This window comes from Sabethes cyaneus, chromosome 2 (assembly GCF_943734655.1).
Source record: "Sabethes cyaneus chromosome 2, idSabCyanKW18_F2, whole genome shotgun sequence".
Classification (NCBI taxonomy): domain Eukaryota; kingdom Metazoa; phylum Arthropoda; class Insecta; order Diptera; family Culicidae; genus Sabethes; species Sabethes cyaneus.
The window spans coordinates 43,694,096-43,838,274 of NC_071354.1; the positions used below are offsets into that span (position 1 = coordinate 43,694,096).

The 144,179-nt window shown below is 40.2% G+C and overlaps 1 protein-coding gene across 1 annotated transcript; it reads right to left on the reverse strand.

Annotated features, from left to right (window-relative positions):
* Positions 1 to 10,350: 10,350 nt before the first annotated feature.
* On the reverse strand, positions 10,351 to 114,522 carry LOC128737100 (protein cortex). The gene is made up of 6 exons (XM_053831664.1): positions 114,469 to 114,522; positions 19,383 to 19,514; positions 18,462 to 19,311; positions 18,244 to 18,393; positions 10,932 to 11,048; positions 10,351 to 10,520 (listed from the first exon to the last, which is right to left on the reverse strand). The coding sequence occupies exons 1-6, from the start codon at positions 114,520 to 114,522 to the stop codon at positions 10,351 to 10,353; spliced, it is 1,473 nt and encodes a 490-aa protein (XP_053687639.1).
* Positions 114,523 to 144,179: the final 29,657 nt, after the last annotated feature.

A 144,179-nucleotide genomic window follows, 5' to 3' on the forward strand; every position in this document is an offset into this window, starting at 1 on the left:
AATGGCCTGGTTCGGTAAAGAAGAAGAATAGGGCTTTCAAATGAAATAAAAAAAATTTGGCGGCCATCTTGGATTTGGTCACCATATTGGATTTTATCAAAAAATGGTCGTTTTTATCATAAGCCCCCCAACCGATTTTCATTTTAAGACCACCATTGGAAAACTGAGAAAAAATGCTATAAGAAACATTCATAAAATTAGGTGTGCAATGGCATTAAGGCCATTGCAAATCATTTTCAAAGTTTTTGTCAACCCCCCCCCCCTTGGAAATTGGCTTGAAAAATCGGGGGGGGGGGGGGGGGGGGCAGAAAAATAATTTGTAGGACATGAGTCAAATTTTTTTTTTATAAAATCAATTGTCTGTGGGCTCTACAGTCTGAAAAACTAGAAAAATGAGTGTACAAGTTAAGTTAACGCTTCTAGCACGAAACAAAAATGGAAATTCGAACAATGAAATTTCCGAAAATCGTCCAAAAAATTTTACCATCGTTTTTTTTTCGTAGATTTTTGCATAGAAAATAATAACGTATATATTATAAGGGGCCATCCAGATACCACGTGGACATATAAATACCAATTTTCAACCCCCCCCCCCCGTCCCCCTCCGTGGACAACCGTGGACATTGACTCAACCCCCACCCCCCTACCTTGTTTGTCCACGTGGACACTTTTTTTTTCTTATGTGAAATTCAACAAACCGAAATGCATGGTGCTAAATCCTGTTTTCAACTTAACTTATTCAGTAATTAATAAAAAAAATAGGGAAAAAGCTTACGTAAAAGAACGTTGTAATAGGCATGTTATCCAGTTTAATTCTTTTGCTCATAGTGATCTTGTTTATTGCGAAATATTATCGACTACAGGAGCCCGTTTCAGCACGATTTTCGCTTGACGATTCATCTCCGTCAAGAGTATCCCTGTCCAACCAGAGTGCCTCAGCTTGGATATTGATTTTACACAACATAAGATCTTTCCGACGTGGTTCATAAAATCTTCTGAGGGATATCCCTCAGAAGATAACACTTTCCTTGAGTTTGAAAACAAACGATCAATGGTTTATGCTAATATGTATAATAAAATCAATATTTCTCTTTCTAGTTTCTATTTTTTTGTATGAAAAAAAAACTTGTCCACGTGGGCATTTCCCATACCCCCTCCCCCCTTCCGTGGACAAGCGTGGACATTTTCATACCCCCCACCCCCCTCTAAGGTGTCCACGTGGTATATGGATGACCCCTAAGCAAGAATTGATTCGGTTTTCACGTTTAAATTTTAAATAAAAATGCCTAAACACAAGTTTTTTTTGCTCGATTAAAAAATTCACTGTTTTTTTGCCCCCCCCCCCCCCCCTTGAGTGGCCGAACACCGGAAGGATAAATACTTTATAAAATATTTGTAATGGCCTAACTGAATAAAACAATCCGTTATTTGTAGCAAGGTTCACAATTTTCATATAATTATTGTGATATTTCCAAAATTTGCTATGAAACAAATTACAAACGACACGGTTTTGTAAAGAGGAGAGATAGGGCTTATAAACGAAGTGAAAAAAATTGGAAGCCATCTTGTATTTGGCCGCCATGTTGGATTTTATCAAAAAATCGCCATTTTCGCCATGATCCCCCAACCGATTTTAGTTTCGAGACCACCATCGGAAAGCTAAGAAATGCTATAAAAGCATTCATCAGGTTAGGTTTGCAATGGCATTACCTAAATAAAGCAATTAATTTTCTGTAGCAAGATATTCCATGATACAGATTACACACAGATAATTAATTGATTATTTATATATTTGAAGACCTCGTGTCAGTAGTGGCCCCTTTTCAGCGAGAATTACTCATAACTTCTTTCATATGCTTCGTAGACCTTTATTGTCTTCAGCAACATTATTTGTTATAAAATTTTGCATCTTTTTGTAAATTTTAAGTGGAGTAGATGCTCCATTAGTCGCGCAGCTAAGCACTTTTTTCTTGTTTATTGAGGTATATGCTTCAATTAATGCTTGTGGGATATACATTTATCAAACACAAGGTATTTGTCACAAGGCAAGACAATTGCTTTCGTTGTACGAGAAGCTTTATAGGAAAAAAATGAATTTTCCAATTCAATTATATTGTACCAATAGTTGCCTTCATTAAGTTTGGTGTTCCTTTAATTGTGTTATTCCGTATACATTGCTAGGTTGCTAGGTAAAACAATTGTAAAGCAATTACGTTCATTATATAAAACAAGTTTGTTACCTGCGTACCGCGTTGTAACAAGAAAACAGTCGATTTTAGCTATTCCGAATATCTAACGGCCTTTATTCGTACGAAGTCCTAGACCGTTTTTAATTCCTGCACGTATAATTATGTTTTAATTTAGGGTTAGGATTTTACAAGATTGTATTCCTACGTTTTAGTGCTTCAATCTCCTCTACTGTCTTTGTCCGATACTTATTCTTTTTCCTGTGTCCACCGTCGTCGCTATCTAATCATTTAATTGTTATTTGTAAGTATGTATTTGAATTCATAAACTAGTTTCTCACCGTAACTCAATCAACCGTACTGTTAAACTCCGTTCCGTACTAATAGTTTTAAGTTTTGGATTTGAATCTAGGTATAATCGATTTTAAACTAATTTTAAGCACATTACTAATATAAATTTCACCTTTAATGCACCACTCTTAGATATAATTTCCCTCAACCAAATAACTGTTTAATTAAACTTTAAGAAAAATATAATAGAACTCTACTTCGCGTTTTCTAAATTCTTCTAGCTTGTTTACCTTTTTTTCTCGCACTGCACTTTTGACAGCTACATTTGACACCTACACAGCCAGCTTTCGCTCGAGCAGGATCGTTACTATTGGAGTGCGTTCGTTGTGCTCTGATCCAAAGGGTGGTTCATTGACACTCCCCCCCAGTTTGCTGACTCCGCCTCTGAGTCTGCTAACTCCTCCTTACTTCTAACGTCAAGCGCCGCAACCTTGACCGCCGGTCTCTCGTACACGCCATTCGCCGTTTGAATGGTCACTGTCCGCACCTGTCCATTGTGATTCACCGTCCCAATGACACGCCCTTTTGGCCAACAGTTTCTCGGTGAGTTTGGATCGACAATAAGCACGATATCTCCTTTGGTAATCGGTGGGACCTTCTCGTGCCATTTAGAACGCCTAGCGATTTCCGGAAGGTATTCCCGGAGCCATCTAGTCCAGAATTGGTTCGCGAACTTTTGAGATGAGTGCCACCCGCGTCGCAGCGCAATGGAGTCCTCGTTCAAGAGAGACCATGGTTTGGAACCATCGGAGCTACCCAAAAGCCAGTGGTTTGGGGTGAGCGCCGGTGCTGCTTCGTCTTCGACGGGCACGTGTGTAAGTTGGTCGTGCATTGAGGATGCCTTCTACTTCGATTAACGCGTTTCGTAGTTCCTCATCGGTTGGACGGGTGGACAGCTTCATTTCGGACAGGTTTCGCTTGACGGATTGGACGAGTCGTTCCCAGCTCCCACCCATGTGAGGAGCAGCTGGTGGATTGAAGTGCCAAGAAGGGCTTGAAGATACGAACTCTTGAGCCATTCTGTTTTGGTCGATTGCTTGCAACGCTTGTTTCAATTCACGTTCAGAACCAATGAAGTTAGTGCCCCTGTCGCTATAGAAACTGGAAGATGTTCCATGGCGTGCGATGAAGTTCCTTATGGCCATTATGCAGGAATTCGTGGTCAACGAGCTAGCTACTTCCAAATGTACAGCGCGAATACACAAGCATGTAAAAAGAACCCCCCATCTCTTCTCAACCCGTCTCCCTATAGCAACTTCCATAGGACCGAAATACTTAGGAGTATTGGTATTTAGACTACACCATTTACAGAGGTGGGCACCGCTAATCAGCTAATCGCTAACCTTTTAGCCAGCGAGTAGTGCGTTCGCTAGGTTTTAAATGTGTTAGCGCTTTCAATAGCTTTCGATAAGTTAAAGTGCCAGTAAATAAACTACTAGCCGCTAATTTTTGAAAATAATAACAAAAATAAGTGTGCGATTTCTTGCAAATTGATAAAACTGGTCGCTGCTGTTCGCGACGCGAGTAAATATAGTTCATTCATGGCTAGTTGTACTATTTCCAAAAATTATTTGCAAAAATTGGTGGCTGGTAGTTTATTTAGTAGTAGGTACTTATATTTATCAGAAGCTAATAGAAGCGCTAACACATTTAAAACTTAGCGAACACGCTACTCGCTAGCTAAAATGTTAGCGGTTAGCTGATTAGCGGTGCCCACCTCTGACCATTAAAATTAAAACATTATTTGCTCAAATGCCGATTTTCTAAAATCTAACACAACTTTAGGAGCAGTTGGAGCGCACATCTATAGGCGCTCATTTCTATAGTTGCGCTACAATATTTGTTCACCTAGCAACCTAGCAATGTATACGGAATAACACAATGAAAGGAACACCAAACTTAATTAAGGTAACATTAGCGCAACTATTGGTACAATAGAATTGAATAATTGCTTTAAAAAAAATTAAAATGCCTGGGTGACGAAAATATGTCTTAATAATGAATGGCAGCGCAACTATTGGTACTACCACAACAATTGGATCAACTACCCTAGTTGTATTTTTATTCCTATAGATATCGTTGAAGTCTAACTTGACTGTAATGACTTTAGAAATGTTGTGTCTTCAGAAAAGTTGTTTGTCCTGTAAAGTTATCTAAAGTTACTGAGCATACCAAAATTGTAGGACTTACGGGAATCAAGTTATAAATATTTCAAATATTGAAACACATTGTTTTCAGTGTGTAGCCGAAATTGATAGTCGGACGACCTCCTATACAAATTATCACAATCTGTATATCAAGAGTAATTTAGTATTATTATTCTGGTATAGGGTAAATCAAGCATTTGTGGACCTTTCTAGAAATTATTTTGAACTCGTGACGCTAAACACCAAACCGATGGCACTTACAATATTAGTAACTTTCGAATAAACTTACATATATCAATGTATGCTGCAAATCTCTACATTCTACATATTTTTTAAAACACATTGGAATTTAAAACAGACGAGAATGTCCGTTTTCCGCATTCATGTGCAATTTTAACTGATTTTAGAAGTCATTTCTCATTGCAAAGATGAACATACAGCAGTCGCCCCAATAACGCGGTTTCGAACAAGAACGTTTCCAATAAGGACGGTCTTGAGTGATTCCATTAACGCGGTCGAACGTCCTTACTGGAGTCTACGTAGCAAATGGGAATTGACTTAATTGGTTCCAACATGGAATAACTCGTGATCCTGACCGTATAGAAGGTTGGCGTCTTCGACAAAGTTGTTCAGTATATGAACGGGTTTTCATTGGATTATATTATTGCGGAATTCTCTCACTACGTGGCGCTAGTGTATTTGTAATACCCTTATATAGGCTATATCTTGCGCTGCTGACTATCTAGAAAGTTACGGTCTTCGGGAAGGTTACTCAAATGACTACCACCTCCAAGATGGCATGGAAAATAGCGCAGAACTGACTCACTATGTCGCGCTAGTGTATGTGTAATATGCTTAGACAAGCTGTATCTTGCGCTGCTGACTATCTAGAAAATTGCAGTCACCGGGAAAGTTTCTCAAATGACTGCCACCTTCAATATGACACGAAAAATAGCACAGAACTGACTCACTACGTGGCGTTAGTGTATCTGTAATATGCTTAGGCAGGCTGAATCTTGCACTGCTGACTATCTAGAAAGTTGGAGTCTTCGGAAAGGTTACTCAAATGACTGCCACCTTCAAGATGGTATGGAAAATAGCGCAGAACTCACTCGTGGCGCGAATATGTAGTATGTATTCTTATACAGGCTGTACCTTGCGATGCTGAACGCTCAACGCTCAACGCTCAATTTTATTCTCTAGCAACATTTACTGTCCGCAAAAAAATCTATCGTGCTAATCTACCAACTATTAATGCTACTTCCTAAATGCGAGCAGTGAAAAAATTCTAAGGAATTTCATCGACTGCCAACGTTGCATTTTGCTGAGAAGTTTTGTAAGCGACCAGCATTGTGTTAAATAACGAGCAAAATATTACCTAATTATTAGTTAAATTAAGTTAAATAACCACTGTCACTTAAACAACCTTTCCGAAGAAAGCAACTTCTTGTACATTACCAAAATCATGAGTTATGAGAAACACAAAAAAATCACAAATACACTAGCGTCGTCCGTTGAGTAAATTCTGCATTATTTTCCATACCATCTTGAAGGTGGCAGTCATTTGAGTAACCTTCCCGAAGACCGCGACTTTCTAGATAGTCAGCAGCGCAAGATACAACCTGTCTAAGCATATTACGTATACACATATAGTTCTGCGCTATGAAAAATAGCGCATCACACTAATAGGTGAATTCACGGTCATTCGAATAGCGCAGAAAGATGCGCAATATTTTATTATTAAAGTTCTTCGAAGACACCACCCTTGAAAACGCATTGTTTACCTAATTACTAATGTCCGCACTTTTTCGAAATCGGTGCACCGTGCTGGTAAAGTGGAATGCACGCGGCAACTCCATTTACAAGGCATATCGATAGGTTGACATTTTTGCTGATATTTCAATGCAGATTTTTTCTGGTTTTTTCTTCGTTTTGCATTGCTTAACTAGTTTTATTTTACATAGGAATCAAACATATAGCAATTCTAGATGAAGCAAGTATATTTTGCTGATTACTTTACTGTCCGATCATAGGGGAAAGGTTGGTGTCCGGTCACAGAGATCACGACACAGGTTCAAAAAATTAAGTTTATTCTTAAAATCTTATATTTTCATATCAAATTTACGTTGTTTCGAACAAATAACTTTATTAAGCCAACGTTCAAAAATATCGCATCTTTTATTTATTAAAAACATTTCCAACGGCACTTTTATGAAATTTACTCGATTCCCTCTGTTTTGATGTTTTGACCGTTCGACAGTTCTCAGTTGTTTACTTTTTGAAACAAAGACATCATAATTTGGATACCATGAAATTTTGCAATTTAGGTACTATTGTTCTATGCTTTCCGAATATTTTTATCAATCTTTGTTTTTGAGAAATCTTAGTGTTCGGCCATAGAGGCTGTCCGGCCATAGATGACTTCCCCCTACTTTATAAATAGATGCTCATATAAATAACCATGCGTCCTCATGAAGAGGTGATTTTCATGCATCGAAGCGAGAACTTGTATCTGATCAGCCGGTAGTGACGGTAATTTAAATACGAGAGTACATTTATCGACATGAAAATTTCATACTAAAAGTGCTAAACTATTTTTTCCTTTTCAATTCCGATAATTTATAATGAAAAAAAGGTGTACAAGTACATAAATACTATTTTTTTTCAACGAAATAAATTGCTAAACCATTCGATTGATACGAATAATAACTTAGTATCTTCATATGTATGTAAAAGTAATTTATTTAAAGCCATTACGGAGTCAAATATTCCAAAAGGAAAGCAAACAAAGCATGCAGTAATCCAAAGTTAACTAAACATCATTTACTAACATTTCCAAAAATAGAAAAAAGACAACACATCTTTATTTCAATACTTTGTTTCATTACTTTCTTCTAGCATCCCCTCCGACGATTGTAAAAATTACCGATAAATATAAAAAAAACTTAATTTTTGTGCCTGTGGCCGAATACCGCAAAATTTTATCTGAAATTTATTTTCTTATACCATCATAGATGAAATGTGAGGTTCCAAATGAGTGAATTAATAGCGTGTTTTAAGCGCACCATAAAATGCTTCACCTACTATATCTTTACAATGTGTCCGTGTACATAATCACCAATCGAAAAATCCATCAGATTCACCATTAAAGTTAATAGACAACTGAGAAACTTACAAGCATTTTCCTACACTAACATGGAACGCGGCTTCAAGCCCCGAGTCGGTAGCGTCATTACGCAGTAATGGAATTCAAACGCAATATACAAAGATTTTTTTTTTGCGGTGTGGTGGTTTGAATATGAATTTAATTATAATGACTGTCCAAATGCCATTAATTGTAATTTTTATTGTTAACCGCAACACCTCGTATTATAACGCCGTAATGCAGTTCAATTCTAGCGACGCCACTGACTGTCCGGATCTAGAACGCACAACATCCCACAGCCACAGGGTAGTATAAAGTTGTTCTTCTAGTTTTCAATTTGATAAGAATTCCTTATGGGATACAAACATTGCGGCCTCGATAATATGTTGCAAGGAAACTATTAAAAATGAAAAACTATTATTTGATTCTACCACGATCCCCAGGACAGGTACATCCAATCGCGATATGGCAGTACACGTACTACATACAGCACGATCTGCAAATCTCACCCGATTTAATTCACGCGTTATTTTTATTTTATTTCATTTTTTTTTCGCTGGTACAGGAAGTTTATGGAAGCTCGTCGAATGATTTGTGGACAGGCGTAGTTCAATTAAAAGCTCTGATATCGTGTTGTTCTACCTCGGTTTCACCTGAGCCGCATCGGCACGACCGCGGACTGACATTGCTGTAACGGAATTATATCGCATCACCTGAGTTGCCGTTTGAAACTGATGTCCGCACAGTGGGTCGAAAACGGACAAACTCGCCAGAGATCAGCTGCTTTAGAGAAGAATTTTCGATTCACTTGCTTGTTTTAGATATCAAAGCTTAAGGCGTGCTGTGCAGTAAATTGGAACGTGCCACCGTACGGGGAGGAAGCATGGCGTGCCTTCATTAAACAGTGCAGTTTGCGGTCGATGGAAGTGAGCGAGCTGTTCCCGAGCGGGGACAGCACCACAATGTTCGCGAAGGCAATAGGATGCAACAGGTGCTTATGGCATACCGATTCCGGCCCCGTCGGAAGGACGCACAGGGAAAAAATGAAAAGCTATTTCATTGAGCAGATTCTTGCTTAGGGCAGACGAAGCTGCTATCACGGGTATGTCGAGTCGTTTGAAAGAGCGGAAAACGGAAAGCAAGCAGAAATGGTGCAGATAAACTGAATCGGTAGGTCAATATCGTGACCTGTGGAAGGCTGAAGGCGTACTTCGGAGCGCAGTAAAACTATTCTGAATTTTACGCTCTGCATATCGAACTGCTCGGCCAGGCCCGGATAGTACAGGAGGGAACTGCCTTGGCAGTATTCATTAAAAAGGCAACACCGGAGAATGCGCTTCGCGTGGAGATTATGCTAGTGTACTTTTTGCCGGCTTCGAGATGAAGTGCAAACTTTCAGCTTTTTCCTGGCCAGTTTTCCGTTTGTTTCGGTACGAAATTTAGCAATTATTTTGCATACACTGGCACCGCATACGAGCTAAGGTTCATAACGGAGGAAAACACACAACGTCAGCAGATCATTTTGATATGATTAATTCTTTCAGCTAATTCCTCATGTTTAATGCATTTAGGGGAACGCTGATAAACTTGAAAATATCTTGCATAAATTCCACCTCCTGGGGAGTGGTCCAGATGCAACACCGCTACCGGGCTGTCCATCGGTAAGGGTAGAGTTTTGTTTGGTAACTTACATACACAGTAAAGTCAGATTCAGAATATGAAACTAAAATCGTAAATTGCATTTTTTTTCAAAAAGAAATAAAGATCTCTAGAGTACTATTTTCCAAATTCAGGTTCCATAAATTGTCAGTCTACCTTTTGCTCTTGAATGTCATCAATGAAGGCAGCCGAACGGGCATCAGGCAACGGAAAGAGGCAACCTCCAATGAGAGTTTGATTTGTTGTAGCAAAATATATGTATGCATTTATGTAAATTTTCAACCTTTATATCATTTGTATGTTAATTTTCCTCTCCTCTTGCAGCGGCCCGCCGAAGGAAGGAAAGCGAAAACTGTCTATACTTATAAAACATGTCAGTCTCGAGAAGCGAGGTGCAATATCTCCTCGAACTTTCGCGCGTGGGTGGCTTTCAATTAGAATTTATATTTTTTTATTTAATTACCTTCCCCTGTGCTTTACATTCAGCTTTTGCCGGGCTGCATATCGACAATCAGCATCAATGCTCACAGAGAAGACGGCGACCGACGACGACGGCTGTTGGTTGTGGGCAGATATATTAGCAGTAGTAATGGGAGTAGTAGTAGAAGTAGTAGTAGTAGTAGTTGCTGTTGTTTCTGGTAGCCTCTTCTTATGTGAAACCGCAAGTCAACCGCTTGGGGTGCTTCTGGGCGGGTTGCAGCGTGTAGCATGTCATATCTCATAGAAAAACAAACAACTGCGGAGGCACAACCGGCTGCACCTTGCAAAGTTGTTGTTTTCACTGCCTTTCCTTCTCTGCGGATTTTTTGTTTTGCCTACCGATATGAATGCTGTTGAGATGGATTGTTTTTCCGCCGCCCTCCTAACGGATCGGTTTGTAGAGAAAGGTATAATCGAAGCCGCCCATCGGTTCCTTGATACGGTTTCGCTGCTGATAGCCGGTCGTTGCGGGTCGTGGGTTCATTTTCTTGTTGGTCGGAGAGCTTCCGAAGAAATTCCAAATGGTCAGCGCTTCGTCGTAGCCGGCGCTTGCTGAAAAGAAAAAAAAAATAGTTTGGAAAATGAAAGCACCAGATCATAATTGATCATAATTGAGCATTCATAACCTACGGAAAGCATTCGTAGCATTTTGAAAAAATATCCGATAGATTAATAGTTTAATTGTTCGATTTTTTTTACTAAGAGTGTACGTGTACAGCGTGATATTCATCCAGAAACCTGCATTTAGAAAATCCACAGATGATATCATAACTAGAGTTTGTCATTTACTGTTGCCACGATAGTTGATCGCGAGGGGCGCCCACTAAAAATAGTTGGGTTGAGCTAAAACTGTGCGCAGAGAGTTTTTCTAGATGACAAACATTCTGCACATGTTTTTGTTTTCGTAACTGGAATATTTTTTGTCCTACGGCACTTCCTGCGTAAAAAAGTCATACTACTCACCTAGTTGTTTGCCGTCCGGGCTCCACAGAAGGTGTCCCACCATATCTTCGTGATTCTCCATGACGTCTACCACGCGGTCCATTGACGCCAGCACCAGAATGTCGGGTAGTTTACCACCTGAGAAGTAAGCAAATGAAGTGTGGGCATTGCATTGTGAATAATTATTTATGGTCGACAATATTGGAGGTAATTCTGTCTTGAGGAAATAATAGGCTAAGATACGGCACTAGGTTCAGCGGCCTGCTTCTATTTCGTGCCTACTTTGTGTTCTTGCGGGAACTATTTTTTACCATCATATACTTGAATACTATGCTTGCGCATTCGTTTAGTGCTAATAAATTGGATCTTCAAGTTCGGGAATCACTAAAACCGAGTAAATCGAATAATTAAAAGCAATGCGAAGTTGTCATCCCATGCGCTAGTTAGGTTACGGGAGGGTATTTTCAGCCCATTAAGCGGTAACCTAAACAATATTCAGGAATTATATTGAAACTATATTCATTCGAGACAAGATTTTTATACCAGTTGATAGAATAATATTTTCTGAATATCGGCGTGTATTTTGGGCTTAATGAAACGCTACTGAATTTGAGTTATAGTCGCGAGAAATGATGAAGTCGCTGCGGCTAAATTGGGCCCATTTTCTATAGTGGTGTCTGTGTTTTTTAAATCCGAGCGGTCGAAATAGCGTGCACAGGGATTAGATGCTTTTCAAAAACAGATCAAAAGAGAGACCGATGGATAACGTGTCGGTATTGCCTAGATGCCGGCTCATTGCAGATAACTAGTTTTGCAGTGACAACAACTTGCTGCTGGCGCTAGTGTATCATTGAACCGCACATATACATTAGCACCAGAAGCAAATGGTTGTCACTCAAATACTAGCTATGTAAACACGATAGAATAGTTTCAGGAGTAACTGCATCACACATTGGTAGTAGTGTAAATAAAGCACCATATGCTGAAATTAAAAACAAAATGCTGCAAGTGCTAGTGAATGAAAATTGATTTATATTTTCATATCAGAAGGGATTTTTTGTGTTCTTCCGTGATAAAAAGAAGTAGAATTGTTCTGTGATATTCACATATTCACATACATATTCACAGCTGTTTAGTTTCTAGAATAAGTAAACGTGCTCATAATTGTGTTTCCCAAACTATCATCAAGAGCGGATACGCGTAAGCGATTGCTGCTGGTTTTTTCAGCCTGATTAGACCATTACAAATATTTTAAAAAGTTTTTGTCCCTCCGGTGTTAGGCCACTGAAGGGGGGGGGGGGGGAATTCCCTCCCGTACCCTACCTTAACACCAGATATAAGTCAAAATTCAATATTTGAAAACCTCGCAAAGCCAGCACCAATAACGAAAACTTAAATTGATCATTTGCTCTGATAAATAAAGCCATTGCAACGTCAGGCGTCCCTCAAGGCTTTCATTTAGGACCTCTACCCTTTGTTTTGTTTGTAAACGACTTATCGCTCATCCTTAAGAAGCTCAAAGTATTAATTTAAGCCGATGACATGCATTTTTTTATTGAAATAAAAAATGCTGCAGACAGACAGACAGACAGACAGACAGACAGACAGACAGACAGACAGACAGACAGACAGACAGACAGACAGACAGACAGACAGACAGACAGACAGACAGACAGACAGACAGACAGACAGACAGACAGACAGACAGACAGACAGACAGACAGACAGACAGACAGACAGACAGACAGACAGACAGACAGACAGACAGACAGACAGACAGACAGACAGACAGACAGACAGACAGACAGACAGACAGACAGACAGACAGACAGACAGACAGACAGACAGACAGACAGACAGACAGACAGACAGACAGACAGACAGACAGACAGACAGACAGACAGACAGACAGACAGACAGACAGACAGACAGACAGACAGACAGACAGACAGACAGACAGACAGACAGACAGACAGACAGACAGACAGACAGACAGACAGACAGACAGACAGACAGACAGACAGACAGACAGACAGACAGACAGACAGACAGACAGACAGACAGACAGACAGACAGACAGACAGACAGACAGACAGACAGACAGACAGACAGACAGACAGACAGACAGACAGACAGACAGACAGACAGACAGACAGACAGACAGACAGACAGACAGACAGACAGACAGACAGACAGACAGACAGACAGACAGACAGACAGACAGACAGACAGACAGACAGACAGACAGACAGACAGACAGACAGACAGACAGACAGACAGACAGACAGACAGACAGACAGACAGACAGACAGACAGACAGACAGACAGACAGACAGACAGACAGACAGACAGACAGACAGACAGACAGACAGACAGACAGACAGACAGACAGACAGACAGACAGACAGACAGACAGACAGACAGACAGACAGACAGACAGACAGACAGACAGACAGACAGACAGACAGACAGACAGACAGACAGACAGACAGACAGACAGACAGACAGACAGACAGACAGACAGACAGACAGACAGACAGACAGACAGACAGACAGACAGACAGACAGACAGACAGACAGACAGACAGACAGACAGACAGACAGACAGACAGACAGACAGACAGACAGACAGACAGACAGACAGACAGACAGACAGACAGACAGACAGACAGACAGACAGACAGACAGACAGACAGACAGACAGACAGACAGACAGACAGACAGACAGACAGACAGACAGACAGACAGACAGACAGACAGACAGACAGACAGACAGACAGACAGACAGACAGACAGACAGACAGACAGACAGACAGACAGACAGACAGACAGACAGACAGACAGACAGACAGACAGACAGACAGACAGACAGACAGACAGACAGACAGACAGACAGACAGACAGACAGACAGACAGACAGACAGACAGACAGACAGACAGACAGACAGACAGACAGACAGACAGACAGACAGACAGACAGACAGACAGACAGACAGACAGACAGACAGACAGACAGACAGACAGACAGACAGACAGACAGACAGACAGACAGACAGACAGACAGACAGACAGACAGACAGACAGACAGACAGACAGACAGACAGACAGACAGACAGACAGACAGACAGACAGACAGACAGACAGACAGACAGACAGACAGACAGACAGACAGACAGACAGACAGACAGACAGACAGACAGACAGACAGACAGACAGACAGACAGACAGACAGACAGACAGACAGACAGACAGACAGACAGACAGACAGACAGACAGACAGACAGACAGACAGACAGACAGACAGACAGACAGACAGACAGACAGACAGACAGACAGACAGACAGACAGACAGACAGACAGACAGACAGACAGACAGACAGACAGACAGACAGACAGACAGACAGACAGACAGACAGACAGACAGACAGACAGACAGACAGACAGACAGACAGACAGACAGACAGACAGACAGACAGACAGACAGACAGACAGACAGACAGACAGACAGACAGACAGACAGACAGACAGACAGACAGACAGACAGACAGACAGACAGACAGACAGACAGACAGACAGACAGACAGACAGACAGACAGACAGACAGACAGACAGACAGACAGACAGACAGACAGACAGACAGACAGACAGACAGACAGACAGACAGACAGACAGACAGACAGACAGACAGACAGACAGACAGACAGACAGACAGACAGACAGACAGACAGACAGACAGACAGACAGACAGACAGACAGACAGACAGACAGACAGACAGACAGACAGACAGACAGACAGACAGACAGACAGACAGACAGACAGACAGACAGACAGACAGACAGACAGACAGACAGACAGACAGACAGACAGACAGACAGACAGACAGACAGACAGACAGACAGACAGACAGACAGACAGACAGACAGACAGACAGACAGACAGACAGACAGACAGACAGACAGACAGACAGACAGACAGACAGACAGACAGACAGACAGACAGACAGACAGACAGACAGACAGACAGACAGACAGACAGACAGACAGACAGACAGACAGACAGACAGACAGACAGACAGACAGACAGACAGACAGACAGACAGACAGACAGACAGACAGACAGACAGACAGACAGACAGACAGACAGACAGACAGACAGACAGACAGACAGACAGACAGACAGACAGACAGACAGACAGACAGACAGACAGACAGACAGACAGACAGACAGACAGACAGACAGACAGACAGACAGACAGACAGACAGACAGACAGACAGACAGACAGACAGACAGACAGACAGACAGACAGACAGACAGACAGACAGACAGACAGACAGACAGACAGACAGACAGACAGACAGACAGACAGACAGACAGACAGACAGACAGACAGACAGACAGACAGACAGACAGACAGACAGACAGACAGACAGACAGACAGACAGACAGACAGACAGACAGACAGACAGACAGACAGACAGACAGACAGACAGACAGACAGACAGACAGACAGACAGACAGACAGACAGACAGACAGACAGACAGACAGACAGACAGACAGACAGACAGACAGACAGACAGACAGACAGACAGACAGACAGACAGACAGACAGACAGACAGACAGACAGACAGACAGACAGACAGACAGACAGACAGACAGACAGACAGACAGACAGACAGACAGACAGACAGACAGACAGACAGACAGACAGACAGACAGACAGACAGACAGACAGACAGACAGACAGACAGACAGACAGACAGACAGACAGACAGACAGACAGACAGACAGACAGACAGACAGACAGACAGACAGACAGACAGACAGACAGACAGACAGACAGACAGACAGACAGACAGACAGACAGACAGACAGACAGACAGACAGACAGACAGACAGACAGACAGACAGACAGACAGACAGACAGACAGACAGACAGACAGACAGACAGACAGACAGACAGACAGACAGACAGACAGACAGACAGACAGACAGACAGACAGACAGACAGACAGACAGACAGACAGACAGACAGACAGACAGACAGACAGACAGACAGACAGACAGACAGACAGACAGACAGACAGACAGACAGACAGACAGACAGACAGACAGACAGACAGACAGACAGACAGACAGACAGACAGACAGACAGACAGACAGACAGACAGACAGACAGACAGACAGACAGACAGACAGACAGACAGACAGACAGACAGACAGACAGACAGACAGACAGACAGACAGACAGACAGACAGACAGGCAGACAGACAGGCAGACAGACAGACAGACAGACAGACAGACAGACAGACAGACAGACAGACAGACAGACAGACAGACAGACAGACAGACAGACAGACAGACAGACAGACAGACAGACAGACAGACAGACAGACAGACAGACAGACAGACAGACAGACAGACAGACAGACAGACAGACAGACAGACAGACAGACAGACAGACAGACAGACAGACAGACAGACAGACAGACAGACAGACAGACAGACAGACAGACAGACAGACAGACAGACAGACAGACAGACAGACAGACAGACAGACAGACAGACAGACAGACAGACAGACAGACAGACAGACAGACAGACAGACAGACAGACAGACAGACAGACAGACAGACAGACAGACAGACAGACAGACAGACAGACAGACAGACAGACAGACAGACAGACAGACAGACAGACAGACAGACAGACAGACAGACAGACAGACAGACAGACAGACAGACAGACAGACAGACAGACAGACAGACAGACAGACAGGACTTTTCCGTGTTCTTTACTGCACTCTTTAGGAAAGGTGGTGCTGCGTCGCGAAAAGCTCAAGAAAAACATAGTTGGGAACGGTTAGTGGTAAGCGTGATTGACAAATGTAAGACGGACAGAGGTGAAAGAGAAGGGGGAAAAGTAATGGTAAAAGAAAACGAGAAAAGGACGTGGGCAATGAGAAAATGAGGAAGGAAAATAGGATAGTGTAATAAGAAAGAGTTATAGCAAAGGGATATGGGAAATGAAAAATTACAAGGGAAATAACAAAACGAAATAGAAAAGCAAAAAAGAGGAAACAGAAATGGAAAATAGAAACGGTAACGGAAAATGGAAAAGGAAAACTGCAAAAGAGCAATGGGAGAGGAAAATGGCAGAAAGAAATAGGCAAGAGAATGGAGAAGAGATATGGGAAAAGGAAAATGTGAAAGAGATAAGATAAAAGAACTTGGGAAAGGAAAATGGTAAATTCTAAAGGAAGCGGGAAAGGGAAATGGGAAAGGAAAATGGGGAATTGGAAAGGGACAAAGTAAATGGCAAAGGGAAATTGGAGATTGGAAAGAAAATAAAAAGGAAAGGCAAATGCAATAGAAAAATAAAACGGGTAATTAGAAGGGAGAGTGGAAAAGGAAAAGGTAAAATAAAAAAGAGCAGGCAGATATCTGTGTAAAGAGAAATTAAAAAGTGAAATAGCAAACGGAAATACAAATATAAAATGGGAGATTGGCGCGGGAATTGGGAAAAGAAAATTTGAGAAAGAAAGTGGAAAAGAAAATAGCACATGGAAGTAGAAAAGGGATGTGGAAAAATGGAAAATAAAAATAGAATTGAGAAAGGCAAATAGGAAACCAGAAGAAGAATAGGAATTTTAAAATGAAAGAAGTAAGTGAAGGTAGAATATCAGCAAAATATAACAGAAGAAAAAATGAGTGCAAAGGAGAAGCAACTACTCTGACTCTTCTAACGCCGCTCGTTCGAACTCAACTAAGATAGGGAATTAATTTTCCTTCTGATCTAATCTGGTTAAAAATATAATCCTATGTTAAAGATGTACATCTTTAAGAATGGTTTAATAAATGGAAACATTGAGAATATTTTCTCACAAAAATAGATATCACATGTTAAATTTCCAACTGTTTCCAAGTATCATGAAAGGTCGTTATTAGACAAAGTATCACAACGATTAAAACGTTGATAGTTGTGACTAGCCTCAGCGCATCAGTCTGATTGCTATCCTGACTGGAACGGATCAACATTAGAGCGCTATTATCATCTCAATTTATCCGCTAAACTGCACCCTGAAAAAGGCGTTTTTCAATTCCAGTCAAATAATCGCGATTAACGCTGATTACAAACTGCCATGAATCAAACCATAATTTCGCAATTATGTCACAGAACGGTCACGGTCACCTCGGTGCAGAGCCGATCGGCCGCAGATACGATCGGTCGTAGCTTATCGTTCCTGATCAAACATTCCGAGCGTACCGTGTTCCACCGATCGGCGGGCGACCAACAGCGTTTAATTTTAATAGCCTTTAATTAGTACTTACCAGGATACGAATAGGAAACCACCAGCTCGCCGGAAACTTTGTTGAATGCCAGGGCCGTAATGTAGCAGTCCGCGTTCGGCCGGCGATGGAACGAGAGCACCTTGCGACTGGGAACGTGAAACAGGGCGATCGTAACGGGTTCCATATCAGCTAATAAAGTTAAAGCCATTTAGCGCGATCACATCCTCACTGCATTTACTTCAAGAAATTAATCTTACCGATAATGATCTCGTCTTCGCGCCACGGGTGCCAGTCAAAGAGGGCAGCATCGTCGCTGCTGACCCAGACTGTCAGCGGGCTCAGCTGGCAGTTGTTCCAGCTCCAGATGTACAAGTGGCCGGACTCATCTGAAGATGCAAGGTATTTCGATGTTGGCGAGTACTTGATTGCTAAGACCCGTGCACTGTGCCTATGAAGAACACAATCGCGATTCGTGTGCTCGAAATCCTTTGCACGCACGATAACGATCTGCCCGTTTCCCAGCCCACATGCGATGAATTGTCCGGTGCTGTCCCAGGTCAAGCAGCTAATATCACACTCGATATATTCAAAAACTTTCAATTTCGAAACATTGGCCTTGACGTTCGGATGAAATCTGCTGATCAGACGCAGGATTGGCCTCGACAGCGAGAAGGTTGCCATAGCCAACGTGTCCCCGATTGGGTTGAACGCAATACCGGTTGTACGAAGAGCACAGTAGGCGATCGTTTCTTCGGTGTTTGGAGTCCAAATAACAAGCTTCTTACTGAAGATCGCTGCGATCTGACCTTTGGCCGACCAGTCGATAATGTTCGTGTACTCCACCTTTATTCGTGGCAGATCGTGCACTGACTCGATGAAGGAAAGGGGCTTCGATCGCGGCTTACAACTCCAGTCCAATTTGTGTACATTTCTGTATGTCGGTTCCATATAAGTTTCAAACGGTTGTCTAATCTTTAGCTTCTCGCAAATCTCCTGATTGGTGGCGTCTCGAAAGTTAAGAATCTTATCCGTGTCCGGATTCAGATTGAACATATCGTTGAACATCGCCGCAAAGGAATGGGACTTCCAGTAGCCTTTCCGCTCCTTCTGAAAATAAATCGAAATTGCCATTAGGTCTGTCTTGTGTCCGATAAGGGCCGTCGGAGGTCAACCATTACCATACGCATCAGATCGGTTTTCCGATCGGTTTTGCATTCCGCCTTGAAACGAGTGGAACTGGTTTGGGCATAACGTCGGGGAATAAAACGATCACCGTACCGATTCGGAACGAATTTCACTGGTTTCAGAATCTGCAAATGGAAGCAAAAAGAGAAATCTCACGATGAATCAGTAGCCGTTACGATTGTTTCTCTTATTTTGCTATCCCTGACTGTTGCTGCCGCCGCGCGGCTCCGGCTGGATGGCAATAGCCTAGTACTTAAGGCTTGCGTTGCTATATGGTGGCTGTAGGAATGGGCAAGAAGATAACCTTAAAAGCTACCGCAACACGATAACATTGTGTTTTACGAGGCCTAAATGCTACTTAAAATGTCAGGGACCTATTAAAGGAAAGAAGTTTCTATTAAGTGCCGATAACATGCAATTGTGCACGTAATTACGGGCGCACCCGTGCTTGCGTTAGCGGGCACCTAACCGTGACGGGGCGAGGGTTGCCCAAATGATCCCCAAAGGGTTTTCCTTTTCGCTCCCGTTAGATTTGTGGCCGGCTCTGCAAATCGGCTATCGAATCGGGAAAGGAAGGCTTAGCTTAATTACTCGTAGGTACGGCGACGGATAAGCAATGCTGTCTGTCCCCTGTGCACCGTTGAGGTTTACCAAGACCAAGTTTGGATTTAAGGCTCACATTGATAATAGTAATTAGAGTGATAGTAAATAAAAGGTTAATTGTAATTATTTTTATTATAAAACAATAGTAACATTAATTAATATTGGGTATGAGACTCGATTTCTTTTTAATTGAAAATATCATTAGAATTTTATATGTATCGGTTAAACCATATCAAATGATTTCATCTAAATTAAAAATGTCTCTAGGTTGGTCGGAATGACGTAATTAGTTTATAAAACATACAGTTCTTTTGAGTCCGAAACAAGGTGCAGTATAAAAAGTTTCTACTTAATCTTTATAACCAGTTTTAATGTTATAGTGGTGATTTTTATCATTTTAGCGTTCTTATACGACGCACAGTGGGCAGAATCGAGGGGGTAAAAAGTGACTTTTCTTAAGTAAAAAATCACGAGAAATCGATTGGTGATGATCTCAACACGCGGAAATGACGAGAAGTAGTCCATTTTACCCCATTTATCCGTATTTTCAAATAGTTTTTGAAAGAATCATGTACAAACTCGCTCTAATTTGAGACTCTATGATAAGGAAAGAAAAACAATTTTAAGGAAAATGTATACGACCAATTTTATTTTAATACAACATAATCTTGTAGTTTGTTTTGTCCGATTTTAGTCACAGTTTTTGAACTACAGGCAAAACTCCAATTTGATACTTCTACCAGATATTTTCAAGAAGGCATGCCTGTTGTGCAGGTCGTAAAACTCAGAAGATCGAACGACGATCAAGTTTTTCACTAAAATGTCGAGTAAGGGAATGTTTTCCGTTGTTTTACCCTACGACTTGTACTGGAAAACGAGCAACTGTAAAAGAGCTCCGGTTTCGTTCAAATATGGTGTGTTTGTTCCTATTCGAAAAATTTTAGACCCATATTTTTTATTGGACGCTTAGGGTACCCCTTACTGAGTTAGGGTGGCTAAAATTCATCAAGTACAATTTCAAGTCCGATTTTATGTCAAATTTAAAATGAGTTGCTTTCAAGTTCAACTTCAGGTCCGATTTCAAATCCAGCTTTAAGTCCAATTTAAAACTAGTTCATATTCATTTTAAATTTTACGTCCAACTTTAAATTAAATGATGGTGGAAAATTTCAAAGAAAAGTAAGTACATAAATGATATTCTATTACATAGAATTTTTTTATTGATAAAATTTTCATGATGACATTTTTAGTTGTTTCTGAGTTATGACATGGGGTTATAGAACACGGAGGAACACGTGGCAAACGGGATAGAAGAATAGAAAAAACGTAAGAGATGCGAAATACAGAAAAACGAATGAAAAAACTTAGCACAAAGGGATGGAAGACAAGACGAAAAAAGAGAAAAACAACAAAGGAAAAAATTAGGCAAACCAAGTGGATATTGGAAAGAAAGGTAAGACGAAAGAAAGAGAAAGGATGAATAACGAAAGAAAGAAAGACGACAAAGAAAACGAATAAAACGAAAAAGAAAATGAAAACAATTTGAACAAAAAAGAAGAAAAAACCGGAGCAGGAAAATTGAAACACGAGAACAGAAAAGGAGGAAAATGGAGGAAAAAACGAAAAGGGAAGACAAACTAAATAAAACGAAAAAACAGAACCTAACAGAAAAGGAGGCAGGTCAAACAGGATATAAAAGCAGTTAGATGGGACAATATGGGAATAGAATGGGAACATGGAGAAGAAAGAGAAGAAAAGAAAAACAGGAAAAACGGCCTAACAAACTGGTAAAACTGAAGACCAAATATTGCAGGGCATAAAAAAAGGAAAACCGGAGAGCAAAGAGGAAAAACAGAATAAAAAAATGTTAAGGTTTGTGCCTGGGGGAATGAGCGTTGGGTTCACGTAGGACTTCGAAAGCGCTTGACAATTTAAAAATGTTCAGCAGTTTGTTACGCACATTTATAATTTACTGTGTTCTAATTGATGCCTTGAAACATTTATATACATTTTTTAATGAAGTTAAGTTTAAATATCCTTAATGTCTGTACTCTGTACATTATTTTTATCAGTTTCTTAGAGTTTGTAGTTCCACTAATAGTAAAACCATCAGGCCATAATTACACATCTTCAAACGATTGGCGAAGATTTCACATTTTGACAATTTTAGCATGATTTGTAGCACTAACCGCCCAGTTAGCTTCGAGGTACGGTGCTGGTCTAACAAGCTAGTCGTCGTATGTTCGAATTTCTGGCCCCGTAATTTTCCTGTACTCTAAACAGCCGGCTGCGAAGTCTGTCGATAAAGAAGGGTAATGTCTAATGACAGTTTAAGCCCACGGCTTTGCTTTGTAGCACTACTCAACTTTAAGTATCTAACTTGAAACTGGTATGCAGTTGAGGAAGTTAACTTACTTGAGGAGCTTTGCTAACAGTACGGTTAAACCGAAAAAATAAATAACTATTCTGGGTTATCCTTTACAACACTGATTCTCATTCGTCAATTTCGACGAAATTGTTGATAGATTGTTTTGAGGTATAATTGTTTTACAACTAACACGTGGAGAGCCAGTTAAAATATCAATTAGCTAACGTCTTCTGCATCTTACTAGTTCCTTTCGACACTCTACTTTACAGCTATTTTCATACTTAACAGAAATACAATTGAAACTATGTAAAGAAATGCAAGCAACCAACTGATGCACAGCAGCAAATAAAACGCTCAAAAACTATTCTCGGATAAGACAGGCGCTGATTTTCCTCACTGTGAGAATTGTTGCATCACGTCACATGCACAAATATCCTTTCAGCCCTGTTTTCGTGCAAGACAACCGTTCCGAGCAAAGTCTTGCAGTATATGGATGTAATCTGGCAAAAGGAAAAGATGACCGCGCACTTTTCTATGACTTTTCACTTTCAGGACATCAAATTGGACTAGATTCAATGTTTGAAGATAAAATCGGTTGAAGAAGAGCGGTGGTTTTGCACTCTGGCGTACTTCCCAAGCACAGATATCAAATTGGTTATTGGTATAGGTTTATACGTCGTAAAGAATCTTCGATCTGTTGGGACCGGGAGAATTTTGTTACTTTTTTGTAAAAGGAAACCACACTAAACAGATGGTCTGTTTAACTGTCGTCCCTGTCTGTAAAGCAAGGCAATCACAAAAAAAAATGAATGGGGAAATTGGAAAGTTTTGGTTAATTTACACTATTTGAGTGATTGAAAAATAAAATTACATTAAATATCTCATAATTGCTACATCTATTATGAATCGATTAGTAATCGAACCACCAAAATCCATTCATAATTGGCAGAGCAATTGTTCGTGACTCTAGCATTATTCGATTTTTTGGAATGACAGCCTATCCCAAACCTTACCGTAAGACGTAGTCCTATATCAAAAAAAGAAAAACTAGGCTGCAAAGGAGGTAATAGCAAAGCCTAGGTGCTACATTCCGTTATCGAAACTTGACCTTCTGTTTTTATACGACAGTTAGAGTGCAGGACAATTGCAGGGCCAGTTGCTACGATCCTATTGATTTCAACAGCCTCTCCCAGCCGAGATTAGAACATATGACGACTGGTTTATTAGGCCAGCATCTTGCCTCGAGGCCAACTGGGAGGGCAAAGGAGGTAATACGGGCCTGAACATGGAACACAAAAAGATAAAAAACGGAACAGAAACGATAAAAACAACAGGAAAATTGGGACTAAAAAGGGCGACAAACGGCTAAAAAAGAGAAGAGAAAGAGGAAAAACGAACAGAAAAAATTAAAAACGGCAGAGAAAACGAAGGAAAACGAAACAATAGAGGGAAGATGGAACGGAAAAAGATAAAAAAACAGGGCAGAAATGGTGGAAAACGGGAAAGAAAAAAGTGAAGTTTTGGAGCGTCTTAGTAGAATGCGAAACCTGGAAATCAAATAAAAAGAAAACTTATTCAATTTAATTCTACTATGTATATTTTATTCCTGACAGATACGTATTTCGCCTACGACTTCCGTAGGCTTCCGTAGGCGAAATACGTGTCTTCCAAGGATAAAATATACATGGTAGAATTAAATTGGATGTTTTCTTTTTATTGAAAAGGGAAAAGAATAATAATGAGAGAGAGAATATGGGAGTAGGATGGGACAGAAAAAGAAGAAAAGAAAAAAACAGACCAACGAAATAGGTATAACTGAAGACAAAAAGATGAAAAACGAAACATAAAAAAGGAACACAAATAGGAAAGAGCCATCAGAATAAAAAAGGGAAGAGAAAAAACGGAAAACGGAAAGGAAAATCGCAAAAAAATGAGTGAAAACCAAAGGGAAACAAGACACAAAATAGGAAAAATGGAACAGGCAATGAAAAAAAAAACAAAAAAATAAAAGAAAAAACACGGGACAGAAAAATAAAAACAAAAGAAAAAGAGAAAAAAGATGCAAAGTGAGCAAAAACCAAGGAAACGGTAGAGAAAGGCAGAAAAAACGGAAATGTGGAAAAACGAAACTATAAAGAAAAATAGAGGCAAAACGTAAGAGAGAGAGAGAGCGTAAGACGAAATATGTTAATCCTAATTTCAAACATACTTCGTGTTTAATACCGACTCTATATCCAAATTCCAGTCTAATTTTAACTCTGATTTCAAGTCCGATATCCAATCCAAATCCTCCCAGTTGATCTCGAGGTATGATGCTGGCCTAATAAGCCAGCCGTCCTATGTTCGAATGTCGACTGGGAGAGGCAGTTAGAGTCAATAGGATCGTAGCAACTGGCCCTGCAATTGTCTTGTACTCTAACAGCTGGCTGCGAAGTCTGACGGTCAAGTTTCGATAACGGAATGTAGCACCTAGGCTTTGCTACGCTTTGCTTTCCAATCAAGTCCAAGTCCAGTTTCAAATATTATTCTAAAATGTCTAAAAAGTAGTAGTAGTAGTAGTAGTAGTAGTAGTAGTAGTAGTAGTAGTAGTAGTAGTAGTAGTAGTAGTAGTAGTAGTAGTAGTAGTAGTAGTAGTAGTAGTAGTAGTAGTAGTAGTAGTAGTAGTAGTAGTAGTAGTAGTAGTAGTAGTAGTAGTAGTAGTAGTAGTAGTAGTAGTAGTAGTAGTAGTAGTAGTAGTAGTAGTAGTAGTAGTAGTAGTAGTAGTAGTAGTAGTAGTAGTAGTAGTAGTAGTAGTAGTAGTAGTAGTAGTAGTAGTAGTAGTAGTAGTAGTAGTAGTAGTAGTAGTAGTAGTAGTAGTAGTAGTAGTAGTAGTAGTAGTAGTAGTAGTAGTAGTAGTAGTAGTAGTAGTAGTAGTAGTAGTAGTAGTAGTAGTAGTAGTAGTAGTAGTAGTAGTAGTAGTAGTAGTAGTAGTAGTAGTAGTAGTAGTAGTAGTAGTAGTAGTAGTAGTAGTAGTAGTAGTAGTAGTAGTAGTAGTAGTAGTAGTAGTAGTAGTAGTAGTAGTAGTAGTAGTAGTAGTAGTAGTAGTAGTAGTAGTAGTAGTAGTAGTAGTAGTAGTAGTAGTAGTAGTAGTAGTAGTAGTAGTAGTAGTAGTAGTAGTAGTAGTAGTAGTAGTAGTAGTAGTAGTAGTAGTAGTAGTAGTAGTAGTAGTAGTAGTAGTAGTAGTAGTAGTAGTAGTAGTAGTAGTAGTAGTAGTAGTAGTAGTAGTAGTAGTAGTAGTAGTAGTAGTAGTAGTAGTAGTAGTAGTAGTAGTAGTAGTAGTAGTAGTAGTAGTAGTAGTAGTAGTAGTAGTAGTAGTAGTAGTAGTAGTAGTAGTAGTAGTAGTAGTAGTAGTAGTAGTAGTAGTAGTAGTAGTAGTAGTAGTAGTAGTAGTAGTAGTAGTAGTAGTAGTAGTAGTAGTAGTAGTAGTAGTAGTAGTAGTAGTACCAACTTAAACCCACGTGATGATTTGTTTGTTTTGAATTGAGAAGTGCCATATTTGCTTCAGACCTTAAGGATTCAGGTTCGCAATCCACTCCATCATCCAGCCTTCCACATTTATGATATCAATAATAATACTGTTAATAATATGATATTAAGATGAAATGCTGTATATATGGTAAAAATAGAACAATCTCACCAGCAGTCCTTCGTATTGAACAGAGTAGCGTCCTTTGAGGTTCCATAATAGTTCTAATAGTCAATTTAATTTTTCATTCTGGTATCCATGTGCATTATTAAGACTTGTTTTAGTCAAAGTTTTTACTATATAGCAGGAGATGCTTCATAAGCTAAAACGAAAAAAATAATTAAAATAACTTATTAGGCTTACCTATTAGCTAGGCCGTGTGGCTCCGTCGTCTGCCCAAAACCGCGGTTTTGAGACCAGGCAGCCGGGAATCACCCAGCATCGCACCTCCTAGCTTGGCTACTCAATAGAGCATTACCAGGTATGGGCATGTGGAGGCGCTAGGTAGGGGCTTGGGATGGCAAGAGCTACATTGGACGTTCCTCATTTGCCTTCCCCATTTCATACCCTCTAATTTCGATGTAAAATTTCAAATTGTTCGCCGCAACAGCCCCTTGTACTGAACAACCCTAGCGCGACTCAACGTGAGCCACTATCATTGCCCAACGGATCTACTGACACTGACAAATGGGATACTCAATGATGATGATGATGATGATGTTTGAAGTGTCAAAGTGAATGATATGCAAATCCAAAACTAAATTAATCGTAAACTAAAGTTATATGCTATCGAATTTATTTGCTATTCTAAAATAAATATACTTACGAGGCTAAACTTATAGAATAATATACTCTGTGGCATAGATTTAAAGCTAAAAAGGAGACTAAATTGTAAGTTAAAATCCTATTGTTCATTATACAGTGATAGAATAAAACCTAAATTTGTAGCTTTGAGCTGATTACATTCCACACTATCTGGAGTGTTTTGCTGCAAGAACTCCGAAAAGCATCTATCCCAACAGATTCTCAAAGAATTTACCCGAACTAGGATGAGTTCTCAGCCGAACGTAAGACAAACTCGGTCTCGAACGAGGGCACAGCAGGAGAATGCTAACCTCACACCGAGTGACGACGGTAAACAATCGAATCGGTCATCAGAAGATTCATTCATCCCATCCATGGTAGATATTGACGGAGGCGAGTTACATGATTGTGCCGGCTGTGAACGGCCAAACAATTCGGAGCAGTACATGGTTCAATGCCAGAAATGCAACCTTTGGTACCATTTTTCCTGTGCAAACGTTAATACTGCAACAGTACGTTCGATTGGCTACTCATGTGTGAGGTGTTCGCTAGGGGAGATTTCTAGTGTACATGAACCGGCACCGAGCCAGCCTGGTAGTGTTTCCAGTACATCTACCGCTCGTGCGGCTCGAGTGGCTCGTGAATTGCAACGTCTTGACGATGAAAAAAAGCTATCAGAAGAGCTAAGTCGCGAGAGAATCGAGAAGGAACGAGCCCTGTATGAACGTGAGCTTCAGGAAAAGATGGAGCGCGAGAAACTGTTCATCGCTCGGAAGCACGAGTTACTTAACCGGCAAGACGAAGAGGAAGGGAAAAGCGTGCGCAGTATGCGGAGCAGTCAGAGAAGTGTTAAACGGACGGAAGATTGGGTAAAACAGACGGAAGTAGCCATGGGGAAGGTCATCGTTCCAGCATCAATGTCTGTTAGTATTGATCAACCAGAAGATACAAGTTTACCGCAGGAAGCACATCCCTCCACCCGTTGGTGATAACGGTACGGGATCTGAGGTGAAATCGATCCCGCGCTCTTTGGATAAAATCACGATTCAAAATAATCCTGAGGATTCACTTGAAAGCGCTGCCAAGGCAGTCGCGGATCAGCGTGATCAGCCTGTTTTGCCTCTAGTCGATCTGCAACCGTATGCAGACCTATGGTCGATGATGTCTGATGTGCCGGCTTCAACCGGCGCAATTCCAAAACCTATTCATTTTGGCCCCCGCTCCTACAAGCGTTGGAGCATCGAAACCGGTGCGCTAAGAAAGCAGAATGCCCCGCAGCTGCCGGTGACGCATAAACTCGATATCCCCACGAGACAAAATCGAGAATTAGAACTGCTAAACCAGATTAAAAGTTTGCAATTGCAGCATGCTGAGGAACTAAAACTCGTTCGCAATTCGGAGGCAGATTTGCGAATTAAGCTGGAAAATTCAGATCGAGAGCTAACTGTGCTAAATACGCAGATTGGGACATTAAATGTTCAGTTTCGCGAGGAGACTAAACGGATGCGCACTTCGGAGGAAGATTTGCGAGTTCAACTCAACAGTCGCAGTCGGGAATGCGAAGGGTTTCGGCTTCACGTAGCAGAACTGGAAAATATAATTCGAGGTCTGCGTGTAACAGAACAACAGTTGCAATCCCAGATAGAAGCGGGTTGTCATCGCGAGCAAGAAGCCGTGCGTCAGCGAAAAGAGGCAGAGAAGGAATATTGGGATTTGCACGATGAGGTACAACAAATTATCAGTCGAAACGAAAATCGCTCAGTAAGTAGTACTTGTTCTCCTCTGTTACCACCACCTCCAGCGTCGTGGTTTGAGTCAAACGTGACTGTCGTGGAAAGTGCCCATCGCGGTGAGTTAGACCTTTCCTTCCCTCTACCTCCACCACCTATTTCGGTTAACAATGGTCCGCTCGCAGCGTCTGATGGTGGAAATAAAAATACGTGTTCATTTCCTTCCGTGTCAAGCGAATATCCTCAGTTACATACCCAAGCTCTTCCAGCATATGCTAGCGGTCACTTCGGACCATCCCCTCAACAATTAGCTGCTAGACAGGTGGTTACTAGGGAGCTTCCAATTTTCTCCGGGGATCCGATTGATTGGCCACTATTTATAAGCAGTTACCAACATTCAACTGAAGCGTGCGGGTATACTGATTCTGAAAACCTTTTGCGCTTGCAGCGTAGTCTGAAAGGTAATGCAAAAGAATCCGTAAGCAGCTTCTTGCTTCATCCGTCGACAGTGTCTCAAGTAGTGTCAACTTTGCAACAGCTTTATGGCCGTCCGGAACAAATTGTCAACAATATGATCGCCAAGGTTCGGGCAACTCCTTCACCAAAACCCGACCGGCTGGAAACGCTTGTCAGTTTTGGACTGGTAGTTCAAAATCTGTGTGGACATCTGAAGGCGGTTGGGCTGGAAAGGTATCTGGCAAATCCTACCCTACTACAGGAGCTGGTTGATAAGTTACCAGCAACGGTAAAGTTTAGTTGGGCACTCTACCAAGAACAAGCTCCGGTGGTCGATTTAAATGTGTTTAGCGCTTATATGGCGAAAGTATCTTCTGCGGCGAGTGGGGTAACACAGCTTTCCAATATCCAGCACGTAACTGTGCGGGAAGAGCGCAGCCGGCCGAAAGAGAGATCATTCGTGAACGCGCACGTATCTACGGATCAATCGAAAACGCATCGACGGGGTGTAGAAGATAAACCAATTGCTAGCACCGGAAAGCTGAGAGAAAGTGGTTCCATGATGAACAGTGGCAAATTGTGTCCAGTCTGTAACCTAGACAGTCACCAAGTGGAAAACTGCGGATCATTTAAAGCTTTGAATTTAGACGGTAGATGGAAGGCTGTGAAGATAAATAAACTCTGTGCTCGTTGTCTCATTTCGCATACACGCTGGCCATGCAAAGGGGAAGTTTGTGGCATCAACGATTGCCCCAAGCGACACCACCGTTTACTCCATTTCGATCCACCAGAGGCATCAAAGACAAGTAACGCGATAGTAGCGGTTCATCGTCAATTATCTTCGTCAACACTATTCCGCATCCTTCCAGTTACGTTGTTTGGTAAAAATAAGCGGGTTAACACCTACGCGTTTCTGGACGACGGGTCGTCAGTGACACTTTTAGACAAGTCGATTGCCAATGTTCTTGGAGCTCGCGGGGAGGTAGAAACGTTGAATATCGAATGGACTGGGGGCATCAACAAGACTATTGCTGAAACAGAGGTCGTAACCGTGGATAAAGCTGAAGTTGGTGGAAATAAACGGTACAAGTTGTCTGAAGTGTACACAGTCGACAACCTTGGTTTACCGCAACAGACTACTGACTACGCCGAACTTGCTGCTCGATTTGCTCATCTCAGCCAGTTACCGGTGAAAAGTTTTAAATCCGCTATACCAGGTATTCTGATCGGTCAAAATAATTGTCATTTGCTAGCTACATTGAAGTTGCGGGAAGGCAAATTAAATGAGCCGATTGCGACAAAGACCAGAATCGGATGGGCAGTGTGTGGGAGTCTTCGGAAACCACGTGTAAGTCCGGTACATGTTCACGTACAGGCGGAGCCAACTAACGCTGATCTTCACGAATACGTTCAGCGCTTTTTCGATGTCGAAAGTTTGGGTGTAGCTGTCGCACCAACAGTGAAAAGTACAGGAGAACAACGTGCATATAACATTCTGGAAGCTACTACGCGACGAGTAAATGAAGAGAGTTTCGAGACAGGCCTTCTTTGGAAGTATGACTACATTGAATTTCCAGATAGCCGACCGATGGCGGAACGACGTTTCAAATGCCTGGAGAAGCGTTTAGCAAGAAACCAAAAGCTTTATGAAAGCGTTCGTCGGCAAATAGCGAATTTTAGGGCTCAGGGTTATATACACGAAGCAACGGCAGAAGAAATTGAGGGATTCGATTTGCGTCGCACGTGGTACTTACCGATTGGAGTCGTTGTTAATGAGAAAAAACCGGGAAAAGTTAGAGTTATCTGGGATGCGGCAGCTAAAGTAGATGGCATATCCTTAAACTCCATGCTACTTACAGGGCCGGACCTCCTAACCAGGGCTTCGACCGATCCTTTTTTTCTACCGCAGTCCCATCAACGCGCATTCAAGTTCACACCGTCCGTTTAGTGATGGAATACGAACGCTATGCATAACACAACTGGCAGTTTGCTCAGTCAAACGCCGATGGCACGCAGTAGTATGAACGCAATCTAACGCTGTTTAACATTTTCGTTTCGATCAAGTTGCCTTTACCGTTTGGAGCAGCGAATGACTGCAAAACAGTCAAATGACTGGCAGTCACCACGCTTACGAAAAGCAACCGCACAATCGTATGATTCAATACTACAAAAAAACAACCACTACATGTGCATGGAAGTAGTCGGTCGGACTCCGTCCAATACAAACGAATATTTTGCTTGCGTCGGACCGACGTCCGGGTGACAAACTATTACTGTGAGCAGCCGATTTGGAGACAAAAAGAGAAACGAAAAAATACGTCACCGTATGCTTCCAGTCAGTTTGCAGTTTATATTCTCAAAGCGCAAAGCAAAACGGGAGATTGACTGTTTGCTTCTGCAGAGATGCCGCATGAATTGTAAGACGGCAGCAGCGCAAGCGGGAGATTGACTGGATTGAAAAAACAGTCAAATGATCGTTCAAAAAGCGGAGTTTGAATGCGGAAAGTTCGCATTCACGGCAGTCACATTCAACTTGCGATCCCTTTTCAAGCCCTGCTCCTAACGCCATTATTGTCCGTAATGTTTCCCTACCGAGAGCGCCAAATTGCGGTGTCAGCTGACATTAAGGAAATGTTTTTACAAATCTCTATCCGCGAACCCGACCGCAGTGCTTTGCTCTTTCCATACAGAGATTCCCCTGAGCTGCCGATGAGTACTATGGTATCGGATGTTGCAATATTCGGAGCAGCTTGCTCACCAGCACATTCCCAGTTTATTAAGGACCTGAACGCGACAGAGCATGAGGCGGAGCTTCCACGAGGTGCGGCTGCAGTGAAGCAAAGGCATTACGTGGACGATTACGTAGATAGCTTTGACACGGCAGAAGAAGCAGTAGAAGTGGCGAAGGAGGTGATTGAGGTGCACAGACGGGCAGGATTCCATATCCGCAATTGGATGTCGAGCGACAAGAGCGTACTAGAAAAATTGGGAGAAGTGAACCAGCAACTGCCGAAAGCCATGTTTCCGGAAAAGGCGATTGGATTCGAGCGAGTGTTGGGAATGGCGTGGGATCAAGGAGAGGACGTTTTCGCATTCACTTTGCAATTCTGCGAAAAGGTTCATACTCTGTTAGACGGAACCACGATCCCTACGAAAAGAGAAATGCTGCGACTGGTTATGAGCATTTATGATCCTCTGGGACTAGTAGCGTCTTTCGTCGTCCACGGGAAAATTCTCATTCAAGAAGTTTGGCGCACACACACTGATTGGGATAGCAGCGTTCCAGTAGAGATTGCCTCCCGTTGGATGGAGTGGTTGGTGGTTCTCAAGAAAATGGTCGAATTGCGTATTCCTAGATGCTACTTTCCGGGATATGATCCTGTAAGCTTCAATAACCTGGAATTGCACGTGTTTGTTGACGCAAGCGCTCAAGCTTTTGCAGCGGTAGCGTATTTCCGCATCGTAGACCAAGGACGGATCAGAGTTTCGCTTGTTTCATCGAAAACGAAAGTGGCACCACTTCGAGGGCTTTCGATACCACGATTGGAGCTAATGGCAGCGTTACTAGGAGCTCGTTTGCGGAAAACTATCCAAGATAACCATTCGATAAAGATTCGGAAAACATGTTTCTGGAGTGACTCATCGACCGTTTGCTCGTGGATTAAATCCGACACCCGTCGGTATCGCCAATTCGTCGCATTCAGAGTCAATGAAATATTAAATCTCTCGAGCATCGATGAATGGCAGTGGATCTCAACAAAAGTAAACGTAGCTGACGAAGCCACGAAGTGGGGTAAAGGCCCTTCGTGTAACATAGACAGCCGTTGGTTCCAGGGACCCGAATTCCTGTACAACAGCGACACTAGCTACTTGATGGTTCCAGCAGAAGGTACAGACGAAAGTGATAAAGAATTGCGGGAAGCATATGTATGCAATCATCTGGCGAGGCAGGCAGTGATAGACGTTAATAGGTTTTCTCGATTCGAACGATTATTGCGTTCAGTTGCATACGTTCACCATTGGGCAGATACCGTGCGGGTTTCAAAGAAGAATGTATTTTCGAAGACAGTCGGACTGACGAAAATAGAAATCCAGAAAGCAGAGAGAACATTGTGGATGATGGCGCAATCCGAATCGTTCCCGGATGAAGTTGCAACCCTGAGACAAAATGTAGACTCGGAAGTTTCACGTCAGAAACAGGTAAAGACAACCAGCAGTATTTTCAAGCAGACACCGTTTGCTGACGAGTATGGAGTATTACGAGTGGGTGGTAGGGCAATAAATGCGCTGGAACTTTCGTACGACATGAAGTTCCCGATTATATTGCCTAGAAATCATCGAATTACGGGACTATTGTTGGATTCCTACCATCGAAAGTACGGTCATGCTAATGATGAAACCATAGTCAACGAAGTGCGTCAGAAATTCCACGTTCCGCGATTGAGAGTCGAAGTTCGTTTGACCAGAAAGCGCTGTATGTGGTGTCGCGTATACAAAACAACGCCGGTTGCACCAAAAATGGGGCCGCTTCCCGCGGTACGATTACAACCATACGTACGCCCATTCACTTACGTAGGCATAGACCTTTTTGGACCGTATCTAGTGAAAACCGGACGAAGCGTAGCGAAACGATGGGTTTGCCTTTTTACTTGCCTTACAATAAGAGCCATCCATCTTGAAGTAGTTGCCAGTTTAACCACCGATGCATGCAAGAAAGCGATCAGAAGGTTCATAGCACGGCGGGGAGCTCCGCAAGAAATTTACTCCGACAACGGTACAAATTTTGTAGGGGCCAGCCATGAACTACAAGATGAAATTAAAAGAATTCATACTGATTTAGGAAGTACTTTCACGAATGCTCAAACACAGTGGTGGTTTAATCCTCCTGCTGCTCCCCACATGGGAGGCTGCTGGGAGAGGATGGTTCGGGCTGTCAAATCAGCGCTGGGATGCGTCCCAGTAGAGCGAAAGCTGGACGACGAATCTTTCCTCACAGTACTGACAGAAGCCGAGAGCAGGGTTAACTCCAGACCGTTAACGTTCATCCCACTGGAAACGGCCGAGAAGGAGTCTTTAACACCGAAACATTTTCTACAGCTCAATTCGAGCGGTGTGCTAGAACCAGAGAAACTTCCAACAAATACTGGAATGGCACTGAGGAATAGCTGGAACATGATAAGGCATACACTGGATAATTTCTGGCGTCGCTGGCTAGAAGAGTATCTACCAACAATTATTAGGCGTACGAAGTGGTTTAAGGACGTGAAGCCGATCGAGGAAGGAGATCTTGTTTACATAGTAGACGAAAATATTAGAAACCGGTGGATACGTGGACGAGTGATTCGTACAATTCTAGGAAAAGATGGAGTAGCACGTCGAGCAGATGTACAGACCTCAGTAGGTGTTTTAAAAAGGCCTGTTGTGAAGTTGGCTGTGCTGGACGTAGGAGCTGGTGACGCTGGATCAAAAATTGAGGCGACACGGGGGGGAGGATGTTCGCCGCAACAGCCCCTTGTACTGAACAACCCTAGCGCGACTCAACGTGAGCCACTATCATTGGCCAACGGATCTACTGACACTGACAAATGGGATACTTAATGATGATGATGATGATGATGTTTGAAGTGTCAAAGTGAATGATATGCAAATCCAAAACTAAATTAATCGTAAACTAAAGTTATATGCTATCGAATTTATTTGCTATTCTAAAATAAATATACTTACGAGGCTAAACTTATAGAATAATATACTCTGTGGCATAGATTTAAAGCTAAAAAGGAGACTAAATTGTAAGTTAAAATCCTATTGTTCATTATACAGTGATAGAATAAAACCTAAATTTGTAGCTTTGAGCTGATTACATTCCACACTATCTGGAGTGTTTTGGTTCCCTTTCCTCTTCTAGGTGTTCAAAATCCCAACGAGCGTAAACCTTCCCGACCAAGGAACGGTAAACTCGTCCCCCAGTCGAGACAGTGCAAATGTAAAGCACACTTCATAAGCGTGCCACCCTAACGTCGCGTCGTCGTCGCTGCCGTTGCGGGAGCCACACTGCCCACAGCACGCGCGCGCTTGCTGTGCTGTTCTCCGGCATAACTCGCGAGCGAGTCTCTCGCAGCATCCAATCGCAACCATCCGAACAGCTGTTCGCCTCCTACGGCTGTGTATACACCGTCATCATCGTCCCGTGTAGTACGACGGGTTATTCGCGTTCGGTTCATTGACTTCACGTGTGGAAGTCCTTTGTAGGAGCTGCGGAACGTGCACGGTTACCTGCGCCATATAGCTCGTTCCGAGTTGAGCTGAAACACTAGACTCGCGCGGTAATCCATGAGAGAGTGAGTGGCAACTTTTCTCGAGTGATAAGAGTAGAGACACAACAGGATTGGTCTAGCTTTTAAAATTTAGTGGATCAAGTTTTGATGAATAGTATATCGAATTTGGCTTTTTTATAATCAAAACTGAACAATTTGACTTCAGTGAAGTTTCAATTTCAGTATCAAAAAAAATTGACCAGACCTACACCAATGTGGAATCGGTTGGTGAATGGAGTTTTTCTCAAAACAGGATTCCAGACGATGGGAACTCTCTTAACATTGATAGAGTTCATTAGGAGCGCTGTCTGCTCGTTCTCACTCTCTCCGTCTCCGTCGGACGTTGCGCGCCTGATCGAATTTGTGCAGCGAGTTATTGGAGGGGTCAGTTACAGCTGGAGCCCCCAATAGTTGTTCCCTAACGACGACGATCGAGTGGCGCGCGAGCCCGCCGTGGGGGCACCACCGTACGCTGTTGATAGTTTTGCACATGCTGCTTCACTCTAGTAATTGTTGGTCGCGCAATCGGATTAGACCAATTCGCTCACGCATTGGCCCGATCGAATTGGAACTAGAACAGTTTCAGTCGGTCGGTGCGCAGCCAGGCGGCGGATCTTCAGCTCGCGAACCTGGCTGCAGATTGGTGCAGCCTTGCGCACTTCGTTAGTGAATGTGCAGTGTTTGAAGAAAGCGGTTGACGTTAGAGCTATCCTGACTATAGCCACGATGGCCAAGTTTGCAACTTGTTTTTACACTTTATTATGTGCTCCTATGGACAAGCCCTAGTTATGATTGCCGTATGTATCGAGAGGCACGCGAAGCTTTGATATCGCTTTTTCCCATGGCAGGCCTGGCTCCGGCGAAAACGGATACCAGGGTAATCAAATCATCGCGAGTGTGAGAAAAGAGCACTGTGATAATTTGAATTGCTGTTGCAACAGGAAACTGTTGCACTGGTAAAGAGGATGCATTCAAGATAAGACAAGGCAAATTAATATACATAGCATTAAAAAACATGTTCCCGACAAGAAAGTGTTACGAGTTGAAAGTGAGCGGAGCAAAGTTTTTGAATTTCACACAGAGTGATGGTGTCTATCAAACAAACAAGAATGTAGAGTCATGGTGATTGATCTGCACAGCTCGGCGGTAGGAGAAATTTGAATCCGGATCAGTTCCTGTATCATTCCGAAGTGCGAGACCGTGCGCGATGCGAGAGGGCAGTGTAAAAGTGAAACAAAAAATAATAAAAAAACGAAAGATTGTGAAAGAAGCATAAGCGACAAACTTGCCTTCCACCGAAACAAGCAGTGCGTTGATGATATCAATCAAAAAGAAAAAAATTAAATAAAAAAATAAAACTGCAAAACCAGACAACGAAAGAAGGATGGAATTCCATGTCCGTCATACTGGCTGGCGGTTAGGTAAGTTTTGAAATCTCGTTATTAATTTTCGACCGCGCTCTGGCTGCTTGACTTTTAGGGGGTGTTTTGTGATCAATCATGCCACTGTTTAGTCTTTGGATGGACACTCGATTGTGTGGCTTTGAGCACGCTGAAAAGATTGACCGTCGCAGCGGTGAACGTTGGTTGACGAGGGCAGCGAGCCGAGCGGATTGGTTCGCTCTTGGGATTCGATCGTTGTTAACGAATCCAGTTTGGGCCACCAATTTATTTCAGTGTTGGCATGTGAGCTATTGTTTGTGCTGTGAATGATGAATATTGCGATGCGAGTAGTGCAAGCGAGTAGCGAGAATGATGGAGGATAGATAGCCTAAAACTGCTTTTTCTTTCTCGGCTTTATTAATTGACCGGAGAAAATTACAGTTAAAATGTTCAAAAACTGCGTCTAAAATGGAAAAACTTCTTTTATTGATACAACGTGGATTATTTTATTGATGTCTGGATGAGAAACCCAAATGATCTTTGATCAGATTGAAAGTACACTAGAAAATTGTAACTTTAGTTAGTATTTATACCTGCATATGTTATCAATATTATACGTGAATTCGTGGCGTATGAAAATTACATAACCATTCTGACTTTGTCTGTAATTTATAAAATCTCATGATTTTTAATGTTTAGCTGAACCAAATGCAAATATTAATTTACTCTGTGGGGCACAGGCGGGTTTAAGATCAACAATATCTATTTCCATTTCATTTGGAGAGTATAAATTGGAAACACTTTGACTTGTTATAGTTGTACATTTTATAAGTATTGCAGAAAAAAGATTTGTTTTGGAATTTTTCGAATTAGGGCTAGCATCATCACATTCATTGCTTTGCCAGATAAAAATATTATTTTGTGTCGCAAAATGTTTAGTTTTATTATTTGCATGACGGATGTGTACGAAATAATCAAGTTAATTCCTGTTAATAAAGAACTCCTACACAGAAATTACGTTGATCTCCGCCTATAGGCGGTCTTCTATTTCTTGGGAAAATAACTAGGGGAATATCAATATTTTTTGAAACGATGGTTCTACAATTGATGAAGGGACGGTAGTCTAGGGGAATATCGCCAGGGACGAGCCGCACCGATATTTCCGTTTTAGTAACACATATTATCTGTGTACAAGTACAGAAGTACACGCTGTAACAACTTAATTTTGATAACATTGTAAGTAAAAATGCATGGTCAAAGGCTAAGTCATAAAAAAAATTTTTTCAAAGGTAATGAAACAAAAGTGTTAATAGTATCTCAGGGGAGACAAGGCGTGAAGGGGAATGACCCTCCCATCGAAGCAACGTTTATTAAATTTGTGTAAAATTCCTCTTTACCCAAACTAGGGGATGCGCTAATCATGCTATAATGTGAGTCAGTTATTACCGGACTCGACCCCAACTTTTCCCCATTGAAAATGTGTTGAGTCGGCTTTGAACGAAAAACCATAGAAAAATTCCATTCTGTAACGTATTCGGGTAGGGTAATACGAAATGCTACAAAAGCGATAATTTTACGATAATCATAAGTGGTCCGTCTTACACAGTCAAGATCGGGCCACCCCACCATAGCTAAGAGCGCAGAAGTGCAATATTCGTTGAACTTTACGTCCCTGGCATCAAAACTAGGGGACATGCAGTAACAGTTTTGGTTCTATCTCCATTGAGTTTTGTTCAATTTTCGCGTTAATAACCGTAGAAAAACTACATTAAATTGATCTTTAATGAAAAATATATTAACTAAATTGACTGCATCAGATGGCTTATTTGTCAGAATAAATAAATGATTCTGTAGTACCTAACAAATTTGTTTAGAGGCCACTTGATACAAAATTAAATATGAGTAGGTCAGAAGGAAAGGGGTGTAAGTGACAAAAAGTAAATTTCGAGAAAATCATATCCAAAATTAACATCGTCTAGAAAATTCGTCAGATTATATAATAGAAAACTAATGACGCACTATGGTTGTGTTAACTTTACTTTATTAAATTCTATTGAAATCTCGGAAAACCACTTTGATTTTCGGGATTTAAAAGATAGTTTTGAAAATGTTATTTGCATTTACACCCCTTTCCTTCTCAGTTATGCACTTGTATCCCTTTCATTCCAAGCGATTATAGGGAATTACTACTTGGAGTGAAAAGGGTGCAAGTGCAAATCTTGGAACCATATTACAATCGTCTTCATTGAAAGGTAGGTTAGCGGGCAGGAAGCAGTAGTTCAGGATTTTCTCGCTACGTGGCGCTAGTGCAGATGTAATATTATTGTATAGGCTATATCTTACGCTACTGACTATTTGGAAAGTTGTAGTCTTCGGGAAGGTTGTTCAAATGATTGTCATCTCGAAAATGACATTGAAAATAATTCAGAATATTCTCAACGTGCAGCGCTAGTGTATATGCGAAATCGTTTTATTTACTATTGCTTATAATCCATGTAACCTAAGGTATTACTTTCTTAGGGAAAGTTCTTTGAGTAATAGCAGCCTTGCTGATAGTAGGGAAAATAGTACAGAAGTGTCTCACTGCGTGGCGACAGCGTACATGTAATGTACTTGTGTGGGCTGTATCTTGTGCTACTCATAGCTCATGATCTTAGCAGTCTAAGAAATCACTTTTTTCGGAAATGAAAAAATCGTTACACATCGATTTTCCTAGAATTGTAATTGCATGTAATCCCTGATTTAAAAATTTCATTGTTTGTTTCTCGCTACCCCTCTCTCTCTCTCTCTCTCTCTCTCTCTCTCTCTCTGTTGCATGTTATCTCCTTCGAAAAGCAGAGATTTTTTTACGTGCGACTACGTAAGACGTAAGACATGTCTTAGTTGTTATTCGGGAAAATCTTAAAATGGAAAGGCACATAAAAATTTATTAGCAATTTGGTCTTATTTATTTCTTACAGTAGTGTTATCAGAGCATTGCCAGGTCTATCAGGTTTTATAATGTGTTTCCTCAAGTGAATTTTATTTTATTTGATTAACATTTTTCATCAGTTATTAGCAGCTCAGGAGATTACTCGGAGTAAAAATATTGAAATTTGACCTCTGATTCAAACTACTTGCACTTTTTGTGCAAATTGGATAGCTCGTGCGCACGGTATAGATATTTGTAAACAATTGTGTTTGTCTATGGAGGACGAAAGCAAACTTTTTTTATGACGAAGTGCAGGTTCCGTATGACTAACTGCCGCTGAACAAGAAAATGTGTTCATGTAAAAAATGTAAATTCCGAAATATTTTATTTGCACCTGTACAGGAAAGAAGTGAAAGATTCATCTCGTGCCAAAAACCTGAATACTTTTGAATATAATTCCTTTAACTCGAAATAAAGTATGAATCGTGGTATGTACGACGAAATAGCTCGCTCACCCTAATTTTTGCAATAAATAATCTAAAGGCCCCCATACACGTACGTACATGTTGGCCAAAAATGTTGGTGAATTCATGTTCGTCCAACACGCTCGCTTGTGTGTGAGTGCCACGAACCAAACTGGCAGAAGAAAATGTTCGGCTCGGCGCTCGGTCGGAATGAACCTCCAACATTTTGTTCATTTCCAACCCAACATATGCGTACGTGTATGGGGGCCTTAACTGTGTAGAAATAACCTCCCAGCTAGCCTCGAGGTATGGCATTAGTCTAACAAACCAGTAGTCGTATTTCCGAATTTCGACTGGGAGAGGTTGTAAAAGTCAATACGATTGTAGCACTACCCAAGTAACAATTCTAAGTTTTATTGCGTTTCTCTAGTGGTTTTCATGACCAATTTCATAAAACCGCTAATAAAACTATGAGCTCCACCAGAACTTTCTGATAACCGCTATAAAACTGCCTTCTGACCAAGATGCCCAGTCCTCAGAAAGTTTTCATAACCTCAATAAGAATCAGGTTATAAGCTCAATTAGTCATATCACACTCTGCTAAAAGCAGCAATAAAACCGATTAAGCTTTCGCTGCTTGACAGCTTTCGCCATAATTTAATAAAGCTTTTCGCTTTTCGCTCTGGTAAAAGCTAAAGCAACTCGCCAGCTTTGTCAACTTAAAAATACAGGATTCCCCCGAATAAGGTGATGGGCGGTACTGTACACCCAACGCGATATCTCAGCTTTCCATTGACCAATGAAGTAAATTTTTGGTAGTTGACTAGGTTATGCCAGGTACTAACAATGTACCAAAAATTAACTCTATTGAATAATGAACACCGCCTTATTCAGGGGACTGCGGTACATCCGTGAGCAGAAAAGTTAAAGTTTTACTGACAGATCTCAGATCATTTTGATCGATTTGGTTTATAGCGTCCATAATAAGATTTCCCAAAGAATAATTAATAAATTTTGAGCAATCTTAGTTCGTTTGCAGCATATGCGCATTAAATATTATTGTGCATATTGATATGATTATTGGATACAATCAACGCACTATTGAAATTTTGTAATTTTCGAAAACTGATTGTTCTAACAAAATAAATATATTTAGTTCGTCAATCTCAACTTCTAGCAAAATTATTTTAGTTGCTTCCTGTGACAGAAAAACCCTATTGATAAATACTTTTTTTCCTCCAAAACATTTTGCTTTGATGAATTTTTGTTTGCCAGCTAAAACAAAACACTGGAATATGGCAATATGGCCTCGCATAAAAAAAATATTTTTGTGTTGAACTTAAGTGTTCTTCATAATAGCAGCAATTAATCTGTTTGGTCAGGGTGTTACCGTTTTAATAGCTCTATAAAACGAACAGATTTCTTGCGGTTTGACAAGCAACCACGATAAGATCAATTTTGATTGGTGAGCCATTTTGTATTGCTATGCCACATTTATGGTAAGTTTAGAAGAAACATGGTGCAGTGAACTAGTTTTGTTGTGGTAATATAAGCAACCGCAATAAATTTGCTTAATCAACAGTTTTATTATGGTTTTCTAGCTAGCTATAAGTGTATTTATTTATTTAAATTGGTTTTATTGTCGTATTACGCAATATCAAGAGAATATGAGTCAAATTCTCTTGGTATTGCGTAATATCACATTAAAACCAGTCGTAATGATTAATTCCGCAACAAAACCTTTATGAAATTCACGCAAAACCAACTAGCTTTAGAATTGTTACTTGGGTAGACCCGCAATTTTCCTGTACTATGAAAGACCTGGCAACGAAATCTGTCGAACAAACGACAGAAGCTCAAGTTACAGAATGTAGCACCGTAAAAATAGATCCAGTCTCAAACCAAATGTTAAGTACAATTGCAATTCCAGCTTCAAATATAATTTCGAGTTTCCTTTCTCGTCCGATTTCAAGTAAAAATCCAAATTCAATTTTAAATCTTATTTCAAGTTCAATTTCAAGTCCCATTCCATGTACTACTTCATGTCAAATTTCAAGTCCAATTTTAAGTCCAAATTTGAATCCAGTTTCAAGTGCAATTTTAAGTCCTGAGTCAATCTCCATGTAGTGTTTAGCATTCACGTCTCTCACGCCGAAGACCCGGGTTCAAATCCTAACCCTTACCGAAGTCACGAATGTTCCAAATTGTTAAAGTGACTATAATAAAAAAAAAAAAAACAAAATTAAATCCAATTTCAGATCTAATTAATTATAATTTCAAGCTCGATTTCAAGTCCAATTTGATATTTAATTTAATAGAACTGCAAGTCCAGTAAAGATCCAGTCTTAATGGGTGCAAAATGAAGTTTAATTTTATGTCAAATTTCATGCCAATGTAAAACCTTCAATGTTCAGTTTCAAGTAAAATTTACCATTTCATGCCTTATTTCTAGTTCTACTTTATGTTTACTTTCTAACTAAATTGAAGAATTAATTTCAAATTTAATTCTAAATCCAATTTGAGTTCCCATTTCCAGTCGAATTTGAGTGTAATTTCAAATCCACATTCAAGTCCCATTTTAAACAAAATTTTGTGTCTAATTTCAGGGAAAAGTTAACCCTTTAACGGGTAAGACCGTCTATAGACGGCCTTCGCTTTTGGGCCTCCAGAGCCACATACGAAATTTGTCTTGAATTGACAATATGAGAAATATGTTCAGAACAGATTTCCTGACATGTTGATACTAATACAGCAGTCCCCCGAATAACGCGGTTTCGAATAAGGACGTTTCCATTAAGGACGGTCTCGAGTGATTCCATTAACGCGGTCGAACGTCCTTATTGGAGTCTACGTAGCATATGGGAATTGACCTAATTGGTTCCAACATGGAATAACTCGTGATCCTGACCTAATAGACGGTTGGTGTCTTCGACAAAGTTGTTCAGTACATCAACTGGTTTTCATCGGATTATAGTATTGCGGAATTGTCTCACAACGTGGCGCTAGCATATATGTAATATTTTTGTATAGGCTGTATCTCGCGCTGCAGGCTATCTAGAAAGTTGCGACCTTCGGGAAGGTTTCTCAAATGACTGCCACCTTCAAGATGGCATGGAAAAAAGCGCAGAACTTACTCACTACGTGGCGCTAGTATATATGTAATCCTCTTATGCAGGCTGCATCTCACGCTGCTGACTATCTAGCAAGTTGCGGTCTTTGAGAAGGTTATTCATATGACTGCGACCTTCAAGAAGGGATGGAAAATATTGCAGAATTGCCTCACTACGTGGCGCTGGCATATATGTAATCTTCTTAAGCAGGCTGTATCTTGCGCTGCTGATTGTCTGGAAAGTTGCGGTCTTCGGGAAGGTTATTCATAAAACTGCCACCTTCAAGATGGTATGAAAAATATTGCAGAATTGCTTCACTACGTGGCGCTAGTGTATATGTAACATTCTTAACCAGCCTGTCTTTTGCCCTGCAGGCTATCTAAAAAGTTGCGATCTTCGGGAAGGTTATTCATATGACTGAGGCATTCAAGAAGGGATGGAAAATATTACAGAATTGCCTCACTACGTGGCGCTAGCATATTTGCAATCTTTTTATGGAGGCTGTATCTCGCGCTGCTAACTATATAGCAAGCTGCGGTCTTCGGGAAGGTTATCCATATGACTGAGACCTTTAAGGGATGGAAAAAAGTGCAGAACTGCCTCACTACGTAGCGCTAGCATATATGTAATCTTCTTAAGCAGGCTGTATCTCGCGCTGCTGACTATATAGCAAGCTGCGGTCTTCGGGAAGGTTATTCAGGACTGCGACTTTCAAGAAGCGATGGAAAATATTACAGAATTACCTCACTACATGGCGCTAGCATATATGTAATCTTCTTAAGCAGGCTGTATCACGTACTGCTGACTGTATACCAAATTGCGGTCTTCGAGAAGATTATTCAAATGACGCTGGGATTTTTCTGGCCATTTAGGAAGTAGCATTTACGGATAGATGGTAGACTAACCCGATGGATTATTTTTGCGAGGACTGTGGGGGATATACGAGTTTCTTCTAAAAACACGCATGCTGAACATAATAGCATAAACATAAAGGACAGCATTGATTTGCAATTGTAGAGCCCCACCTCTGGGCACGTCGGTGAGCAGATGCGTTCCATGTAAAAAAGTTGTAGGGACCTAAACTGCCATTTTCAAAAGATGATTAGATCACGATACTATTTCGTGGTTACCGTTGAACCACTATTATCAAACTGGTTCATCTCTACCAGGATGCTTACCAGGATGAGTCGAAAAATTTTGGATTGTTAGGTTTCAACAAAAATTTAAGTACTGTACAAAATTTTTGTATTTAATTTTCAATATATGGAAAAATAAACACTGGTTTTTTTCTTTTTTGTTTAGCTATTGAAGGTCTGATGTTATTATCTTTTTCTTGCCCCCCTCTTCAAAAAAATTTCCAGACCAGGACACGCAAGTAGCACACTTTTGTCACTTCTGGTTGCTGCAACCTATTTATGACTGAAATCAGTCATTAATCGGTTACCACAACTAGTTTATAACAACTGTGCTAGTAGGGCATAAACTAGGGCATACACATTACAAATTTGTAAAAGCTTTATTAAACTTATTATTAGAATGTGAATTGGTTGCATGGTTTTAACAGATATTTTGTATTCACTGCAGCGCAATATAAAGCCTTCACAAGAAGATTACATATACACTAGCGCCACATAGTGAGACAATTCTGCAATAACTTTCTCGAAGGCCACAACTTACTAGATAGCTAGCAGCGCGAGATACAGCCTGCCTAAGCGGATTAAATGTACACTAGCGCCACGTAGTGAGACAATTCTGCAATATTTTCCATACCATCTTTAAGGTGGCAGTCATATGAATAACCTTCCCGAAGACCACAACTTTCCAGATAGTCATCATCGCAAGATACAGCCTGTATAAGAATGTTACATATATGCTAGCGCCACGTAGTGAGATAATTCTGCAATATTGTCCATCCTTCTTGAAGGTCTCAGTCATATGAATAACCTTCTCGAAGACCGCAACTTGCTAGATAGTCAGCAGCGTGAGATACAGCCTGCATAAGAGGATTACATATACACTAGTGCCACGTAGTGAGTCAGTTCTGCGCTTTTCTCCATGCCATCTTGAAGGTGGCAGTCATTTGAGCAACCTTCCCGAAGGCTGCAACTTTCTAGATAGCCTGCAGTGCGAGATACAGCCTATACAAAAATATTACGTATACGCTAGCGCCACGTAGTGAGACAATTCCGCAATACTATAATCCAATGAAAACCCGTTGATCTACTGAACAACTTTGTCGAAGACACCAACCGTCTATATGGTCAGGATCACGAGTTATTCCGTATTGGAACCAATTAGGTCAATTCCCATATGCTACAAAGACTCCATTAACACGGTTTCCATTAACGCGGTCCCTATTAGCGTCCTTATTGGGGGGATTACTGTATCACAACATTCTCACCATGCGTTCAAAATTTATCATCTTTCAAAAACAAGAATTCCGAAAAATTCCGAAAAAAATTATGGTGCGAATATTCCCTTTTTTACGTTTGAAGAAAAAGGACATCTAGAACAAAAGGTTCAATCTCAAATTTTTCCGTTGAGTAATTTACATGCTTTTTTTCAATTTCGTGATATATTTGAACTGAAAAAATATTTGAGTAGAGCGCTAGGCATGAAAAACTAAAAAAAGCAATTGGACTATTTCATACCTAGCGGTCCTCTAGATAAATATTTTTCCATGAAAATCAACACTCGAGCTTTTTTTGAGTGTACTTTCATGATAAAGTAATCATTTGCTCGATCGCATCGTTTCTACGATGTTGCCCGTTAGAGGGTTAAATTTCCAATTTCCTAGCTTATTTCTAGTTCTACTTTATGTCTCCGTTCAAACCAAATTTAAGTGATATTTCAAGCCTAATTTCAAATTCAGTTTTTAGCCCCAATTTATATCTAATTCCGAGTAAAATTTCGTCTCTATTTTCAGCTCCGGTTTTATGATCAGTTTGAAGTGCGATTACTAATCCATATCCAATTATTTCATTTCTAATTTCATTAATCAACGTATTAGAACAAACTTTTTTGTTTTGTTAGTAGGAGTTAGTCTTCGGAAAAGACTTTTATACCTTTTGATTTTTGCAAACAATATACAGCTTGAGAAAAAAGATAGTATCAAAATGAATGGAATGTCTATAGAATCGAAATCTGAAATAAAAAATTTGTGATTTTTGTTTAATTTTTAGTCGTTCATGTCTCCCTACATGTCAAAATAATGCACGGACGGAACTTTAATCTCCAACATGAGCAAAATGACTCATATTTTCAGGTTTCTAGCTTATGTTTCATGGAAATACACCATGAATAATAATCATGATATCACGTACTTTTTGCAGTACAATATAACGCAATATCATGATGATTCATGATTTTGTGCTGCCTGATATGGCAGTTCAGTCATGATTTGACAGCAAATCAAGCTTTATGATTTCATGGCTTTCGGTATATGAATCGGATTTCTTTCCGTGTTGCATAGAGGCAGGAGCCAGATTTTTTGGCTTTATACTACTCCATACTGACTTTGACTTTGACCTATCTGATGGTGATTGAAATCCTGCAAGAATATCAGCAGAAGGTTACTAACGCAGTGATTAAAAATTACAACAATACCGCAATGTTTAGGTGATTTCCATAATCTCTTTTCGTATTCAACATATTAATTTATTTTGGGCATTTATTCATGAAAACATAAAACTTTGAACAATATTCACCGGAATAGATGGAACGGCAGTGATAGAGTCAACCGTGAATTGATCAAAAGTGTCTGGCTTTTTCGCGTGTCCGGTATAAACAAAATCGACCAATAACGATCCTCATCCAGCTAAGTTCTTTACACTTTCCCTAAACTTATTTCGTTCATCTGAAACCGGTACCTTGTGATGAATCCTGTCGCAGCGAACGACACGTTGTCCTGCCCCTGTCTGCTTTCGATCAATATTGAACAATCCGAGGATCGCACTAATGGCTGTCAACATCCGCGATCGAACAAATGAAGATATTATTCGTGGATCCCAATTAAAAGTCTTCGACTGCCACGGTATCCGTACCAATAACCGCAAGCAATCCGAACTATTTCGCGACTATTCGGAAAACTCCGTCCACCCGTCCGTGATATTCAATCATCAGATTCCATCAAGACGTGCCTCGGTTGGATCTTACTTTGCCACTCATCCTGCAACTTGTGCAGCCGATGACCACAATCGTTCGCGAGCGAGATAGAGACCGAAAGAAAGAGAGAGACGTTAAAAAAACAATTATTTATCTTTCTTGCTGAACTTCGGCCAGCCACAAGTCAGGACTTGAGGAGTCAGGTCGGCCAGCCAGCACAAGTCCGTCACCGGAGCGGCGGTAGCAACAGGTGTCTGCTGGTGCGAGATCACATTTCAGAGATCACTTGAGAAGTTGTTTGTTTTTATTTCTTCGTTCCGATGTCTGATGGGTTTTGTGCCCCGACCGACCGACCGGTGTCAGACCATCCGTCGTACCCCCTCCTCCTGCCGTCATTATGTTCGACCATTCGGTGGTCGCTACGGCGCTGGTGACCAACCGGTCGTTTTAGTGCTTTTTACGGTTGATTGATGCATGTAAAGTGATTCCATTCTCGGGCTGCAATTAAGTTATTATCAGGGCATCACAAAACTATTAAGGTGATTAGCTTTCCCGGCGATGGAAGGGGGTTTTCAATCAAAGCAGTTCATCTTGAGAAAGTGCAGCTTTGTTCGGGATGAGTATAAAACTTCTCCTGCAATTTCGGATCGAAATCGGTTTCAATCTGTCATACCTATGCTTCCATTGTCGACTGCCCATAAAGCTTGCTTACACACAGAGGCGAACAGTCTAGGTATTCAATGGCGCTTGACATTGGACATGATGGAGAATTCTATGGAAATTGCACCAATAAACAATGTAAGTGATGTCATTATATGGATTTTTATGGAATGAAAGGATTAAAAAGTAATCTTTGAAATAGGGGTTATCGTGCAATGCGTACAGCTATAGTAACGTAATGCCGTATCTTGATCATAACATACGAGCTATGCAATTTAAGATTAAATTATGGTATTTAAACAATAGTTGCTGATCATAAAATTTCGATTTGTGAAATAATTTCTGTGAAATTGTTTGAATACCTAAGCTAGGTGTTTCGTTTTCATTTGTTGTCTTTTCAACATCAATGCATTTGAAAGCATAGTTATTATTTTCAATTGTAAGATTAATGGATGTTTCCAGATGAACTACACAGGTATAAAACATTAAAACCTTAATAGAAATGATATACGGATATTTGTAATTTTGCCTAAAGCAGTGTAAAGGCCTCTAACATTATAATTTCGGATATTATTTTGCTTATATACTATCAAAGCAAATCTAATAAACTAAATAAGAAAATTTTAATGCCTCAAAAATAATAGATGACAATATCTGTAGCATAAATATATTTTCATTGACCATTGACCTGTAAGACATGTTGAAAGTGTTGTTCAAATTGACCATAGTGCTGCAACAGTTTTCATTTTTTTGGTAGATTTCATCTGAGAGTGCTCAGCAGTTTCACATTGTATCGGCGGGCTGGCACCGAATGGCCGAAACACAAATGGCCGAATCACGAATGGCCGAAATCCAAATGGCCGAATTTCAATAACAGTCACAGAAGGCCGAATCACGAAAGGCCGAATCACGAAAGGCCGAATCACGAATGGCCAAATCACGAAAGGCCGAGTCGCGTAAGGCCGAATCACGAATGGCCGAATCACGAAAGGCCGAAATTTTTCGGAATGCCTAAATAACTACTCAATAAAAAACCATGAATTGGCAAGTAGTTAACAAATAACTTTAATCAAACAAAAAACAAACTACTACTATTAAACAAACGAAACATGCTTTACGAACGTCTTTGTTTAGCGCTTAATAAAATCGCAACTGCGTCAACAAAATTTTTGCTGCTCATTTTGTGAGCATTAACACATTTCGAGTAGATTTTTTCGTCTATTTCTCGGCGCGAATTCGGAACATCCCCCTGAAGAATTCTAAGGATGTTCCCCTTTATCGCATTTTGCTCCACCCGAAGCTCTGTGATGATCCTGGTCATTGACAGGTGATGGGCACCAACAATGGTTGTCCATCGTTGGTGCCATGGTTCCAAGTTGTTTGTGTTCCGCGGTAGCTTGTCAATGATAGGCTTAAAATTTGACCACAGAGTGGGGTGAAACAATGGCCTGTTGTTCCGGTTTCTCCCACTTATATAAGTATTCCGAAAATATTTCTTGATTATAAACACATCTTCATTATAAGGTGCGAGACGTATTTACCGTGTGAGTAGCAAATGTTTCCTAGATGATTCAGGGCGAGACGGCCGCAGGCCGCGAGTGTGCGCCGGTGACCCGCCGTCGGAAGCGCCGGCCACTGCGGGGGGGGCAGCCCCCCCGCAGAAACCACTACTATTTAGGTGCATGCATTTTCCTAGGTTTACTGTCTATTAGGGATTATCCCTTAGTTAAGTCCGAACGAGCGGTAGCGAGTAAGGACAGCATGTATCCAACGTTTGCACAGGTTGAAGACTATGAATATTTTCGGTCGAATATGACATTCGGCCATTCGTGTTTCGGCCATTTGTGATTCGGCCATTCGCGATTCGGCCTTTTGTGATTCGGCCATTTGATATGTTATGCCATTCGTTATTTCGGCCATTTGTGTTTCGGCCATTCGTGATTCGGCCATTTGTGTTTCGGCCATTCGTAGGTAATCCGTATCGGCTAGTGTTATTATCTGTTGGTTTTTAAAGCTAAGCAGGATTTCATATCAGATCTGTTAGAAAAGCCATTGGATTTTTTGAACTATAATTAAATTGTTCATTAAAAAAATATTCAACAGCGATTAATCGGCCTATCAAACCTTTCTAATGCAACTTAAAGCCCTTAAATCGTTTAATGAATTGCTGAAAAAAAATCCAACGAGCCTCGTAAATCTTGTAAAGAAATAAATGTACCATATAACAGTCCACTTAATTGAACCAACGATTGAATGATAATCAATCCAAAGCAAAATTCAATAGTAATCAATGATACTGTAGTGTAACCAAATGCAACTGAAAATGAACGAATCGATCCAGCAAATACGGATACAATTAACCAAAGACCGGTTTCTATTATTGAAGGCTATAATGTTTGTTTAGGAGTTGAAATAATATACAAATCCTTCGTTTTTTTAAATAAAAAAAGACACTTCGCCTATGACGGGTGACAACTAAAATTTTGGATTTTTTTTTCTCAAGCTGTCAAAAAAAGACAAAGATACATGAAGAGGATTTAATTTACCGAAATCAAAGATACATTGTCCATTATTGAAAAATAGTTAGTGTACATTTGAAAACGGTCCGTAATCGGCTGTTCGGCAAAGCTTTCGTTCGATGTCGGAACATGAGCGTTGTACGGCCATCATGTCAACTTTGCGAATGCATCTCTTGATTCTACCAATCAACTGTTTGCAATTCGTGGCTCTCCAGTTATTTTTGTACACCAAGGAACTCGGAATATCGCGAAGAAATCTTCGATTGGGCGCACTGAGACAGATTTGTCGGGTCGTGATTTTTGGGTACAAATGAGATCGAATATTCGCTTTTTAAATGTTGTACCGTATAGTTTTTGCCGAGATTTCTGTGGTAGTTCGAAAAAGTGTACAACGCGCTTCCGAAATGTTTTTTATTTCGACGTCATTAGGAAAACTAGCATATACATACTCCCATTTCTCTCTGAGCTCGTTTGTTGTTGAGTACAGGGGCCTCGAAAAATTCCAAAATTTTAGTTGTCACCCGTTAGGGCGCAGTTTAGACTTATTTCCGATTACTTCCTTACGACTCTTTGTATAATGTGGGGTATAAAAGTATGTACCTATGGCAATCACTTCGGAAGCTAAATTTTTATGCGGAGCAATTTCAAATCCAACGTCGTTCAACGCAGCTTAGTAAACTAATCTCTTGTGAAACCCCTACTATCAATAAAACGATTGCTAATTCACAAACAAAAAATATTTTAAAGATTTATATTTGGTGAAACATGGTTTATCCGACTTGTTTTTGAATTTTCCAGCCACTCTATGAGAAGTTTTGTGGAAAACTTTTTCCAAATAATATTGTTGCCAGAATACTGACAACATATACCTTCATTTTTATAAAAAAAATACCCTAAGAAGCTTAGTTTGCGATTTATCTTGTTTTTTAACTAACATTGCTTTCGTTTATGGGCTAATAAACTAAGCTCGATTACAAAATTTCAGAAAACTGAGATCCCAATGCTTACGATAATTTTTCAAAATCTCCTTGAAGCATATTAAAATATGGTGAAACCTTCGAAAAAGCATGAATTTGCTTTGGGGGTAGTCTAACTTTTACCAGCTGCGCACAGGCTAAACTGTAGTTAAGCAAGTGTGAATTCATCAACTATATAAGAAGGTAGGACAAGTGCTCCAGCCTGGACACCCCAGTGAACTTGACGAAACTAGATTTAAATTAGCATTTCGATTTTAATTTAAACTTGGACTTGAAATTGCACTCAAAATTGAACTAGGATTTCGACTTAAAATTGGTATGAAATTGGACTTAAATTTTCACCAATTTAGACTTCAAGTCTTACCTCATATTGAACTGGAAATTGGACTTTACATTGAACGTTAATTTAGACTGGAATTTGGACTTCAAATTTGAGTAAGGAATAAGATTTGAAATGGGACATGCAGCTGGACTTGAAATAAGATTTAATCCCAACCGAGACTAAAGAACACGGTGGCGCGTGTCACCCCTCCACCCGGTATTTTTACAAAATAAACTAACAACACAAAAATAGATCCAGTATCAAATCAACTTTTAAGTTAAATTTCAAATCCGTTTTTTCGTTAATTAGCTTTCGGCTCTAATCTAAGTAACACATTAAGTTTTATTATGCCTTTCAAATAGTAGCATTAGTAGCTGTTCATAAGTAAAGGCATACAGCAAAAGAGGACGTACCACAATAGATCAAAGAACTGGTCGCAGTGGTTGAATGTCCCCAATAAGGAAAAAATTCTCTTCAAATGTTTATAAAACTGCTAATAAAATTATTTTCACAACCCAGTGGCCCGTTCTTCAGAAGGTTTTAATAACCTCTTTAAAAGTTAGATTGTAAGCTCAAGTATTCTAATTACATTCTGCTGAAAGCAGTAATAAAACCGATTATGCTTTTCACTTTCTTCTTCAAATCTATAAAGCATAAAACTTGCAGTGGTAAAAAAGCTTAATCAGTCAGCCAGCTTTGTTATCTTGAAAATATATAGCCGTGAAAAGAAAAATTAAAGATTTATTGTCAGATCATCCTGATCGATTTGATTTATAGCGACCATAATAAAATATCGGAAAGAACAAATTATAATTTTTTTTGCAGTTTATGTAGTTGTGCGACATATGCGCATTAAATTTTATCGTGCATATTGTGTATAGTAGGTGGCTAAAATGAACATGCTATCAAAAATTTGCAATATCCTAAAACCAGCTGTTAAGGAGACATAAACAATATGGACAGCCAAGATGGAAGTCATGTATCTAGGGCTTTACTGACCAGATCCGAATTAGTTCCGTAAACCTCCGGGAAAGTGTCCAGTTTTCTGAATTGTTGATCGGACGCCCCGATACCCCGATATCCTGTAAGCCGCCGAAGATTGTTTTTAGCGCCGGTGTAATGAGCGTCTTGTACAGAGTACTTTTTGTACGGTGCCTTACGCTGTTCGACTGCAATTGTTTGTGAAGCTCATAGTCTTCGGCACGACTTCCACTATTATTCCAAGCAGCAATTCGAGTTTTATCACGTTCCTCTAGTTGTTTGCATGACCAATTTCATAAAACCGCTAGTAAAACTATAATCTCCACTAGAACCTTCTGATGGCCACTGTAAAACTTCCTTTCGACCAAGAGGCCCACTCTTCATATGGTTTTTATAACCTCTTGAAGAGTCACACCATGAGCTTAAGTAGGTTTATTACGTTCTGCTATAAGGAACAATAAAACCGATTATGAGTTTCGATTATGCGATTATTGCTGCTCGAAGGCAACCATCATAGTCTAGTGAAGCCTTTCGCTTTGTTCGACAGAGCCATAAAGCAAATAGTAACTAAATATACGACAATTAAAACTTGCTGCGTAAAAAACTAAATCATCTAGACAGCTTTTTTAACTTGAAAATATATAGCCGAGAGCAGAAAACGTAGAGTTTCACTTTCAGACAGGCTTGGCATACACTTTTCGCTTTGATTTTGCTTTTTTGATTACTGCTCCTCAGCCAAGCAGAATTTGAAAAAGTGGTGAATAGGGCATTTGTAGAGCTAGAAATTATCTATAATATTGCTGAAGAAACTGAAGTTTTATCTTTAGTATTTACGGCGCTGTAGGGCAGCAATGCCATTGGTAGCAAAAAGAGCGCTCTTTTTGCTACCAAGAGGGTAGCAGCCTTATAGCGCCATGAATACAAAATGCACGGTAATGCTTACTTCAGCAATATTGTAGATAATAACAAATTCTACAAACGCTCCATACATCACTCTTTCAAATTTTGCATGGCTGAGATGCAGTAATCAAAAGAGCAAAATCGAAGCGAAAAGTGTATGCCAAGCCTGCTTTCAGATCATCCTGATTGATTTGATTCGATTTGCAGAGTCCATAATAATGTATCTGAAAGAATATATAATACATTTTCAGCAGTTTTTCTTGTTGTGCAGTATATGCGCATTAATTTTATTTATTTGTTTCTCTGCTTCATCTGACAACAAGGTCTACGTGATATACAAATAATAAAAACTAACAAATTAAAATGATCTACGAATACGTAAACGACACTTGAACGTTTGACATAGTGGTAACCGGTTCATTTTGACCATACAATGTGCGATGAAACGGAAATCTGAGGAAGTCAGTTGAGCGAAGAACTCTCGAAAGTGCGGTCATATTAATTTTTGCTAGCAACCGAAGGGGCCGCAATTGTTCCACATAATAACTTTCCAACAAATTCGTCGCTTTTCGTCAACAACGTTCTTTCTAACGTGTCCATGTCCAGCAGCTTACACCTGCGTTCGTATGGAGGGAGTTCGACTGGATCCGTCCAGGACAAATCCCGAAACGCGTACGTAATGGACCTTTTTTGTATAGATTCAATTCGTGCAGTCAAAAGGCCAGTATTAGGGCTCCAAACAACAACTACCGTCTCCAGTGATGAGCGTACAAGTGCGTAATACAAAACTTTCAATCAGTATGGATCACGTAAACCTTTTGCAATTCACATTATGAAACCCAGGTTCTTGTTTGCTTCGGAAATGACGCTGCTGTAGTCATCCTGGAATGTAAGTTCGGTATCCAATAAAACACTTATCGAAACTTGACCTTCTGTTTTCATACGACAGAATTCGCAGCCAGCTGTTAGAGTACAGAACAATTCCAGGGCCAGTTACTACGATCCTGTCGACTCTAATAGCCTCCCCCAGTCGAGATTCGAACATATGACGACTGGCTTATTAGGCCAGCATCATACTTCGAGGCCAACTGGGAGGGCTCGAGCCCGTTACGCTGTGACGATTGTTACGCGTTCATTAATCTGGGCGTTTATAGAATAACTGTATTGGATTGGAGCCTTCTTTCGGGCGTAACTGATTACGGAGCACTTGGCAAAGCTGATGCTGAGCCGGTTGTAAACACACCAGCCATAAAACATATCGATCAGCTTACAATTAGTAACTGAGCGAACTGTAAGATAGATTTTGCGGTCATCAGCAAACGCGGTTCGTTGCAATACGGCGAAAATAACAAGGGTCCGACGTTGATGCCCTGAGGCACGTCTGTGGTACTCCGGAATTCACAAGACTCAATGCTCCCCAGTTTCACAGAAAGACAGTGGTTTTCAAGGAAGGATTTCAACCACCGGCCAAAAGGGACAGAAGCACCGAGATGCTTCATTTGGCTAGCAGTATGGTGTGGTCAACACGACCGAACGCAGCTTTGATGTCAGTATACACCGTGTCGACTTGTGCTCCACCTTTTGTATGTTGTAGACAAAATGAGCTGAACTCCACCATATTTTTTGCTAATCGACCAGGAGAAAAGCTATGCTGATCAGTTGAGATGAATTGCGCAAAACTTCTGTGCAACGAGCCACCGATAAGGATCTCAAATAATTTCGAGCCTACGCAAAGCGACGTAACCCCGCAAAAATCGGCTAAAATTCACGCACCGTCAACATTTTGCAATTTTTGGAAACCAGTTGTTTAATCAATATAAATCTATACGATTAGGGGGTCTTGAGCTAATTTGTCCATTGAATCAATCTTAGTTACTAGAAAAATCATTCTAGTTGTATTCTGACATGAAAATCGACTAATAACTTGCTGTCTCCAACTCACAGTTTGCTTTAATGAATGATTGTTTGAAGACCAATGCAAATGGTAGAAAACGGCAATATGGCCTCGAATAAAAAATGATTTTAGTGTTGAACTCTAATATTCTTGATATTGGTATTAATAAATTTGGTTTTACCATATTAATAGCACCATAGAACTAACAGGTTTACTGCGACTTGACAAGCAACCGCAATAAGATGAACTTTTATTGGTGCGCCATATTGAATTGCTACGCCCCACTTGTAGTAGGTTTATAAGAGAGGAGTTGCAGCCAACCAGCTTTATCGTGGTAATATAAGCAACCACAATAAATTTGCTGTATTAATAGGTTTATTACAATTTTATAGATAGCTATAAGTAGTTTTTGAGTCGTATCAACTTGGTACTGCGCAACACCATAATAAAACCAGAGTTAATTATTCATACCGCAATAAAACCTTTATGAAATTCAAATAAAACCAAGGTGCTTTAGAATTGTCACTTGGGATGTCTCTGAATCTCACAACTGATGGTGTCGTGGTCCGCCGTTACCAGTACAAGGTAGACAAATCGGCACCTACCTCAATCTCTTTTATGTTTCGCAATTTAGTTCGATGTTCTGTTCAGCTACCGTTATTTTGTGAATAAAATCCATGTCATCAGTAAATCAGACGAATCGACTAGATTTGACTAGAGTTGATATCTGCTTGGTTCAAAACACCCTTTAGCGCTATGTTGAACAGCAGGCATGAGAGATGAAGCCCTTTGTGTGATTTGAATGAACCCGACAGCCGACAATCCACACAAAATCCGAACATAGTACCATGATACCATCCATCGTAGATTGAATCAGCTTGATCAGCTTCTTGTGGAAACCGTTCTGGCCATCGATTCTCGATTGCTCTTTTCGGTCGACGGTATCATATGCAGCTTTCAAGTCAAGGAACTAATGTCGTGAGGGAACTCGGTATTTTTTTAGGGATTTGCCGCAGGGTAAATATTTTATTCGTTCTTGACCGTTGTCGATTTCAAGTCAAATTTCAATGTACAATTTAAGGTTCAAAAAAGCAAAACTTTTTGTTTGTAAGCGTCTTTCTGAGACTTGATCTTTCTCTATCGACAGACTGTGAGTGCAAGGCAAAGTCCAATTTCAAGTTCAACAAAAGTCTCCCGTAAACTCCCGTCAGATTTTCCGTATAATTCAACTTTGAGCATAACGAATAATTACATCTCATTCCAAATGCTAATTGAACACAGCAACGAAATATTTCTAGTATTTTTATTATTCTGCAATCCTTTGGATCTAACAATGCATAGCATTTAACGAATGAAGTTTTCTGAAATGCATAATTAATAAATCGCATCTAAAACCATTAAAGCCAAATTATGCCTGTAGCTTCGAGAGATTACATCAATATCAATCTGTATATGCAATTGAAAAATACCTAATCCAAATGGTGCTGAAAACAAACGTGACAACTGCGATTAATCAAAAAACACATTTGTGAGCGTCGTGCGGTCGGGTTTTCTTCTGCCTACCTATATTATTATTTCGCTAAACTTGCTCCCAACCAAACCACACAGAGTGACACCAAACGTGTTGTTGGTTGGCTGTTGGCTCGCAAACCCGACCCCGTCCGACCCGCTGCGAAAGATGTGTCCTCTCGTTACGGAATCAGGTTCGAGTGATTAGCTTTGATGAGATGACTTTATACCACTTAGAGCCACTTTGTAGAGCAACATCCACCATCATCCATCGGTGACCGTATTTATTCCTGCCACCGGAGATCGGTTCAGTCGATCATTCGGAAGCGGGCTTGTGGTGGGAAGCTGGTGGTAATTAGAGGCTGTAAAGAAATGCGTGCACTGCCTAATTAGCAGCATTTAATCGTGTTCCTCCAGGCGATCAATTTCCGAAGGTGATCCAGCCGCACCAGTTTGTTGTTCAGTTTTTAGTTATTCGAGACGAAGAATTTCAAACATTTCCACCTATCATCGTCGTTTTGCCGATAATCAATACCGATGAGCCGACACTGGTGCGGAATGTCTCTGATTCTTTATGAGTTCACCCAACGCCTCCGGGAGCCTGCATCGCAATGCAATTAAGTTTGCGATAAGGGGAGAAAAAAGAATCTGGTCCATAAAACACCCAGTACTTCGACGACGCACTCTATTTACAGTTAGGTCGACGATTCTAGATACTCACAGTACCGATACCATCTTGGAAGTCATTTTAATTACGCTAATCTTTCCTAGCAGGTTCCGGATGTCACGAAAATGAGAGAAACTGATAGCTCAAGTTGTAGATGCAGTTCATTTATGGAGCCCGATCGTGATTTACAGCGCAACCAATAAAACGGCTCCATGGTTCCGGCCGTACGCAGCTGGGGAAAACAGCCTAGTCGCTCCGGATCCCGTTTAAGGAGCTGTGAATAAATCATTGCACCAATAAATCAAAATGTGCTACTCTCCGTGAAGTGTATTATAATGCACTTTGCACTACTTACCAGGCGAGCGAGTTGTGCGATTACCTGAAACTCCAGTGGGCATTCGTTCGGAATAAATAGCAACTATTGACTGGCGGCATTTGCCCGCAGGCCCCCGGTAGTTTTACAGTCGAATTGCAGTCGCCCACCACGTGGCCGCGTGTAACTTATGGCTGATCTTCATCCTAATGCCAGTCCACAGTGTACCGACCTATCGTCGCAATAAGTGATTCGCGTGCTTCGAGGCCCGGGGGAGAAAATATGCGAACCCTTTGGCACTGCCAGCATGCGACGACCGGTTAACGGTCGTAATGAGCTGATATTGAACGGAAAATTGAACTGAGCATACAATAAATCTGTTCAACACGGTGTTAAGTGCACGGTTTATTAAAAATTAATCGGTTTATACGATGTGCTTTGGGATTCCAAGTATTAATTGGAGGACCATCAAAGACCTTTCATTAAAAAGCGTAAATCGCAAATTACTGCTTCATTATACTAGTAAATTTTCGTTACAAGATGGACTTTTTGTATTGAGCGGGCGAAGCCTGTAGGCATTTTAAACCTCGTTTACATTTTATGCTGATGAATTTGATTGATTCAAAACATCACTGAAACTCGTCTATCAAAACAGACTAAAGAATCCATAAACTTCGATTTAGATTTAATCGTCTGCTATACTCTCCTCATTAGTGTTAGTGGAGAGCACGGAAGGCTTAAAGTTTATAATTCTTTTAGAGCCAATTCCGCCCAGTACAAATTGGATTTGTTAATGACATAGCTGATTGGAGTCAGTAAATAATTTATGACAAGTTTCGGTCTTTTATTTTCTCGTTTCATAGTAATCGAAAAGCGGTAAACCACCGAGATCGTACACTAATGCCTTAAGGGACGTTTGAACGATCACGATGATAAGCAAAGAAACAGGATAAGCTGTGAAGCCATCAACACTGGAGAAGGCTGAAACGGCAATCAGTGAGTGCAAAAACGGCAAGGCAGTTGGGAAGGACGGCAGCCCGGTTGAATTTCTAAAATTCCCGTATCCTATTCCGTAGACTGATGGCGTTCGGGCGGAGTCTTTCGTCGGCGAAAACCAAGCTGGTGTTCGTGAAGAACGCTCCACGACGGATCAGCTGTTCACCCTGCGACAAAACAGGTTCCAAGATACAACTTGCAGATTCATCATCTGTTAAGGCGGCGTACGATTCAGTCAAACGAAATGAGCTGTGGCAGATAATACAAGAACAAGGTTTTCCAACAAACCTAATTACGCTGATTCATGCGACGCTGGATGGGTCAAAATCATGCGTCAGAATAGCCTCAGGTGAGACCTCAGCTGCTTTCGTGACTTCGGAACGAAGTTGGTTTTGTGGATGACATTGGAATTAGCCGTAGAGCAGTTAAACGGGAACCAGCGAGATTGGGACTTACCATTAACACCGCCAAAACGAGGTACATGGTTGCTGGCAGGGAACAACTCCCATGTTTTGGTGCCGAGGTGGTACTGGATGGGGAACGATATGAGGTATTGGAGGAATTCATATACCTTGGAACGTTCGTGACACCTGATAACGATGTAAGCCGCGAAGTGAAACGACAAATTACAGCCGTAAATCGGGTTTTCTACAGATTACGTAGGCAGCTGAAGTCCCGTAGTATGCAAATTCGCACAAAACAGGCGCTCTACAAAACAGTTATACTCCTGGGGGCTCTTTGCGGACATGAATCATCGACGCTAAAGGAAGCTGATTGACAAGTGCTAGGCGTTTTTGAGCGTAAAATTCTGCGATCAATACTTGGTGGTAAAATGGAAAACGGGAAATGGAAAAGTATGGAGCAGATGCATGAACCACGGGCTGTATCAAGTATAAAAATATGCTGATGTTTCAGGCTGCGGTAGACTGGGCACGTGCCTAGAATGCCCGACGAAAGATTAAAACTATTTTCAGCCTAGAACCAGGAAGAGGCCGTGGATTCCAGAGCAGATCCCGCACCCGATGGATATGCGTTGTCGAGCACGACAACGGCAGCCCATTGGAGACCGACAGTACTGGTGGGTTCATAATACGTTCGACGCAGAATCGATAATGGACCGTCGTCAATAAAGTAAGTACGAAGGATTAGGAAAGTCTACTAACTCCCTAAAACTAAGTTTGTCGCACAATATGTCATTTTTCTAAATTCATATCTGTTTCGATCAATCAAATCAGCGTCGAAAGCTGTACAAAACTTACATTTTTAGGCATCTAGTTCAGGTAATGAGAGAGGGTGAGAGTGTGTTTTTGTGGGAGTGTGTGTGTGTGTGTGTGAGAGAGAGAGAGAGCAGAAGAGTGAGACCGAAGGAAACTTAGGCCGAAGTAAAGTGAGACCAAAGGAAAGTGAAAGGTGAGTGAGTGAATAAGTGAGTGAGTAAGTAAGTGAGTGAGTAAGTAAGTGAGTGAGTAAGTAAGTGAGTGAGTAAGTAAGTGAGTAAGTAAGTGAGTGAGTAAGTGAGTGAGTAAGTGAGTGAGTAAGTGAGTGAGTAAGTGAGTGAGTAAGTAAGTGAGTGAGTAAATAAGTGAGTGAGTGAGTGAGTGAGTGAGTGAGAGAGTGAGTGAGTGAGTGAGTGAGGGGGTGAGTGAGTGAGTGAGTAAGTGAGTGAGTGAGTGAGTGAGTGAGTGAGTGAGTGAGTGAGTGAGTAAGTAAGTGAGTGAGTAAGTAAGTGAGTAAGTAAGTGAGTGAGTAAGTGAGTGAGTAAGTGAGTGAGTAAGTGAGTGAGTAAGTGAGTGAGTAAGTGAGTGAGTAAATAAGTGAGTGAGTGAGTGAGTGAGAGAGTGAGTGAGTGAGTGAGTGAGGGGGTGAGTGAGTGAGTGAGTGAGTGAGTAAGTGAGTGAGTGAGTGAGTGAGTGAGTGAGTGAGTGAGTGAGTGAGTGAGTGAGTGAGTGAGTGAGTGAGTGAGTGAGTGAGTGAGTGAGCGAGTGAGTGGGTGGGTGGGTGAGTGAGCGAGTGAGTGAGTGAGTGAGTGAGTGAGTGAGTGAGTGAGAGAGAGAAGCCATAATTCTAAATACGTTTTACTACATCCAGAAAAGATTTGTAAGGTTTGCTCTCAGGAATCTTGGATGGAATGGAGACGAGCTACCACCCTACCATGACCTTTGCTCTCTGGTGGACATTGACACGTTACACTCAAGGCATCAGATAGCTGATATCGTGTTCTTCACGAACATACTCTCAGGACGAACAGTTAGTCAACCGTTGACCATGCGCTTAACTTTCAACAACAGCCCAGTTACACTTCGACGACCTAGAATCTTCGACCCGCCATTTCGTTCTAAGAACTATTCACAGCACGAGCCAACCTCTCGTTTCATGAACGTCTTCAACGCGCTTCAGCACATTATAACCACTGACATGAGCTCAAATACTATTAAGCATAGGCTTAGGTTATATTACAGAGGACAACTGGTTTAGTGGCTATATTTTTATGTTATATGTTATATGTAACTTGTTTCTATATGTAAGACTAATCTTGTTTATTCTTTGTAAATTAGTCTTAAGTAAGGACAACGGGCTCATAGCCTATATTCAAATACAAATACAAATACAAATACGGATAATCGAGCCCCCGGATAATCGAACCTCCGGATCATCGAGTCCGACCTGTATTTTACACTCAATTGCTTTCACTCAATTACTACAGAGTGATCTATGTGCATGAGACTTGTAAATCTATATCTATAAAAATGGAGTTCTGTCTGTCTGTCCGTATATTCCTTATAGAATCGAAAACTATTGAACCGATCGGAGTGAAAATTTGCATGTAGGGGTTTTTGGGGCTAGGGAAGGTTCTCTCGATGGCAAAAGACCCCTCCCCCACTAAGAGGGGGGGCTCCCATACAAATGAAACACAAATTTCTGCACAACTCGAGAACTAATCAAGCAAATGGAACAACATTTTACAAGTGGTTTTTTTTGGAGACAAGAATTTTTTCTATGGTGAATTGCGACCCCTCCCCACTTTAGGAGGGGGGGCTCCTATACAAATGAAATACAAATTTCCTCATAACTCGAAAACTAATTAATCAAATGAAACCATATTTGGCATATGGGTGTTTTTGGAGGCATGAATTTTTTCTATGATGATTTAGGACCCCTTACCTTTTTAGGAGGGGGAGCTCCCATACAAATAAAATACAAATTTCCTCATAACTCCAGAACTAATCAAGCAAATGGAACCAAATTTAGCATGTGGGTGTTTTTGCAGGCAATTTTTTCTATGGTGAAATGAGACCGCTTTCCTCCTCTTTAGGAGGGGAATAATAACCCCTCTTCCTTTTAAGAGGGGTGGCTCCCATACAAATGAAATACGAAGTTCGTCATAACTCGAGAACTAGTCAAGCATAGGAAACCAAATTTGGCATGTGGGTGTTTTGGGAGGTAGGAATTTTTTCTATGGTGAATTGAGACCCCTCCTCCTTCCAAGAGGGGTGGCTCCCATACAAATGAAATACGAAGTTCGTCGTAACTCGAGAACTAATTAAGCAAATGGAACCAAATTTGGCATGTAGGAGTTTTTGGAGACAGGAATTTTTCCCTTTTTTTTTAAATTTAACATCAAGTAACGCGCCAAGCTGGAACGCTTTTCAACTGCATTTGCTCAGCGGACTGACAGGCTGATTGTTTCCTGAAGTCACCATCAAGTATCACATCGCTGCGAGCGCTGGTAGATGGATTTTCAGGAGCCACTCACATTGCGATCTGTGATGCGAACTATGTATATTTTCTCCAAAGTCCAATGGTATTCTATTTACTTGGCACTGGCGTACCAGATGTTTCAGTATGAATATGGCTTTAACGAAATTACCTGAACGATAACCCGTCAGCTTGGATCAGTGGACCAAATATTTCGGCTTCACCCAAATTGTACGCAATTAACACAGCATGTTGCATTTATTAGATGATGAATCTAAGTTAATTTGTCCTGCAGCAATCAACAAAAACACCTAAGAGTCCATAAAACCGATGACAATTATTAGAACGAGCCACCGAGTATGCATAATTTAAAGTTATCACCAAGCACCAAAGCTATTTCGTGAAAAAATAACACGAACAGGATAGGTCCCATGTTGCTACCTTGAGCAACACTAGAGAACTTAGTAATCTGATAAGAGAAGCAGGAGTCAAGTTGCACACGTAGAGCTCTGCTGCATAAGCGAGAACATAGCCAATCCATAAAATTTCTGCGGTAGTATTCACGGGGGTAATCAATGACAGCTTTTAGATCGGTATTGAAAAGTTCAATTTGTGTTGTGCTCATTGCTCCATATTGCATATACAGTTCATGCTCACGGATCGACTTGACACATCCATGTTGTCCAAAAGAAGCATAACGTTTTCTTCTGGCAAGAAAAAAATTGCTGTCTGCCATCTCAAATAATTTGGATGTACCAGAAAGACAGAATCATCACTTTTATAAACGAGAAACATAAATGATTGCCTTCTGTATCTCGAGAATGAAAAGGCCCAGTGTTGACTTTGAGTGCGCATTATATACACAAGATAGAGCAATACTATGTTCAACAATTTTATAAGTAATAATGGACTCCATCATATATAACATTTTCAAATTTTGCATGGTAGAGGTGTTACAGTTAAATAAGCAAAATAGGTGCCCTGAGTGCAGGACAGACCTGCAAGCAAGACAAGATTGTTCAGATGTGATTCAATTTCTAGTTTTAAAAATTACTTTCGGTTTTTTCTATTTCAAAATTCAGGTGATAGGCCCAGTTTGAAAAAAGTGATATTCATAAGACTATAGCAATAAGTTTAAAGTGTTTTTTCGCAATCGCAGAGATGTGGTTTCATAAGGGGCTGACACTAAATTTTGATTGGTACCTACAAAACATTAGCTATCATAAAGAAACTTATCCGGTCTCGATAGCTCTGCATTCAGCAATATAGGTCGACAATCATTTCCACTGAGAAGTAATCTCGGTTTCGATTGACGATCAAATCGAGTGTCTTATCGGGCTAGAAATCTTTATGATTTGCACTTGGGATACAATTTATGATTATTTTTATCCTACAATACGTAAAGTGTCAATTATATGATATTGCAATTCTTTCTTTCAACAGTAAAACGTTGATTGATCTTTAATGGGCTACCGACCCAAGTGCACAATATTATTCCTATTAGTTGTTATTGTTTTAGTATTTTATTTTATAAAAATTACGACAATCAACTGTATTTACCTTTCTGAAGCCGTACTTGAAAGGACGGGTTTCGGATCAAATATCTTTAGCGTGGAGGTGAAATAAACAACCGACAATCACACCACAATATATTTGCTCCAGCCAGCAGTTGGATCGCTGCGCTCGGATCTTCCGTGAGGATGTCTAGACGCCATAATTTTCGTCACCATATGCAAAACAGCGCGAAGCATTCGCGGCCATAAAACTAAATCGTATCCGTTTGGAACCGTATCGCGATAAAGAACGGAAAAACGGGACATTATTAAATTCAGTTTCAAAACATTTCATGTTACTATTCAATTTGGAGGCGAAGATGTAATTGACCATAAATATGCTAAATTGCTATCTGTCTGCCCTCACCCGACAGACTGCTAATAGCATTATCGGGACTACCACATCACAAGCACTCGTCGTTGTTGTCCTCGTCGTCGTCGTCGTTCTCGTGGTTACCACTTCCACCGCTGCTGCTGCGGGCATCCGTTCAAAATAGCGCACTAAATAGTTATGGACCTGTACTAGAAAAGACCCAGCCTTCGGGTAACGAACAGTTTCGCAACATTCTCCCACCTCGACTGCCTCAGCATCTCTCATATATGTATTTTTTCATTAATTCGACGAACATAATCTCATTTGAATTTTGATCTATATTACATGCAGTGACGCCCTCGCACGCTTTTCTTACACGTTGTTGCATTTAGACGCTTCCTGAGCCGGAGCAGTGCTGTCTTCTGGACGTTTGGCAGCAGAAATGCAACTGCATTTGCCCGAGCGAATCGTCGCTGATCGGGCAGATTCTCGCGTGCTTTTTAGTGTTTCCCAATGCACAAAGTTGGTTGCTTTTCGGATTCCCTGAGGTGGCTATCGATACGGGTTAGGGTGGTACTACTTAGAGGTATTTTTGGCTGATCGAAAATTTGCGAGTTTCGAATACAGTAGGTTCATTTTATGAAGAAAGTGTTTGTGAATCTACATTCAAAATAAGCAACTGTGGAGCCACCCCACGTCGTTTATCGCTCGTCACAATCTCAGTCTGAGCAAATTTTTAGCAAAGGAAGCCTGAACACGAAGGAGCTGACTGTTTTGCTCACTACACCCATTTTGGTGTGTTTGTGAATGTCGAGCTCAGAGTGTTCGAATGCTTCTTCTGGACTTCGGTAACCGTAGCAGATCGGCCACAGCAGATAAGGACGGCCCACTCGCGTACATGATTCACTTGTTCGGTCGACGTCGTCGTCCTCGTCGTCGTCGTTGTCGTCGCGCCGGAATGCTGCCGGCGGCTCTGCTAGCTAGCTCCTGAAGGGCGTGCACAAGACGGCGCTTTTCAGCAGATTACCGGCCGATGTGGCTCGTTCTCTTTCCGACCATGCTCGGGACGGAATTTGCTAATAGGTGCAGAAAATTCCCTAAGCTGACAGAGAAGGGTGTTTAGGCTTTGTCAAGCTGTCCACTGATCGGCCGTCGAGTGCTAATGATTGGACGTACGGTCGAAACGGATAGGGCTGAAAAATGTACGTGCATGAGTGTTACGGGTAATTTATATTGTTACAGAATTAGGTCAAAATATGCGGTTGCGTTCCGAGAACCTATATTTTCACTTGATTGCTCGCGAGCAGAATATGCCATTTAAATTTTTCTTTAGTACTGTGCCTCTTGTTTATTTCTCCTGCTTAAACGGAACTGGCTTGATCCATCTTTAAGGTATTGTAACATACTGATGTCAACATTTTGGGTCATTTTGAACATGTATGCGGAAATAGATTAATGTTTAATCATCTTTTTAAGAGCGAAATATTTCGTATTGCCAAAATTGGTCCGTTCCAAAATCGAGGCATGCCAAAATGGAAATTCCACTGTTGTCAATCCACGGATTGTCAAAAATGAATAAAATTTAATATCTCATCAATAAAGCAGCGTAGACCTAACAGTCTCTTATAAAAACGGTATCTTAATTTTCTTAGCATATTCGCAGATGGATTACCGATGGGTTTAGAAATAGTCCATCTCCTACTATTCTCCAGAAAAATTAGCAAAAAAGCAAAAATGAGACAGAAGGAGACAAGACGGAAAAAAGCAAGAATAAAAACATGTCAAAACCTGGTCAAATGAAATAGAAAAAATGGAAAAAAATGCATTAAAAGGAGAGAGAAAACTGGACATAAAGAGAAAAAAGTGAAAAATAGGAAAAAAAGAGGCAAAACACAGGAGACTAGACAAAAAATTAGGGCGAACGGAAGAGAAAACAAGAAAAATGAAAGAAACGAAGTGAAACGAAGTGAAAAGGATAAGGAAAACGAGGACAAAATTAACAGTAAAGTAAAACAACGGGATAGAAAAGGAGGAAAACAAAAAAAGAAAAGGAGAAAAAAAAAATAAAAACGGAAAACAAAAGCGAAAAAGTTAAAAAAGAAAAAGGCGAAAACAGAGACTGGAAATGAGACGAAACGGGACAGGAAAAGACAAAAAAAACAGAAGGAAAAAGGAAAAACAAGGTAAAAATCAGATTAGTAAAAGAATAGAAATTCAGAAAGAGGATACAACACAGAAAAAAAGAAAAATTAGATAAAAAAAAGGAAAAATGAGACAAATAGAGAGAAGAGTGGTTAGAAAAAAAGTAACAGGAGAGGTGAGAAAACGAGACAAGAAAGAGAAAACAAAACAGAAAACAGGTGAAACTAATAGGAATAAGCAAAAGGGCTAGAGATAAAAAAGGAAACCGATGGAGCAAACTAGGAAAACGGGGAAAAGAGGTCAAACGGGAAAGAAGCTGAATAGGGTTAGAAAACGGGAAAATGGGACAGAAAAAGAAGAAAAGAAAAAGGTAAAACGAAAGAGAAGACGAAAGAGTAAAACGAAACAAGAGGAAACGGAAGATAAAGAAGCCAAATCAGAATAGACGTGACAGAAAAAAAGAGGGCATCGACAAGAGGAAAACCTGAACAAACTAATACGAAAAACGAGAAGGAAATAAGATAAAAAAGGTAAGAAAAAGATGATAAGGCTTATACAAATTTGAAAAAAAGTTTATGTCACCCCCCCCCCCTTTGAAAATTTTCGAAATGCAAAAAAATAAAGTGTCATATTAGTCATTTGCATTTTTTAGCGACAAGGGGCCATTCAGATACCACGTGGACACAAAAATGCCAATTTTCAACACCCCCCTTCCCCTCCGTGGACAAGCGTGGACATCGACTCAATCCCCACCCCCCTCCATTGTTTGTCCACGTGGACATTTTTTTTCTTATGTGAAATTCTGTGCTCAATTCTGGTTTCTTTTGCGTTATTCTGTAATATGGGAAAAGAAAAAAGTTAAAGAAAAAAATTAAAGAAAAAAATTAAGAAAAAAGCTTACGTAAAAGCAAGCTAAACTAGGCATGTTATCTAGATCTAGTTCTTCTATCCATGCTGATCTTGTCCACTGCAAATAAATGATGGACTACAGGAAAGCCTGTTCTAGCTTAATCTTCGCTTGAAGATTCATCTGCTTCAACCCCTGTTCAACCAGAGTACCTTAGCTTGGTCGCGGACTTTAACACATCACCAGACCTCTCCGTTGTGGTTCGCGAAATTTTAGGAAGACGAGTTATTTTTTAAATACAATGGATTGTCAATGGATTTTCTTTTTCGTGGCGAGCTGCATTTGATTGTAAGGCAAAATACAATACACGTCGTGACCTAATTTTAATTAATTCAAAAGACACAAATAAAAGTTCTATACCCCCTCCCCCCCTTCCGTGGACAAGCGTGAACATTCACGTACCCCTACCCCCCTCTAAGCTGTCCACGTGGTATATGGATGGCCCCCAAGCAGATTTTTTCACAGTTCAATGAGTTTACATCTCTAAATTATCCAATATGTGCAAAGTTATAGTTATCTCGATCAACTTTCTTTCACCAACTAAGCTTTCTGATTCTGCTGCAAGTCACAGGCAACTATTGTGCTTAATCTTTAAGTTCCCGACGTCGAAAATTAGGGTGCTTGCAATCAGACTTTCGTCTTGATTCCATTTTAATTTATCTTGTTTTAAAAGAATTAGATGGAGGCAACAATCAATTAAACAGCGAGACCTATTTATCGTATTAGTAATAAATGTTTCCTAGATGATTCAGGGAGAGATGACTCACGGCCACGGCACGGCGCCGGTGACCCACCGTCGGAAGCGCCGGTCACTGCGGGGGGACGGCCCCCCTGCAGAAACCACTTCTATTTGGGTGCATGCATTTTCCTAGGTTTACTGACTAGTAGGGATTATCCCTTAGTTAAGTCCGAACGAGCGATAGCGGGTAAGGACAGCATGTACCCAACGTTTTTGCAGGTTGAAGACCGTGAATAGTTTTGGCCGACTAGAATATTCGGCCATTTTTGTCTCGACCTTTTGTGATTCGGCCATTCGTGATTCGGCCATTAGATATATTATGCCATTTGTAAATTCGACCATTTGTTTTTCGGCCATTCATGATTCGGCCATTCGTAGGTAATCCTCAGAATGCGGAGCGATACAAACAGAAGCGAAGACAGCAAACTCGACTTTTCCAGGAGAAGAAACGTCACCAGGAAGAGAAGGAGTGCGAAGAACTCGAGCAGCTGTACCGCTTTCACGACACACGGAAGTTCTACCAGAGACTCGACGAAGGCTAAGGCTTTGTGTCGCGGGCCGAAATGTGCAGAGATAAAGATGGAGGTATCTTGATTGACGACTGTGCGGTGCTCGAAAGGTGGAAGCAGCACTACAATGAACACCTGAATGGCGTATAGGCAGAATACCATGAAAGGGGACGAAGTGAACACATTGGTGTAGCCAGCAACGTAGATGTGCGATCATCGATAAGGAAAGTTAAAGAAGCCATCCAGCGGCTGAAAAACAACAAAGCAGCGGGAAAGGATGGCATTGGAGCGGGGCCGGCTGTCTGCATTAACTGATTGTCAAGATTTGGAGTACGAAACGACTACCGGAGGAGCGAAAAGACGGGGTTATCTGTCCTATCTACAAGAAAGGCGATAAGCTGGATTGTGAGTACTACTTACCGACCAATCACTATCCTGAATGCCGCCTACAAACTTCTGTCCCAAGTCATCTTCCATCGACTATCGCCAATAGCCAATAGATTTGTGGGAAATTACCAGGCCGGCTTCAAGGAAGGTCGCTCTAAACGAACCAAATCTTAACCCTGTGGCGGATCTTCCAGAAGTACCGCGAATTCCAAGTCCCCACGCATCATCTGATCATTGATTTCAAAACTGCATATGATAGTGTAAAATGACAAGAGCTGTGGAAAATTTTGGACGAAAACGACTTTCCGGGCTAGCTAACTGTACTTATCATGGCTACGATGGATGGGATCTAGCGTTGTGTGAGAATCTCGGATGGATTGTCGGACCCATTCAAATCTCGCAGGGGACTTCGACAAGGAGATGATCTTTCCTGCCTGCTATTCAACATTGCGCTTGAAGGTGTTATAAGACGAACGGCGATCGAAATGCGGGGCATGATTTTCAATAAATTCATTCAACACCAAATAAAAAATATGGGTTCCACATTTTCCAAAGAGCAACGAATACACAAAATTGGAACAAATGAGATTAGCTTTGAATTTTCTTTAGTTTTTTGCTGTATTAGTATCAAAATATGATAAAAAATGCTTCAAATGTATTATCAATTTTTTTACAAATATAATTTTGTGTTATTTGCACCGACCAAATTTCCATTAGAACTAATACGTTCGAAAAACAAAAAAAAAGCACAACAGCCATCGATCACGACCATGCCGCGGCCGAACCGGATCGCTTTGTGGCGCGAGCCAAAGATTCGCGCGCCTTCCTTTGCCAACCGCATGTTTGCTACCGGCTCGGCCGGCGGCTCAGGATGTGACATAACTAGCACGAGTTCTTCTGTTGATGCAAATGCCGTGCTTTTGTGCTGGCTGCGGAGTCGCGGCGGTCCAGAGACAGCCATATAGTTTTCGACAGCAAAGAGGCAGTCAGTCGCCAAGCCCATCGTGTGGTACACTTCTGAGCAGTTTTACAAGGGCGCTTGTTGAGACATTGCTTCGATTAATTTAATTTCATACAATTAAAAAGCACAGGAGGTGCTCAAAACATGTAATTTGGTGCTATCTGCAGGCAAAAATCGTAGAAATTGAAATATTTACATGCACTCGGCATAGTTGGCATCGTTACGAACTCAAGGGGCGACTCCCAGTTCTACGGTGTGTACCAACTAACTGCATGTCGGTATTTTTGTACTGCAGCTACTATTATAATCTTCTTTTCGCCATTCGTTAGACATTTGCCTCACCAGTTCAGAGCCTGGAAATGGTTTGAGATTTTTTTTTCCTCCGGTACCTTCCGCCTCCCCCTGCGTTTGGAACACTGGGACCGCCGTAAATTCGAATATACACACATACCGACCTTCTCGGGTCTAGGCAAGTATTTTTCGCTTCTGCTAGTTTGCTTTGAAAAAATTTCTTGTAATGGCATTTTTACAAAGCACATTGGCTATACATTTTATTTATTGTATATTGACCGAATCATGCACTAAATCTTCCGCTCCGCGGATCCAGCGTCAACCACTCCGTCGCATCGATCCACCGGGACTGTTCTGGCATCAAAGGAGGGTACCTAAATTCGTTGTGCTGAGTTTGAAATGTGAAAGGCGGTCGTTTGTGGATATATTGAGATAACAATTTTAATCAAAAAGGAATTAAAATACAAATGCCTTTGAGTTTTACGTTTGCTTGCACCTTGTATTGAATTGATCCAGTTAAACCAGCAAAGGTTTAGGATTTGAACTGAGTATTCGTAGCACATCGATTCCCCACAGAGCTTGCGACGCTACTGAAGTTATGCACAAGGAAAGCATGTGGAATGATAGATGCTAAAAATTAGAAATAGATGAATGAAAATAAAGGAAAATGTTCATTCTGCATGTAGCACAAATTAATTAAACTGATTTATGTATATGAGTCGGGCGGAGCAAAACTTCAATGGAAGCAAAATTTGCACGTTCTGTTTGGACTATTTCTAAGCGACCGTTCCGAATCGCATCGGCACTTGGTCAGCCACGGGCCCGCTACAATTGACTATACGGAACGTTGAAAGGTCCCGCGTGGGCAGACCAGCTGAAGTGAGATGTAGACGTACGAAACGTATGAACCGAGTGCTTACTTTAGCCCGCAACGGTACAGGATCCTGTGGCACGGAACTGCAGGCAGAAAATCGGATTTGCATAAATGAATAATTAGATGTTTTCAGTGCATAAATGAACATGTACTTCAGCGTGCACAACCGCGGTTTGCACAATGTTTGACAAGAATTGATGTTTTAACGCCTAATTACGTTGGTAACGCGAATTTCTGGGGCTTCGCCCGGTAAAGTAGCACCGGACTCGGTCACCTCGGGCGGACCGGTATTGTTCGCCGAGGGTTCGTGACTTGTTCGAGTCAACCAGCAGCGTTGAAGTTACTTACGCAGCAAGGTGTTGCAAACGCTCAGACTCTGGCTTTGCATGTTGGAATGAATCAATAGAACTTTGAATCATTTTTGGTATTCAGAATCTTTACATGATTTGATATTATTTTTTAATATAACGATACATATTTTCGTTATTATCACCCGACATTTAATTTGCATACCAATCAATCAATATTTCACAGCGATTACCAACTGCTATCCTACATCACCCGATCGACGTAGAGCCTCCGTCGCTATTGCTGCGATTAAAGTCGGTTCCTTGTTCATCGGTTGATTGTCTTGTAAGAATGCTATTTGATCACCCGGTTCCGTGACACTAACGATCGACACTAATAAAGTTAGGTGCTAATTGGGCAGCACTCCCTGACAAGTTGATTTACTTCGTTATCGCAGTATGTGTGTTGGATTTTTTTTCTCTCCGCCTCCCCGGGACATGTTTATACGTTATACCTGAAGCGTCACATCCCATAAATAGAGGAGCCATGTGGGGAAACACGTGTGGCCACTACCGGGAAGTCGAAGCAGATGCAGTAATTAAAACATGTTCCCATTTATCTGGCTGCCATTTTTGGCTGCTCTCACTGTCACCGTCGCCGTCGTCGGGACAGACTGGCTCGTGCCCGTCTCTAACATGTCACAGATTGATGTTGATTCCGAGGAATGTAAAAGTACGCTTGTCAAAAAAAAATATCAACTGCCTCCAGGAATCGTAAATTAGCTTCAAAATTCTTGAGCGTGTACATCGAAATACCGCTATTGAAGTTGCCAGGAGCAGAAAGAAGCAGCAGAAGCTGCTATAATAACAACAATGACCGCAACCGCAAATGACCAGTTTGGCGTTCAGGTTGTACTAATCACGCATGCCGGCGATGCAACCGCCCATGTTTGGTAGCGACTAGCGTGCGGTGCGTTCAATTCCCGGTGGGATGCTATGCATCGCGCTGCGATTCGCACATCAACCCGCCGCTTATAGCCGTAGGCAGTGGATGTTTTCCGATCGAAAAAGGAAAGTTATTCAATTAACATAGTTGCCGGCTGGAATGATATACTCTAGGTCAGTTGTGTGCATATTAAGTAAAATTACCTCTTGTGCAATTGGCTAACGATCGGTTTTAAGATCGAACTTAGTATGAAATCGTGCTTTAGCTCTGCTTACTGGCGTAGTAAAGAGAAATTTTCTGTACGGTTTTGATACTAACTTGTCCTTTTATATTCAAAACGTTACTATTAACCTTATTTTCCGAAGGGTTATTAAACGACAAATTTATATGTTTTGATGCTTCTTAGAAATGACCGTAATTGGTAGAACAATGAATCTTCTCTTGTTCAATCTTAAGTTTCAAGGAGATATCCTGTATACGAACGCCCCAGTGGTGACTATAAGTAATACCAAATTTTGACGGTTTTTTGGCCTGAGAAAATCAATCCGACAGGTAAAATGAATACACGCTTGATTGATATTATGTTGGCCAATGACTTTGCCTTATAAATCCCTTTGATTATTGAATTACGGTCGAACCAATATTTTCTTTTAATGTTGATCATCTAGCATCAGAGCTGCGAATTTGGTAGTCAACAAGCACCGGAGGTACATTTTATCGTTTTTCGTTCGTTCAAGTAACTACAGTTGAATAAAAATTATGCTACGCCAGTAAGTTGTATCAAACTACAGCGAAAAACAGTTACGATTTTCAAACAGGCACTGAAGTGCCCAGGATATGGCACATGTCGCTCCTTCTCTGTAAAATTTAGGTATTTTATTAGGTTTTTAGGCTTTGTTTTCAGAACGCTTTGCTTGGTATAGTCCAATAAGTGCAAAAAAAAAGTTAAAAATAGGAGAAATTGAACTAAATGGGGCACTTACCGATGACACACAGGGGTACCCAGCTAGCACCAACTCGTATATCAATGTACGAAAACTATCGTAAATATCCTTAACAAACTCGAAATCGTAACAAAAGCTGGATAAAGTGGGATCAAGTTGATTTTCTGTCGAATATAATGATAATAACTGACATACATATGATTTTCAGCACGAAATCGTACAGTAGTATGGAGCCACTCGCGCTTAATCGGATATTATCGTATATAAATACTTATATAGTCGTAACGCTCAAAATTATTCGTAATCACGTATATCGCCTCCAAAATAGTACGGATATGCCAATTTTATGAAATACGGTTTATTTAGCATGTATATCTGTACGTAATGCTGATTTTTACCTTATTTATACATATAAAAATGCTAGCTGGGTTGGTACCACGCAATTCTCCGGAAAATTTTACATAAGATCACCTATATTTTATCAGCGTGCAGGCCGTATCTTAATTGCGTCCGTTATTTTGCTCGTTTTAGCCCACTGTGCATTGTTTTGGATTTTAATTTATCTCTTCAGTCAGGACGGTTCCCGTCCATGTGGAAAAAATCATACCTCATTCCGATATTTAAGTCGGGAAAACGATCAGACATTAACAATTACTGCGAGATTGCAATGATCTCATGTATCCCTAAACTTTTTGAAGCTATTATAAATCAGAAAATATTTGATCAGGTGAAAAATCGTATAACTTGCAATCAACATGGGTTCTACAAAGGAAGATCTACTTCCACTAATTTAATGGAATTTCTATGGACAGATGTAATACCGTGGAAACTCTCTACACTGATTTTAGTAAAGCTTTTGATAGGGTTGATATCCATATGTTATTATTTAAGCTTAATCGTTTAGGGTTTGAAGCAAATCTCTTAGAATGGATCAAATCTTACTTGACAAACAGTTCGATTCAAAGGACAACTTTCTGACTCAGTTAAGGTAACGTCCGGGGTTCCATAGGGCTCTCGTCTAGGTCTTTTGCTTTTCATTTTATTTGTTAATGATGTTACCCTTGTGTTGAATCGTCTCAAAGAATTGATTTATGCCGATGATATGAAATTATACATGGAAATTGCAACTCAATTATACCTTCAAGTATTCCAACAAGAGATCGACATTTTTTACAACTGGTGCATCAAGTGTCTTCTTGATTTGAATATTAAAAAATGCAACATCATTTCATATACAAGAAAACATAAACTAAATGACATTAACTGTACTCTTGGAGAACAATCTGTAGAAAGATGTAGTAAAGTAAGAGATTTAGGAGTGTTTCTTGACTTAAAACTGACATTCGTAGACCATTGTAACACGATTGTTAACAAGGCTAATAACATGCTTAGTTTTATTAAAAGATTTAGCTACCACTTCAAGGACCCTTATACTATTAAAACTTTATACGTTACATATGCTAGATCCATTTTAGAATACTGTAGTGTAGTTTGGTCTCCTCACCAAGATGTGCATTCCTGTCGTATCGAATCTGTACAACATCAATTTTTATTATATGCACTCAGAAAGCTAGGTTGGAATTTATTTCCTCTTCCACCGTATGAATCTCGTTGTATGCTCATCAACATCGAAATACTTAAGAAAAGAAGAGAGATTGCTATGGTTTTGTTTGTAAAAGACATAGTTTCACAACGTGTAAATTCAGAAAATATACTACAAAGCCTTAACTTCTATGCACCGGTGCGTTTGTTAAGAACACGAACATCTTTATGTAAAACCACTATAGAACAGATTATGCCAGAAACGGTCCTATTAATAGAATAATGAGTATTTACAATAAATATTATGAAACCATTGACGTAACTATGTCTCGAATCATGCTTAAAAAGGCGTGTACTAGAAAAACATGATTTAAAGGTCAGCAAAAGATTGCCAACCATGGTCTAAATTAAAGTAAAACAATTAAAATAAAATATTAATTAAGCTTCAGGGTAAGAATGTAGTCTACATAGTTTGACGAAATAAATATATTAATAAATAAGTTTTTATTATTAAGGCCAATTTTAAGTTAAACGATGGTGGAAAACGAGTGTACCCCAATAGGCATACGGACGATAGGCATACGGACGCTAAGCATACAGACATTACGCATAATAAAGTATGCATTAAAAAATGGACTTTTCCCGGATGGTATTAATACAACTAAGACAGCTAATTGAGTTTGATTAATTTCCCATGGAAGCTTCCTTGCAAAAAAAAATTCTACGCCCTTGCGAGCGGCCTTCCGGCAGTTAACCGAAACATTCGCCATGGCGAACGAAAACATGCGTGTAGGCATGTTGTTGAGTTCTTTCTTCGTTTTATTCATCAATTCCTCCTCAGTTTTCGCGACAAAATTGTTGGACTAGATCTTAGGCTTCAGGTTTGCCCAGAAATTCTTGATGGAACGCAGCTGGGGCACGTTGAGCGGGTTCGCCGACTTCGATATTCAGCCACTCCATCTCCTCCAACGATCGCTTCGAGTAATGGGCCGACACCAGATCCGGCCAGAACACCGCGTCTTCGTCCTTATGGTATTTCTTGATGAACGAGGTAACTCCCGGCAGGCACTTCATACTTTAAATTTCCCCGTTCACGGCCAGCCAGCGACGCAGCTTAGCCAACGACTTCCGGGCTGTAGAAGAGAACCTGTCCTGGTGGTAGATAAAAGCCATGGCGGGTAACCGTCAGCAGTGGAGATCTCTGATTTCATGCCTTTGTTCTGCCGGACTGGCGGACATGGACACATAAGTAATAAGTAAGTAGTTCACGGCCAATCCGGAGCGAAAGAAGAGCGGCTTTGGCATCCCCTTGTCGCTGATTGTCAGCCACAGCAACACCTTCTTGGGGAACTTGGTGTTGAAAATGCGCTTTATCTCGAAGCTCACTTCCTTCGTGGGGGTAGTAAAATACGAAGTTCCATACCAATCGTTGCCATCCAGAGTGAGATAGATCTCGTCGTCCGTCACCGTCACCACGTCATCGGGAAAATCATCTTGATCATCCTATTCGGCCGCTGCCTGCAGCTTCTTGACCAGACGGGACTACCACTTCCTGACATGTATGTCCTTGTTCGCCAGGTACTTTTTCACTGTTTGGCGGGTTGCACCGACCTCCCGACCAAGCGCACGCAACGATGTAGCCAGTTTTCCCCCGGGCTTTCGCTTCAACGTCCTTTGGAACTTCTTATGGCAGCAGTGTCGTCGGCCGTCCGGAACCGGGCTTTCTTTCGATGCTCTGATTATTGTTCAATAGTGCCAAGATGTTGTAGATGCCGGAACGGGCGTATCCGGCGTCTGCAAAATGACACACAATGTGCGTTTTCGATGCGACGGGATACCGTTCTTTGAACGCGCACACTTCTGAACGGAGTAGCTTCACTGTTTTCGCCATCACGGTTAGAGTTCCACTGATAGAGCTGTAAATTTTTTTTGCAAGTAAGCTAAAATAATTACCTTCCTTGGAAATCACACTCAATTAGTTGACTTAGTTTTTTTTTATCACCATCCGAAAAATGTCCATTTTTAATGCATTCATTAGTAAAGGCATAAGGAAGGAAAAGAGGTACAACACCAGATACAACAAGAGGTACAATACTAAATAACGAATAAATAGCAGTTTGTTCACTCTTTAGTTAGCGATACAACCAAAAGAACGAAGTGTGGAATACAGAAAAACACCTAGACGATAATCATAGTAGATCTAAATACTGGTAGCAAGGACGTCATTATGCCAGATTAATCTCGATTTTGTTAGATTTTTGATTGCGCGCCAGACAAACAGACAAAGCTGCAAAACCCTCTAGATATTTGATAATGTGCCAGAATTCCGTCATATTTCCGTTTCTCCGTCTTGCAAAAACATATTTAATGCGTTGAGCAAAACTTGCAAGACGTCTACCGGAAAACTGCTTCCATCGGTCAAATTATTTGCTGGATTTTTGTCAGACACTTTCATTCTTGTTTGCAGATTTTCGAGAAAACGTATTGTCCAAATGTTTTTAGGATTTTTTTGGATTTTTTGGAAGAAATATAATTTTGCTAATGCAACGGAGTCCCATGGTATCTTTTATTTGAAAGGAAACATCCGTTTTCTGGCAAGGAAATGGATTTTTCTTTGCCTGAACTATCCGTTTACTTGTAATCAACAAAAAACACTGTATACTTTTTCCCTACAAAAAAAAAGTGCGCGGTTGTACTCCAGGTTAGAAGCGGCTCATGACAGCCTATGATCTGGAGCGGACGGCTTAATTGCTTGAAAGTTTGAATGTGATGAAATCATGACTTAACTGCCATAACAGGCAACACATGATCATGAATTGTTCCGTGGTAATGTTCATATAAAAAACCCAAATTAATCCACCTAGCGGTGTGACCTGGCGTTTCTACTGCAACAATAATTATTTTTTATTTCTCGGGAACATCTATAATTAAGTAGCCTATATTTTTAAATAGCAGTTCCTTATTCCTCAAAATCCTTATTTAACAGTAAAATTCAAAAGAACGTACTGCGTGCAATATTTTCTTTCCTAGCTTGCGTAAATATTTAAGTGATTTCTAGAAATATATTTTTATAAAGACAAAGGATAATTTTTGCAGACTTGAATGGAAATATGTAGAAAATTATAAATTTAAATGGTTTAGCAAGGCTTCGAATTTCGTTTGGAATTGAAAATATGAAAAATGTGTTCAGAACCGATTTCTTGATATTTTGATATTAATGTCACAACACTATGACTATGCGGTAGAGTTATCATCTTTTAAAAAGAATTCAGGAAAATTTCTAAAAAAAATATTGTGTGAACATTTCCTTTTTTTTTCGATGCAAATTGACATCTAGAATAAAACGATTGAGCTCAAAATTTTTCTGTGAGTAATTTACATGCTTGATTTCAAAATTGCAATATATCTGAATTGCAAAAATAACTGGGTAGAGCACTAGATATGAATTATTAGAAAGAGAAATTTCTTAATTGGCCCTCCTTTAGATAGTTGTTTTTGCATGAAAATCAAACCTGGAACTTCTTTTGAATACTTTCATGAAAAAATTGTCATTGGTTTGATCAAATCGTTTTTACGATGTCGTCCGCTAGAAAGTTAAGAAAACGAGATGAGATCAAAGAAACAGTACAAAAGTAGTGCCATAAACATGCTTGAGAATGGCAAAAATAATGGTTTTTCCAGCGCTAATGTATCTTTTTCGCGTGGAATGGTAGCTGGCGTCATAAGTAAACTAACTGTTAAGAAAAAAAGCATTGAAATGTTTTTATGCCGCAATAATTAACATAAGAGAGGAGACATGAAGAGAATCTTTAATTAAACAGACCAGAGTTGCGTTTTCGCTTAAGCTTGCACTTAGCGCGGTATTATCAGTTTCAATAAAGTCAGGTAAATTTCGTACTTGAAAAGAACGAGTTTTTTATATTAAAACAACACATGATCATGAATTTTTATTCATGATTTTGTGTTGCCTGACATGGCGGTTCAGTCAAGATTCCATCACATTCAAACTTTTAAACGGCGGTCCGCTCCGGATCAGACATTGTCATGAGCCGCTCTTAAGCTGGGGTAAATCCATACACCTGGTAGAGAAATTTTCCTAACTCTACTCTTTTTCATATTTAACTAAAGTGATAAATTCTCTTCAATTCAAATAAAAATAGCATAAATCGCCCAACCCTAAATAAAACATAACTGAAACGCCGATAGTCTGCAAAATAACTGCCTCTCCCTCTCATCGATTCAACCACGGAATGCGTTCACGCCTTCGCCGTGAGTGTATTTAGCAGAGGCAATTGAGCGCAATTAAAGTTATCACACAGAAAAATACGAGGTATTTGAGAGCACCGCAAAAAAGGTACGATATTTATGAAGCAAATCACGATGTTGACCTCTCCGGCATCCTGCAACGGCCCGAAGATCTAGGGTTTCTCCGGTGGCCTAGCACCACCAACCCAGAATCGCCGTCCTCTCCCCGTTAGCTACCTGGTGGTGCTTCGTCGGTGGACCGGTCAAACAAAAACCTTCCCTCACCCTCATATCAAACCGCCTGCCACCGAGGAGCCTGAAACAGATGAGAAACCCACTAATTACAGATTGCTGTAATAAGTTCGGAACACCGCGTAGAACAAGTGATAATTCATGTGCCAACAACATCTCGACACTCACTTGCTGCGACGGTTAGCCACAGAAACAGCACAATTCGTTTAGATGACTCTCAATAGGGAAAATATAATTTACGACGGCCCCGCACTTCGACAGGCTGACACCTCTGAAAAGACGGCAGCGGCAGCATTGGCTCCACTTCACAGCTTCCCGGCTCGTTGCCAGAGGCCGTAGATTGGTTCCAGTTTAGGGAAATTATACGCATTCGCAGGCGTGTGCATTTTGGCACAGTGGGACTCATCTACGATGGGACTTCGAACCGTCTTTGGCTCAGCTTGAAGCATTTGATGAGCTCCTTTAGCCGTTTTAATTCAAAACCTCTTAATGCTGTTGGAAACTGTAACCCACTGTGCTCAGAATGTTAAACTGAAACCTGTCAGGATTACCCGACACGCACCGCACTGCAACTATGTTTTACTAATAAGAGCAATATTTTGCTATCATTGTGCCGCCGCGCCGCTAGATTCTGGCTGTGGGCGTTGGTAAATGGAAAAAAGCAGTCAGTGCAACATTCGAATCAATGCCCAACAGTTCAACTCCAAAAAACTGTTATTCAAGAAGCTATGCCTGAGCTGCACGTCCCTGCGGAGCAGTGAACGAACCGTGGAGTTTTATTAAGAAATGACATTTCAATAGGTGATTATTATCGCACTTCGTTCGTGGAGCCGTCGTCTTTGGAGAAAAAGAGAAGAAAAACGAGCCAAGATTGGGTCCGTTGGAGAAACCTACAGAGTAGGGGCCTGCCTTCGCCTTGGGACCGCTGAAACTGGATATCACGAAAGAAGGGCAGCTTCTACAATGTAATAAATAAATTTAACCATCTGAATTTATGATGTTCAATCAGCTGTATACAACTGTATAAAATGGGGTAGCACGCAGTTCAGTTCTGTGCCTCGATCCGCCGTGCGGGACCAGTGCCCCGCGTCCCTCGGTCGTGGCTTTATGCAGAAAATATGCAACCAGTTGCTATAAATCGACGATTATCACCGGAGTTGTCGCAGTTGCAAGTGAGGTAGAAATTGATGGGCTACTGCTGCATCAGGTAGTTGGATTTATTCGATCCATATGCGTAATTTGTGCAGGTGATCGCAACAACCGGAAAACGAATAAATAGCTTAAGCGCTGGGTTATCAAGTGTATCGGGCAGTAACCTAATCATGGTGGAATGAAGAGAGAAAAAAAAACTTGTCACCTGAAAATATCACTGACTAATTGAGTATGATTCAGAGTGCACCGGCAGTCGCACCTGTTCTGTTCGATCAACCGGTTGTGGGCCCAAGCGGGCTCCACAGTTTGACCGCATGTTAATATTAAATATTAAATTGCTTTTTATTCAATTTATCGTCATTTTAGTGTCATAAAAATCCGACTAAATAGATAATTTTTGTTCCGTACAAAATAATCGGTTAATGTTCAGCACAGTAGGACAGCGAATAACGGTATATTTTTGACAGAACAAGTCAGCTTTTATATTTTACCGCATTACCGCATTATCTCGCTATTGGGGATAGACGACGTAACGAAATCTGGGGGGAGCACCTTGTAGGCACCGTTGACCAGCGTAATGCCGCGGTAATTATAGCAATCTAGCCGATCGCCCTTTTAGTAGATGGGACAAATCACACCTTCTATCCACTCAACCGGTAGTTTCTCCTCCTCCAAAATCTTTAAATTTTCCAATGAAGTGCTAGTGCTGAGGGTCCTGACCATTTTTTATAAACAATGTAAACAATGTTTGCCTCCCAGTGACAAACAGGGACAGTGACTGTTGACAGCGAAGAATTGGAAGTGGTTAATGAGTTTATAAATTTTGGATCTCTGGCCACCGCGGAGCACAAACGGATAGCGGAGAGCGGCATGAACCACGAGCTGCAGGCACTATTTAAAGAGTACATCGTACACCTCACGAAAGTTGGAAGACTACGGTAGGGCGGCCACGCTGCAAGGATGCCGGACGGCCGTGCAGTGAAATCCGTTCTCTCGAAGAACCCTACCGGCACCAGGAATAGAAGGGTCAAACGTGCCAGCTGGCTCGACCAGGTTGAAGCCGGCTTGCGTATGTCGTGACGATGAATTGGCGACGAGTAGCCCAGGAGTACCTAAGAGATACCTCGGCCCTATAGAGTAACTAGTAGAAGTAAGTCGCTAAATGAGTCTCTAAAAGATTTATTTAGTCTGGAGAATATGTTCGCCCGGTACTTTTACTATAAGTAACTCGATTCAACTCGATTTAAGTCCAATTTATGTTCAATTTCAAATCCAATTTCGTTTCCAATTTTAGATCCGGTTTTAAATAAAATTTCAAGCTCGATTTTAAGGCCATTTAAAGTCTAATTTGAAGTATAGTTTCTTGTCCGATTTCAAGTCCAATTTCAACTCTAATTATTAATCCAATCCAAAGTCCAGTTCCAAGTAAATTTGGTTGATACTCGAATGTTTTACTCACTAAACTACTGCTGCCCATTGTATTAGGTAGTCTTATATCTAATTTTGTTTCTCCCAGTTCTATTATTCCCCACATTCGCACCACGTACTTCCCATACCCTATCGTAGGGTAACGGCATCAGTTTTCGCTACGCTAGGGGTTCAAATGTGTTTTATTGATATTTGGAATGCCAAATTTAGCAAAGTATATTCAATAATTTAAACATAGTTATATACTAAACCAATATATTGACTCCAAAACCCTAATAACTCAAACTGGCATTATTTTTAGTTGGTGTCGTCATGTTGAGATGATTTTAAATATGATCCGCTTTTCACCATTGGCGAATTTCAATGGATCGTTCAGCACATCGCGGGAACCAGTGATGCGGTTGTTTCTCAACGGAAATCCAGTCGGTTTTCACTATTCAACTGAAAATTAATTCTAAACTTTAAAAAAAAGTATTGCTGAATTTTTAGATTGAAACAAGATACAAACGATGCTTCTGGGGGTGGCAAAAACTGGAGCACAAAAATGGCGAAAACTGGGTGTCGTGGGTCGAAAACTGGTGCCTCAACATGCTTCACAAATTTTACATTTACAACGACTTTTTCAAATATTTGGGATGACGTTTTATGCTGAAAACGTAGCAAAAATGTTTTTATTTAACGTAGGTCAAAAAATTCTCATCAATACGGAAATATATGGCAATGAATCCCGGTTTGGAGCAGTCCGAAAAAATGGCGGTTTCTGGGGTCGTTACCTTATTATTTTTGTACGAATGCTTTTTATTTCTACTGCCGAGCAGATAGACTTTCCCGTTGTTTGAATCACCGTGCGATTATAATTGAGGATTTTCTGGATGACACCCGAATAATCGCACGTATTGACGACCAGGAGACCAGACTGACGGCGAAAGTATTCCATATCAAGGTTCTTGGCGACGAAAAAACCAGTCAACTTACAGCGAGCGGCTGCAATTTCAACATAGCACATGACGGACGAATACCGAAACTACGCAATATGCAGACTAAATACTATACAACGCACGGGGACTCAACCTGACAAAATACTAACAAAACCACGTAATTAGTACGAGACGCTCACAATGTTAAGACGTTCTTTTTGTAAGTGAAAATTATGACTGTAACTTTTCAAATTAGTTCAATGTTTTTCATATAGAATACTAAACCTCGAAACATTTTGCTCGTAGTGACTATTTTTATAAAATTTGTAATTCTACTTCCGATAGGCGTCCGAAGATGGCTGAAATAAACACAGTAGGCTGAAACGCGTAACGCAGAAAGCAGAAACGAGTTATTTATTCACCGAAAAATATCAAGAAAATCCTTAATTATGAGCAGATAGACTGTTGTCTACTCGGTCGGTTGGATAGAAACAAGCAGTACGTTGCCAACAGTTGCTGCGGCAAATCTCGTGATTAAACTCACAGCCGGGGTTTTTTTCTTTTTTATTTACTCGTATATGACGAGAAATGATAGAATTAGTAGGTAAACCAAATTTGGTATTAGACTATTGAATATGACGGGCGGCAGCAGTAGTTTAGTGAGTAAAACATTCGGGTACCAATCAAAAGAGCATGGGTGCGAGCCTCAAGTAAAAAGTAAAAAGTAAAAAATAAAAGTAAGAAGTAAAAAGTAAAAAGTAAAAAGTAAAAAGTAAAAAGTAAAGAGTAAAAAGTGAAAAGTAAAAAGTAAAAAGTAAAAGTGTTTTTTTTAATTAAGGGATATTACATGCATTGCGTATAATAGATGACGCCTAAAACTTGGCGTGTGAAATCGGCAATGTTGCAAATCGAGCAAGAAGTAAAGTATGCCCAGTTTCATGCGAGCGAGTATAAGCAGCATCCAGCGCTTATGCAACTGACGCAAGCGTACGATAAGCAACCACCGATGCTGCGTGCATACATCCTGCTACCTACTTACTAGCGAGCGCACAGCCACGAAGTGTCTTTCTGCACAGCCCGCTTACAAAGCCAACCACTTGTGACAAGCCAACATCCCGTGCGGGCTAGCGGCATATTAGGATATATGGATACTTATTTTGCATTTTTTATTTTTTGTTCACCTTACGCCTTCACTTACACACGCGGATAAGACTGCGAGCCCTCGCGAGTGACCGGTGTCAGCTGCTTGGATTGCAATGACGAGCGAGAGCGGCGACTGTGGCCGATAGGTAAATAAACACTCGCAAAAACTTGTCGCAGTGCATGAAAAAATAAGAGCGAGAGTCCGTAGGAGATACTCATGCCGGCGTGTTCGTTAGAACTAAAACGCGCGTGTGAGAAAATGAGACCACACGAGTGCGGGCTTGCAACTCTGGAAATCAGTATGGGGGTAAGACCGGCACCTAATTTTGGCACCAATACATAAAGCTTGAAAATCGAGTTTTTGCAAGAGCGGCGTTTTATTCCAGCGAGGTTGTTCCACGCCGCAGTGGAATGCTTATGTGTTCGGTCGTTTTTCGGTTACTTGCCGTGGTCGGATCATTACAAAATTAGTATCAAAATAAACAAAAAAGACTGCAGAATCAAAATCTGAAATAAAAAATTTGACTTTTGCAAAAATTTTGATCGCTTATGTCTCCTAAAAAAGAAATAAACACCGGGAGGCAAGACAGAAGTGTGACAGAAAACGTCATGCTAAAGTTCGTTTACGTTAGGTGTTTTCGATTCGCTCTCAGTTGGACGCAAGGTAACACTCAGGGTACAGCAACGCAGTAGTTTAATTGAATCTAAATTAAAGGTACATTATAAGAATGAATTCACAAAACGGGTTCACTATGTGCTGTCAACATTTTGACCCGCATTTTTGTCAATGTTCGGTTATATCGTCGGCGTGGGTGAATGGCTTCGGCGCACAGTGGCGCCAGTCAGAACAAAACTGAGACAAAACTAAAAAAAATGGTAAAGTAGCATGGAACATACATATTTTGTATATAACTGTGAACCAAATTGACTACTAAAACTTAAAGTTTTCAAATATTTAAAAAATCAATAATTAGGGTGTCTCTAAAATAATTTTCTAAGAAAAGTTTTATAACTACTTGAACTATTATTTTTATTTTGTGTTTTTTTGCATTGGGATAATTAGGAGAAGTAGTAATGACCTGATAACACTCAGCAATCCATAACGTTGAGCCACATTTAAAAATAAATTTTGAATTTTAAGAATAGCTCTTTCTCCAGCCGATAACCATGTTTATTCACTAAAATTTGAATATCAAAGTGTCATTTCTGCTCTGCTGACCTGGTACTAACCTTTAGCTGCTAAATGCTCACAGATTTACTTTAAAAATATCTGTAATAGTATTATTAGAAGTAATTACAAAGCGGTATTGCCTAAAAATACATGGTTCTATAAAATTCAATATTTTTAGTCTTTGCGCAAATCTGCGCAAAATGCAAATATGATTTTTGGAAAGTAGACTAAATTCTACATGAAATATGAAAAAAACACGGTTACCTTCCGTTCCCAAAAAAAGAAGCTCAACTTTGAAAATGCGAAGTCACATGTGTGTTATTTTTTGAGATTTGTAACAAATAAATTTTAGAGTGTACTTGATTTTCATCAATCTGCAAAATAAGGTGCTAATCTATAACCATTTCAATACCAAATCACGTTTTCTTTGTATCCAAATACCTAACAGGATACGATTAAAAACAGTTTTTCGAAACTTGCGTTGATTGAGAAATGTGGGAAGTTGTCACACAAACTTCAGATTCAAAAAATTCTCCAAAAAGTTGTATCATTCCCAGTGCTCTGAAATTTTGGAATATAGTTATTTAGTCTGTCTACTTTCATAGAAAAATAATACTTCATGAAAAACTTCAACTCCATTTTGGGTGTTTTGTCCCTTATTTTCCACTGTGCGGCGGCGTGGGAAAAAGAACTTAGGCGGCGCGCCGGTTCTAAATCATCGGCGGCGGCGGCGCGTGCAAAAGTGTCGGCGGCGCGCCGGCGCACACCTCTATAAATCATAAGTCATAATTCATAAAGCACAAGTCACAAGTCACAAGGCATAAGTCATAAGTCATGATGAGTGATAAGTGATAAGTCAAAAGTTGAAAGTCGAAAGTTACAAATCCAATAGCCGAACGTTACAAGTCGAAAGTCAAAAATTGAATAGCCGAAACGTCTAATAGTAGATAGTACATATAACAACTGTAAAATCAAACATCAAAGTTAAGCGAAAAAGTCGAAATGTCAAAACATAAAAAAATTAAAAATCGAAAAAACGAAATGACGAAATACTCAAATAACAAATTCAAAAAAATAAGAAAGTTGAGAAATCAAAATCCAAAAATCAGTGAAAGTTGAAACTACAAAAAGCAAAAGGGAAAGGTTAAAAGTTCAAAATCAAAAATTGAAAATTCGAAAAATCTGCGACCCGAATATTGGGCAAACGGAAATGAATAAAAGCCGAAAAATCAAGTCGAAAATCGAAAAGTTGAAAAATCGAAAAGAAGAAAATTCGAAAAAGTGAATAATCGAAAAGACTGAAAAAAAATCAAAAATCAAAACTCGAAAGGTAGAAAGGATCTAAAACTCGAAAAATCCTAAAATTGAAAAGTCGAAATATTGAAAGTTTGAAAGGTTCAACTATCGAGCAATTGAAGAGTCGAAAAGAGGACGAAAGTCGAAAATTCGAATTCGGTTTAGTGCTTACACTGTAAACCCATCGCAGTTTAAATCGGCTCCTATCCACTAGTCGATTTTTTAGAATACTTATTAATGTATAGATGACAAAATATACAGAACGACATCCCGTACCCCAGAGTTGATCGTATGAATTGTAAAAGTAGAAAACTCGGACCAATTAGCACTTAAAACCTCTGTGCGTAAACACAAACGAAGATGCTGGCCAAGAAAGTTACAGAAGAAGATTGTTTGTAAAAGTGTGATAAAATACGCCCTAGATACAGGACGATGAATGATGAAATACATACACCAAAACACAGGTGAAGACCAACAACACTGCGCTTAACGGGAATTGCCTTTCAACAAGCTAATTCACTCAAACTTAATGTGATAATAATTTTATCATCATAAACATTAAATGATTCAACTTTTCCACAGCCTATTCACTTGAATAATCACTTAAAGATATTCAACCCTGAGGGCAATACGAAACGAGAACGACTGTGTTGTGTTATTACGTTAGTTTAATGTTATGCGTAGTTATTGAATTGTTATTTGGGTTTGCATTGGTATGTGGTCAATAAAATATCCGGTAGCGAGTAACTGGATTTATTTGCAGTGTGTATCCATTTTAATAGGGCTTTCAGCAAATAGAGAGCCATTCATAAAGAAAACATGTACCTCGTAAAATTAGTCGGTGTTTCTGCAAATGAATAAGATAAAAAATATAATTCGATGATTATTGCGATTTATTCAACAGAGCGCAAAAATAAGCCTGATAGAAGTTATGCTTTTCACGGAATGACCTGCATTAACTAATCATTTGAATTCGATTAGTCAAAATACAATAAAAAATCCTAATTAGTTTAGCATAGTAAAAATAATTAGAATGTCCACAGCGTGCCTCATCGTGAGTACCACATTAGGCATCCATTCTTTTCTATTACATTTCAGAGAAATCCAACTACGCTGATGGCATCGTAAAGGTTGGATCACCAAAAAAAGAAATGAATGGTTGGCTACTGTATTTTGATAGATCTTCATACAGTTTCAACTTAGCTTGATCAAACTATGCTAAAACACATAAACACATCGTCAAAATGTTAAGTGAGGGTGTAAAAAACAAGAAATAAAATCAACTCCATTGAAGTTATGTAGTTTGATAAATTGAGCATGTGCAATGTTTTGTATGTTACTCGGAGTTGACTCGGACAACAAGCAAAGCTTGACAAGAAACTCGAACAAGAAGCAGATTGTTTGTAAAAGTGTGAAAAAGCACAGCATAGATTACAACTGCACACCATCAGCATTGCACTTAACGATGATTGCCTTTCATCAAGCTCATTCATTCAAACTTAATGCGATAATAATTTTATCATCATAAACATGGAATGATTAAGCTTTTACACAGCCTATTCACTTGAATAATCACTTAAAGGTAATCAACCCTCAGGGTTGTACGAAATGAGGACAACTGCATTGTGTTATTATATTAGTTTAATGCAATGAGTAGTTATTGAATTGTTATTTAGTTTGAATTGTTAAACTGTCATTAAAATGCCTGATAGCTCGCTAGCGGCAGGTCTCGTTGGTAATATGTATAACTTTTAATAGGGTTTTCAACAAATAAAAAGCTGATTATAGCTAGGCTTATACCATATGAAATTAGTCGGTGTTTCTACAATTGAATGAGATAAAAAAAATATTTATTGATCATTACATAAGGTGACTTGCATCAGCTAATCATCTGAGTTCGGGCAGTGAAAATATAATAGAAATTCCACATTAGCCCTATGTTATGTTATAGTATAGAAAAAATAATTAGAATGACCGAAAGGCAGGTCAATAATAACCATAATTTATGAATGTTTGCATTCATAGATATAACATTCTGCTAATAAAACTCAATATGTTGGTGTATAATGTGATGTAAAATGTGCCAAAAATAGATCAACTCTTGGGCGAATGTAGGCATAATTAGTAGCTTACTTAAAAATAAAAAATAAGAAAACTTATCCAATTTAATTCTACTATGTGTATTTTATTCAATGACAGATACGTATTTCGCCTATTTCGTCGTAGGCGAAATACGTATCTGTCATTGAATAAAATACACATAGTAGAATTAAATTGGATAAGTTTTCTTATTTTTTATTTTTAGGTTTCGTATTCTACTAAGACGCTCCAAAAACTTCAGTTAGTAGCTTACTGTTATGCTTGCTTCATTTCAGAGCAAAATCACAAAATTTTCTATAATAAGAGTTTTGTACTCTTCAAAATTTTGTCTGCAAACATTTTGAATGAACGAGAGCAAATTATCTAAATTATTTGGTGAATATTGAACACTGAAAAAAGAACAAAACGTAATATGCATTGCAGAGACAGCACTGTTCCCAAGCCATCCAAATCCATTTCTGTCAGTTTCTTTTTCTATAACTATCTTCAAAATGAAGAGATCACTGGCAACCGCATTCAGCAGCTGCAGATCGGCTTCGTGGTTTTTCGCTGCAATAATGGTGTTGCCTACACGAGCCATGTAGCGGATCGCGCATCTGGAATATTGGAGTGAGGTTACATAATTTATGTTCCTCTCCGTAGGACGATGTGGTGGGTGGATGCGCAACATGCATATTGACTGCGGGCTGAAATTCTGCACCCCAGGGACGCGAAATATGATTTACGGATCGGGCGCAACGTGATGCTCGCTAGCGATAAGCAAGTGTTTTGCATGTTCATTTTTCCAACGAAATGCATTCAATCGATACCGCCGCCCTTGCGAAGGAGGCTTTTTCACGAAACCGCGATCAAGATTGGTCTTAAGCTGGATTCCTACGAAATTGGTTAGTTTCTAATGTTGCTAAATGGCCTAGTGCTCTCGGAATGGTTTATGCCAGTACTAGTTTCCCTTTTTCCCGTGTGAATTGGTCCATTACCCAGCTGACTCATACCGTACGACTACCGAGCAGTTATCGTTCACCGAGAGTATTCGAACGAACGCTATTGGAATGCAACGTCGTGTCCCTTGTGTAATGCTTTTTTATTTTTATTTTTTAATATTTATGAGAAATCACTACACTTCTTCCGACCTTCGTGAAGGCATCCATAAATCTCACCGGCAGCCGGCACTTCGTCCAGGTGACTGGCAGAATACGTAGCAATGTGATAACGTTATGAATTCAATCATCTCCCAGCGGACGTATCTAGGCGAGTAATCTCCTGTCCGAAGTGGTAAAATATGGGTGACAGTGAGTAAAGATATTCCTAATTAGCGGAGTATGCCGGCCCTAGAAAACCATCAATCACACGCGTGTGGGATTCACCATTCTCGGCGGCCGTTGGGGAGGTAAACCCTTTCGCGTCCATGTTCGAAAAATTACTACCAAATTTTATTTTCCAAGAACGTTCATGCAGTCAAATTCTACCTATGTTACTACGGTATAGACCAACCTCGTTTTTTATGTCTTGATCTTTAATGTGGTCAGGCAGAGGTTTCCGTTCCAGAAAATTTTTTCAAACAGATATTTTTTCAAATATTTTTTCAAACAGATATTTTCCCTAAATTGCTGAGAAAATTTTTCTTACATTTTTATAAAAAAATGTTTATTCTTCGACGCTCAAGAGTTATAAACTTTTGAACTTTTCTTGGAAAATCAGAGGATCATTGAGGTAACACCTGCTAGGTTCGTAGTTCGTTACCATTTACATACCAAGCTTGGCAATCCGCGAGTCAAACCAAGCTATAATGGGAGCTGATTATAACTGGATTAGAATCCAATTTTTCTCCCAGGCCCCCGTGATTCGCCGATAATACTTAATCCTTGAACCACAGAGAACTAGTAAAAGATAATCTCTATACCTGAAATTAAATAAAAAGAAAACTTCCAAATTAAATTCCACTATTTATATTTACACGTGACAGTTACGTATTTCGCCTACGACTTGCAGGCTTCATTAGTGTCGGTTTTCGAGTTCCCTCTCTCCCTTTCTCTCTCATTATCTCATTCATTCTCTCTCATTCTCTATCATTTCCTATCATTCTCTCTTATTTTCCCTCATTCTCTCTCATTTTATTATTTTCTCATTCTCTCTTTCAGTTTCTGTCAATACGTCACTTTTCGTGGCTAACATCCCAAAGAACAATGTGAGTTTTAGTACACTCTTATTGCGGTTTTAATGACAATTTTGATCATGAAAGCATTCATAAGAGTGAATTAAAACCCAAATTGTTACTCGGAACTTTAACCCTAACGTGCAACGCGCGCGTGTGTGTGTGCGCGTGTGTATGGGTGTGTGTATGTGTGTGTGTGTGTGTGTGTGTGTGTGTGTGTGTGTGTGTAAGAGGGAGAGAGAGAAAGAGAGAGTGAGGAGAGACAATGATAGAAAATGAGAGAGTATGAGATAGAGAAAATGAAAGAGAGAACATCAATACATCAGTTACGTCTTTCGTGAATTCTGTTTCAAGCCTGAATACTGTATAATCCGTTAAACAGCTATATAAATCGGAAACTATTTATTGAAAAATTGAAAAGTAGTTAAGTCAAACAAAGGTGCAGTTAGTAGCACTATTCAAAGATCATCCCGCTTGGAGTTTCGTCGTGGCTGAGCGTGCCATTTCCCGCTTGGTTGGCTCTGGAGTTACGATTGCAGTCGGGATTGTGCTGTGGATTCAATTGGGCCTGGTTGTACCTGGACTTTGCTGTTGTTGTGCGGTCTGTTCACACCTGGAGTTTGTTGTTGCTGTCTGTCCTGATTTGTAATCGATGAGACCGGTGAGTCAGGCTTGACCAAATGACTTGACAAATCACGTGGCACGTGTTTAAAATAGTTGAAGAATTCAAACTTCCAATTTCAATTTCCAATTCCAATTCCAATTTTTCTGCGCAATGAATCTTTAGGATTCAAAGGGGCAGTCTCATTCTCGTATCCTTATAATTGGGAGAGCATAAGCAAGTGAGAGACAATAAGAAAGTGACAGAGGAATAGACAGAGAGAATAAGGAAGTGAGAGCGAATGAGAGATAATGAGAGGGAAAGTGAGATTAAAACGAACGAGAGAATGAGAGACTGAGAGGACAATGAGAGACTGAGAGAACGAGATGTGATACTGGGCGAATGAGGCACTGACAGAATGAGAGAAGAGCTGAGAATGAGACTGAGAGAACAAGAGAATGACAGACTGAGAGACCGAGAAAACGAAAAAGAGACTGAGAGAATGAAACGGAGCGACTGAAAGATTGAAAAGGAAAGACTGACAGAATGAAAGAGACAGTATGAGAGAATGAGCGAGAGATACTATTTTGATAAAACAAAAGCCTAATATCTTGTAATTGTCCAACAGCTTCCAGCAAAACTTAGGAATTTACTTTACTAGATTCAATCAGAAACGTGTAAAAACTGTTTTCTTCATTTATCAGATGAATTTCCACATCTGAAAGATGAATTTCTGGTACGAAAATGTCGATTTAACTCTTTAATGACAAATTTTAGCAGCCCTCATTAGGACTGATTGACCTTGAAATACTTAGTGACGATGGTGAAGTTTGCATGAACTTAATTTTTTTTTTAATTTTTAATATTGTACCACTTTATACCATAGTCAAAGCGGCATAATTGTGCACGGTCTGAAAAACTTACTCGAAGTAAGAAAAAAACCTTGCTGATTTTTGCATTCCTTTTATGGACAGTTTTGGAATGCGCTTTTGCTTGAAGTTGATCTTTCGTTCTGTGGTTTAAGCCCAAGACTTTGCTTTTTTGACTTGGAAATACTTAGCGATGGCGAATGAGCCTTCATGATGGCGAAGCGATGGCGACTGATTTTCGCGATTTTTCTCGTTTTTCATCGTTTATTGCTAGGTTTCCAGGTCCATAATGGATGCCATGGTAATCCTGAAGTATGTATATGTCCACCAATTGAACAACTTAGCAATAATGCCAATGTAATGAGGAAAAGTCAAAACAAAGGGTGTGCAACAATCAGGCGTGAGGTGTGCAATAATAAGACTTGAAGGTTATTTTGGTGTGCAATAAGGCCATTGCAAATCATATTTAAAGTTTTTGTCACCCCCCCCCCCCCTTGGAAATTGGCTTGAAAAATCGGGGGGCAAAAAAATAATTTGTAGGATATGAGTCAAATTTCTTTTTATAAAATCAATCGTCTGTGGGCTCTACAGTCTGAAAAACTCGAAAAATGAGTCTCCGAGTTGAATTAATGCTTCTAGCACGAAACGAAAATCGTCCAAAAAAAATTTCCTTCGTTTTTGTCTTTTTTCGTATATTTTTGCATAGAAAATAATAACGTATATGTTATAAGCAAGAATAGATTCGGTTTTCACGTTTAAGTGGCTACTACCTGGAAAAACCTGGAATTGTCAGGGAATTTGAAATTACCTGGAAAAACCTGGAATAATCAGGGAATTTTTAACAAAATTAGGGAATTTTTCAAACAACCCCAATGATCGATTCATTGAGTAGTCAAGAACACTTAGAAATAGATAAAGAAGTACGGCACAGAAGCGATAGATTGGGTTATCGATAATTAGTTCAGTGTTTTGCAAAGAGCCTTATTCTGCGAGGCAGGTGAAGTGATTAACAAATTTAGTTTGCACTCACTTCGCGCGTTTCGTTTGGCGTTAGTCAAGTCGAATCGAATGACATTGAAGTTTCAGGACAGATATTTTGCGGCAAGCGACACAATTCGCAGAACATCGAAGTAAATGCCAGTGGCACCGCAGCGAAATTCGGTTTTCGAGAAAAATGTTGGAGAAATTCCACTGACTCACGGCAGTACATAAACTTGCCATACTGTTGTAACAAATTGTAACCGAAATGCGGGTGTAGCGACCCTACCTTCTACGTTACGAATTTTTGGCTCTATCTTGGACACGGAAGAGTAAATCCCGATCAATCCATGCAAAGTGAAATAAACCGCGCTGGTCAGAAAGTAGAACAGCCACCAGTGGCAAAGCGAAATTAAAAATTAGCTCAATTAAACTGCTTTTTTGCATGGCTTATGGCTCGAAGAACGAACATTAAACATACGAACATTTCCGCATGGCTGGCAGGAAAAGTACCACGGCGGGTTCGAGAGCTAGCCGCAATGGGCACTAAAACTCCGCTTGCGCCTGAGTTTGCGAATAAACTTGCGCGGGAAAAAGAACAGATGAGGAACTTACGGGAGGAGTGTAATTTGCTGGTCGGCAGAATAAGAGAAAGTGATTGAAGAATTCGCCTAGGGAAATAGAGTAGGTGGGGAAATTTTTCTCAATACCTCGTAGATTGCTAAACAATTCAAATATCAATGATCGAAACACATTTTCAGTTAAAATTATATCGCAATATGAAACCTAGAATTTTATTAAACACCGGGAAAAACCTGGAAAAATCAGGGAATTTGGTTTTTCGTATCCAGTTGCCACCCTGTTAAACCTTAAATAAAAATTTTTAAAAACCATGTTTTTTTGCTCGATTAAAAAATTCACTTTGTTTTTTTTTCGCCCCCCCCCCTTCAGTGGCCGAACACCGGAAGGACAAAAACTTTATAAAATATTTGTAATGGCCTAATTGGGTGAAGAGTTGATATGCAAAAAACATATTTTACACGGTTTTTGTAAGGTCTTTCTCACAAATGGCTATGGGAACCTATTTTATATTAGAAAGCGGTTTTGTAAAAAAAATCTGCTTTCATTTGTTGGAAAGCATCAAATAGCTGTAGACAAGTGCGTAGCTGTGCAACAATTGGCAATTTAACCCATACTTTATTGAATTGAATTTGAATTTTTTTTGCTGATTTTCGAAAATTATATAGTTTGAAATTACATTACTGTTTCGTGCTAGAAGCGTTTACATTCCGTACACTTATTTTTCGAGTTCTTTAAGCAATAAGGTGCTCAGAGAAATGATTTTATACAAAAAAGTTTTACTTAAAGTCCTCGACTTTCAAATCCAATTTTGAAGGAAGGATGACAAGAACTTTAGGGAGGGGGTCTAGGCAAATGTGACATCCGTCGAAGAAAATTTATTCTCAGACAAAGGCTACAAAAACTCATCGATTTATTTCGATTTTCGAACTTATCTTACTTCAGAAGATCGCAAGAGGACCCGACATCGTCGAAACAAATAAAAGACGCTGATTCTCTTCTACCTTCTCTTCACTCAAAAAACGACTTGTTTCATTTGTTGAATAGAATCTTTCAAGCAAGCTTCAATTGAAGCTCGTAATTGTTTCAGTGGACGGCACCGAAAGTCGGGCACGATTTGCCTGTGTTACACTAGATTAATTATACCATGCGTTACATTAAAGGATAGATGTAAATCAATTTCAGTTCATTTTTCATTTTTTCATTTCAAATTTTGCTTTAAATTTCGTTGATTCGTGAATTTTATTGAGTAATTTCCCAAGCACTCGAACCCAAAGGGTTGCAATCTGTGACAACAATAAAAAATGCACAACTGTTGCCGAGAAAGGAAAATCTATCACCCTGTTAGCCTTTTGGTTTTGTCTGCTTTGTGATGCGCTGCGGACCATAGATGGTCGGACGAAAGATGACATAAATCATAACCCGTCAATCCGATAAAAATCACAGTGAGTGAGCAAGCTTTGTGAACCGATCAGCGCTGTTCCGACGGGTGGAATGTTGGAATCTTTAGTTCTTTTTTTGCACAGCTCATTGTGCAGCCGCACTCGGAGACGGAATCAGAAGCAGCATCGGCCGGGACTGGGTGATGATAAATTGTGCCTGCCGCTGAAGAGTACACCACTGGCACTGCCATGCGGCAGAGAGTTATTGATTTCACGATAGGTTGACACACCAAGCCAAGCTGATTCATAAAACTAAAACGTATATGTCAATTAATAGTGATATCGTTGATAAATCCAACCGGTAAAAAATTTAAAAATGCATTCAAGATTGCTCTCTCAGACAGGTCTGAGGGAAATTGAATTCTGCTAGTTATTTACTACTACATCAAGTCCCAAATCAACTTTTAAGCGTGATACTTGATTGTATTGACATACCCGGAAATTGATAATTTGTACCAAAAAAACTAATAGCTTAGTTCAATTCCGTAGTTGAAATTCTTTCGAATCTGTACATTGTCAGCTAACTGGGCCAAATTAAACGTTACCGACCGAATTGAATGGAAGCAATCAGCAAAAACACATTTTCACATGGGAGCTCCCGAAAAAGAGCCACTCGCGAAAGGGGGCAATCGGCATCAGCTGTAATAATAATTTACAACCGCATTGAGCATGTTAACACCGCATGATGCTGCCACTCACTTGTGTTTCTTCGCCGCTCCTGTTTTGATCGTCACCGTCCGTGACACGTTCCCTCCACCGCACCGCACTGCACCGGTGGCTACCCGAATCGAGTATCGAGAGCTTGCCCGTAGCTTGTCCCGTGCCCTCGGTGAAACGCTTCCATTCGAGCTGGCGAATCGTGAGCGCGTAAACACGTTAAAAATTTAACGCAAAACACGCGCGCAATCGCACAAAACAGTAGTAAATTTAAAATTGATTTTCAATTCGAACATAAATTTTCGTACGATCTGTTCAGCAGTCTGTAGCACCAGCAGCAGCGGTCGTCGAGAAGTTGAGAAATTCAAACGAGCCTATATGGGCTGCCCCCCAATCCGATAAAGAGTGTGTTCCGCAGTCTGTTTGCCGCCCGGGAAAAGATGAGAAATATATCGGCGTGAAATAGTCGCAGCCGCAGTCGTTCCGAGGGCCTGCGATAGCTTGCCGCGCGGTCGTGGATTGCCAGCCGCTTTGAGCTTCCATACATAAAACATGGCCATATTTCGTGTTTATTGGATTTCTATGTTCCTGTGGGCTATTTTCTCGCTGCACTGATGTGTGTACGCTCATAATTAACGATTCAAGACGTGTGCAATGTTATGCTCTCGTTTTGCAACCAATCGCTAGGAGGCAGCCACGGCAGCAATGGAAATGGCATCATATGGGATGCCCGGCCTCCCTCAAACAAATAGCTGCCGCACGGCAGAGCGGAAAACTGCGATGATTGGCCAGCCAGGGATGGCTTTCGAATGGCGCGGTACTCCAAAGCGTGCGTTTGTGCGCCATAATTTGCTTTTCTATAGCGATTGTGCTGAGTTTAATTTTTGGCAGAGGCCGGTGTCCGTTTTGTTACGGGTAAGAAAGATTGTTCCGAGTGGGTTGCGTAGTACTGATTGATGCACAAAAGAGCCAAAAGCGTCCGGGGTAGTAAGTATTCACAATTTAAGATTGATATTGGTAAAACACTTCAATATTTAGATTTTCTCTTGTTTTGCATATTTGTTGATGTTACTTATTAGATTAGCGTTGCGAAAACACTGGAGGAAATGGGTTAAGCTTCTCCGCACACACCACCGTGAAGTCCTATCGATCGACAACTTCACTTTACTACTTATATACAGGGATGCCACATAAAATTCTGTGTTTTTTATTGGAAAAATCTGGCCATCTGTACAGCGAGGAAAAATATCTGTGCAAAAATCTGTCCAATGCAAAGCAATGAGAGTGAAAGAGACGGAGAGTCATTTTGTTGACTATTTCCGTCTCTTTCACTCTCATGTAAGAGCTCAAAAATCTGTTTAATGTGTGTAATTGGCGAAAATCTGTATTCTGTGCATACAGATTCTGTACAGGCGATTTCTTTCAAATATCTGTTAAACACAGAATAATCTGTGCATGTGGCAACCCTGCTTATATAGGTAAAGTCGGAGGAATTTTAACTTGAAATTTATATGAAAATGTGGATCGATGGAGAGGCATGGCACATGGTGAAAGTGTTGAGGCTCGTGGCACTTTAATAGAGTGGGAGCTTGACCAAACTCGTGACTTTAGTCATGACCTTGAAATGCGGTCAGGCATATATTAATATTTTTTTTTGAAACGATGATTCTACAATTGATGAAGGGACGGTAAGGGAAAGTAATGAAGAAGGATTTTTTTTCCGGGAATGAAGGGGAAGGGTGGAAAGGAAGGGGGGGTTAATAGGTAGCTATGCTTAACGACAACTTGTTAAGCATAGCTACCTATTAACCCCCCTTCCTTTCCACCCTTCCCCTTCATTCCCGAAAAAAAAGAGTGAGAGCGCCATTATTAGTCCTATTGGCTATATTGGTCCTAGTTTAATGCAATCATCCATATCTGCAATGAATGGCTATATCAACCATATTGTAATCGCATTTTGTTTGAAGAATATATGAGACTTCCATTTGGATTAGAAAAACTCCGAGATAATTATAGACCAACCTCGAGGTTTTAGTCCTGACCTCGTCGTCGTCCTGAAAGTAAAAACAAGTTAGATTGACTTTTCGGTCGGTGGTTTCTACAGTTGACGAAGGAAGAGGCATAATTTGTGTGTCTAAAAATAACCCAAAACCAGATACGTCGCTACATTAATAAGGAAGGTAGCGCAGTTTCCTTTTGTCCAGCGCCTCTATGGTTCTTGGTACCAAGTACCAGCGAGCCACACGCCCTGGCGGGTGTTGTGGGTTCGAATCCCGTTATAATGTCTGATTATAGCTTGGTTCGACCTATGCACCTTCCAGCATTGGACAAAAGCTAAGAGTCGCAACGGCAACTTGTTAAACGTAGCTACCAATTACCCCTCCTTCCCCCCCCTTACCTTTCCACTCTTTCCCCACCATTTTTCCAAATAAATTTTCATTACTTCTCCTACTGTCCCTTCATCAATTGTAGCACTACCGTTTCAAAAGAATATCCGAGATAATTGTTTACCATCGCAGATATAGATGATTGTAGCTATCATCACTACCAATACAGGTAATAGCACTAATAATGGCGCCGTCATCCTAATACAGCAAAAACACTGGGTTACTGAGTTGATTACGTGACCAGAATTTCATAATTTTCAATTCGAATAAATCCAAATTTACTCATAATGTCAATTCTATAAGTGAGGTATAAATTTTTCTTCAATCTTTATCTTGTACGAAGCTACGCAAATAAACGCAAATTAATTCCACTATTAAGGGGAAGTCTCCCAGTACCGGACACCTAAGGATTTTGACATACATAAAATCAACTCTTAACATAACTTCAGTTTTTATTCACTAGAAAAGTAATTTAGAAGACTATTTCCCAATAAAATTTGGTTCCACATATTTGCATTACTAATGAACCATTTCAGAAGCATTACAACGAAAATGTAGCTGAGTCCCCGTTGGAGTCTGCAAACTTGTTCTCATCCTTCTTTCGAAGTGTGCAAAGTAACAACTTACCACTTTCGTCTGAGGAGTATTTGAACAGTTTGCCGTTGTTTGATCTGAGCATGCTGCTTTTTACTTTTTCGGATAGTGACGTAATGCGGAAGCTGCAATCAGTTGACGATTCGAAGGGCGCCGGAGCTGACAGCCTGCCACCGGTCCTCTTCAAAAACTGTGCTGCGACACTCGCGATTCCTGCAAGAATTATTTTTAATCAATCCATGTCGGAAGGAACTTTCCCGAATGTGTGGAAAACTGCTGCTATTACACCTGTTCATAAAGCAGGTAGCACTCACGACGTTAAGGACTACCGCGGAATTTCGATTCTGAGTTGTTTGCCGAAGGTATTCGAAAGCCTTATCCACGATTCACTTTACCCGAAAGTTCATCATGTGATTTCGGAATGGCAGCATGGATTCGTGAAAAAACGTTGGACAGTTACCAACTTGATGGCATATGTTTCTTCACTAACGAGTGCGCTTGAAAAACGTCAGCAAATTGTTGCAGTTTATGTTGATTTTGCAAAAGCCTTTGATAGAGTACCACATTCTTTGATGATAGCGAAGCTGGGAAAATGGGATTTCTTGAATGGTTGACACGGTGGATATTGTCATATTTCACCAGTCGCATTGCAGTCGTACGTATTAATGGAACCAAATCCCTACCATTTGAGATTCAATTCGGTCTGCCCCAAGGGAGTCACCTGGGCCCACTACTGTTCATTCTCTTTGTAAACGACTTGTGTTCCACGATAAAATCGTCCAAGTATATGTTTGCCGACGATCTGAAGTTCTATCGGGTAGTTGCTTCCAGTGTTGACTGCTCTGCCATACAATCCGACATTGATTCGTTGTTAAATTGGTGTAAACCCAACGGAATGGACGTGAATGTGCAAAAATGTAATGTCATCTCATTCTGCAGAAATAGGCATCTCACCTTGTTCGATTACAGAATGGATTCAGCCAGAATCACCCGAGTTGATTCTGTTAAAGATTTGGGCATTCTTCTAGACAAAAAATTGTGTTTCACTCCGCACATTACAGCGACCACTGCTAAAACGTACGCTATTCTGGGCTTCATAAAAAGGAATACGCAGCAGTTTACCGACTCTTATTGCTTGAAGTCTCTATACTGTGCGGTTGTACGCAGTGTCCTTGAGTACGGGGCGCTTGTATGGGCGCCCTACCACGCCGTCCATATCAACCGGATCGAACGAATCCAGCGTCACTTCGTTCGGTACGCTCTGCGGTTGCTGCCCTGGGATGATCCAATTCGACTGCCTCCTTACGAACATCGATGCGCTTTAATACGCCTGCCAACGTTAGCGAATAGGAGGGCTTTGCTGCAACGACTATTTAGTTTTGATCTGCTAGGAGGTAATATCGACAGCCCGGAGCTCCTAAGTCGAGTCCGATCGTTCCACCAAGGCATACTCGACGAGCTGATTTCTTTAGGCTTCCATTGCACCGTAGTCAGTTAGCTCAAAACAATCCATTTGACGTATGTTATCGTGTATTTAATACTGTTTCTGACGATTATGATTTTAATGTTACTGGGAATACTTTCAAACTTAGAATAAGTAATTACTAAGAACTGTCTGTACGAAATTTCGAAGACTAGTAAATAAATAAATAAAATCGATAACAATCATTACTTAAAAATAGTGTCTCCCGGTACCGGACACTTAACACAAATTATAAATTAAACCAATTCACGGCTTTTATTCCTGAAAAATTTATGTCACAATGTTTGAAATTATACCTGGAATTGGACCCTCATGGAACTCGAAATTGCACTTGAAATTGGGCTTGAGGTGAAATTGAAATTAAACTAGACTAGAAATTGGCTTTAAATTGGGACATTGAAATTGGACCTGAAATCCGAGGTGGAGCTGCAAGAAATTTTAAGTTGAGTTTGGACTTAAAATAAGATATTAAATTGAACTTCAACTCGTACTTGAAAATGGACTAAAATTGAACTCGAAAACTTAAAATTGTCCTTGAGATTGAATCTATGTTTACGCAATTAATTTACTTATTGCTTATTATGTTATACCGGGCTCATGAATTGATCACTCCGGACTTCGCGGTTGCACCTTGAGAAATTATTTGGTTATGCATTGAATTCTTTATACAAGGTCGGACAACTGCCCCTCCTTATCTGGACATGCCAGTGATTTTACATCCGACTTCAGGTCGAATTTTAAGTACAAATTAAGTTCGAGTTAAATCTAGTTCCAAATGCATTTTAAATTCCAAATGAGGTCCAAGTTAAGTGTCCCATTTTAAATCATTTTTCATGCCTAATTTAGGCCCAATTTCATCACTGATTTCAAATCCAATTTCAAGTGCAATCTAATGTCTGGTTTTAAGGCCAAATTCAAGTCTAGTTACAAATGCAATTGGAAGTCCAATTTAGGTCCAATTCCGAGCCTAATTTAATTCTAAATTCGCCTTATGTCTCGAGTAGAGGAAACTTTTTCAGCGCGAATTTGTTCCTCCTTAAAAGGACGTTTTTTTGGGCTTGTAGCGAAAGTCGATCGAAAAATATTTAAACATGTTTCTCATTCTTCTGGGGCAGCAGAGCGGCTTGGACTGTATTCTCTACCAATTGCAGCACTTCAGCTGCCTAGTATTCCAGCACGGCAGCCAGATAGACTGGTGCTCCTACTCCAACACACTCGGCATACTTTCCCTTTCTTAGTAGACGATGAATACGACCTACCGGAAGCTGGAGCCCAGCACAAGTCTAACGGGACTTTACCTCGACCTTGCCTTTTTGGTTCAAATCAGTATTTGAGATTTAACCAAATTATGTAAGGACGCTTTCTCTCGAATTTCGTTCTTGATCTTTTGTCATTCGGGTTCATCATTCGTTTTCATCATTTTCCATTTTTTGTCGTTTGGTTTTTTTATTTGTCTTAAATTTTTCGTCTTTTTTTCTTACGTATAGTCTGTCACCTTTTGCTGTCATATTCTTGTTATTGTTTTACCTTTAACGTCTGTTAGTCGTTTTACGTTCTCTCCAATATCTTGCTTTCTTTTCTGGCATCTTTATATCGTGTTTTTACCTTTTTTCGGGGATTATAGTTTCTAATTATAGTCTCTTCATCGTTTTTTGTTCACTTAATTGGCAATATTTCGGTGTCTTTTCATCGTACTTTTGTGGTCTTTTATCTTTCTTTCACCGTCTACTTCGTGACATCTTTACGTCATCGCTTCTTCAACGTCTTTTAGTCATCTATTTGTTGTCTTTCTGTCGCCTACCTCTGCCTTTCTATCGCCTCTTCCGGCTTCCCTCTTTTTGTCATCTGTTAGTCATATTTTTGTCATCTCTCCGTTGTTTTTTTGTTTTCTTTTCTTGTCATCTTTTGATCGTCCGCGCGTCGTTTTTTGACGTACGTATTGCGACGATTTTCATTTTGCGACGCTTTTCGGTACCTTTTTCCCGTTTTAGTCGTGTTTTTTGTTGCTGTTCTGGCCTCTTTTCGTCATTTTGTCGAATTTCCTTTATTTGTTTGTCATCTTTTCATCATCGTTTTACCATTTTGCTCGACGCAGTTTTTATCATTTGTCCTGCTTATTGTCCACAAATAAGAAGTGTTCTCTTTTCACTGCCTTTTCATAGTTGTTTCGTCGTCTTTCTGTCGTATCTTCGTATCATCGGCTTTTAGCATGTTTTATTGGATTATTGACACATTTTAAGCATCTTTTTATCATTTTTGTGGTTTTTTGACGTAGGACTACGACTACGAAAAATGCAAGGTTTTGAGCGCTAATAGCTCAGCGGTTTTCCGATCGATTCTCAATATTCTTACACCAATCGATCGGAAAATCTTCTAAGAATTGACCCAAATGAAGAAAAGTATGGATTCTTGATGTTGAACTATTGAAAAATTGAAAATAATGAACCTATGTTTTACCAGAATTCTCGCTTCGTGATTGGTTGGAAGATTCTTTACGATGATCTAAACCTATACCAATTTGATATCTGTGCTTGCGAAGTAAGCCAAAACAAGTGACAGTTTCCTCATTACAATAAGATTTCTTAACACCGCGGTTCAAGCTAGACCATTTTGATGTCCTTGCTTGGGAAGTACACCAGAGAGAGTGACAAAGTCCCCCCGTGCCAACAGATTTCTTACGAACGCAATTTAACCTAGTCCAATTTCATGTCTGTGTTAGAGAAGTGTGCCAGAAAAAATGTCACAAGTTTGTTGACCCAACAGATCGCAAATTCTTTACTGCGAGACAATTAAATCTCGGCGAATTTGATATCTGTGTGATCTATATGTGCGGTCGTATCTTGTACACAACCCCTCTGATTTTTTGGCGCTACTTATGCCATTTTCATGGTATTTTTAAACTTTCATCGTCTCTTCATTGTCTTTTCTTGCTCTTTTAGTCATCTTTTCATCGTTTTCATGTTGTGTTACAATGACAACAATGAACAACATTGTTATACCATTATTACTAGTACACCCACTATTACTGGTGTATGTTTCCTAATATGATATTAAATTTAAACAATCCTAAGAACAGAAAATGATCAAAATAAGTTAAAACTTCAAAAAGAAACTATATTCGAACTTTAGGTTCTGTAAATACCGTAACAATTTATTACCAAAACTTATCACATTAAAACAGAATGATGAAATCGATTCTCCCGGAGTGAAAATCCCAAATGAAATCTACCGTATCGCCATTCTTTCAATCACAACCTGCAGTACGTCCCTGCTATCAAGCCAATAATCCCAACTAAACCGATAGACCTCCCCCAAAAGTTTTGATTTTCCCAACAAACTCCCAGCATCACTGCAAATATTTAGACATTATATAATGGCCGATGTTTTCCCCGGCACTATAGCTTTTAAAAAGTCATGCCCTCCCGAGGCCTACAACGCGCATGGATGATGATGATATAGCAGTAGTGCAGTGCAGTGCAGTGCTGGTAGGACCCTCCCACCGAAGCCGTCCAACTTTCCGGTACAGCGCGCGCGCGTGTGTGTTTCCCTCCACAGTCGTTAAAACACATTTTCTCACTTTAAAAGGTGCAGTGATTTATTAGAGTCCGTCTAATAGACGTGTCGGTCAAACTTGAAAGCCCATAGGGCGGACAACTGGCCAGCGGCCGGCGGCCGGTGTGGCTCGATGCGTACAACATTGCGCAAGCTCTGAGCTCTGTATATCGCGAATTGTTGTGTAAAGAATCAGCTCGCCACCAGAAAATAAACACTCTAATGCATGTTGAATAAAATTGCTGATGGTAGTTCACGATCCCCAATTAGTTTTGAAGCGCCCAGGCAATTTACCGTTTGCTGAAATAGCTTACTCCCTCAACAGCTTTATAGCCTTGTCTGGTAACATAAACTGCGCTCCCTAAAGGGCGTAGCAAATACAAGGCAGTACGTATCAAGAGGTCCTAATGAAGGAGTGCTGTTTGGTCGCTGGCTAACAAGCCATGCCGTGCACCAGTTTAGAGTCTTCAAACCCTGCACTTTGATAGCCTATTGTTTCGGTATTGCAACTTTGGCCAGAAATAACTGTTTACCAACACCTACCAACCAGCAATCGGTTCGGCACATCAATGTTGAATCCGAGAACGCGAGAACCAGTTTTCCTTCCCCGTCGAGAAGCGTGAAGCAAATGCGATAAAATAGATGTCACATTAATTTTATCGTATATTCCTATAAATTGAAATGTTTTGTAATTTATTGTTTATTATTCCGATGGCCACCATCCTGCAGCAGCACGGCCTTGGAATACACAGAAGTAGAAGGTACTTTGGGATGGAATATATCGCATCATAAGAGAATGTGTCATTATCGGCTCCTCTTCGGTTTAACACAAGGTGGAGTGACTTTGATATCTGGGATAGTTGAACCAACGAATAATAAGCGATCGAACTGCATCGAATGTCCTAAACTGTGCTGTCATTTCACGGTAGCCACCGGTACCCACCAGGGGTCCCCGCCGGATGCACAAGCCATTTTGGAACAGTGTGAAATCCTGCAAAGAAAGCGCGCTCTCCCGTCGAGATCCATTTCTTTCATGCCACACAGAGGGATTCCCGCTCAGGGAAAATAAAAACGGCAGACAATGCGACATAATGATGTGCGGAAAAATGCAGTCCGCAAAAGCGCTTTGCCCTCGGTCGGGGCCGAAGTGCGCTATTGAAACGTCTTAATAATATCATAAACTAGCTAAGTACGCGCAACCTCGAGTTCTCTCTATGAAAAAGAGCGAGAGAGAGGATAAGTTTGTCCGTGCTGTCAAAGTGAAATGTTTTCAATGGAGGCATTATAAAGGGCTGCCCGCAATGGGGCTTCAAAGTGAAGAATTGAGTTCGTTAAAACTGATTCAGCTCAGCCGCAGCCGTGCTGGCTTGGAATGCACGTTATTCGCCGATCAGTGCGGGTAATGCCCTTAAAATACTACGAAAATGATGAATACATTGTTTGAAAACTGTTTGTATTGTGGGAAACTGGGACCGTTACGTAAGTACAGTGAAGTATGGGTACTACAATGCTGGGTCAACACATGTTTTGTGATCGGAAACAAATGGTGGATCACATTAGAATCATTCTATGGTACCTAACTTCAGCAAAAATTCTATAAGTCCAGCTACAAATTTATCATTTATACTGAATTATCTAATAGTATTATCTCGTTCATACCATTTCTTTAAAAAGATCATCAATTTCACTGACGGTTACCGACTAACGTTTCCAAGCACAAGTTGAATTCTAACTAATGTTTTAGAAGAACCAAAAGTCGACAAAAATCCAATAATCAATTGACATCAATTAACAGTAAAGGCTGAACCCCTCAAAATTGTGTAAAACTTAACTTATACTTTGCATACATTAGTACTTTTTAACTTATATCAATCAGTACATTCAGAGTTATATGGCGCCCCCTACTACTTACTTACTCACTTATGTGTCCGCCGGTCCGGCAGAACAAAGGGATGAAATCAGAGATCTCCACCGCTGACGGTTACCCGCCATGGCTTTTACCTGTCGCCAGGACAGGTTCTCGTCTACAGCCCGGTTGTCGTTGGCTAGGCTGTGTCGCCATGAGCCTCTGGGTCTGCCTCTTCTACGCTGTCCTGGTGGATTCCAGTCGAGTGCTTCTCTGCAAACCTCATTCGCTCTTTCCTCAAGGCGTGTCCGGTCCACTTCCACCTACGTTCACGAATTTCTGTGGCTATCGGCCGTTGATGACACCGACGATGGAGTTCCTCATTGGATATCCAATTATCAGGCCACCAGGCACGAATGATGTATCGCAGGCACCGGTTAATGAAAACCTGCAGTTTTTGCGTTGTCTCCGCTGAGACGTACCACGTTTCGCAGGCATACAACAGTACGGATTTAACGGTTGAATTAAAGATTCGGGTTTTCATACGTAGAGTGATCTGGTTTGAGCGCCAAATGTTTCGTAGACCTGCAAAGGCACCCTTGGCCTTTCTGATCCGTGTGGCTATATCGATCTTGGTTCCACCATCGGGCGTTGTCTGGCTACCAAGATATTGAAAGGCGTCTACCTGCTCAACTTGTTGTTCCGCTGCTGTGAAGTTGGTGGAATTGTCAGTGTTCACTACCATAGACTTAGCTTTCGCTAAAATGACTGTGAGATTTGCTGCCTGAGAGCTCTCGAAGAGGTCATCCAACATGCTCTGTATATCGTTTCGGCGTTGTGCGAGCAGGACAATGTCTTCAGCTAGGTCGAGGTCATTTAGCTGCTCCATCGTTGGAGGATTCCAAGGCAATCCTCGATTTGGTCTACTGTCAATTGCTCCAACTAATATCTCATCCATAACGATGAGAAACAGAAGCGGTGATAAAATGCAGCCCTGTTTCACGCCAGCAGTAACCCTTATGGGGTCGGACAAGACGCCGTCGTGCAAAACCTTGCAGGAGAACGCCTTGTACTGCGCCTCGATGAGATGGACTAGCTTATCTGGAACTCCTCTACGCCTAAGTGCGCCCCAGATGTTTTCGGGGTTGAGTCGGTCGAACGCCTTTTCGAAGTCAACGAACACCAGCAGAAGAGAGTCCAGGAATTCATTGATCTGCTCCAATATAATGCGGAGCGTTATGCTTTGGTCTACACATGATCGGCCAGCACGGAATCCAACTCGCTGCCGCCGGAGAGTAGCGTCGATCTTCTCCTGGATCCGGTTGAGGATTACCTTACAGAGTACTTTGAGAGTAATACAGAGCAACGTGATGCCACACCAGTTACCGCATTCAGTTAGGTCTGCTTTCTTAGGGAGTTTGACCAATATTCCCTGCATCCAGTCCACCGGAAAAGTTGCGGTTTCCCATATATTGCTGAAAAGCTGATACATCATCTGGGCTGACAAAGATGGATCAGCTTTGAGCATTTCGGCTGAAATACAGTCTATCCCTGGCACTCTATCGGATTTTATGGTCTTGATGGCTGCTACAATTTCATCCAGCGATGGCGCCTCCGAGTTGACGCGATTAATTCGACGATCTGAAGAACGGAAGAGTTGTTCAAAATGTTCAGTCCATCGCTTAAGCTGTTCTGTACGGTCAGTCAATAGCTGACCAGCTCTGTCCTTTGGCGGCATCTTTGTATTCATCCTGGCACCACTAAGGCGGCGAAAAATATCGTATAACAAACGGATATCACCATTGGCGGTGGCGGTTTCTCCTTGTTCGGCTAGGGAGTTAGTCCAGGCTCTCTTGTCCCGCCTACAAGCACGTTTAACAGCCCTCTCCAGTTCGGTGTATCGTTGACGGGCAGCTGTCTTAGCCGATCTGGTCTGCGCTCGCTCAATGCCGGCTTTTGCTTCTCTCCGCTCGTCGATCTTCCTCCAAGTTTCATCCGAAATTCACTTCCTCCGCCCGCTGCGCGCTTTGCCGGGGGTTTCATCATTGGTCGTGATGAAGGCGTTCTTGATGCCGGTCCATTGCTCTTCGACGGTTAGACGGATAACTCTCATGTTTGGTTGATATTTGTGTTTCAGTTGTGTGAGAACTCCCGAAGAGAAGGGGCCTCGAACCACCGTAGAAACATTTCTTCCATTCAAAACCCTCCGCATGCTCAATTTTATTTATTTATTTATTCTACAGTCTTCGGCACACAGGGGTACAGCACAGACCAATTCTAGCTTAACTAATTTAAATTTTGAATTACATTCTTAAAACTAGATTTACTAATAATAAAATTGAATACGTAATTCACCTCATTAAACAGTCTACAGCATGATTATTGTAATTGATAATTATTGTCGATATTTCCCATTGAAAGGTCGTAAATAACTAGTATCCTATTTAGCTCCATGTGTTTGATAAGTTCTCGAGTAATGCAGAAATTTGTGTTACATTTGTATGAGAGCCCACCCTTCCAGACGGGGGAGGCGTCTCGAACCATCATGAGAACCTTCCCCGTCCCAAAAACTTCTGCATACAAATTTTTAAACCGATCGGTTCAGTAGTTTCCAAGTCAATAAGAATCAGAAAGACAGACAGATATTCATTTTTATATATACAGATAGGCAGTTTTTGGTGGTACTGTTATAGTGATTTTCATTGAAAATTATCAAAAATGAAATGCTCTTTCATAGTTGCCGGGCTGATTTTGATATTATTGGAAGAAATTATCAGAAATCATAAAGTTTTAGTTACTTTTGACGACCCAGTTAGGTGAACAACATGCCTGTTTACAGCATTCTGGCAACAGTTCTAGTGCGGTGTTTACTTCAAGCGCGGTGTTTCCTTTAGACCGCGTTTAACATTGGGCAAAGCACCCAATATTGACTAATGTTTTGCGAAAGAGTCTAAAGTTTCTCGAGTTCGATTAGTTCCCGAGCTATGCTGAAATGTGTTTCGTTTGTACGGGAGTTCCCTCTGCCAGAGAGAGGAAGGGTCTCAAACCACCATAGAAACATTTCTTGCCTTCAAAAACCTCCACATGCCGAATTTGATTTCATTTGTTTGGTTAATTCTCGAGTTATGCAGAAATTTCTGTTTAATTTGTATGAAAGCTTCCCCTTTCAGAGCGGGAGGGGTCTTGAACCATCATAAGAAGCTTCCCCGACCCCAAAAATTCCTGTATACAAATTTTTACGCCGATTAGTTCAGTAATTTCGGAGACTATAAAGGACGTACAGATAGACAGAAATTCATTTTCATACGTGTATATTCTGTCTTTATATTCATTTCTATAATGTACTTTATTGTTACGTAAACAAAGCAAACGTCATTTGATAAAGAGCAGATAATCTTTTATATCTGTAACAGACTTTTTAAATCTAGTGTTGGTTGGGATTGTCGAAGTGACCTTTTTTAACAAATAGATGGAAAGGCTACTTTGCTTTGATTTGCTTGTCCGAGGGGTTCTTCTGTTGTAAGTTAATATTTGGCTATGTCGGTCATAGATAGTGTTGTTCAGGTAATAGAACTAGTGTTTAGGCAAAATGTGCATAACAATATTTTTTGTGGGATTTTCTTCAAAGAGTTATGCCTGTTTGCCTGTGGTTGAAACGTCCATTTACTTTATTGAGAAAGTAACAAAGTAAGTAATAATATGAAATGAGAATGTCTGTCTGTCTGTCCTTACGCTTAACTTCAGTTTTAGTAGAGTGGTTTAGGGGGGAAGGGACGTGTTTTAACTTTAACTTTAAAATTATCAAAAGTGGGTGAAGAAGTCGGTAAATTTGAAAAGAAATCCGAAATTCAAATGCATTTTTAGTATTTTTTCTAAACATTATTTTTGTTAAACTAGCTGCCCCGACAAACTTCGTATTACCACAAATTAAACTGTGTTGTACATAAATCGTGAAACTCGGATAACCTGTGTCACAATCTCGAGTTTTACAAGTTTCTGACGAGTTCAACCTTAGATGATTTATTTTGGCAGTTACTTAACTATGAAAGCATTGATAGTTTAATATACAAATTTGCTATTTTTCCTCACAGTAAAATAGAAAACAACTCCTCCCATTGTTAAGCCAGATAAAATAAAGCGGATAGTAATATTTGCCGTAATTGTGTAGCATTTCGCCGAATTCCATTTCGCGAAAAACCTTACGCGGAATGTACAATTTCACGAAAAACCTTTTCGTAAACCCATGGGAAAACTGTCAGAATAACGCAGAGGGACGCGTTGACGCAGCATTCTGTTTGGCCCTTTACGTTCATAATAATTTTTATACACTCTGCGATATTTCGGTCCATACAGGTACGATAATTTTGATTTTAATTTTGATATACAAAGTCAATTGATGACCAAAATTGTGTAATACAACTTACCAGTAATTGTTGACCAAAGGTTCACATTACGAGCAAGGTTAGTCAATTCACCTTGATTACGAGTTGATATTCCACTACCTTTTCCCGTTCATTTTTGTATTCATTTCACTCACTCAACACTTCCTCATATTTTTTATCGGAACACGGCACTCCCCAACACTGACAATTTTCTTTAAAGACAGCATAAATTTTTTTAAATTCCATTTTTTGAATAGAATACTGCTCACAAAACAGCAGATAAAAGACAGAAACTGATCGGAAAAACCCGAATGAAAAATACCTCAGTTCGTCGTGGCATGCTGCGTTCTTGATACTAACGAACATGGTCCGTTAACCATTAATATCAATGAACTAATTAGATCTAAATCAAAAAATGGAAGAGTAAAATTAGACAGCAAGGATTGCAGACTATATAACAAACAAAATAGTACCTCCGAACAGCTGCGAACAGGACGGAATCCTACATGGGATGGTACCGGCGCACAGTGGGACAATTTAAAAAATAGTGAGACATAAGGAATAACATCGAAACCTTAAAGCATAGCATAATACTACCTTCAGAAAAGTTTCTCCATTCAAAAAGCGCTTTCTAGTGGGGGAAAAATATTTGAACATTAGGGTGTACCTAAGCAGATACAAAAAATATTTTCTCTATTTCAAGTCAGAAATGATTACCATCTACAGAAGATTTATAGATAAACTAATTTTAAGAAACTTTGTTGAATACTGAAGGTTTCTATCTCTTACATGAAAAAAGTTATAGAGCCAAACTCTTAGGGACACCCTTAAAAACAGTTTTTTCGATGTAGCTCTTGAATTACGCTTCGTATATTTTTCAAATGTACTAAGAAATTGGTAATTTAATCAAATTGCACATTTTTGTCGAAGATAGTAGAGCTCTATCTTGTTTCCTTTAGAAGCCATCACTGGTTTTTATATTTTTTCACGTAATCTTTGAAGGGGTGTATCTCGGGGGAGAGCAGCTATGAGCAGCTAATCTCACTTGTTTTTTGTGAATCAATTTATGCTGTATCCCACCATGTACAACTTAGGGTGGAACACTGTGGAACATCTGAAAAAACTTATCACGAAGGCAACCGTTTTTAAAACCTTCACTAAGCCAATAAAAAATTAAGACATTGTAGTTTAATAGGACTTTATTTAAATTGATGAATTCTGGCTTTAGTTTTCATAAGGTCGCATAATCAACCCTTTTGCTTGGATTATGCGACCTTTTGAAAACTAAAGCCAGAATTGTGTGTTGTTGTTTAGTGTAGTAGTGAATTGAGTGTTGTTGATTAGTATAGTAATTTTGCTTCGGTTGGTCAATTCTCCAAACGGTTTCCTGGGTCGACAGAATTTTTCTGAATTTGGGGTATTCATGGCTAGGCATGCTTCTGGGAAAACTTTCTCTGATAGCCAAATAATGTTTTGCTTGCGGAAACGGACAACATCTCGTTGGCTTTTCTCCCATCTCTTTTGAAGCTTGTAGCAAAACATTGATACCTGTCTTTCCATCCTGCACGTGAAATGCGCTTTCTCCTCAAGCTTATTTTTTATGTAATCAACGCAGTGATTCTTCTTGCTATCTGCTCCTGACTTGCATTTTTCTATCCACACTTCGAATAAAGTCGATCGTCGCAAGTTATACATATTCATCTCACTATTTGACGCGATAAAATAAGTATAACTAAAGTATTGACAGGTTTTGTATCGGGTTACTAAGTTACCGTTACAAAATTAGTTGATTTGATTCAGAGAACATGCGAAAGCGGTACAAAACTATGGTTTTCATAGTTTCAGGCTTTAAAAACGGTTGCCTTCGTGATAAGTTTTTTCAGATGTTCCACAGTGTTCCACCCTAAGTTGTACATGGTGGGATACAGCATAAATTGATTCACAAAAAACAAGTGAGATTAGCTGCTCATAGCTGCTCTCCCCCGAGATACACCCCTTCAAAGATTACGTAAAAAAATATAAAAACCAGTGATGGCTTCTAAAGGAAACAAGATAGAGCTCTACTATCTTAGACAAAAATGTGCAATTTAATTAGATTACCAATTTCTTAGTACATTTGAAAAGTATACGAAGCGTAATTCAAGAGCTACATCGAAAAAACTGTTTTAAGGGTGTCTTCAAGAGTTTGGCACTATAACTTTTTTCATGTAAGAGATAGAAACCTTCAGTATTCAACAAAGTTTCTTAAAATTAGTTTATCTATAAATCTTCTGTGGATCGTAATCATTTCTGACTTGAAATAGAGAAAATATTTTTTGTATCTGCTTAGGTACACCCTAATGTTCAAATATTTTTCCCCCACTAGAAAGTGCTTTTTGAATGGAGAAACTTTTCTGAAGGTACTATTATGCTATGCTTTAAGGTTTCGGTGTTATTCCTTATGTCTCACTATTTTTTAAATTGTCCCACTGTGCGGCGGGCCTTTCGTTTCTCATACCAGGCGCCCGACGCGACGGACGCGCCCGACTAAAAGCAGGCAAGCGCAACCCCTGAAGGAGCCCGAGTGCATTTGTTTCCCGCTGTCATAACTCCGGCATGTTTGATTGGCGATTAATAGGTCCGGCCAATCGGATCGAGAAATCAAAATCCCATTACGATGGCATAGAGAAAAAATGGGGTCGCCTTTGGGCAGACAAACTTGTCCGTACATTTCACATTTGCTTTGAGTTTAAATGGGCGCGGAGTCCATCGGACAAGTTCATTCAAGGCACAATAAAATAAATAGCAACAAAATTAAGCAACATTTTTCACTCCAAACATTCGCCTGTGTTATGTTGTGGTGGTGTGTACGAAACGCCATAACATGAGGCTCTTTAACGTCTTAACTTCTTCGGGACAAGTATCGAATTACCAAGTAGAGCGAGTGCGCGAAAAATGACTTGCAGGTCGAATGAGAAACCGAACGAGCTATGCATAGTTTCCAATTGTACATAATTAACCATAACACGAGGAGCCCCTGGGGTTTTAGATGTTGATTAGCAAATTGGTCGAGTCTCGGTTAACATCCGAATAAGTTGCACTAGTCAGCCACCCTGTCACACAATGGATGCAGCAGAGCGCCCAAAGGACCCAAAAGCCACGCCGCACAGAGTTAAGTGTGAATAATGATTTATTTGAGCCTCTTTCGTTCGCAGATATCTACATGCCTTACGCCACCTCTTCTCAACAACAACAACAACGGTTTCAACAAGCAACGGCTGATCTTCAAACAAGCCATAAGCAACCAGGACTAGAGTCGAACCTTTCAAGAGAGATGAAATCAGTAAGCCTTACCGCTCAGTGCTGCCAATTATCGAGAAGTAACAGGGCAGCAACAACAGCATTCTGGTGCATCTTATCACGGGTAAAATTTTTCAGCCCTACCAACTTAATATTAAGGGTGAAGTTTGGCATCACGGATAGCACGCGTTAAACAAGCGCCTTCTACAGCCCAATGGTAAATATAAATTTTACGATGATTTATGGCAACCATATTTCGCGCAATCCCTGAAATAACCGCGCGCTGCAAACGGTAAACGAAAAATAATTTAAAGATTTTATACAAATGATTTTCTATTATTTATAGTGGCCTAAAGGGTCGATTCTTTCTGTTGTTGTTGTTTTTGTTGTAGGTACTTACCGCAGAAATGAACATTGGATTTTTTAGCTCGACATTACCTCAGATTGCTGTACTCCCGCCATCTTCACAAAGAACTAACTGATCACTTAAGGTTGTAAGGACTTGATTAGCTTGCTTTGGATATGCCGAACAACACAAGGCCCAGCGGTATATGACCTGAATTTCAATTGCAACTTCTGGGTAATAATGAAAACCGGTAACGTTTGATGACATATCGCCACCGCCTTCGAACCGATGTCGAACGACGCTGAATAAAGTGTAAATAATCACCGCAGGTTTGCTATGCAATTTTTCAATCGAACTGGGATTTTGTGGACCAGAAGATTTCCTGCATTTGATAATAGCTACTGGCCTACTAAGTCCCAACTTGTTTGGAAATTGTACAACAGATAGCAACCACCACCAATTGAGTCTTTCATTCAGTTTTTAGTAACAAAAAAAACCGCAATCGATGCCGAAAATATGCACTGAGTTGGGATTTTCGAGTGACATTAACGTTACCCGATGTTTACCGTTCCGATTCACTTCCGTAATGCCCTTGGAAATCCCAAAATGTTGCATGTCACAACCGAAACAAGGAAGCGGCACACTTACTTTGGTTACTTCGTTGATGCGGCAATTGTCGCGCTTTTTTATGTGGAATTCCATTGCCTCTGGATCGTATTTTATATCACAATTTATACACAAATAGAATGCTTTGCTAGGACGAATACTTTTTTACGGCTATATACAATTGACAGAACTAATTAAACTGAGGTGCATGACAAATAAACTCTCCGATAGATAATCACCACGAAACAATAGAGGGTGCGAAGCGGTAAATAAGGTGGTTCGGTGATTGTAGAAATAGATTCACTTGAGGAGAAACCGAAAGTAGCTAACGTTATTGTGCTACAGTGACAAACACTGTACTGTACATCTCATGTGTTCGTTAAAAACTTTAACTTAAAAACGTTTATTTGAATGTTGCATTAGTACTGGTAATGTATGTCAAATAGCATCAAACGGTAGCCTATCTTTGAGCCATTTTTGGTTTCTCCTTAAAGTGAAACGAGTCGTCATTGATTTGTGAATTTCAAAAGCAGTTTTTCTGTTTGAAATAAAAATTCTGTTCTTGAAAATGTATTCTGTTCTCTGTGTTCAGATTGGCAAGAAGAATGCAGTGAATATATTTTTAAAAACCGAGCCCATCTGTTTTAAGCCCAAATACAGCTTCCGAAATTGAGCTTTCTGACGAAAAGTTAATGACTTCTCATTAACTTTTCGAATTTTCGGAAACCGTTTTTGGGTCTAAAACAAATGTTCTGTTTTTAGAACTGTATTCTTATTGCTAATCTAAACACCATGAATATATTTTTTGAACAGAATTTTTATTTAAGACAAAAAAAACTGCAAATCTCGACTCATTTCTCCTTAAGACACATATGTATGAGCAAATGGAAAAGAGTACTTACTATTGAATATGGTCAAAAAATTAATAATTCTATGAACGGTAATGCACTCAAGACCGTGTAAAAAGGTTTCGTAGAATCGTAGAAATATTTTTGAATCAACGCGGTTTTTATGACGGTTTTCGAATTAACACGTTTTTGGTGATTTTCAAACGCGACCTATTTTCTTGACGATTTTTGGATTTTAAATAGCTTTTTTCGGTGATTTTTTAATCAACGCGTTTTTAAGACGATTTTCAAATTACGCGGGTTTAAACGGTTTTGCCTACGCACCTCATATCTCCCATGCAAAAAAGACCATTTGGACAATTAATAATTATTCTAATTATCTTTTTATCCCGTAACTATGTATCACTTTTTCCTTAAATGTTTGACTTCGAGTGTGGGAGATTCAATGTATTTTGACGTTTATCTTGATGTATCACCCTGTTTAAAACTACTTTCGTTATTGACAAAAAATTTACGATGAAGGTAGAGGTTAGAGAATAATGAACTATATATTTAGAGATTTTTTTAATTACATATTTTTTAAATTTTTGTTTCTGACAGCTAACGTATAATTCGTACAATTCATGTGTCAAAGTAAAAAATGCTCAGTTTGTATGAAACAGCCATCATGGAGAGAATACAACCGGAGTAACGTTAACAAATCATTGATTGTTTTCAAACTGTGTGCTCTATAAAAATGTGTTTTGCAGACTTAGACCATTCTATGGTCTAAGATTTAACGTATGCATAAAAAATCGGCTTTTTGGATGGTGATAAAAAAACTAAGACAGCTAATTGCGTTTGATAAATTTCCCATGGAAGGTAATTATATTAGCTTACTTACAAAAAATTCTACGCCCTTGCGAACGGCCTTCCGGCAGTTAACCGGAACATTTACCATGGCGGATGAAAACATGCGTGTAAGCATGTTTTTGAGTTCTTTCTTCGTTTTATTTATCAATTCCTCCTCAGTTTTCGCGACAAAATTGTTGGAGTAGATCTTACGCTTCAGGTTTGCCAACCAACCAGAGCATCGCGTCTTCGCCCTTATGGTATTTCTTGATGAACGACGCAACTTCCGGCATGCACTTCGGACTATAAATTTCACGGCCAGTCCGGAGCGAAAGAAGAGCGGCTTTGATCCTACCCTTCTCGCTGATTGTCAGCCACAGCAGCACCATCTTGGGGAACATGAAATTATTTTTTTATCATTTTCAGTAAAAAAGAAGGATGAAAATGATTTTTTTCAACACTGCATAGGGTAAGGAACTAGTTAAGCAGTGTCATCTATTTTAATCAGTTGAAAATAAATGAGCCGAAAATGCACTTTTTTATTCATATTTTCAAAATCTTTTGATAGGATCATCTTCACAAATCACTTAACCATACATTTGATTCACACAAACACAATTTACTGGGTTTCCGACAAGAAATTTGATGAATTAAAAATTGTTGTCCAGAAACGCACATTTTTCAGCTGCTGAAGGCAATCGCCACCTCGCTACTAACGAATCCATCACATTTTTCAGCTCTGATTACAACCTCTCTAAAAGTCAAGCACTCAATTGTCACATACCATATTATTCACGCTCTTTTTTCTATTATCTAAGGCTTTGTCACTAGCCGAAAGTTTTATTATTTCATAACAAAACTGAAAACAAATTCTGAATTGATGGAACCTGTTCACCAGTAGCAGCAGCTGCAGCAAAACTGATAAACTATCGTGTTGCCAAGACACTGTTTCGGTTCTGGAAATAAGAATTATAGGTTTGAAATTAACTAAAACCTCCAATGGTGAAAACGTGGTTCAATACTTTCAAGAGAAATGTATGTTCATAATTAATTTTTCTTTATTAAAAACAACAGAAAAGACAGCTTTTTCAATAATTTTCGAAGATTTTCTCAGTGATTTAATGAAGCAACGATGTGTTTCAATGTTATTTGCTTTGACAACACTGTTCTGAGTCGGACCGTGCGTACTGCTATGTTTACCTCTTTTGTTCTCCCACCATCCTTATGAACAGCGAGTGAGACGTCAAACTCGCAGTTTCCCATAAGAACACTAGAGAATAAAAGAGACGACGAATACCGTTTGCCAAACGGTGCGGTGAGTTTATTCCCCCTATAAACAATTTAGACAGATGGCATTTCACGCATCTATGCCGATACGCTATGCCGATTACGCATCAGACGCCGATTAGTAGGTCGCGGATAGGAACGCGAACTTACTGAATAGGGGGAAAAGTTCGAGGGATTTTTTACGGGGACGTAAAAAAATTCAGATTTCGGGATTGCTTAAAAAAGCACCTTGAGGGTGAAAATATGTTCGGTCTGATCAAAATTAGTTCCACCGCTTCAACTTTTAAAGCGGAAAATCAAAAGTTTAGCACAACAATAGTGTCTTCCAATGGTAACAGCTTGAAGAACTAAAGATAGCAAGAAGATTGGTATGCTGATATCCCCCACTTAGTCAACCCATCGCTTGTAATAAGGTAAAACAATCAGTGACCCGCTTAGACTGCTTAAAACCGGTTCTTTACCCTATGTCAGCTTATTAGGCTTTCAGCCGAAAGAATATAAAATATAAAATTACACAGGGTACGGGAGGGTATTTTCGGCCCATTAAGCGATTGCTTCTGTTTCTTCGGCTCCGTTTCCGGCGGAAAAGTGCTGCGTATTTAAACGAATGTGAGCGAAGTCGTGTCGCTGTCGCGTTTACTCTGGCAGTATCCTAAGTCTAGTTCGTGTTCCTAGAGGAACGTGCTGTTCGAGCCAAAGATGCTGATACTTGAAACCTAGTTCTAGTAGAAGAACAGGTGGTTTTGACATTCTTTTAATAAAAAAGCAGATTACTTACTTTCTTCACAAATTAGTTATAAAATAGTTGTATGTCGGCAAAGTAGTTTCATTAGCGAAAGAAAAGGAATATAGGCTGAACTTAGAAGCGTACTGAAAATACGCTCCCGTGCCCTATCCACATATATAAAAGTGAACGTGAGTTTGTATGTATGTTCCGCCATATCTTCAGAACACCTTGGCCGTTCTCCACCAAACTTGTTCCTCGAGAATCAGCACTGGGGGTTGACAAAAAGGGGGGTGGTTCATAACAAGGGGAGATCATGCATTTGCATTTGTATTGGGGGTTTAACTGACAAAGGGGCCCCCGTAAGATCGGACACTCAGCTTATATATATATACAGTAATTGTCCGATTTTGTCACCCTCATGATACATTTAGAGAAAAAAATGGGACAGTGACAAAATCGGGAAAGTTTTTTATTTATATATTTTTGTTAATAATGTTTAATTAACTGCTTACAATACACATCGACAAATTTTAGGGCCTTTTAAAAAAATCCCGACTTGTTCCCAATCGGATTCCACGGAAAAACCCGACGAAATTTTTTTTCCGTTTTTCGGTTAACCCTCTAACGGGCAGCACCGTAAAAACGATGCGATCAAGCTAATGACTATTTTATCATGAAAGTACATACAAAAAAACCTTAAGTTCCGATTTTCATGCAAAAATAATTATTTGGAGGAGCGCCAGATAACAAAAAGTCCAATTTCTCTTTTTCTTTTTTCATGTCTAACGCTCTGCCCAGATATTTTTTCAATTGAAATATATTACAAAATTAAAATAATGCATAAAATTTACTCATAGAAAAACTTTTTAGGTCAATCATTTTGTTCTAGATGTCCTTTTCCTTCAAAAGTAAAAAAGGGAATATTCGCGCAATAATTATTTTCGTAATTTTTCGAAATTTTTGTTTTTGAAAGATGATAACTTTTGAGTGCATGGTCAGAATGTTATAATATTAGTATCAAAATGTCAAGAAATCTGTTCTGAACACATTTTGCATATTGCCAATTAAAAACAAATTTCGTATGCGGCTCTGGAGCTCCAAAAGTAAAGGCCGTCTACAGACGGTCTTACCCGTTAGAGGGTTAAAGTTTAAAGGTTAAAAAAACTCAGGGATCGAAGCTATCATTCTTCTGAACTACAAGAAATTGATGAAACGCGAAGAACCGTACACCAAAATCAAAAAACCCATAATTCCCATAATTAATTAATTTTTGCTGCAATAATAGAATTTACAAACACCCAAAGGAAATACAGATATGCTCAGGAACGATTCCTCCTCAGAATAAAAAAAGAGAAGAGGAAAATTCACACTTTTCTCAGTCGCGAATTATTGTGCTCCGTTTTGTTTTAACTTTTCTCTTTTTACTGACTGGCGATCGCTCAGCAACCTGCACATTAATGTTCTACCTTCTACTCATTGAGGGTGTGAACTGAGCAACAAAATGTTAATACACTTTTTGGCTGCTCATGATATGGGACACAAAAAAAAATTGTTTAGACTTATCGCAGCGGCAACAGTGCAAAAATGCTGCATATGATGATAGAAATGGCAACATTGGAATTCCCGTGCAGTTGCTTTTTCGCTCAATTAGAAACTAAAGTTTGTTTATATTTCTCTTTATTTTTGGCCTGTTTCGCTTTGCGTGGATGGATTTCTCATTTGTGGCATTTGTATTGAACAAAAAAGGTGCACTTTTTGCACAATGAGTGAGGAAATGGCAAGCCTGGATATGCTAATACGTTAATAAAATGAAAAAAAAAAGATATGCTAATATCTGCATTTTCATGGCAGCCAAGCGGCATTGAAAGCCCTTAAAGCTTTTTTGAGTTGCTCAAAATTGGCACACTTAAAAAACTCAGCAAAATTTGCCGAGATTTGGAAAGCCGAGCGTTCGGTGAAAATTTCAGTTTTGCAAATCGACGTTTACGGATCTTTACTAACGTTTGGCATGTTTGGCATCATAAAAAATTTTACCGAAAGCTCGGCTGTCCAAATCTCGGCAAAATTTTGCTGACTTCGGCACTTTTTTTTAAGTGTGTGGGACTGCATTTGCTTCTTACGGCAAGCACCTACACACTTAAAAAAATACCGAATTCGACAGAATTTTGCCGAAATTTTAACAGCCGAACGTTCGGCAAAAATGTCGATGGTACAAATCGACGTTTCCGGATCGTTAGTAACGTTTGGTAACATAAAAAATTTTGCCGAATGCTCGGCTGTTGAGATTTCGGCAAACTTTTGCCGAACTCGGTGCTTTTTTAGATATGTAAACCATCTCATAAACTCAGTAAACTTGTACTATTCCTTGTCATGAAGGTGGAGAATTCTATTCTTGCGGCATTCCCAATTGAGTGCTGTAGAGTGAATTGAAGCAATAGGAAAGCCGAAAAGTCATGACGAATGACAATCGCAATCAATCAAGAAAAATTATAAGACCGAATATTGAGATTACTCTAGAGTTTCTGGGTCTCAATTAGACTATGAGAAATATCAGCACATTTACCAGTCTCGTGCAGGATATTGTACGTACAAGGTAATATTTGTCGTTTTTGTAATGCCGAGTGAAATTTCGAAACTTTTGCTCTAAAGTTGCGGTGCACTAATACGGCTTAGACTAAGGCCCCGTGCAGAGTAAAACGCGACAGCGACGCGACACGACTTCGCTCTCATGTTGCTAAATGCACAATCCTGCTTCGGGCGAAAAAGGGCTGCGCGTATAACTACAACAAGAAATGTCGCGTCGCGTCGCATGTCGCTTGCACTCTGGCGGTACCCTAAGAGTCCCGGGAGATCTGCAGAAGTAGCAGAAGTGAGTAGTAATAACTGTCAGTGTTTTTGGGATGTGTTTAATTAAAAATATGTTAATCATAGATGTGTCTGCAGCTTTTTCGTTTAGAGTGTATACAGCTTGCAAGTTTGTTTTGAATTTTCATTCGTTTAACAATCGTGGTAGTCATGGACGCAAAAAGGGAACTTGTGCTTGTGATAGGTCTGTTTTTGAAAAAAATGTTGGACCGTGTGATATATTAAGAAACTGAAGCCACTCGGAATCCCCTCCTCTGTTAGGTACTCTTACCACTGCGTCCAGTATTTTGAACTATTGTGGTATGCCCCGTTTTATTATTTTACTATACGCTTCAAGCTTATCAATCACTTATTGAGGAAGTGACAGGCTGGTAGTTGGAGCGAGACATGTGTCAACCAGGAATGACTAGATTTACTGAACCATCGTTCAGTACCCTGATCGGCGACGCCAACCAGATCTCCCCTTTTTGAGATACTGCAGTCTGCGTACTATTTGTGCTCCACAATTACAGAGAAAGTGTTCCGAGGTTAAATATCATCTTGTATGAAACCGAGATTCAGAAGATGATATTTACTCGGACAATGTCCTGTTGCAAGAACGGTAAGCTTGCTGAGATATCTCTTATTGAGACTCAGCTACTTTTGAATAACCCTCATACTCGACGTTATATATTTTTAGATTGTTTGAGCGATTGTACAGCTATCCTACTGGCCATAACTGTTCGGCTCTTCTTTTGTTTCAGTCCACCCTCCAGCTAACAGTCAGAGATCATGCAGAGTGAATCTCGACCCGTGAGTTCGTTGGTCGACTCTCAACGAGTCGGCTTGTTGAGGATAGACGAGGATCAGGACTGGACCTCTGCTAGCTCATCGTTCAACTCCTGCTCCTCCCCTACTCTCCTCTCCGCCTCATTCGTTTCTTTGTTTTTTGGCAGAGAGAGCATGCATGGTAAGAAATCGTCCACTACATCAGTGACCGGCTTGATGCAGCAAGGGCAAATTACTGTGGAGGGAGCCCTAGTACTCCATAGGTTCCGTTGCGGTGAGAGAATTTACAGAACCCCCACCATCATTCATCCCTCGGCACGGGTCGTGTCACACCTTGGATTAGGCGTTTATCCATTCAAGTTTGTACATAATAGCTATGGATAACAGCTATTAAAAACCATCCTCCTTTAAGGGCTTTGGACCCTCTGCTTTGGTTCCTAGTAGTCTTACCTCCTACAAGAACCGACAAGAAGAACGGGTCATTCATCTTTCGTACCATCAAGCGATATAATGAAACCGGTTCTAGGAAAATACTCCCTAAACTTGGCCGTAAGCGCACTTAAGGACATCGAAAACCATCAAATGAGTAAGAGAGCGAATTCGACGAAAACCAGATCAGTCTGGACGTAAGATGGCAAAGGAACTGGGAATTTCGCAGTCAAGCATAAAGAATGTTTTGACAGATGATCTTCGATTGATTCCACATAAAAATAACAAAGGTAAAAAAACAATGGACGAATGGTTTGGTTGATAATCGGATATATGCAGCACACTTTTCTGATGTTTCTCGGGATAAACTGACTGTTCAAAGGTTCCACAATTATTCCCGGGTGATAGTGTTAGGATGTTTCTCCAAAATATTGAAGGTTCCATTGCTTTTCATTGAACCTGGTGTGAAAATCAACTCTAAATATTACATCGATAATATTTTGAAAAACCATTTGCTTCCCATCGTCAACAACACTACAAATACAAGAATGCACCATATTGCGTCCAACAAAATTCTGCACCGTCTCACCAGGCGAAAGCTATAGCTTGATGTGAGCACAACTTTCCGAATTATCTTTCTTCGCCTAATAGGAATCCTTTCGACCTCTCGACTTCTATGCATGAGGCTACATGCTAGGCAAACTAGAAAGGACCACAGGAGTGACAGTGGATATTTTCAAGCAACGTTTGGAGACAATTTGGAACGAAAGGCCTCAAGATATAGTGCATACCAGCTTTTCAACAACGTTTGCGACGGCTGATTAAAACAAAGGGAGAAAGATTAGAGTGGGACTGAGACTGAGTTGGTATTGTACGCAAACTTTGAAAACCGTTGGAAGATTACTTGTATTACAAGAATACTTAGTTCAATAAATAAATTGATTAATTGAAAAGAAAATCCTGTAACATAATCATTGTTAAAAAATCAATGATGACAAATGGTTTTCTGTATACTGTATAATAGCTTGAACATGAATATGAATTAGAACGTGTATTTTCGACTTTTCTTCATAGTTTTTCACCACCATGGTGACAATTTTGTGCAAAACTTTTTCCGACTGATATTTTTCCTAGATTTCCTGAGAAAATTTTCTTGCATCCACGCCAGAGACAAATCGATACACCGTAGGTAGATAGTGCCAACCGGACAATTTTGTCGCCCATGCTTGGGAAATTGAGAAATCGTGGAGAAAAGGACTCTACTAAAGATTGCAAATAAATTTTCGAAAACCAAAAAAAAACTAATTTACTCTTCATGAAGTTGCAAAGCAAAAAAAGCAAAGCGTTGGGTATGAACGTCCTTTAAGCTTGACCCTTCTTTATCGATAGACTTCGCAACTTTTTATTAGAGTACAGGACAATTACGGGGCTTGTGCAACGATATTACTGACTCTAGTAGCATCGCCCAACCGAGATTCAAATATACGACGACTGGCTTGTTAAGAATAGCATCGTATTTCCAAGCTAACTGGGCAGTTGTATTGACAATAATCAAAAAGCAATCTACTTTCTAACTTTGCAATGGCCTATATCAGAGTATAGAAATTATAGTCAAGATTGTTTATATAAACTAAAATAGTAGCGTCTGAGTCTGAATGCGCCAAACCAACCCATATCGAAACTCAAGGCATTTAAGACAAAAATATCAAATTCTTTTGTTTGGAAGCTGTGAAGTTAGACTTCCTAAGAAGTTAAAAACTTCTAAAAGAAGTAACTTCGAATTTGTTGCATACAGCAATAACAACTGCAGTTTGAGATAAACAAATTATATGTATGTAATCTGTAGGGAAAAACGTGTTTGTATCACAGAAAGTGAATAAATAATAGTCAATAATTAGAATAATTGCAATTATAATATTTTGAACCCTGTCCAATAAAATCATGTATGACAAACTCGAAAAACCACTTAAAAGATACTTTATACCTTCTCACTTAACATACACGTTTGAATTCCGGCTGTTTCAAAGTGACTGAACGGCCTGACGATATGGAAAACACATTGAGCAAACAACATCTAGACGACTTCAGCCGGAGCCAATCGCAAGACAGAAGCAGTATTCATTCACTTTGATTTAAAAGTGTAAATATTATAATTTGACTGGCAATTATGAAGAGTGTATAATTCTTTATGACACCCTGCGCCAGCCGAGGAAGGAAACATTGCACGCCAATTATGGAGCCACAATTAAGGGATTTCTCCACGGTAGTTAAATCAATTAACTGGAAACGGTCATCATGCACATATAAGTCGTTCGCGTAATATGCAGACATCGATTTGTACGTTACACGTCTTTACCGTGTCATAAATCAATCATAGTTATTGCGATCAATTATATAACTAAGAGTAGTAAATGTTTAATTAGCGTTAATCATATGCTTCTTAGGAAAGAAATTCAAGTTCGCAAGGATGTGGTAACCGTAGAGAGAAAGGTCGTGACCCACGTGATCGAGGCGGAGGGATTATTCCAACGGTATTCGGTTGGCAGGGTATGTTCAGCTGTTACGTTCTAACAAGCACTCTCATACCATCAAATCCGGTAAGATTAATGTCATTCCAATTAAAACAACCTTCCAGCAAATGCGAATAACCAGAAATCGAAGGAGAAGAAAACTTATTTTTTCCAGCATAACAAATGGACTGCCTGGACCGCAAGAAACGCCCTGTTTACCAGCTAAACATGTTCGATTAATTGCCACCACTGATAAGAGTGTACATTCTAAACGATACCCAGCGGCGCGTTGCTTATCATTTGGGACATTTCAACAAATGAAAATAATTTTTCATCGATCGATATGATAAACTAGCTTATATTTTCAGCTTTTTGCGGCGATACAGGTTAAGTGGAAAGTTAAAACCAGTTCACTCATATCTTCGCTACCTGCTTCGTCTAGGAAAGCACTTTTAGAAGCCGGAGATGATGTTTAAATTGATTAAATGGCCATTTATCTACGTAATAGACTGAAGCCTTTGTATTCAGGCCAGGCGCAGAACACCTGACGTGCTGATCCGATGAGACAGAGGGACCATAAAATCAATTAAAATTATAATAATAATCGTATTGACATCGGAGTAAGCTCGTCATGGCTTTGGCTTACATACTTTGCTTGGTTTTAAAGTTAATTTGTGATGCATGCAGACCAGCTGACTGCTAAGCAATTTCTCAGATTCCGTAAGATGTAACCTAGAAGCTTAACCGTCAGAGTGGTAAAGGCAAAATGCAAACTTTATTAAGTCGCACTGGCTGCGGCCAGTTGCACTGCAATTATGGTGAAAAATGTTGGAGGTGATCAATCAGTATTAAAATCACATTGCGAATGGCAAACATAGACTTAGTAGCAAATCAAAGTGACGAATTAAATAAAAACTAAACACCTGAGTTTACCTAATGTTGAATGAAAGCCTTCCTCATGTGTTCGATCAAGTTATGTCTTTTAACATGATTCATAAGAAGAGCTCGGTTGGGTGAGAAATTCAGCGGATGTTGGAGATGTTCTGTATGTAATTTGAAGGAATATTTTTGCATTGATAATTGCTTCGGAAAGTCTATGATGATGGCAATACCACGATAATTACGTATGCTATATGCTATATTTCTGTTTAAAAATGATCCTAGTGGAAATCGAACTTTCAATAAACGCCGGGGTGGCCCTTATCGTATCAAGAATTCCTCTCAACTGACTTGGTCCTGGGCTACTTGTCGTCAATTCGTAGAGCGTTTCGACGCAAGTCGATTTTAACCTGATCGAGCCGTCTTCCATGTTGGGTCCCTCTATTTCTGGTGCCGGTGGAGTTCTTGAAGAGACCGGACTTCACTGCACAGTCGTCCGGCATCCTTGCGACGTGGTCGACCGACCGTAGTCTCCCAACTTTCACCAGGTGCCTGCAACTCGTGGTTCATACGCCTGTGCCACTCTCCGCTATCTATTTGTACTCCGCCAACAATAGTCCGCAAAACCCTTCGTTCAAATTCGGCATGTGCACGTATGGCTTCCGTAAGCTAAGTTACTGTCTCAAGTCTGTAGAGGACTACCGGCCAGATTAGCGTTTTGTACAGCTTCGTCAGCTTTGTGTGGCGATGTATGCTCCTTGATCGAAGCGTCTTACGAAAAGAAAAATCTTCTTAGTATTACTGTCGGGGATAACCAGAGATCGCAACTATACGAATTCATCAACCACTTCCAGTTCATCACCGTCAATAGTCACTGTCCGTAGGAGGCAAACGTTGCTTTCTCTGGAGCCTCTTCCTACAATATATTTGGTTTTCGACGCACTAATTTGTAACCCTATCCTCCAAGCCTCCGTTTTAGGTCTGGCGTAGATCGCCTTCACCGTCCCAAGGTTTTTAGTAATGGTGTCGAGGTCATCTGTGAAGGCTAGGAGTTGGCTACTCTTGCTGAATATCGCTCTTCTTGTTTCGATGCCGGCTCACCGGATCACACCTTCAATCTACCATTAGCATTGTCTACCATAGCTGTTCGCGATCGACTGTATCGTATACTGCCCTGAAATCCACGAAAATATGATGTGTGAGCACGTTATACTCCCGACATTTCCGGAGGATTTGTCGGAGAGTAAAAATTTGACTGTAGTAGCACGGGCCCCTATAATGCAGCCCTCATACTGCCCTATGAATTCTTTTGCTATTGGGGATAGACGACGTAACAAAATCTGGAAGAGCACCTGCTTGTAGGCGGCGTTGATCAGCGTAATGAAGCGGGAATTACAGCAACCTAGCCGATCGCCCTTTTTGTAGATGGGACAAACCATTTACTTCCATTTACTCTAGTAATTTATCATCCTCCCAAATTCTTGAAATTATCCAATGAAGTGCCGCTTCTAGCAGTTCTGGGCTTTTGTAAAAATCAGTGGGGTTGTGCACAAGACACGACCGCATAGGTGACGTAGGACTATGTAAGTCTCACGATAGTAGGATAGTAGGATGTATCCTTGTATGTATAATACGATTCTTCGTGTATACAAGCTACATACCCCAACAAACACCGAAGTTGAATTAAAATGCTACTGATTTGGTCACAGCTGATTTAACTCTGAATACAGGTGGTAGACGCTGAATAAATTGAAGTAAATGCCTCTGTATTTTATAAGCGATTAAGCAGCCAACTAGTGCGCTGTAAATCAGCTGCTTCACATAATAGTGTAACAAGCAGATTAGGCGCATCTTCAACCTCTCGACCTCTCCACAACCCGTCAATATTCTCAATAATTGTGCTATACTAGCTGAATAAACGATTTGTCATCTTAATAAACAGCCCTCCCACGAAACATTTATGCACTGATTAAATATTTTAGCAGCCATTATTATTCAGCCATAGCTGAATATGCATCGAATAAAATTTATGTATACTTATTCAGCCGAATGTGGAGCTTATACAACCTATGTCGTTTGAGATAGAAAAAACACTTGTTAAGCAATTATATCGCCCTTTATATAACCTCTGTGCGCCTTGTTTCCAGCTTTGCGCAAATTGGTTATTTAAAAACGCGTTCAAAGCTGCAATGAAGCTTAATCGAGGCTTTTGCGTGTTTTGAAATAACCAATTTGCGCAATGCAGTCAATTCTATTTTTAGAACGAGAAATAGTTTTGCAATGCTTTTTCAGTCGCTTAATCAACGTCTCATCAACCTTTATGCAGCCAAAAAATAATCTATTTTTTAATTTCAAAAATGGAACGCATCAAATTTATTTTGCTTTGGCGTCATAAGCTATATTTTAAATTTCGAATAACTTGAATTCGTATATGCAAGCTAATTAAAAATGCAAGTCGTCATCTTTCGGGAATTGAACCGCCATTTTCTGAAATATAAAAACTTTCCAATTAAATTCTGCTATTTATATTTATTCGTGACAGATACGTATTTCGCCTACGACATGCAGGCTTCATCAGCGTCTGTTTTCGAAAAATCTTGTACACTGGATCGCCTTAAACCCACCCGTAGACAGCAAGAGCAATTGCTGTTTACGAGTTGGTTAAAGGCGATCCAAGCTGCATAAAGTAAGCACTCAAATGGTGTTTGACCAAGCGATGTTTAAGCTACTTTAAGGTTTTTCAAACGCGCTTTCTTCCAAAGCTGATAAACAAGCTTAATAGTTTTCTGCTAAACAATCCGCTTCTAAACAGCTATAAACATAGAATAAAAATGTTTACATAAATTTTAATCGATGCATATTCAGCTATGGCTGAATAATTATGACTGCTAAAATGTTTATTCAGAGCATAAATGTTTCTTGGGACGTAACGTTTATCAAAGTAGTAACATTGTAAACATTCAATCCCCAACCGATTTAAGAGTTATATCCATGAATTAATTGAATCTATTTTATTAAAACGAAACCAAGTCAGTAAGGCCATTGCAAATCATATTTAAAGTTTTTGTCACCCCCCCTTTGGAAATTGGTTGAAAAATCGGGAGGCAAAAAAATAATTTGTAGGATGAGTCAAATTTCTTTTTATAAAATCAATTGTCTGTGGGCTCTACAGTCTGAAAAACTCGAAAAATGAGTCTCCGAGTTGAATTAACGCTTCTAGCACGAAACAGAAAAGGAAATTCGAACAATGGAATTTCCGAAAATCGTCCAAAAAAATTCCTTCGTTTTTGTCTTTTTACCTTTGTTATACAATATAACAAAGGTTTAGGAATTGGTCGAAAAACACGAAGTCGATCTGAGGCCCGGAGGGCCGTGTCACATATACCAATCGATCAGGTTCGACGAATGAGCAATGTCTGTGTGTGTGTGTGTGTGTGTATGTGTGTATGTGTGTGCGCTTCAATTTTCAATCGCCTATTTCTCGGAGATGGCTGAACCGATTCGTCTGCTATAACTTTTATTTGAAAGGTATTTTTACCTAGTATATCACTATTAAATGGTTTCGTGGTCTGACTTTTAGTTTGAAAGTTATAAGCAAAAATGTGAAAATTACGTGACACGATTTTCTCCGGAACCACATAACCGATTTCATCGATCTTAGTACCAAATAAAAGCTCTTACTATTGCTAAATTTCACACCAATTTTTATTGAAAACAAACAAGTGGTTTAAAAGTTATGCTTAAAAAACCAGTTTTGACAAGGTTCAAATGATCGCCTGTTTCTCAGAGATGGCCAAACCGATTTACGTGGTATTAGTTTCATTTGGCAGGTAATATAGCCGGATAGATCACTATTGAATGGTTTATTGATTGGATGTTTAATTTGAGAGTTATGAGTAATTCAATACACCACACCAAAATTAACAATAATTTATAATGATTTTAACCAAGAAAAATAACCTAATTTCAATTATTTTAATATCAAACGAGAGGTTTTCACACTACGAATATATAAGCAAAATTTCATAAGAATTGGTTTTACCGATCAAAAGATATTAACCCTCGAACACTCGCGCCAACTTTTATAACACAGTTACTCGCGCGCACAATAGCCCAAAACCAAAGAAAACGTGCGCACTAGAGTTTTGACTAGGAAAACTTGGTTTAAAGTTTATCGAACCTTTGGAAGAGTTTCTTGAAATTGAAAGCTCTATCGTCTGGTAGAATTTGAATTTTAATTAATCCCCCTAAAAGTGAAATAAAAAAATTATTTTCCTTCAGTTTCAATATAACACATTGATGTGTTCTGCAAAGTTTTAGAGCATATTATTACAAGAAATTTTGCTGAAGACAGTAACCTTCTATCTCTTCAACGAAGAGATCTTATTTATTGTATATGAATTTGAAAAATCAGTTTTTCTATTTTAGCTCTTTTTGTAATTGTTGTATGACTTTTTCATGTATTACAAAGTTGTATAAATAATAAAAATACACAACTTTGCTGAACATAGTATACCTCTATGTTTCCTTGTTTACGAACTTTGATTATAAAAAATACCCTGATTTTGACCCCGAATTACTCGACTACCAACAGACGGATACGTTTGAAACATTTTACATTTGCTGGTAGTTTTGCTGCACACAGACACCATTTTTCCATATGAAGAAACGAAAGAAAATTCCAGTTGGGGCCAATTGCGGTACACCTCACATGCTACTTGCTTCGTTTCTGTGATGTCGGTTTATGCTAATCTATTTTCCTAACAATTTAAAGTAATAATGCATTGAATAATTCTGACATTTTGCTCATAACAAGTTTATTGAGGAATATACGTTAGTATATACGTAATATACGATTTGTAACTATATAACAATATGGCATTCAAAAACCTACATATGGTGTACAAAATATAACAACGTGAGTAACCGAAGGTTCCTAAAAATTGATGAAATTTATTCAAGAAAACTTTATTGTTGTGAATCAAATAGAATGGCGTTACAGGAAATTATGCATAGTTCAAAAACCTATTAAGTAGACCTTTACTACGCAATGTATATGTTAAAGAATAATATTTCATCTTACAACTTACTTTTACTTGCACTTACCCTCATTAGTAACAATTCGATTTGTCGACGTGTCGATTTCTATCTCAAATAGCAAGTAAGACCGTATAACAAAGGTTCCTTTCACCACTAGGTGGATTAAATCAGGTTTTCGTATATTTTTTGCATAGAAAATAATAACGTATATATTATAAGCAAGAATAGATTCGGTTTTCACGTTTAAACCATAAATAAAAATTCTTAAAATCCATGTTTTTTTGCTCGATTAAAAAATTCACTTTGTTTTTTTGTCAGAACACTGATAAAGCATTTACAACCTGCAGTCGTTTTGGAAGTCGCAGAAAATGTCGCCCGTGACCAGAAAACTTAATTCCGTCATTTGTTGGTCGTCCGCAATGGCGAAAAATTCAATTTTTCCCTCGTTGCCTGAGTTATTATGGTATTAACTGGACAAGAAAATATAATAAACTCTTCAATCGTTGTGTGGCCCTTGAAAGGACCGATTGTTTGATTATCATAACTCCAGCTTGCCATAAACTGGCACTAACGCACTTAACGTAATTCTCTGTTTGGTAAATTGAAGTACCGATAACCGCTAACCAGGCACGGCTTGTTGCAACGAACCAGCCGGAAAGCCTCAGCAGCTATGCGATCAACGAAGCCGTTCGTGTATGGTCCTGAATCACGATGAAATACCACTCCTAGTGGCCAGCTGCAAGTGACGTGGGATGCTTCTGGTCGTTTCGTTGTCGCGAGCAGCATATTTCCTGCCAACTCCAGAACTTCAGCAGCCAGATATTCCATCACGGCAGCGAAACGAGTGATCCAGCTCCAACACACGCTCAGCATACTTTCCTTTCCTCAGCAGCCGATGAACACGACCGACCGGGAACTGCAAACGTGCACGAGTCGAGCGTGACTTTCGTATGCCCTGGCGAACGATGTTGGCAGTAGCTCAGCTAGCGTTCGAATAATGCTGTTCGCCGGCTTAGCTCGTGTTTTGTACCAGAGCAAGCGACAAGAATCGGCCACACCTATTTTTCATGGTCCTTCATTCTATCATGTACGTAAAATAAAATAGAGCATTTCAATTTCAGTCTGAACAAAAGAGCAAAGTTACCAGTGAGCCGATCGCCTCTTACTGCTAAAGAAAAATACATTTACTTGAAGCTGGTATATTTGTTGGCTGCTTCTTACCTTCCGAGACGGCCAACTCAACCAGCAGCAACAAGCGAACAGGAGCGCGAGAGGTGATCGGTTAAAATTATTTGATAAGAAGAGAACAATTAGATCAATCTAAATTAAATAGAATTAAAATCAGTGAGTGGAAATTGCTCAAATTTTCATGAACATATCCCATGAGTACGAGTCCTTAAAAGAACGGGATTTCGACGTGATATGTTGGAAATTTAAGCCTTCTTTTCCGTCTTCTTGGGCAGCAACAAAACAGCTTGGATGTTCGGAAAAACACTTCTCTGAGCAGTGGTGACACCGGGAAGCAATTTGTTCAACTCTTCGTTGTTGCGGATGGCCAGCTGCAAGTGACAGAACTTCAGCTGCCAGATATTCCATCAGGGCAGCGAAACGAGTGCTCTAGCTCCAACACTTACAAAACTTACTTAGGTGGCTTGCCGTCCTAAGACAAAGCGTGTTGAACAAAGTTTCTCCATGTAACACGGTTGAGGGCTACCGCTCTCCAATTCCTTGGACACCGAGTACTCTCCGCCAGATCTCGCTCCACCTGGTCTAACCATCTTGCTCGCTGCGCTCCTGGTCGTCTTGTTCCTACCGGATTTGAGGCGAACATTATCTTTGCAGGATAGTTGTCCAGCATTCTTGCAGCATGTCCTGCCCATCGTATCCGTCCGACTTTAGCCACCTTCTGGATACTGGGTTCGCCACAGAGCTGTGCGAGTTCATTATTCATCCTCCGCCTCCATACTCCGTTCTCCTGTACGCCGCCGAAGATCGTTCTTAGCACTCGTCGTTCGATAACTCCGAGCACCCGCAGGTCCTCCTCGAGCATTGCCCATGTTTCATGCCCGTAGAGAACAACCGGTCTAATAAGCGTCTTGTACAGGGTGCACTTTGTACGGGAATTTAGTCTGCTCGACCGCAATTGCTTGTGGAGCCCATAGTAAGCACGCCTTCCGCTGATAATACGCCTCCGAATCTCACGGCTGGTATCATTGTCCGCCGTTACCAGTGAGCCAGATAGACAAATTCATCGACTACCTCAAATTCATCGCCATCGATCAATATATTACTGCCCAAGCGGTGTCGTTCGGCCTGGGTTGCGCTGGCCAGTATGTACTTTGTTTTAGACGTAATTACCTTTAACCCAATCTTTTCTGCTTCGCGCTTTAGTCTGGTGTACTGTTCAGCCACCGCCACAGATGTTCTGCCGATAATATCCATGTCATAGGCAAAGTAGACGAATTGACTAGATTTGTTGAATATCGTGCCCCGCGTGTCGATATCGGGTCGGTTCATAACACCTCGTAGCGTTATGTTGAACAGCAGGCATAAAAGACCATCACCTTGACGAAGCCCTCTATGTGATTCGAATGAACTTGACAATCCACCCGAAATCCGAACACAGCACTGCGTACCATCCATCGTAGATTTAATCAGTTTGATGAGCTTCCTGGGGAAGCTGTTCCCGTCCATGATTTTCCATAGCTCTTTCCGGTCGATGGTATCATATGCGGCTTTGAAGTCGATGAATAAATGATGCGTGTATTCACGGCCCTTTTGAAGGATTTGACGCAGTGTAAATATTTGATCCGTTGTAGACCGACCTTCGACGAAGCCGGCTTGATAAGTTCCCACAAATCTATTCGCAATTGGTGATAGACGGCGGAAAATGATTTGGGACAGCACTTTATAGGCGGCATTGAGAACGGTGATCGCTTGATAGTTCTCACAGTCCAACTTGTCGCCCTTTTTATAGATCCGGCAGATAATCCCATCTTTCCACTCCTCCGGTAGCTGTTCCGTATCCCAAATTCTAACAATTAGTCGGTGTAGACAAACGGCCAGCTTTTCTGGTCCCATTTTAATAAGCTCCGCTCCGATGCCATCTTTTCCAACTGACTTGTTGTTCTTTAGCTGCATGATGGCCTCCTTAACTTCGCTTATCGTTGGGGTTGGCACAACTTCCCCGATTGTTGCACCGTCGAAATCGCTTTCCCCGCCGCCATGGTTCTCCGCTTGGGCGCCATTCAGGTGTTCGTCCAGCTCCAACACACGCTCAGCATACTTTCCTTTCCTCAGCAGCCGATGAACACGACCGACCAGGAACTGCAGACGTGCACGACTGCGTCTCCGCTAGTGATGTCCGTTAATCGTTCGATTAATTCAACTATTCGAATAACACATGGAATATTCGAATAATTTTTAATCGAATACTGCCAGCACGAGTAGTTGAATTAATCGAATAGTTCAATGAGTATGAATAATGCTCGTTAATCGTTCATAATCGTTCGATTAATCGAATTAATCAAAGAAATATTTGAAAATTTTTAATCGAACACCACTGACACGAATAGTTGAATTAACCCTCTAACGGGTAAGGCCGTCTGTAGACAGCCTTCGCTTTTAAAGCTCCAAAGCCGCATACGAAATTTGTTTTGAATTGACAATATGCAAACTGTGTTCAGAACAGATTTCTTGACATTTTGATATTAATATCACAACATTCTGACTATGCATTCGAAAGTCATCATTTTTCAAAAACAAAAATTCCGAAAAATTTCGAAATAAATTAATGCGCGAATATTTCCTTTTTGACTTTTGATGAAAAAGCACATCTAGAACAAAATGATAGACCTTAAAATTTTTCTATGAGTAAATTTCATGCTTTATATCAATTTTGTAATGTATTTGAATTGAAAAAATATTTGGGTAGAGCGTTGGACATCAAAAACGAAAAAGAGAAATTGGACTTTTTCTAACCTGGTGCTCCTCCAGATAATTATTTTTGCATGAAAATCAGAACTTACGGTTCTTTTGAGTGTACTTTCATGATAAAACAGTCATTAGCTTGATCGCATCGCTTTTACGATGTTGCCCGTTAGAGGGTTAATCGATTAGTACAGACAACGCTCACCGATTGATCGGTAATTAAATAATTGAAAATTTCGGGCATCACTAGTCACCGCTCGTATTGCCATTGGTGGTACATCTCAATAAGGAATTTTCAAGCCAATTAGCAATCAACGAGAAAGGGTAAGATTCCATTCAATTCTCTTGTAACTTTGTTATAGTAGAATTAAATGGAACTTTCCATCAACTTTCTCGGTGAATCCTGAATTGTACCAAGACTTGTCCGATAATAATTGGAAATTATTCCAACCAATCACTAAGCGACAATTTCTAGTACAACCGAGTTAGAGTTATTTTCAATTTTTCAATGACGCGCATTGAAAATCAATAGTTTTCTATATTTTCAATATTTTCCAAATCGATTTTCCTATCAATTGGTGTAAATATCTTGGAAATCTATTGAAAATTGACTGAATTATAAGCCGAAGCGTGAAAACGCGCGTCTACTTTAATGACGTCATTTTCAACAACCAATCACGAAGCGATAACTTTGGCAAAACATAGGTTCATTATTTTTAATTTTTCAATAGTTCAACATCAAGAATTCATACTTTTCTTCATTTGGGCCAATTCTTAAAAGGTTTTCCGATCGATTACTGTAAGAATATTGAAAATCGATCGAAAAGCCGCTGAGCTATTAGCGCTCAAAACCTGAACAAATCTTTTTTCGTGACGCTAGCATTTTTCGATTTTTTGGAATGACACCCTATCTCAAATCTTGCCGCAAGACGTAGTCCTACGTCAAAAACTGTAGGTCGTTACCGGCGGCCGCTCTATTATTCTTCAGCTGGGCGGTTTCTCGCCGGATACTTTCGATATTCGTCATCGTCTTCTGTTATATTGAGAGCCGTTGAGATGCTCATCGAAGAACCCCTTTCACCAGTCGACCGCCTCGCGCTCGTTCGTGAGCAGGTTGCTCTCCTCGTCCCTCATATAACAGGCTTCAGTGCGTCTCCATTACGAGATTGGAATAGTTGTTCTAACACTTCACGATCTCGTCCTCCTTCTTGCATTTTTTTTCCTCCTCAGAGTCATGGTAAACTTATTCCGCGTTCGTCGATAGTTGGCCAAATTCTCCCTCGTGGCAATGCTTTCCAAGCCCTTTTTTTCCTCTTAATTGTTCGTTGACATACCCCGTCAAACCAATCATTTTTTTCGCTTGAGGTTTCCTCACCCAACACCATATTTGTGACCCCATTGACGGCCGAGCGTATGCTGCCCCATCTATGTTCGGGAGTCGACCTAACTTCACAGACGAAGGTAGCGCATCGTTCAGTACGCGCGCGTAGTTCTCGGCCACTCGCGGTTTGTCTAATTGTCGAATGTTTAGCCGAGGAGGGTGGTTTTGTCACGAGGGATAAATCGTCGATAATTTTGAGCGCACATGACTACTACTAGGCAATGGTCCGAGTCGAGAGCGTACGTTGGTGACGTTCGAGAACATGCACATCCTCCTGTTGATCGCATTCCAGTTCATTACGTGATCCTGCATTCTGCCCATCACTACGAAGTCCGATCCCAGCTCGTTGGTTGCTCCACCGCTCTAGTAAAATTGAGCTTTGCCGTGGTGGCCTCCACGCCTACTCGTCTTTGTGACAGATCTGCTGCAGTGCCACGATGCCGAACTTTCGAGATTCTAACTGATCGGGCAGTAACCTGTCGCCACCCACGAAATTTAGCGATCTGCAGTTCCAGGTACCAAATATCCATTTTGTGTCCTTATTTCGTCACCTCTGTCCATGCTGAATGTTCCGAGACGAATTTCCTTGATTGTTCGTAGTGTGTTGCTTTACTAGGGCCACGCTACCGAGTACGTGCACGACTGTTTCTGTTCTTTTAGTGTGTAGACTAACCTTCCCTGAAATTAGAACGGTAACCCTTGCTGACTTAGTTATTTGAACGATTTTTTCTCGAATTTTAGTATTTTATATCGAGAGACATATAAGAATGGCATGTTATGCAAACCTGACCTGACATCAGAGAGATCATTTTTCAATTTTAGCGCAAAAAATACGCAAAAAAACGCTTTGGATAATCAATCAATAGATATGGTCATGGTCACAGGTGAGCCCAACTGCTGCAACTGATCCCAACACCGATACTGCTAGATTTAACACTTTCCCAACGCAACCTTACGCACAATCAATCATTGAGCGATATATTCAACACATCGTTTCAAAACGACCGTGAAAATATGGCTCAACAAAAATTATGTGTAACTTTCTCGCGCACCGGGATCATTTTTAATCTTGACGGACTCTCCACAGGCCGCCGCCGGTTGTCATCGCCATCCCGTGTTCTGGCATCATAAATCTTGCCACGGCGACCGGTGATCGTGAAAACGCTGACGCAAATTCCCCCTATTTAAAGTCCACCGCATCCTGCCCGGCTGGGTCGGTCGTTCAGCCCCGGCCACGACTCCGGCCTCGTCCGAAAGCGGTGCAACAAGTGCAAATTGTTGCATGATTCCTCGATCGAGAGCCTCCCCGGAAGACGTCAATAATTAACCGATTCATTCCGAAAGTGTGAGATCGGTGTGCAGTGGCGACTGCATCGTTGCACGAGTTTAATCAATATTATTTCTACAAAGCGGCGGCTATACACTTCATGCGTGGAGGACAAATTCCGGCGTGGAAATGTCGTCCATCAACGACGTCACACAGTGTGCACTGGGCATATCCCGGAAAGGTATCGCTAAACCGTCGGACAAACACTGCCGTTTTGCAGGATACAATAATGCCACCGACACGGACCGAAACCGCCGAACGCAGGATGCTGTTTAACGAGTGCGCTTCTTCTCTCGCCTGAAGCGTCATCAGCGTCAGACGCATGGGAATGGAAATCGAACTGCCAAGAGTGTCACCTATCGGTTGGTCGCTTGGTCTCCATCCATCCGGTACTCACTATGTAAGTAATAGCAGACAGCCAACAAAGTGCGATAGTAGAACCGATTGAGGGCAGACATCCAAGCCGATTACCCGCAGGGAGCGTACCACCACCGGTGCTGGCCGCCTATCGACCGGATTGAGTGTGTGCGTGTGTGTATGCGCGTGCGTTTTATTGACCTGACGCGAAGAGACATACCTACTTAACGCAGGGTGCCCGAAACCGGCTACGCGCCCGCCGCTTGCATGATCCAGCATAGGAGCTTAGCACGCACCGGCGCGCGGCCCGATCGGGTGAACTTCAGTGCTAATTACATCTGAAGGAGAGGAAAGAGCAGATAATAATGAAATGTTACCCACAATAAGCTGCTGCAGCTATAAGATTCACTGCGGTGTGGAAAGTGCAACTTTGGTGACAAAGTATCGGTAATATTGATTGAAATTCAATGCCAGGGATGTATCGGTTGTTGTAGGTGAGCCCTTCCAGGAGTAATCTGCAAAAAAGCCTAAGACCGCATTATTAAAAAACTAAAGTTTTAGTAGCTAATTGATTATTTCAGGCAAACTTGTTTTACAAACAACAAATAATACATGAAAAAAGTTGAGTTGTTCAAATCAACATCAGCAAAACTACTAGCAATTAAAAAAATTGTAAGACAGAATAGTTCCTTCGAAACATGCTTGTATGGTGATAACCCCAGCGGTACAACCCTGGGGCGCTAGTTGGCTCCTCGCCAACGCCAGATCCCGTCGGCGCTTGGGCGACGCAAGAAAGCACTCATTCGCATACACCTGTGGGCTGCCACACATCAGCGGAGAAATTAATTTCTGCTCTTGTTTAGTGCTGGATTGATCTGTAACGGTCGCTATTAATCTAGTTTCTTTTCGCTCACATGCACTCGCCCCATATCTGGGTGACGTGTTTTGCTTTATTTCTAGAAAGTTCAATTACATTATTATCAAGCTATGCTATTTTAATTGTGCCTTTTGGTCATGTAGACATTAAAATAATTCACTGTACATTATACTCGACGGCGCGCTGCGGCTGCCAAAGAGAAACGTTACAATGTTGCCACGACCGGATATATCCTCAGTAAACCTCAGTAAAAAACATTTCGCCAAATTTAAACATAAATTTGAATATTTACATTTTTGAAAAAGGCTGTATGTTCTAACGAAATTCACTTCGAATGTCGTCTCTCAGCTGATCTCGGACAAAAACGTGGGAATCATTTATAAACTTACCGTTATGAACAATGAATACACTCATTAAATCATTGTGCTTCAGGTTGGGAAGGAGCTGTAATAGAAAATACCACGATAAGCCCACAGGTTCAATCTTACTTATTCTAACATTCTTCTCACCTTCGGTGTGACGAAAAAGTACTGCGACTGACCGGGCTGGCACGTTTCGTCCACCAGCATCTCGAAGAGCTTCCGCTCGTTGCGTGGGTCCATGCCCTGGTTGATTTCGTCCACGCAACGGAACGGAACGTGCGTGATGTTCGGCAGCGACAGTGTGTAGATGGCGATGGCGACGACCCGTTCTCCACCGGACTGCACGTGCCGGTCCAGTGTCTGCAGCTTCTCCGTGTTGCGATATTTAACACGAATCTCAATTCCATACTCGTCGTAATCACGCTAACAACAAGATAAAAGGAAAGTTTAAATACTGTTCTACTTTCGTAAAATCATAAAGCAACACTCGAGTTACTTCATCCTTTCTAGTGATCTCCACCTCACCGGCAAATCCCATTGTGCCCATAGAGCGGGTGAAATTTTCATTGATGGTTTGCACAACTCCACTTATCTCAGGATACCATACGTCGTGTAACTTTTGTATTTCCACTTCTAGGGACCTCGTACTCTTAGACGTTCGCTGGATTTCCTCTCGCAGTTTCTCAGTTTGTTTGCAGCGGGTTTCATATTCTTCCCATATGTTCCCGTTAGCTTGTGTCATGCAATCCATGCGGACCTGTAAATCGTCCATGTGATTTACAAGCTCTTCCAGCTGATTAGGTAGTTTTCCAAACTGCTTTTTGTAGGGGAATTTTTCATTTGATGGAGTAAGATTGTTGGTGAGACTTTTTGCGAAGTTTTGCTTGCGCTTCAAGTGGTCCTTTAAATCGTCAAATTTACGACTAACTACAGGTATACCTCCATAGTACGTACCCTCGATAATACGTACCCTCCAGAATTCGTACATTTTGCCTCGATAGTACGTCCATGTTTTCCATGTTTTTTTTGCTCGATTAAAAAATTTACTTTGTTTTTTTTCGCCCCCCCCCCCCCCCTTCAGTGGCCGAACACCGGAAGGACAAAAACTTTATAAAATATTTGTAAGGGCCTTATTTTAAAATTAAAAACAGTTCCTAAATAGTAAATTAATCAAGTATACGTTCTAAATAACAGTTATGTTTTAGCATTCTGATTTTGCAGATTTTTGCTCAGGGAATTAACCTTTTCTGTGATTCACAATCTTTCCAACTGCTATGAAGGGAACAGCAGGCAATGTAATGTTCGTTTGTTTGCAGATACTGGTGTTCGTCAAATACGTGTAATATGATTACTACCCATAAAAGCGTAACTGTCCCATATGGACAAAAGTGAAGTGTGGAAAAATGAGACTGTAAGCAACTGACTAATTTATAAATATATGTTGTGCCTGTGCGTCATTATACGAGAATTATTTTACTTTCTTTGGAGGAAAAATCACGTTGCGCTAGTAATTAAACTATCCATATTAACTTTGTTGTAAAGTTAAACCACAGACAAGACGGGACACTCGCGTTAATTCCATCGTCCAATCAAAAACTACTCATTTTTCAAAAAAGCAGAGTTCGAGTTTTCAGTATAAAACCAGACGAATGTTAAAACCCTACAGCATGAAACCCTGCAAATGCAAGTTACTCCGCAACATGCATAATAGAGGGTGCTAGTGTGCAAGCAAAATGTTTAGGACGATGGTTTTTAAAGGATTTTCTTCTATGTGTCATGTCAGTTCGTCAGTGGTTAAACACAAATGCATATCTTTTTCAAAATTTCGAAAATTGGTCAGTTAAGCTTTTATTTACAAGCCCAAGTTGCTAAATAAAAGCACGTCTGTCCCATAAAGCATAGCCTTGGGCTTAAACATCTTTCTAAGATTTGACCCTTCTTTATCGACAGACTTCGCAGCCGGCTGTTAAAGTACAGGACAGTTACGGGGCTAGTGCAACAATCCTACTGACTGTACCTAGCAGCACCGCCTGGCCGAGATTCGAACATTTCAGCTTATATTGACAACTATGTACCAAACCTTTACCTAGATTTATTCGATTAAAATATGTAAATTTTCAATTTGAGAGAATTTTGCAAAAAACTAAATGTTTTTCGATTCCTTTTGCTTTACTTTTTAAATATTTTTTGACATTTACAGTGTTTTTTCTAAAATAATTTTACCAAGATAATTATTTATTTTATAATTAGCTTAGCTTAGGAACCTAAAAATCAAAAAAGAAGAAAACTTATCCAATTTAATTCTACTATGTATATTTTATTTACGACAGATACGTATTTCACCTACGACTTGCAGACTTCCTCAGTGTCTGTTTTCGAACTGTCGTGAAAAAAATATACATAGTAGAATTAAATTGAATAAGTTTTCTTCTTTTTCAATTTTTAGGTTTCGTATTCTACTAAGACGCTCCAAAAACTTCAGTTAGCTTAGGAAGACTGCCCGTAGTTGCACTCCGTGATTGGCCGAACCAGTAAGATTGCACAAAGAACCAATTGAATGGTGCTTGGAAGTAGCATGACATACTCGTTGTGCAACTTCTGCTGATACAATACTTTGAAAATTGACCAATCATGCCGCCGGCCACGACCAAAAGCCTGTACTACATGGGAAAAGGAAGAAATATTAGTCCGATACTTGTTGTTGCTAGAGACCGCGGGTATCACTGCATCTCCACAAGTATCATGGGATAGGATTGTTAGTAGGGGAAGGTACAGATCAGGGTTCATCTTGGTAGATGATATGATCCAACGAAACAACGCGTCAGCGATTACATTTCATCTCAACTTTCCGCGATCACCATTGCAAATAAATAGTCGTTTTGAAAGCGTTTGCGACGTATTTGGGTCTGAATTCGTTTCGAAGATAGGAATATTATGCCTTGGACATTTATTTCCGTAAGCAAAATATAAGCTAGTCCCGCGCGAATCCACTGTGTGGGCGAATAATGTTCCATCCGTCTTGTTAGATGAGGATGAGGTTTCTCGCAAAATTAAGATAGCGACATCGAGGTGGTCATCAATATCACGCGTTCTAATTCGTTTACAAACCGTTACATTTAAAAATTTGCTGCTGTGTGACCTCGGCCCTTCACCTGAGTCAAATATTATTGTAAATTACAATGCAAACTACTATTCCAAAGTCCAAACTACTGGCTCGAATTTAAAACTGGGTAATTGCCACGGCTCCGAAAAAATTTTGTAGTCAAAGTTTTGCGAACGAGACACGAAAGCAAGCGATGCTGATCCCTTGCAATAAAATATTCCGAACTTGAACACCTCAAACACTATTAACGAAAACTGAGAATAAAAATTTGCTTTAATAATCATTAGAATTAGGAACATTGACCATTGCGAAACCATTTCAAATTCTTGGCAATTTTAATGAAGACCATTTCTTGAAGCAACCCTAAGTTGATAAGCATTTCCTCTTACCAACCCAAATATGTAGAGATATAGCGCCCTACACGCTCCCAAGATAATTATTTATTTTATAATATACTAGCTGACCCGACAAACTTCGTATTGCCACAAATTAACCTGTGTTTGTGTTGTACATAAATCATGAACCTCGGATGATCTTTGTCACAATCTCGAGTTTTGCAAGTTTCTGAGGAGTTCAACCTTAGATGATGCATTTTGGCAGTTACGTAACTGTGAAAGCATTCCAGGTAACCAATAAGCATCACCAATGCTGTTCAAATGTAGGCCAATAAGCATTTACGTCGCCTTAAATGCTACTTAAATGCTATTTTGGCAAAATATACAGCTACTTTACTGATAACCTTCTTATAGTGCTACCGATTACCGACACGAATTTACAACACCTATGCAGTCAAAAAGCTAATATACAACAACGTGCAGTATAAAATGCCAGAAACGCCGATTTGCTGCTTATGTTAATGCTTATTAGTTACCAGGAATGGGTAGTTTAACATACAAATTTGCAATTTTTCCTCACAGTAAAGTACAAAACAACTTCCCTGTCCCCTCATTGCATAGCCAAAAAGCGGATAGTAATATTCGCCATGATTGTACAACATTTCGCCGAATATCATTTTGCGAAAAACCTTAAGCGGAATGTACCATTTCACGGAAAATTTTTCTGTGGAAAGTACCATTTCGCGATCCTCTCCTTACTCGCTGTCGCTCGTTCCAGGAAACCCAGGTAGACCTAGGTTAACAAATAAGCCTAGACAGTAGTGATTTCTGCGGGGAGTTGCCTCTCCCCAGTGGGCGGCGCTTCCGACGGCGGGTCGCCGGCAACACTCGCTGCCATCTCGTCCTGAATGATCTAGTGTTACTATAGATAGTTTTTGTGGTCTTGTTATTGACTAATGTTTTATGGAAGAGTCTCGAATTTCTCGAGTTCAATTAGTTTTTGAGTTTCGCAAAAATTTCTGTTTTATTTGTATGAGAGTCCATATCCCCCTACCACAGGGGTGAGAGGTGTCTAACTATCATAAAATAAATTTAAGACTCCAAAATCTCCCACGTGCCAAATTTGGTTCCATTTGCTTGATTAGTTCTCAAGTTATAAGGAAATTTGAATTTCATTTGTATGGGAGCCCCTCCTCCTAAAGTGGGGAGGGGTCCTAATTCATCATAGAAAAAATTCTTGCCTCCAAAAACACCTACATGCCAAATTTGGTTCCATTTGCTTGATTAGTTCTCGAGTTATGAGGAAGTTTGTATTTCGTTTGTATAAGATCCCCCCCTCTTAAAGTGGGAAGGGGTCCTAATTCACCATAGAAAATTTTCTTGCCCTCGAACACTTTCACATGCCAAATTTTGTTCCATTTGCTTGATTAGTTCTCGTGTTATGAGGAAATTTGTATTTCATTTGTAGAGGAGCCCCCCCTCTTAAAGTTGGGAGGGGTCCTAATTCACCATAGAAAATATTTTTGCCTCCAGAAACCTCCACATGCCAAATTTGGTTCTATTTGCTTGATTAGTTCTCGAGTTATGAGGAAATTTGAATTTCATTTGTATAGGAGCCCCCCCTCCTAAAGTGGGTAGGGGTCCCAATTCATCATAGAAAAAAATTTTGTCTCCAAAAACACCAACGTGCCAAATTTGGTTCCATTTGCTTGATTAGTTGAGTTATGAGGAAATTTGTATTTCGTTTGTATAGGAGCCCCCCCTCTTAAAGTTGGGAGGAGTCCTAATTCACCATAGAAAATATTCTTGCCCCCGAAAACTTTCACATGCCAAATTTGGTTTCATTTGCTTGATTAGCTCTCGAGTTATGAGGAAATTTGTATTTCATTTGTAGAGG

Coding starts and splice junctions, on each gene's coding strand:
- LOC128737100 (XM_053831664.1), bottom strand. CDS start 114,522: ATGGAATTCCACATAAAAAAGCGCGACAATTGCCGCATCAACGAAGTA. Junction 19,515..114,468: donor GCATCAACGAAGTAACCAAA/GTAAGTGTGCCG, acceptor TTCCATTTGCAG/ATTCTGAAACCAGTGAAATT. Junction 19,312..19,382: donor AAACCGATCTGATGCGTATG/GTAATGGTTGAC, acceptor ATTTATTTTCAG/AAGGAGCGGAAAGGCTACTG.